A 105,437-nucleotide genomic window follows, 5' to 3' on the forward strand; every position below is an offset into this window, starting at 1 on the left:
GCATTCCAGGAGCTGAGTGAGGTTATGCCCTCAGAGGCATGACACTCCATTCCCCTCCCACCCCCATCTCATCATTCTTATCAATTCCCAAAAAAGAAACATACCGGTGGTACATTCTTTTGGTGCTGCCTAGGTTGGCAGCAAGTGGATCAGGAATTATCTGTGAGAGCACAGATGATAGGGCCTGGCTAGGAGGTGTCGCATGCCACTGAGGTGGAGGATTAACACAAAGAATGTGAGGTCAGGGGTTTGGGCCAAAGCAGCTTCTATTTATAAAGAAGATCCTTGTGGTGAGGGGGTGGGGGGGACAGACAAATGGTAAGTAGCCTGGCTCCGCCTGGACGTTGGTGGGAAGAATGACAAGCAGGGAGAGCCCTTGGTTCTTTTTCTTTTCTGTTTTTTTTTTATTGCTTTTATATTACTTTCATTGAGATCAGGTTCCCTGCTAACTTTGATCGTCTTAAGATCATAGTTCACATGATACTGGAGAAGTCGTAGGGTTCGCCACAAAGAGAGTACACAATAAAGGGCCTTTCCACTAGATAGGTTAAGAGGCATGAGCTCTTACAGGTTTTGTATGGTGGGACATGTCCATACCTAAAGCTGACACAACCATCCCTCTAGTCAATATCATAAACCACCCCCTCTGGGGTTGGGAGTTAAAGGACTCACATAAAGAAATGGGGTAATTCTTCAAATTCTTCAAAACAGAATAAGTGAAAATAGGTGACAGGCTTCACATTCTAAATTCCTAAAAAGAAGCCAGCTTCATACTGGAAACAAAAGTATGGAGAGCCCCTCTGTTGCCCTAACCACAGGATATCAAGGATGACAGATAACCAACCACACAGATCTAATTCCAAGTTGGGTATGGCTTTGGTGACAACTGGTGCAGGGAGGGGAGCGGAAGCCTTCTGAAACTCAAGGATGCAAGGCTAGGGTGCATAAAACTCCTACTCTCTTTATCAAGTCAGACTGTTCTTGTTTGAAACTTCATGACATTTCACATCCTCCGCTGAGTCAAAAGAATTGAGAAGATAGTATTGGCTGCAAGATGACAAATTAATGCCATATAAAATTTTTATTTACACACTTTTAAACAGTTTTCCACCAACATGTAACACTCTAAAGGATTTCTTTTTCTCTAGCCTAATGACACAATCTTCTCAGACTGAGAGCCCCCAGGGAAGCTTCTTTACCCCTTTCCCTTTGGCATCTCTTGACACTCTTTCTTACTCATCCCCTCCCCACAACAAACTACCCTGGAGGAGTCTGGCAAAATAGCACATGCATAAAGGCCCAGGAAACCTGAAATGAAAATATCCAGACCTGAAAGATATTCTAGTGTGGGAAACAAACCCCTTCATAAAAACAAAATTATGACCCAAGACATCATCAGATACAACCCTGTAGCACAAGTAGGCTCCTGTTCACAGAATGACTGTTGGATCTGGAAGGGAACTTGGAGATCAGTCATGCTTGCACTGAGCTTCCTCTGAGGCCTGTTGTGAGGGAGTGCTAAGAAAGGGCTACTCTTACTGCCTTTGTTTATTTCAGCTCCCTAGTTCTATAGATGGAGCAGTTAATGTATGTGAGGTCCCCCAGTTTATCTATCAATTCAAGTTTATCTATCCAAGGACACCCATCCCACACAGCGGTGTAGAGGGTTTGTTAGGAGTAGCTACCAAGGTCACTGAATCATTGAGATAAAGACTGGCCTTTCAACCAACTGGCTCCTCCAAGTTGAGGAAGAGATAGGAATGGAACACACAGTATCCCAGATCCTGCCCGGGCCCATCAGAGACTGCTGGAGGTCAACAATGTAATGCAAATGGGTCACAGCCTTTCTTCAAAAAGTAACACTATAAGTTTCCCAATGAAGCAAGTTTTAATTCTCAATGTTCTCCTAATATCTAACTTGACACAAATCTCTAGGGAATGACTGACCATCAGAAAACAGGAACCACCCACTACATGTTTGTTAGGGACGTCAATAGCCACATGGGAGAAAAAAAAATCTAATGAGGCTAGGATAGGAGGAAAAAGGAGATATGGGGCCTGGAACTCTCTCTGAGGATTTCAGATACATAAACCAAGTAAGAAGTGAAGTACTACTAGGCATATTAATATGATGTTTCACCTAGGAGAGGCAGATGAACCAAGTTTTCTCCCCACCGAACATTATTTAAAGATGCTGTTGCAACTGCATCTGTCCTGGTGTTTATTTTTAATTAAAAGTGAGTTTCTCCTGCTTTCAACATGAAAGTGCCTGGGGGCACTACTTGGGAGGGCACAGAGAGGAGAGACCAAGACATGTTCTAAAAAATTAAGTTAAATTAAAAACAAACCAAAACCCAGCTCCTATCTAATACTTTATATGTAGATATCCTATTTCTCCTACATTCACTACTACTGGGAAGGTCATGCATGGTTATCCCTCAAGGTGACCAAAGGCTGGGTGAATTTCTCAGGTCCACAGCACAGCAGAAACCTTTCTTCCTGACTGTAGACTGAAAATGACCCCCAGTCATTCTGTGCAGAAAGAGGCCAAATAGTTTAATACAGAGAAAAAAAATAAAAAATAAACGTTCAGCATTTTCAGCTTGAAAAAAAGAGAGAGCACGTGCCCTTTATAAGGAGGTGAGCATGCAGTCAATCCCAGGAACGGAAAGAAACAACAGGATCCCTTCAGCTTCTCCATCCACCAAATCCTGGGGTCGACCTGCAAGGATGTAGCAGAACAGAGCAGTGACTCCCACAAGGCCTACAAAGGATTGATAAAAGCACTGACTTGTGTTTCTGGCACAGGACTTCACATTTGGAAATGTTCCTGCAATTCTGTACGGGAGCATAGAGATCTTCCATGAAGACCACAGAGTTTGGGAAGTGCATCCAGCACTACTGGTCACCCATCATCCTGCTGCCAATGGACAGCAAGTATCATTTAAGAATCTACACAAGTGGGACAGAGAAACTGACCTCTGAAGTCCTTGCCTTCAAATTCTATGCTCTAAGAGAAGGAAATAGTTTTCCTTCCCTTTTATCTGTCACATGTGGAAAGGACAGGACTAGTATCTAACTCAACTTATTAACATAAAGCATGACCACCAACAGGAGACATAAAACCTAAATGCTGCTATTTAAATTTGAGGTCTCTAGGAAAATCTATGGAAAACTAAATAGGAAAAAAGAATAAATCAATGTCCAGAGCCTTAGTTTCTACTTTAAAATTAAAATGAAATTCAAATAAAACAAGAGTTACTACTTCAACATACTTTTCCTGAGTTTCCTTTTACATGCTACATTTTCATTCTATTTCCCTTTTTAAAAAATTATAATTAAAATCACACAAGGGCAGAGATAGGTACTTACGTGCTGGATGATCCAAAGCCAAACCCTGAAACAGAAATTAAAAGTCAAGTTATTTGTTTTTTCAATCAGCCTACAGTCAATAATTTTTTCCTTTCTACTTTTTCTCTGAAAAACCTTTTCTCTTTAAAGCTGTCAATGAGGTATAGAATCAAAATTGAGAAATTTTTCAGAAACTGACTTGAGTCTGTCAGAGAAGGACCACAAGATCAGATTTAGAGCTAGGAGGGAGCCTCAAGGTCATCGAATTCAACTTTCTCATCTGACAGGTGAGAAAACGGAGGTTCAGTGAGATTCAGTCACTTGTCCAATGTCACTCAGTGGCAAAGCCAGGATCGGAACTCTTCACTGCATTACGTTTAGTGCTTTTCTGAGTCTATCTAGAGATGACAAGATCCATTAAGAAAAAAACACAAACCCACTTTATTTTTTCAAGCGATAACAGAGCCCTCTCCAGGCCTTTGGTCCACTCTTCAATGTCCAATAGTCTCATCCATGCACACACAGCATCCTTTGCCCAAGTTCTCTGTTCTAACTATGCTAGGACAGACAGAGGACACCCCAATGGGAAATATAGCCTTCCCATTCATCTTATTAACATGCTCGCCTTGGCCTTCCCTCTAATCATGTGTGATGTGGATATCAGATGGAGAGAACATTGGCCTCAGAATAAGAAGACCTGAGTTTTAGTCCTGGCTGTACCACTAAATTTGCATGATCATGGGGACACATCACTTAATGAGTCTGACCTTCATGTGTTCCTCTGTAAAACCAGGATAATTTTACCCATCTAATCTATCATACAGTTTTATGGTGAGGCAAAAATGATATAACACATGAGAAAGTGCTTTGGAGAAAGCAGAGTGCTAAGCCAAACACAAGCTATTTATTAGACTTGACTCTTTTTTGTGTTCTCTTAATTTTACTCTGAATTCTGGATTAAATTTTGAGGGAAAGGCAAATCATCTCTTATGTGATACCAACGGCATTACTTATCTCGTCTAATTTAAAGTGTGTATGGGATTAGCAGGGGTGGGGGTGGGGTGATGGGAAAAGTGCATCCCTTCATTTGCCATTTTAATATTTTGAAATATTAAAATGAAAAACCATGGGGAAAGATTTAGGTTCCAATCCCTCATTTCCCCTGGGGCAGGAAGGATTTGAGTGTTTCAGCACAAGAAAGGTCACTTAGGGAAAAGGCAAGGACCATGTTGTTTGTGTGGTAAGGTGAATTGGTTTCCTACCTCCTCCACTTGATCCAAACCCAGAGAATCCACTGCCCTGTGTCCCAAAACCAGGATTCTGTTGGGACAATGACCCAAAGGTGGGTGCATTCTGACTTGCCAGGGTGCCAAATGACGTAGTATTGCTACTGCTGCCAAACCTAGTTCCAAAGACAGAGAACATTAGCCATTAGTTCAGGGTCTGTGTCACTAGCCCTTTTGGAGCCTTTCCCCCACCAGCATATGTTGACCCGCCATGTCACCACCATTTCCTCTTCGTCACCATTTGTGATGTCAAGTGACTAGCTAGGTGTTAGCCAACAGCCTCCTGAAAAAGATAGCCTTTAGCATAGCACTAATCATTTTTCTGGGCTTTAGGGAGGATCAAAATTTAAGTAAAACTCACCTAGAGTTTTGTGTTTCGAACAATGAAATCACCAGTTATTTAAACAGTGGGAAGGTTATCTCCAAAGCTTGTACCCTCTTTCCAATTTTCATTTGGTTCCCTCATTTAAATACTTTCTTTTGAGTTAAAAAATTGTTTGCCCTTACTTACCCAGCTTCATTTCTCTCTGCATTAAAACTTTGCTTACTCTACAACTATAATTTAGCTCTGAAGTGCTACAGGGATGGTTTGGTGTCTTTCCATACAGAGATGTTGCTTGTGATCCATCACTAGTAGGGAAGGCACTGCACTCAAAAGACTCCTATTTCCAGGAGTGGGGATACATCTGAACAAGTCTATTCGCACTGTCTTGAGAGGGACTGGTCAGGTTTGGGGATGCAATCTGTGGTAGTGATGCTAATGACCTTACTTGGGCGTTTAACTCATGATCATGGCTTCATCAGCAAAATGCTCTGTCCAACTGAACTATCTGACTGCAATGAGGATTCATAGGAAAGGCATTGTACCAAGATGAGCTCCCTACCCTTCTATCGTGAAAGAAACAGAAAACAAATCAAAAGAACCTGATTCTGGCCTCCCAATCTGATTTATGGTGGGTGAAAGAATCATTAGGAAGCAGTAATGCTTGTGAAGATTTTCTGAGAAACACTAGCCTCTGTCAAACTTTCCTTTCCTTTGAAAGCTTTTCTCTACCTCAATGCTTGGGCTTATCCTCCATTCATGTCAAATCGCACACTACTCTTAGTGTTCTGGCTAAGGAGCAATATGAATACCAAAACCTCCCTTCAGTCTATAAACAACCAAAACCCAAACCCTGACACATCTGAAGGTGCAGAACAGGGGGCAGCCAAGGGAACCAAAGACTTTCTTCACAGCTCTACCCAGAGCTAGCCCTGCTCTCATCTCTCCAAAAAAGGAAAGTTATTAGGCCCAAAGGGGTTTCTGGTAAAGGGGAAAAGAGATCTACAAGACAAGCTCACCAGACATTTGGCTTGTCAAATGAATCACTTCTATACTAGTCATGAAAGGAAATGGGTAAATTTAGTGATGCAGAAACTTGTGGTTAAACTGCCTTAACCATAAAGGTGTTGCAGTATATAATCATTCTAAGAGGAGAAAAACAAGTTTTGTTAAAACCACTGTCTGCCTTTTAATCAGCAGCTTGCTCTCTCTCTTAAACATGTGAGAGAACTGAACCAGTTTCACAAGCATAGCTATCTTCTGTTTGAATTTCATCTTTTTCAGCCCAGATAATCTCTACCATCTCAGGTCTCAAGACTTCACATTGGAATCTTAGTGAGGCCAAAGGCAAGAGCCCCACACCTGCTAAGTGAGGATGGAGGAGATATGGTTGCCACATACTAGGAAGTCTACTTAAACTTGTTTTGAAGCAAGTTGCCTTAGAAGACTATACCTTTCTTGCCTTTTCTCCTTCCTCCAAATCTTGAGATTTACACCTATGGTATCTCTCTTTGAGCCCAATTCTGAAGTAGAGGAGTATGAAATGTTTACTTCTAGGAATTAATGTTCACTTAGAATGAGGAACTGTAGCATTTACAAGGTATGTTTCCTTGGGTGCTATTGTGGAATGAAAGACTATTTTTCCATTAGGGTTTGTAGCCAAGGTGAAATTGCTGAGCTTCTAAAACCACCCCCACCGTTGCACTGCCCTTGTGCATGAGGCGACTAGGGCTCTCTGAAAGCTAAGCAATCATCAGCCGTCAGTACAGTAGTTGGCTCATGGGAATCATACCCATTCTAGGGGTCTGGGATAGGAAAGAGGACAATAAAGTGCTCTTTGCTCAGAGACAACAGATTAAATGCAGAGGAGTCCCAGAGACATGGATCTGATGAGAGTCATTCAGTCAGGGCTTCATAACAGAAGATTTTGAATGTGGGGCAGCAAAGAACATTAATGTCTGACAAAGAATTATTTTTCCTGTTCTCACAAACTTTATATGGGCAATGAGCCCCACTCTCTGTTACAGAGTACATACACAATTGATGTCCAACCACATATTCAAAACAGTCTAGTTTAAAAAACACAACAAAAGAAAAAAAAAGTCTGTTCTTGTTGGGGAACAGGAAACTTGGGGTTTGAAGGCACCACCTTACCATTTGTAAGGAGTCTTGGGAGGGAGGTGCCTCCATCTCAATATCAAGAATTGGGAAAATTCAGGAGGCTTCTGGGTTTTCATCTTCCTTTTTAAAAGTGGTAACAAACCACAGGCCTTTTTCCCTGGTGTGAACTTTTTGGTTTCCCTGCCTCCCACTTCCAAGAGCTTGCTTACCCAAATCCTCCAGCGCTGGCAGCTGCAGTCCCCTCTCCGAACACTTTGCCTCCCGTCGAGCCCAGAGGGCTTGTAAAGGCTGGGGCTGAACCGAATGCTGGCACCCCTCCAAACCCAGGGGATCCCCCAAAAGTAGGAGGGCTGCCAAACACTGGAGCAGCACCAAAGCCACCTGAGCAAAACAGAGGCAAAAAACAAAAACAAAGACACCAAAAACAACAGAAAGGAGTTGGTTGGGTAGGCAGGAGAGGACAAGGAAAGGAAGGATAGGAACATTAAAATGAAAAATGAAAGGAAACCAAAAGGAGGAAGAAAAGGAAGAAAAAGACGTTAGAATTTCAAATACATCACAAAGCTCTGAAACAGGGGCTGTATCCCCTCACTTCAGTATGGAAAACATTTCAATTGGGGTCTGGGATCTATGAATATCTTCATTTCATGCAAATCAGAAGTGTAAACCTGTAAGAGCCCACCAAGCTTGCCTGAGAGATTTCTACGTTCCCTCAAAGGCAAGAAAGGTTTCATAGTGAACAATCTTGTGAAACCATATTCATCACCTGAGAGTACACTAGGTACATTTCAGATCCCTTCCTGGCTTATTCTTGGAGCTTTGGAAACTGCCTACTGAAAAAACCATTCATTCACAGCAGCTTCAATATCTACAGCTTCCAATGGGATATAGATTTCATTACCTACTAGAATATAGGTAAGTCATAGACTCTTGTGAAAATTCAAGTTATAAAATTAGAAGGTAAAACTGCCTATCAGGGAGAATCCACAAACTAGGTTACATTGGGAATGAAAGGAGATGCACATAGCACTGGAGAACAGCCAGATGCTTTTTATTTATTTAAAGCATAATGGCTCTCACATCTCTCATCAGCGTCTCTCTCTTACTGCATAAAGGAGGCAATGGTGGGGGGTGGGGAAAGGGCCTAAATACTTCTCTGATTATGGCCAGGGAATTGCCCTACCGTTTTAAAAATCTACTCCCCAACATGAAGCTCACAGGCTGTCTTCTTGGGAATGATGATACTATACAAGCCCAGAGAAAAAATGAACAAGCATTGCCAAAGTGATTCTAAGTCATCTGGCGTGTGCTCTTCATCGTCCCCCTCATCTATCTCATCTCTATTTGGCATCTGGCTAGAAAGATGATGGTATGTATGCATGTGCTCACCCAGAAAAGGTTCAAGAGAGGAACAGACAGGTGATAAACATAGTCACTTCCGCTGACTGATGGAGGGTAGGGCAGTCCCCTACTACTACCCACAACTAACCATTCAGCTCTACTGACTCTCTTCAAATATCCAAGAGATCTGTGCGGCCAATCCTATGGTTCTAAAATAGGGTTAGAATAGTGGCCATTGAAGGCAGTGGCTCAATTCTTTCAGTGAAAAGAAACCAGCTATAAAATAGTAGTAGTAGTAGTAGTAGTAGTAGTAGTAGTAGTAGTAGTAGTAGTAGTAGTAGTAGTAGTAGTAGCAGTAGTAGTAACAATGATGATAGCTAACATTTAGATAGTGCTTACTATGTGCCAGACAATGTGTTAAATGCCTTACATTTATTACTTCATTTGACCCTCACAACAACCCTGGGAGGTTGGTGCTATTATTATTCTCATTTTTCAGATGAGGAAACAGTTAAACAAAGGTTAAATGACTTGCCCAGGGTCACACAGCCAGTAAGTGTCTGAGGCCAGATACGAACTCAGATCTTCCTGACTTCAGGTCTGGTATTCTATCTACTGAGCCTACTAGCTGCTCCTCTTTTATAAGAATCATAGTACTTTTGAGATGGGAAGGACTTAAGAGATTAATTAGTCTAATTAATTATTAGTCATTTTAGGAAACTAAATCCCCGTAGGGGTAAGGCTTGTCTCCTTGCTATTCCTCACATAAGACAGTCCAACCTGTGACTGCATGCATTTTCACTGGCTATCTCCCAAGCATGGAATTCTCTCCTTCCTCATCTCTTTGCTTTCCTGGCTTCAATTCCCAGCTAAAACCTCACCTTTCTAGAAGAAACCTTTCCCAATTCCCCTTAATGCTAGTGCTTTCCCTCTGTTGATTATCTCCAATTTATCCTGCATATATTTTATTTGTACATAATTATTTGCATACTGAAGCATGCAAATTGGACACTTCAGACTATGAGTTCTTTGAAAGCAGAAACTTTTTTTTGGCCTTTGTATCTTAAGCACTTACCTGGCACAAAGTAGGCACTTAATAAATGCTTGCTGATTTGATTTGTTAAGTCAAATGTTAAGTTAATAAAAATAGTATAAAGGCAACCAAAGAGACCAATGCCTAAAGGAGAAAAGGGAAATTGAATCTACTCCATATACTAGAATGTGGAGGCATTATTCAGAAAATAAAGCCAAATTATTTTTGCAGAAATCACTATGCAGTCAGGAAAAATAATATAATATACACCAAGGGCCATTAGTTACATTTTGATGGTAAACAGTTACTTTATGATTCAATTATTTGCTTGTCTAAAATTTGTTGTCAAAGAGGGACTTTGAAGATACTTTTTGCCAAAGCTCACATTTGGATTAACATTCTGCATTTTAATACCCTGGGTGAAATTCCAGTCTCTACCCTGATAATGGATACAGTTTGGATGCAAATATAACAGTGTATGTGGGAAGAAAAGTGCTAAAAAACCCTATGAGTTAAATTATTTAAGAGTGATCACAGATCTAATTACACTTTCTTTCTAGACACATGGGACTTTATCTAGCGCTTTGTACACAAGTGTTTTTCGGACATGGTGAACAGACATGATGGTATTGAAAGTAAATGAGGCAGAAGGGAGGGGTAGCAGATAAAAATAAATGTATTGCTAATGTGAAACCAATCTTCATGTTCATACCCCACAAAAAGAAAGGGAGCTTGCTGTTGTTCTAGGATTCACAATTCACTCCTCCTTCTGAGGAAAGCAGGTGTCTCACACTGTTGTGTCATTTCCAGCAAGGATTTCCAGCATCTACTAACTCCAATACATGAGTGAATCTCATAACAGTAGGGGTAACAGACTAAATGTCTTACTAACCTATTAGATAAGGAAAGGCAGCACAATTAAGGATGCGTACAGAGCCTGCTTGCTGTACCACTGGTGGAAACAGAGCCTAGTGAAACACTGATTGAAGCTGGTGATGCCACATCTAGTCCCCAGAAAATGATCTTTGGCTCCTCTAGTGAGAAGGAGGAGGAAACCTAAGTGGGGCTTTCCACTGTCGTGTTCTGACACCAATCACCTAAAATTACGCCTAAACAGGAAGCAGACTGGTATGTCAAGTATTTAAGGAAGAGAAGCCGATAAAAGGATTTTAGGGACAGCAAAACAATCTCTGGGGGAGCAGAGTTCTGAGGTTACTAGGGTACCAAATTAAACAATGAAGGGATCCTTCTTTCATTTTCTATTTCATTCCCCTCTCCTCATTCATTCTCAAGACATCATCATCTGCCAGAATACCTAATCCAGGTGGTTTCATTCTGAAGCCAATGACCAAATGGGAAAACTATTCTATAAACGGAAATAATATATTTTAAGATAAAAAAAAATTTAAATGAGGCTGTCTAAGTCATCTGGAAAGTCTGACTTGATTTGAAGATGAGGGTCCATGCCTACCCAGTTAAGAGTAAAAACAAATCCACAGATATGATAGTGTTAAGTAACTTTCTTCAAAAATATCTGACATGTCAAAAATGGAATTTTCATAGTTAAGTTCAGTCTTGCTAGTACTAAGAATAAAAATATCTTGGCTCTTTTAAAGTATTCACTGAGGGTATAGACAGAATGAGGCAGAGAAATTACACTAGTTCATTCATTTAAAATTGTAGTAGAATTAAAATCTGACAGCAAGAGCAGAGACCTGAACAAGTCTGGACCACAGGGTGTGGTGCATTGGAAAAGTGGTTTAGTTCAAGTTTTAAAAAGAGAAGATCTCTTTAAAAGTTTGGAGTGGCCTATTTCATGACCAGGGCCATTCAGAAAAAAACAAAACAAAACAAAACAAAAACCCCAATAGAAACACTCCTTAGAGCCTGTGCCTAAGTAATCAAGGTGAAAAGTCTCACTGGGGGTAACATGATTACCCACTGAAGACTGACTTCAACTAAGAGTATCCCAGAAAAACATCTCTAAAAAGTATCTTTGTCTCCCATCCATAAGTACTTTGCTTTTTAGGCAATATTATAACAACAATTTTTTTAAACTGAAGATGTTTTCTTTTGATTCCTATGTTTAATTTTCCATATAACAGAAGCTGGAATCCCCCACCTCCCCACCCTCTTTCAAGAATCCCTCAGATCTGCCCCTACTTCTTCCTCTGCATTTTATAGGCAGACAGGTGACAGTAGATATAATCAGTACCTGCTTTGGTTGGACTAGAGAATCCAAAGCCTTGTGCTGCTACACTCCCTCCTCCAGAAGTGAATGTGCCTGCGGGCTTTTGATCTCCAAATGATGAACCAGAGAATCCACCGAATGTCTTGGCCCCACTGTTTCCAAAAAGGTTAGACGTATCTGGAGAAATGAACAACACTTGTGAAGATTATACGGAAAACTAGCTTATTTACTTCTCAAGATCTAGGTCACTAAAAAAGGAAAGGAGAAAATCTCTTTGGAATATGTGGGGGATATGATTAAAAAAAAAAAGGCTAGGATCCAAGCCAGAGGATGGGCTTGTACTTTTATAAAAATCCAATTCCTCAGTAGTTTTCTTTCTTGGACCATGATTATGGGTTAATAAACTCTGGCAAGAGAAGTCAGGATTTTCCTGGCATGATTTTATAGTCAAATACACAAGGACAGTGTGGTCCATTTAAAAGAGGCCCTGTGGCATTCCATTAAGTGGGTTCCCTTTTAAATAGGTCACAGTTTATGCTCCTGAAGGAATCTTGCCCCATGACAACAGTGTTAGCAAAATACAAACTTAAATATAAGGTACATGAAGGTTTTTACACATAAATACAGATAATATTAGATGTCCTTACATGTATTTCTTGGAATTTAACATTTTGTTTTATTTATCTGGCAACAGTAACCAGGTGAAGGGGAAGTTCTCTGAAAAAATTAGGAGTCTTTCAAATGAAAGCCAACTTGAAATTTTAATGAACTTAGGAAAGCAAGGTTAAATCAAATCAGAACGAAATAAAATGGTCTCATGAGCTCATCTTATTTCTTTTCTATCTGGTTTGACATGTTTAATGTTTGGAGAATGGTTTGGAGAAGAACTGAATTCAATTAAACAAAAACTTATTAAACTCTGACTAGCTACAAAGGACTGTGCTAGACAAAACAAGGCTCTACTCTCAAGCAGCTTATATTTCATTGAGCAATACACCACCTAAGCGGATAAATACGTAAATACAAGCCAAAGTACAAAACCCCTACTATCCTGAGATCATGGAAGGCTTCACATAGGAGGTGGTACCTAGAGCCAAGTCCTGAAAAAAAGCCACGGATTCCAACAGATGGAGGTGAGGAGATGGTGCATTCCAGGCATGCAAGAGTTTGTGCAAAAGCACAGAGGAGGGAAATGGAATACAGAATTCAGGGAATGGCTAATATTACAAATAAGTCTGGAAAAGTAACCTGGACCCAGATTGAGAAGGGTATTAAACAGCAGGCTAATGAGTTCCCATTTAAACATAGAAGCAATACAGGAAGGTACTGAAAAAAATTGTAAGCAAGGGAGTAATCCAGTCAGACCTGTGTCTATGGAAGGTCATTGCAACAGCTGTATATGGACAGACTAGAAAAGGGAAGTCTGGAAGCAGGGAGATCAGTTAGGAGGCTGCTGTATCATGCAGACAAAAGAAGGTGAGGTCCTGATGTGCAGTGGAAGTGGAAGCATAAGGAAGCCCATGATCTTGCTATTTCTGATCTCAACAGGAACCACGGAAGTGCTGGAGCATGTCAAAGAAAGTGTGTGAGACTTCCAGCTTGATTTCCTCTTACTAAGAGGTCCAATTAAGTCCTCGACCTTTTTATGTTTTTCTCCTAGGTCACTTACCCACCACCAACCATATAACTGTCAGGCCTAAGTGTTCTAATGATCATACTTATCAATTCCAATAGAGTGTGACAAGCAATAACACAAACATGTTTTTCAAGCATACATGAAAAAAATCTGTATTAAGATTATCTGTATTAATGGAGGGACGAAGTCATTAAGACAGATAAAAAGTTATTGTATTTGACTCTGGACCGTTTATGCAACATTTTACAGAGCTACACTTTTCTAATTGTGCTTTGCTTGTACGCTCTGATTAGTTTATACTAGCTGGATGATAGGAAAAGCCTTGGGTTTAAAGCCACCTCAGATACTACCTGTGGAACCATGGGCGCATCACCTCATCTCCCTGGGCCTCAGTTTCCTTACCTGTAAAAAGATGGAGTTGCCCTAGACAGTCTCTGGAGTCCCTTCCACCTCCAACTCCTGATCCAAAGGATGCCTGATTGTGGCTCTGTCACATCACCAGAGCAGGGGCCGCACCTTAAGGTAGTATGAGGCCACTGGGCTGACGACTAGCAAGGTTTCACCTCTTTCAGCTCTAACTCCATGATTCTATGAAACGTGGTAGGAAAGCCAACAGAGAATCGAAAAGAAAGCCCCTTAAGGATAACTGACACACAGACAAACCATGGACTGAATGGATGTGTGTCCATGTCACTGAAGTGAAAGCACACATGTGCCTCCTAAGAGTCTTCTTTTCCCAAACTTCCAGTGTACACAGATCATTTGAAGAGGGAAGGAAAGCAGTCATTCTCTCTCAAAGCCAGTTTATTCGAAGAGGCAGTCAGATAGACTACTTCTCTGGATGCCTCTCATAGCCCAGAAACAACAAAGTACAACACTACCAGTATTTTCATTTAGGACGTTATTTTCACTCTGCTCAGGGTTTCTGGCTTAAGCCTGTTTGAGGAGACAATAGCACCTCTCAATTCTTGGGTTAGTGGCCTTGTAAGGTCTGACTCAGATCCCTACATGGGTGTCCTCTCTTCAAAAACATCCTAGAGAATTTATGACCACTTGGCTGAAGGCACAGGGCTGAACGTGTCAGGCATGTGGCAGCTGGAAACTCTGGAGCACAGAAAAATCAATTTCTATTAGCCTGAAATAAAGTATCGTGTGTTTATTGAGCTCTGAGTTGTATCTGTATAAAAGCTGCCCTTTTGAGCAGCCTGCTCTTTCCCTTACTGTGCTAAGCTGGAGGTTACATTCTGGAGCTTTCAGTGCCAGTGTATTCGATAGTGGAGATAGAGAGAGGTGCATACTTCTCGCAGCAAGTCACTTCTACTGGGTATTTCAAGAACAAACAGCTCTTATTTCCTGCCTCTGCTGGTGCTAGCAGTGTAAGCCTCACGGAACAAACAGGAGCGTAGATGCAAAGTTAGACTTCCTGGGTCTTCTGTCAGACAAACTTTGGTGTAACTGTATAAAAATCAAGGTCAAGTGAAATCCTGAGGAACACGGTCAGCACCTTCAATTGCTTGGTAGCCATGGAAAATTTACAGGTCCTTTAAAACTAGTGTTTCTTTAAAAGCTCCTTGTGTTCAAGGTCCACGTAATTGCCATCAGTATTTTCCCCTCCCCTTCCTTTAATCACAATCCAATTCAGCTTAAGGTCATGACCTAAACTTAACATAGGTCAGGAGTAGAGACAGAGACTATATAATTGGTATTATTAGAAAAAACCACCCCAAACTATATTTTTGTTCTTTAACATTTCTTGATTTCCTCTGTGTCACAGACTTCTTCCTTAAAAGGGGCACCTAGCCCTTAGGGGTAGTATTCAAAGGCTGGTATTATTGTCCCAGGAGATTCTTCACTGGTAAAATATATTAGCCAACAAGAAAAAATGCCCAGTACTCTTTGGCAACCATTTCATAACCTACGACTTGGGGGCAACAAACACAGGGCTTTGAAGCCACTTATTAAAAAAAAAAAGGCTAAGAAATAGGGAAGTGGATCAGTGGAATAGGTTAAATACGCAAGACACAGTAGTCAATGACTATAGTAATCTATTATTTGATAAACCCAAAGACCCCAGCTTCTGGGATAAGAACCCACTCTTTGAAAAAAACTGCTGGGAAAACTGGAAAAGAGTATGGCAGAAACTAGGCATAGACCCAGATCTCACACCATATACCAAAATAAAGTCAAAATGGGTTCATGACTTAGATATAAAGGCTGATATCATAAGTAAACTGGGAGAACAAGGAATAGTTTACCTATCAGATCTATGGAGAACAGAAGAATTCATGACCACACAGGAGATAGAGAACATTATGAAAAGCAAAATGGATAATTTTGATTACATCAAATTGAAAAGTTTTTGCACAAAGCCAATGCAACTAAGATTAGAAGGAAGGTAGAAAATTGGGAAAGAATTTTTACAACCAGTCTCTCTGATAAAGGCCTCATTTCTAAAATATATAGAGAATTAAGACAAATTTATAAGAACACAAGCCATTCCCCAATTGATAAATGGTCAAAGGATATGAACAGACAGTTCTCAGATGAAGAAATTAAAGCCATCTATAGTCATATGAAAAAATGCTCTAAATCGTTATTGATTAGAGAAATGCAAATCAAAACAACTCTGAGGTACCACATCACACCTATCAGATTGGCCAACATGACAAAACAGGAAAATGATAAATGTTGGAGAAGATGTGGGAAAATTGGAACACTAATACATTGTTGGTGGAGTTGTGAAATGATCCAACCATTTTGGAGAACAATTTGGAACTATGCCCAAAGGGCTACAAAAATGTGCATACCCTTTGATCCAGCAGCAATAGCACTTCTAGGCTATATCAAAGAGATTAAACAAATGGGAAAAGGACCCACATGTACAAAAATATTCATAGCAGCTCTTTTTGCGGTGGCAAAGAATTGGAAATTGAGAGGATGCCCATCAACTGGGGAATGGCTGGCAAATTGTGGTATATGAATGTAATGGAATACTATTGTGCTATAAGAAATGATGAACAGGCTGACTTCAGAAAAACCTGGAAAGACTTATATGGTCTGATGCTGAGTGAAGTGAGCAGAACCAAGAGGGCTCTGTACACAATAACAGCCACGTTATGCGATGACTAAAATTGTTAAACTGTACCCTTCTCGGCATTACAAGGATCTAAGACATCTCCAGAGGCCTCGGGATGGAAAATGCTGTCCACATCCAAAGAAAGAACTATGGAAGTTGAATCGCTATCACTTATTTTTACCTTCTGCTGAGTTTTGGTTCCTCTTTCTGATGGTTCCTCCTATTGGTTTTAATTTTTACTTACAACTTCACTAATGTGAAAATATGTTTAATGGGTATGTAAATGTAAAGACTATGTCAGATTGTGCACCATCTTAGGGAGGGTGGGGGAGAGGAAAGGGGAGAAAAATTTTCAACTCAAAAGCATATGGAAGTGATTGTTGATAAATCAAAATAAATTAAGAAAATAAAAAAAAAACAGGCACCCACTCCATCAGTTTTCCTTATTGGCCAAAGAAGAGGGGAGTAAGTAAGTAGGCTTTATGTCCCAGGATGGATCCTTAATTTTGCTTATAGTGAAAACACTAGCATAATACAACAGAAAGCTCTTATCTGGACCACATGAAACTACAAGAAAATGAGTGAGAGGGCAATCCCCACAAACAACAGACATCAACATGGTACAAAGATGTCCCTGAGAGGAAGTCACATGGGTATGGTCACACTTTGGATGGTTACTAAAGGAAAGAACAACAGAAAAGGAATGTGGTGTAGCAGAAAAATCTTCACTGGACACTGAGCCACAAAACCTGGATTCCAATCAGGGTGATCTTGGAGAAGTCACTACACTGGGCCTGGGGAGAAGGGAGAGGCTAGACTAGATGATCTTGAAGGTTTCTTCCAGATCGAAAACTTGTTCTAGGTCATTTTATACCACTAAGGAAAACAAATAAGAACCCAATGCAAAATTTCAGTAGCTGAGATAAGAAGATTTTCTTTTGTTCCACTTTTTAGATTGATATCCTAAGACTAAATGTTAATTGCTGGACTTTCCAAAGATGGCTTCTTCATTTGTTGACACTCATATCCCTTTCATGTCCCTGAATAGAATGAAAGTGTTGAGGACTGGAAACAATATTCTCAGTACAAATATAAAGAAGGTAACTGCTCTGTAAGGACAAATCATGCTGACTCCTAAATGACTTTGGAAATCATCCTAGGACGAATCCTAGGAAAAGAGAGAAGCCCTTATACTGGATGGAGATCACACCAAATACAATGGACAGTATTTCTTGCTATTCTTTTTTCCCCCTCAGTGTTACATTTCAAGTTGTTTCTTAAGATTACAATCCAAGGGTAAAGAACAGAATGAGTAAAGATGCAGAGGCAGAAATACACAGGGGATGATGACATGGAATAGATTAGCCTGGTTAAAGAGGAGAATGTGTTTTGGGGGAAGTGGGAAGTGAAGTCAGAAAGGCAGAACGTTGAAGGCCTTCAAGGTCAGACTAAGTCACCTCAATTTTTTCTTGAAAGCTACTGGATCAATCAAAGTTTTTTAAGCAGTGGGACAAACTGGTTAAATAAGTGTTTGGGTAAGATCAGTCTGACAGTGAATGGTATGTAAGATGAACTGAGGAAAAAAGACCAGTTAAGAGGCTACTACAATATCCAAGCAGCGAGGCGTGCGCGCGCGTGTGTGTGTGTGTGTGTGTGTGTGTGTGTGTGTGTGTGTGAGACAGAGAGAGAGAGAGAGAGAGAGATTGAAAGAGAGAGAGAGAGAGAGAGAGAGAGAGAGAGAGAGAGAGAGAGAGAGAGAGAGAGATGGCTGGCCATTCAGGGGAGTGAGGAGAGGGAATGATTCCCTCCTCACCACACCTCACCAGTGCTACCCACTTACCCTATGTAGAGTCCTTACCTGATTAAGTCTTGGAGTAGGGAGGGAATAAAGCCAGAGAATAGATATGTATAGACAGAGAGAAAAGAAGAGAACTAGAAAGAGAGTTTCGATAGGGTCAGATGCTGAGACGTTAAAAAATGACCAGTGATGACTTAGAAAAAGCCCATCATCACTGATGACTTTTAAGAGTACAGCAGAGAAAGTTTTATTTTCCTCCCAATCTCAGAAGTATTTTTCCCCAACAGAAGTGAAATTATTTTTTGTTTTTTTCTTCTTTATACTCTTTTCTTAGTCTCCTTTAATTTTTTTCCTTTCCTTTTTCCTTTCCCCTTTGTATATCACTGGCTCACCATTCCACCCACAGTAATTTCTTAGCTAGAGTGGCTGCGTAGTCAATACTCAAAGAGTTGCTGTCCTTGGTACTATCTAAATCATACTTTAAATACTTTAAAAAATCTAAAACAAAATCCAAAACCCAACAACACATTTCTTGACTTTCTACCCCTCCAATTCACTTTTAAAGGAGCTACTGATGCTCCCTAACTTCCTAAAAGAATTACCTATAAAAATAATATCTGTAGTTTTGTAGATGATCACCTCTTATTATTTTAAACTCAAATCCCCAGGTAGCACACTGGTATTACTTGAATAATATATTACATTCCAGTGAAAAGTGACTGCATTTCAAAACACTGTTTCTATGAATAACAGTACAAGGTGGGATGAACGAATCATCACCCAAAAACCACTTATTAAGCCCCTGGGTGCTGGTAAACAGAAAATTCTAACGTGAAGACTCAAATTTTCAAGTTTAACTTCTGAAGTAGTTAAAACATCTATCCAAATACATTGAAGACTGCATAAAAATTCTGGATATACAATCTTGTGGGCAAGAGTATCCCTAGCTTTTCTTGCTAAATAACCTGTCTTCTCTCATTCCTACTGTTGTCAGTGACATCATAATTATGGCCACTGAGTCTTCAGATTCAAAAGGGAGAAAAATAAGGGAAGAGTTTTGTTTTGAACTAGATGGGGCCTCAATATTAGAGACACATGTCTATTGAGTCTACAGAACACTAGCTCTTGATTCATTAAAGTTTTATGTTACACATTAAATGAGAGAATAGAAGACTTGGGCTGTGAACATGACAGACTTCCAGTTTCCTGATCTAATCCTCCCATCAGCAGCATGATATTTTTTAATGATTAAAAAAACAAACTTTGTATTACTTCCAACTATGAACAGACAGATCAACAAAGAACCTTAGAAATGAGAGTCAGGAAATGGAGTGAATACAGCTTCAGAGGAAAATAAAAAAAAATGCAACTGATGAGAAATAATTAAGGCTTCTAACTTTTGGGTGACATTTCCTTATAAAAGCTGAGTTTTCGAGACAGATTAAAAGAGGGCCATCACACCAATGAAAATACTTTCCCCTAAAACAAACCTCACACAGGTTTTTGTCTTCTTAAAGATGATTTCTGCTTGTCTGTTGGTATTTGCATCATATCATTTCAGTCCCAACAAACAAGAGAAAAACATGGGCCTTGGGAAACAAATGCCTAGCAGAGTTATACACATTTTTTTCACAGTGCCTTGTGGATTTTTCAAGATCATAAAGGACACTCCATGTTAAACAGGCTCCATACAAAGAAAAAGTCACACCTGCATTTAAGAAAATCTGTTTTAAATGGGCACCCCCCCAATTTTTATTATTTAACTTCCTGTTAACACTGTGAGGGAGGTGATACTGGTGAAAGACTAAGGAATAGAGAAAATTCTTATTTTCTCTGAACAGCTGGCTTGCTTACTTGGGGTGGCTGCAGCTCCAAATCCCCCGGTGGCTGAGCTGAATGGGTTTTTGTTGGCGGCATCCTGGCTGGGTTTTCCTCCAAGGCCGCTGAAGAAACCCCCACCTCTTCCAGTGCTTCCAGACCCAAACAAGACTCCAGTGGAAGAAGATGACTGCTGGGAAACAAAAGGAACAGGAAGTGTGATATGATTAGAGGTCACTGCAAAATGGCAGGGCATATCCGTGGCCAGGAGGCCCTCACGTACTACACAAGTGGAAAAACTGTTTTGGTAATGGATACTCCAGAAATCTGAAAAGAAGCTGGGCTTGAATAGGAACATTCCTAAAGGATAGTGGATTTTCAAATTGTTCTTTGTCTAGGACTCTGTAATAGAGTCTGAGAAATGATCTGTAAATATTGGTTGCTTTTAATCCGTATTTATACTGTTGTCTCTGGTCCTTGTCCTACACTAAGCAAGTTAGGGGCATAAAATCCAAGAATGCTACACAAACAGTTTGAAAACACCATCATAAGCCACAAAGAACCCTACAACTTCTGACTTGATACAGTCAGACTGAACAAATCAGCTACTAGCTGTACGTGATCTATGCTGCTCCCCCCTCCTGCTTTTTCTACACTTTTATTTGATAATGACTTTCACTGTACTGCAAAAATCAGCCTAAATTAGCTGCACTGTTGAAATGATGACCACAGCTGAATTCTGTCCAAGTTCTCAAATCTTGTCTTCAGATGCTGCTGTTAGCTTAGAAGCACATGCTGAGGCAAAGCTGAACCAGAGACCTCATTTCCCAGAGTGGAAATCAGTTCTTCTAGGTAGATGAATGACAAACTCTAAAGGTCATTAACATCATTCAAATGCTATAGGCACAGCATAGGGGACAGTATAGGACTTGGAGTCAGGAAGACTTGGGTTCCAGTCTTGCTACAGACATTTACTAGCTGTGTGACCTTGGCCAAGTCATGTAGCTACTCTGAGCTCAGGGCTGTTGTGTGAATCAAATGAGAAAAAGCACACAGAGACCCGTGCAAACTTTCAAGTCCTATATGAAGATGAGCTGCTTTTTCTCTGTTATTCATCAAAGACTTTGTGAAACTTATTACAAGGCATAGGACATCAAGGTTCAACTACTATGACAATTGGAAAAGGTAAGAGAATCATTTCCTGACCAAGCTGCTTTAGCCAAAATTAAATAGGTTTAGCTCAAGTAGCAGAGCCCTTGCCTATCCACAGGGGAAGAAATTTGCCAATCCCCTCATACTGAAAGAAGGAATGAATACTAGCCTCATCTGAGGTAAGTGTGGGAAAGCTTGATCAGGACAAATCATAAGGTGGGCCCTTTGGGAAGCGACCATGCAGTGGAGAGGGCCCTGAGTTTAGAGTCAAGAAGACAAATTGGGAATGGATGACTCCATAAGGACCCCTCCAGCTCTAAACCTCTGACTTTCTGAGCCGATCCCATAAGTCATCTCATTTCTCTGGGCCTCAGTTTCCTCATCTACAAATTGAGGGGTGGACAAGACAGCCTCTAAGTTCCCATCCAATTCTAAATCTAAATCTATGACCCCATAATACCCAAAGCAGCAAACTGCTAAAGGACAAATCAGGATTATTTCCTTTATGTGATACAGTGGGGAGTAGCCAGAACACATGGGAACCTACTTGAAGAGTAGCTACAAACACACATTTGGTTGGCCTGGGGCCTATCAATGTTTTTTCATCACCCTGCCTGACTTTCCCTACTCTGGCAGGCAGATGTTCCAGTCTTACTGCTTAGTGGTAGAAGCTCAGCCTTGAGAGCAGTGGTTCAGGGAAGCATGACTGCCTCAGTATGATATGCTGCCAAGCTCTCTGGCTCAGCAAAGGCAGAGCCTGCATTTCGGTCTGTCTGGGGACATACTGTCAGGCTGCTGGGGAATCTCACCAAGTAAACCAAAGGCAGCTTCTGTACTGCAGGCTCACTAATGGTGTCCTTACTACCTGTGGTGAAATGTTCCCTTCCATCACTAGGGTCATTACAATGGAAGGTGCCTATCACAATGGGATGCTTAATTTAACACCTTTAATAAGCTCTCAGGTGAACACAGTCTGGGGCACAGCATAGCACTGAAGGAGAGGTTGCCTCCTTTTGAAAATAAGCAAGAAACTCATAAGATGCCTACAATTTCTTACCTTCCCTTCTAATTACATTCTTCTCTTCCTATCCCAATATTTAAAGGGCCAGAATCACATTTAAATAGGTTAGGGAGTCTTTGGGAAGGAAGCCCAGCTCTGCAACCATGTGTTAGTCTCTTACAGCAGGCAGCATGAGATGAGACATAAATCAGGGGAGGCTGTCTTCTTCAAAAAGAGCCTAGGAGCAGTGAAGGATCAAAATAAGTTGGAATTTGGGATCCACCCCAAAAATTCTTGGAGGAGTTCCAGAGGGAATGCAGAGATGGTCTAGATTCCCCATTTCCCAACAACTCCACTGCTTTTGGACTTCTCTGGACCTCTCCATCATGCCTTTCTTCATCCCTGGAAAATCTAGTTATGCTGCCAGATTGAATCTGCCTAGTCCTCACATCTCATCAGTAGCCTCCACCCCTCTGAGCAGACCCTCTGACTGAAGGGCAGGGCCACGGGCCATCGCCTCCTTCCTCAACTGCTTTTGGACTTCTTTGGAACTGGGACATCATGTCCCAAAACAAGTATCCTGACCCCCTCTCCCCTTTTCAGTGTATTTCTGAGTGTTGTCTTCTGATTGTTAAGTTCCTTGAAGGCAAGGACTATCTTTGTTTTCATTTGTATCCCCACAGCTTAGCACAGTGCCTGGAACAGAATAAGTGCTTAATAAATGTTTACTGACTGACTAGGCAACATGGAGTAGTAGAAAGAGGGCAGGACTTGAGTCCAGAGACCTGAGTTCTGCCACTTACTGGCCAACACTGTCATTTCACTTGTCTGACCTTCAGCTTATGGGGAAATGGGAAAAATAATACTTATATTTGTGTATCACAGGGCTGTTGTGGGGAAACAGCTGTGTAGACTTCAAAATGCTGTAACAATGTGAGAAGAAACTAACAATCATTTAGTAGCACTGGTATTTGCAGGATAAACTGAGGGTATTTGGGAAGGTTCAGAGGATATGGAAGAGTCCTACGTAAGATGAAAATGTCTGAATACTAGTAATATACTGCTGATACACACCCACACATCCCAACACCAGCAACCTCACTGTTACTTTACCTGGCCAAAAACTGTGCCTCCGGTCCCTGCTGCCTGACCAAACACAGAACCTGTATTGCTGGAACCAAAGCCTGTAAAACAAAAGTGTTATCAGTATTCTTCTTAAGGCCTGTGATCACTACTTAGAGATGGCTTTTTTTTCTAGTGGTCTAATTAGTGCCATCTAGGAGCTCTGACACTGGAAGGAAAGTAAGAAAGCAAGAGGAAGAGAAGAAGTGGTGGAGGAAGGGAGAGAAGAAAGGAAGTAAAGTGGAAGAGAGGGAAGGAGAGAAGAAGTGGGAAAGAAGAAGCAAGAAGAGGAATAAAGAAAGGAAAAGGAAGAAGGGAGAGAAAGGAGGAAGAAAAAAGGGAAGGAAAAAGTAAGGGATAAAGATAAAAAGGGAAGTGAAGAAAGAAAAGGAGGAAAGAGGGAGAAAGAGAAGCAGGGAAAGAAATATTCTTTGGAGATTTTGGACTGCATAGAAGAGAGACTTCAGAAATGTCTCTGGATTAGCTTCTAGGTCTTCAGAGGGGGAGAGAGAAGGAATGTTTAATTCTTTGAAGAATCTTATTGCCTTCTAGTCATACTTCAAATCAATCCAACAGGCAAGAAGGAGCCTCCTCACAGAACAGGAGTGGACACTCTCAGGAGAGAGTATTATTCCCTTAGACCCACAGAATCACAGAATGCCAGAAATGGAAGGGAACTTAAAAAGAGGTCATTTTGTCCAAATTCATGATTTTTCAGATGAGAAAACAGAGGCCAAGTGATTTATGTGTGAGATCATTCTGAGAATAAATGAGAGGCAGAGGTTTTGATTTGAGGCCTTCTGACTTCAAGGTGTATGACTCTTTCCACTCTGACATGCTGCCCTCATTCAGGCCTTATATTAAAAGAATATAAAGAGGGAATGAATACCCATTAATGAATCTGTCTACAAAAAAAACCAAAAGAAAACAAAAAACTAGATGGAAAGCATTCACATGGTCTACTGATAGAAGCACCACCATTCACAGGAGTCAGAGAACCTAAGTTCTCTGCCCTGGATACTGACTACTGGTGTGTCCTTGGGCCTGTTTCTTCATCTGGAGAAACAAGGGTGTGTGCAATTAAATGGCCTCTGAGTTACTTTTCAATTTTAGATCTATGATCCATGATCCTACCATCACTGGATTCAAAAGAACATAAAACTGGGCAAATATTTTCAAGGTCTTGATGCCTCTCAAATGTAAAAATATCTTATGACTGACTACTGTATAAATACATTTTTAAAAGGTAGTCAATTAAAAACAACAACAAAAACCTCCACCCACCTGAACAACATTAAAAACTGACAACTCTGCCAAGGAGCAGCACAGCATAATGAAAAGATCCCTCCACCAAGAGTCAAGATGCTTGGGTCTGGTCCTAGCTTTGCAACACCTTCTAAGGCACAAGACCACCTCTGTGACCTTGGGGAGTTTTTGTTTTTACCTTAATAAAATAAAGGGGTTGGACTAAATCTAAGTTCTCTTCTCTCTAGAGTCTATGAAAAACTTCCAGGGTTTCAGGGTTCTCATCACAAACTTCCTCCCAGCTCCAACATTCTAAAGGTCATTAAGCTGCCTGCAATAACTTTCATAAAACAACCTTTGCTGTTGCTTATGGCACTCTGATAGTCAATGGAATGGGAAAATTGCTGAATTAATAATGTTGGAGATGGGAATGAATAGGGAGCAGCAGCAGGGCCATCCTTGTTAAATTAAGGACATGACTGAAACTTGCAGTTCCATAGGGGCCCACCTGCTTTTGTTCTCTCTGGAAGACACTTACCTGAAGCCTGGCAAAAGCTGAAGCCAGAGGATGATGAGGCAGCTGTAGTGGCTGCAGCACCACCAAACACAGAGCCTCCTTGGCCAAAGCCTGTGCTCTGTCCAAAGGCTGGAGGGTTGCTCTGCCCAAAAAGACTGCCACCAGTACTAGCAGAAGACTGTCCAAAAGAGAAGGAACTAGCACTACTGGTGCCGGAGGAAGCGCCAAAGACATTCCCGCTGCTGACTGCCGTAGCAGACGAGGGAGGTTGCCCAAAGGCAGGTACTGAGCCAAAACTGGACTGATTGAATGAAAACACACTTGTCGAGCTACTTGCAGCCTGTCCAAAGGCAGGGGCCTGTCCAAAGGCTGCTTGCCCAAAGCCCCCAGCTGGAGGGGCACCAAAAGCTGGACTCCCAAACCCTGGGGTGGAAACCTGGGGCGTGGCTGTTGTTGTGGTGGCAGTACTGCCCGTCTGCTGCCCAAACAGGGAAGGTGCTGAGGTGGCTGCCAACTGTCCAAACACAGAGGCAGCAGAAGGTGCAGGGGTGGCATCACCGGCTGGCTGGCTGAAAGCAGAACCCGTGGAGCTGGTGGCAGGAGTTGGTGGGAACACAGGTGCTCCTGCAGTGGCAGCCCCAAACCCACCTGGGCTTGGGGCCGGAGAAGCCACACTGCTCAAGGGGGACACAGCACTGGGAGGTCCCAGAGCCCCCTGGGTCACACTTGAGGCAGAGGCTGCTGTCACTGCACTTTGCTCAGGCACTGACAAGGCGGACACAGAAGAGGCCTCGGCCTTCTCTTCGGCCTCAGGAACATCTGTGGTTGCCCCACTGGCTTCTGTGGAAGGTGCCGCTGGGTCAGGACTAGGTGCACTGGCTGCAGAGGCACTGGAGTCTCCTACCACAGGGGACAGGAGGGTGGGCTCCTTTTTAATCATCTCCAGAGATGGCCCTGGGGCTGGAGGCTGGTCAGGTGGCTGTGGCTGCTGGTCTGCAGGAGCTGGGACGGAGGAGGCTGGGACCTCACTGTCCCCTGGCTTCTCTGACAAAGATGCCAATGACTTGGGGGCATCTCCCATGCTTTTGCCAGGAGACCCAGGAAGGACAGGAGCAGAGGGTGTACTCAAGAGATTACTGAATGACAACGGGGATGCTGACACAGGGAGGGCGGCAGGGGGAGTGGTAGTTGGAGCAGGTACTGCCGAAGATAGGGGCATTGCACTGCCAGTCTGTCCAAATGAAAAGGTGGACTTGCTGCCACTCAAAGAGGTTGCACCAAGATTCAGACCCCCCGAGGCTCCTGAGCTGGGGAGCTGGAGGCCACCAAATAAACCACCCACAGAGCTACTCGGGCCAGTGCTGGCTGATGTTGTTACTGCCGTGGTGGTGGTCACGGCTGAGGTTACAGGAGCATCTGTGGGTTTCCCTAGGAGGGAAGAGCTGCTGAAGTTGAATTCTGAAGTTATGGTTGACATCTTGGCAGGCTGTACGCTAGGTAAGTTGATGGATGAAGTCTTACTGGCGGTTTTTGCATTATCATCTGCCTGGCCAACCCTCAGTCCTGAGAAACTTCCTAATGTTTCTCCAGCCAAGGAATTTGGAAACAGATGCTCGGCCAGCTTCAGGGGAGGTACCTCGGGCTTGTTAGATGTTGCAGCAGTGGTTGCCACAGCCACCACCGGTGCTGCTGCTTTATTAGATGGGACCACATCTCCAGAAGAGCTGAATGCTGCTCCAGTGGTGCTGACTGTTGGCAAGATTCCCGAATTAAAGGAGAATGTATCGTACGGATTTGCCTCTTTAGCTGTCGCCGGCGTCACTACATTGAGACAAAAGAAAATTGGAAAACAGATTATACAGTAGGTAAAGCTATCACATCTCCACTGCACCATCCTCTGAGTCCACTTCTCTACCTTCCCTTCAAAATGAAAGCGACAGTTCCATTTTCAAAGGCAGTTTTATTCTAGAGCAGGATGAATGAATTTATGCCCTCATAAACTTAATTTTAGCTAATTTTTACCCACTGGCTGCCACTACAAAGGAGCACTAGTGTGTCTTTGGCACATTTAATGTGAGTATCCATTTCATAACTGTTAGTTATAATGCAAACAGGATATTTAGCTTGTGTAAAGTAAGACTTCACCCTCAAAGTACAGATGATTTTCAGTAATAATATCCCTTGGACTCCATTAATTATATATTTTTCTTACTGTAAATTATAAAATTTTTTTTTTTGACCACTGAGTAGGAAAAAGTTCATCTACCTTTTGTCACCACCATTTTTAAGGTCATTCTGCTGTTTTGGGAAAATGTACATTGCTATTATTTTCAGTTCTTAATTCAGAAGATTCAGTCCATCCTAATTACCAGGTATAAGATGTACCATTTAAATAATAGCTTAAAGGCCACTTTTAAAGGCATAATTGACAGACCAAAGACCAGCCACGAGAAGAAGATTAGGACCTTAGTTTAACAGCTAACAGAAAGGGTAAACAACTGCAACTGCAACAATATTGCTCCTAGGAGTTGGTAAAACTGGAAATAGAATTTCTGTTTTATGAGAGTTAGCACGCGAAAGAATGGCAGCCATTTTGTCAACAGGAAATATGCTTAATACAAAGAATTAAAAGATAAATGGAAAAAGCACATTGGAATTCTTTTGAGGTAACCAGATTCTGATCCAATAAACCTTTAGAAAAAATGATTGGTGTACACACATTTGGCACCCAGTGGGATTACTAAGATGATATTAAGAAAAAAAGAGTTGGGCCTTGTCTTTTCATGGTATTGTGTCCATTACAGAGCATAAAATCCTCATGTAAAAAGTGCAATTTTAGATGTGCAGATGAAAAAGATGAATGGAATAAAGAAATTTCCAATTGTGCGGCTTTTATGCTAATACTTGATGTTCCAGAAGCAAATAATTTAGTTACTTTAAATTAAGAAACTTGGTAGCCAGAAATCCCCTGCATTCTTCAGTCTGAATCAAGCATTTTCTTTTTTATTATTAAATATTGTATTACAAACTTAATATCAAACGTCATCACAACCAACTAACTTGCTTATTGACTATTTACATTTAAATTGATTTCATTGCATAAAGTATCATAACTTTTCTGTCATTCACTCTAAATCCCTATCAGGATTCTTAACCACATCTATTCTCATTCAGTTTTTCTCCTGCATGTTCATAGTGAGTACACCTCATGCCATTCTCTTGGTATGATCTTTCACATTAAATTCAGCATTTTCTCAAATTAATTATTGGTATTAAAAAACAAAACAAAATCACAAATTCTCCTCCAATGCCTCAAAATGCTACAGAAGTCACCCATGGCTCTCAAAGTCTAGATGAGTAAAACACAAACAACGGGAAGTCTTACCAACTCTGAATAAGGGCCTAGAAACAGACTCTCTCATCACTTTGTTAAGTGTAGAGAGGCTTCACTAGGAGACTACCAGGTGATGATGTTTTTGGCTCTGGAAACTCATGACATGAGGAAGGGCTGCTATTTGTAATTTGCTATCTGGTGGACTGGCTACTAATATTTAAAGTCAGATCTTTTAGAATATCAAAGTACTGTTATATTAATGATGATGGTATTAACTGTCTTGCTATGGGTATTTTAACAACAGAGACGTGGCAGCACATAGAGAGATGCAGAACATGTAAAGAGGGAAGGAATCATTGCTTGTTTAGGGGAGACACAAAAACGAACTTGCATAAATCACAGAACTTTACCTTGTGAGACAGTGAAGTTAGAAGGTGGTGATGATGTTATCGCTCCAAAATTAAAGCCAGTCCTAGAGAATGAAAGAAGGAAAAAACAATTGAAACAACTTAATATATCTTTTTCTCCATCTAAACATTTTTGCTAACTTAACCATCAAATATTTAAGCACTTACAATCTATTATATAAAAGGCTCTGAGGGATACAAAGAAATGTAAGACATGGTCTCAATCCTCAAGGAGCTCACAGTTTAGTAGGAAAAACAGAGGCACTGAGGCTAGAGTGGTTCAAAGGAAGGTGAGATATACTGACAGCTGAAGCTACTGGGCAAGGCTTCATGGTGTTAGCACCCGAGCTGGAATCTGAAAGCCAGGTAGGACTGGAATAGGTGGGTGGGTATCAAGGCATTCCTTGATAGGAAAAGGGAAATGATACAAGTAAAGATGCAGAAGCATGAAAACCTTAGATGCACCTGGAGGAAGCAAAGCCATCATCAGTCTGGGCTGAATAAAAGGTTCATGGAGGCCAGCAGTAGGAAAGGACCATGATGGAAAAATAAGTAGGGGCAATAAAGTAAAGGACTTTTTATCATCCACCCCAGGAACAAAGGACCTAAATACAATTTAAAATCATGTATTAAGATTCTGACCACAAGCAAAAGGTTCTTCTGCCACCTATGAAGTGTATACATAAAATACGACACAAGTCGTATTTATTTGGCAGAACCCCGAGTTACAGGTTGGAAAGTTTGGTTCAGAGACAGATCTAACTCCTTTTAACCTTCCCTTTCCTTCCTCGTCTGCTACACATTTTCTTTTCACTATTAGCAAAACTGCCACAGCCAAAATGCAAATTCAGCACAACAGAATGCTGTACAAATCCCTGGAAGAAGTTAAAGTAGTGAATTCAATGGGAAGGAACAATATTCAAATTAGGTGGCCATGTGCTGTAGTGAGAATTTGGATTTTTCTGTATACTTTATAACACTGCACTATCTTCTATGAACTAGGTATGTTACATCATACTGTTAGGGTAAATCCACAGAAATAGCTGCTTTGTCCATTCAGTAAGCATTTAGAGTTTATAAATGTCTTCATTAAGGTAGTTTTATTTAATGTGGGGGAATATTAACCTGGTGGACATAATGTTGATACCTGGTTTCCTTGGATGGTTTTATTAATTTGTACAACTTGGAAATCAATCTATCTTTTATTATTAGCTTCGGGGAGGGGGGAGGAGGAGAAGAGAAGGAAAAATGATGATTATTTATCTCCGGATGAGAAAGCTTAATCAGCATTTGTAAAGCACTTGAATATTCTGAGAGCTGTTTTAACTTTACAATTGCTCCAAATTATCTCTACAAAGTGTAAAAGATGAACTGAGGGTCTGTCACATACTACATTTAATATGTACTCTTCCCTATGGCCCTAATCTAAAACTTCATTTTAACAGGTTAGCTTTAAAGCCTACTCAAGAGACATACTAAAATAGGAAAAGAAAATTTGGTGAATATTGCCTTCAACTGGGGGGCAGCTAGGTGGCGTAGTGGATAGAGCACCAGCCCTGAATTAAGGAGGACCTGAGTTCAAATCCGGCCTCAGACACATAACACTTACTGGCTGTGTGACCCTGGGCAAGTCACTTAACCCCACTGCCTAGCCAAAAAAAGAAAAAAAAAAAGACTTCAACTACAAAATTAAAATCACCCGCCCCACCCCCCAACCAAAATCCAAAACAAGAAACATAAACAAAAATGTCATAATAGACTGCTTAGGTACAACTGAATACATAAGATCAAAACTTTTGAATGGTTTTTATATTAGTGGCATCCATCATAATCCAATCTCTGTAGGGAACTGAACACTTGAGGAGATTTCATAGGTTTCAACATGAATTCTTGCAACAATTTGTTTTAACATTTACAGAAACCAATCTTGAGAAAAAAATAAACACTCCTGTTTCAAGGGTTGGAAAGGCTCATCTTCAGTGGGAAAGGAAGTCAAGGAAACCAATTCTTTTGAACTAATGTGAATTTTTATAATCAGATGATCTAAAAATTTAACAGAAATAGATTCTTCCACTTGCATATAAAAAACTAATGCTCCAAAATACCCTCATGCCTTTGGTCATCTTTCCTAGAAGCTATAAGATGTTGGACTTGCAATCAAGAAAAGCCAATTCAGGAACACTAATACATTGTTGGTGGAGTTGTGAAATGATCCAACCATTCTGGAGAACAATTTGGAACAATGCCCAAAGGGCTACAAAAATGTGCATACCCTTTGATCCAGCCAATAGCACTTCAAGGTTATATCCCAAAGAGATCAAACAAATGGGAAAAGGACACACATGTACAAAAACATTCATAGCAGCTCTTTTTGTGGTGGCAAACAATTGGAAATTGAAAGGATGCCCATCAACTGGGGAATGGCTGAGCAAGTTGTGGTATATGAATGTAATGGAATACTATTGTGCTATAAGAAATGATGAACAGGATGACTTCAGAAAAACCTGGAAAGACTTATATGGTCCAATGCTGAGTGAAGTGAGCAGAACCAAGAGGACTTTGTACACAATAACAGCCACGTTATGTAATGACTAATATTGTTAAACTCAACCCTTCTCAGCATTACAAGGATGTAAGACATCTCCAGAGGCCTTGGGATGGAAAATACTGTCCACATCCAAAGAAAGAACTATGGAAGTCGAATCGCTATCACTTATTTTTACCTTCTGCTGAGTTTTGTTTCATCTTTCTGATGGTCCCTCCTATTGGTTTTAATTTTTACTTACAACTTCACTAATGTGAAAATATGTTTAATGGGTATGTAAATGTAAAGCCTATATCAGATTGTGCGCCATCTTGGGGAGGGTGGGGGGGAGGAAGGGGGAGAAAAATTTTCAACTCAAAAGCATATGAAAGTGATTGTTGATAAATCAAAATAAATTAATAAAATTTAAAAAAAAATAAAGGAAAAGCTCCTTAACGGCAAAAAAAAAAAGCCAATTCAGCTGTCTAGTCCACCATGTAACAGTTGCTGAAATGAAGTGTAAACAGATTAACAATGCAGATCAACCTAAAAATTTAGCACAGGCTCTCCTAAAATAATTTGGAACCATCCTTGATGAAACCATATGATATTATAGCATGCAGAAATTTAAGTTAAAATGGAGAAAATATCCATGCTAATATATTAAACCACTAACACTCATTGTCATCAGCAAGAGAGGGGCTGATATTTTTCAAACTTGTAAAAATGATTTCAAGTTATAAAATTCAGGGAGGCCATAAAATTTCATTTCAGTACTGACCCTGATGAAGAGAATGAAAACGGCTTGTTGAACTGTCCAGCTGCTGATGAAGTCGAAGTCACAGTTGTTTCCATCTTGGTTGTCCCTGGCCCTAAAGTGACATAAACAAGCCCATTCCATGAAGTCAATTAAGGTAACAACTCCTAGTATGGTATTCTTCTCCCCCTACCACCATTCCACATTGCTACTTATATCTACCACTGTGGCTGCACTGTGGTTTCACATACTAAATATCTATCAATCTATATTTATCAACACAGATATACAGATATGCCCTCCTCCCATTCACTTTGTGTCAGTGGACCCAGAAATTGCAGAGTCTCTTTTTGTTCAACTCTAAACTTGTTCTTGCTTATTTAACAATACCAAGAGCTATTTAAACACACATATATACACAATTTGTTAATAAATGAGATCATACTATTATTGTTTGGAAGACAGGGACACTCTTCTCATTAGTTTGTGCATTGAGTTTAAAAAGCACCTTCTTAGAAAAGATTCACTAAAAGATGGCTTTTCATGAATGAAAAGAGAAAGAAAAAAAATAAACTGTCAGAAATATTTAAATCTTTTTTTTCCCCAGGTAGAACGAGGCTTGTGCTTTCTATAATGAAAAAGTACATGACATTGCCATTCTGCTTTCCAGGAAAGGAGAATAAAGCGAGTATTTCATGACCACTACTGAATGATGGATGCCTACCTAGAAATGCACCTGAGAATCATTTTAACAGTTGTGTAAAACAGGAATGAAGAGAAGTCTCCACAGATTTATCTAGTTTGTTTGGCAAATATCTCAATTCTGAAGAATGACCAAAAAAAAAAGCCCTTCAATAAAACCATCAAAAAGAGTTGGGGCATAAAAACTTACAGATTTATTTAATAATACATCAATGGGAAAAGGAAGTCTACTTATTAATTTGTGAGTTCCAAATGATTCAGGAGTCTTGCTAAAATATTTCCTTATAAAGTTTCAGGTTGAATCAAGCAGTATTGGACACTACCTTCTTGTGAAATGAGATGATTCCAGATTGCTTTTCTTTATGGGACTGGTATTTCATATTATAATACTTAGACTCTGTGCCTCAGGTTTGGATAAATATTATTAGAACTAGAATACAGTCCTATCCCACTAATAAGACTTTTGGAGGAAGGCTTTCCAACTAGGCTTTTTTCAAGTATTTGGAAAATACCTGAAATTTCATCAAATTGGACCTCTAGGCAAGATGGCACCCTAAATACAGGTAAAGAGCCCAGCTACTACATACTCTAGCAAAAAACTGAAATTCACACCAGACCAAATAGTGATTAAAAAATCCAATGAGAACGATAGTAAGCGACTTCTTCTACCCTAGAACTGCACAAAGTCAATCAGAAACCTACAAGCAATAGGAAAAGGGACTATCAGCAAAGCTAACACCAGGAGGGGCAAATAGGCTGCCAGTCTCCCAACCCAACTAGAGATGGGCCAGACACAAGTATAACAGACAGATGAGACATGTGCAGTGTGTAGGGCTCTACATCCAGATGCAGGAAGCAGTGAGAGATGAGAGTTTCCTAAGAAAGCTCTAGGGTGACTAGAAACCCACAGAAGTGAACCTGGAAATCACCAACAATGGCAGCTACCAAAGTTAGGACAGGAACAAACCCAGGTACTCAATGTTTTAAGGATTTTTCATATCCTCTGTTAAAACTCAAAAGAAATCCCTTGAAGAGCCAGGGGGGCCTAACCCCAGGAGACAGAATTCAGTGTAGAAATTTAGGAGACTCAGAGCTAGACCAAGGAAGGTGAAACACTCCACCCAAGAGAGTAGGTAGCAGAGGGTGGAACCTAAAGCCAGAGACATAAGTAAACCAAAGATGATACCATTTAATATTAAAAAATTACTGTAGATCCAGAGGCCTTAAATTCCAGCCTAGAAGGAGAAAGTATCTTCATAACAAGTGCAAGAAAACAGATTTTTCACAAAGACTACATGAATACCTAAAAAAAAAAATGAAGAGATAAAAAAGAAGGCAAATGAGTTCCCTAAAAGCTGTAACAGATCTAACAGAAATCATTACCTCCATAAAATGGCAAAAATATCCAAACAAAAAAAATCATAATATAAAAAGTTTGGAAAAATTAAGAAAAAAAACAAAAGAAAATGAAAATATCCGATATCAAAAATACAAATGGAAAACATGTCAAGGAGAAATAACTTAAGAATCAATGAGCTAATGCCCAAAGGGCTACAAAAATGTGCATACCCTTTGATCCAGCAATAGCACTTCAAGGTTATATCCCAGAGATCAAACAAATGGGAAAAGGACACACACGTACAAAAACATTCATAGCAGCTCTTTTTGTGGTGGCAAACAATTGGAAATTGAGAGGATGCCCATCAACTGGGGAATGGCTGAGCAAGTTGTAGTATATGAATGTAATGGAAAACTATTGTGCTATCAGAAATGATGAACAGGATGACTTCAGAAAAACCTGGAAAGACTTATATGGTCTGATGCTGAATGAAGTGAGCAGAACCAAGAGGACTTTGTACACAATAACAGCCACGTTATGTAATGACTAATATTGTTAAACTCAACCCTTCTCAGCATTACAAGGATGTAAGACATCTCCAGAGGCCTTGGGATGGAAAATACTGTCCACATCCAAAGAAAGAACTATGGAAGTCGAATTGCTATCACTTATTTTTACCTTCTGCTGAGTTTTGTTTCATCTTTCTGATGGTCCCTCCTATTGGTTTTAATTTTTACTTACAACTTCACTAATGTGAAAATATGTTTAATGGGTATGTAAATGTAAAGCCTATATCAAATTGTGTGCCGTCTTGGGGAGGGTGGGGGGGAGGAAGGGGGAGAAAAATTTTCAACTCAAAAGCATATGAAAGTGATTGTTAATAAATCAAAATCAAAATAAACAAATAAATAAATAAGTAAGTAAGTAAAAAAGAATTAATGAGCTACCTGAAAACCATGATTAAAAAAAGAAAAAGCCAGGGCAGCTAGGTGGCATAATACTTACTAGCTGTGTGACTCTGGGCAGGTCACTTAACCCCAACTGCCTCACAAAAAAAAAGAAAAAAAAAGAAAAAGCCTGAACACTATATTTCAAAGAATCATTATTAAAAAATACTCAGCTCTATTCAAATCAGAGGGCAAAATGATAGAACTATCAATCCCTCCTGAAAGAAACCCCCAAAATCAAAGTCCTAGGAGTGTCATGGCCAAAATCCAAAGCTCTCATGTAAAAACAATAACAAACAAAAGACAAACCTTCAAGCATCCAGAAAGAAGGATCTGTAGTACCAAGAAGCCACAGTTAAGATCACATAAGGCACAGCAGCTTCTTCTATAAAGTAGAAGAGTTCTTGGAATACAATGATACAAAAGGCAAAAAATATATATAGGCCTACAAAAATGAATAACTTATCCTGAAAACTTAAGTAAATTTCTTACACGGAAAAAAAAATTAGATATTTAATGGAATAAAAACTTCCAAGTATTTCTGATTTTAAAAAAATTAGGACATTGAAATATAAACAGAAAAGAAGGGCCTCATTTCTAAAATATATGGAGAACTAAGTCAAATTTATAAGAATACAAGTCATTCTCCATTTGATAAATGGTCAAAGGATATGAACAGGTAGTTTTCAGATGAAAAAATTAAAGCTATCTATAGTCACATGAAAAAATGCTCTAAATCACTATCGATTAGAGAAAGGCAAATAAAAACGACTCTGAAGAACCACATCACACCTACCAGATTGGCCAACACGACAAAACAGGAAAATGACAAATGTTGGAGAAGATGTGGGAACACTGAACACTAATGCACTGTTCGTGAAGTTGTGAACTGATCCAACCATTTTGGAGAGCAATTTGGAACTATGTCCAAAGGGCTATAAAAGAGTGCATATATTTTGACTCAGAAATACCACTCCTAGGGCTGTATCCCAAAGATATAAAAATGAGAAAGAAGACCCACATGCACAAAAATATTTATAGCAGCTCTTTCTGTAGTTGCAAAGAATTGGAAATTGAGGGGATGCCCATCAATTGGGGAATGGCTGAACAAGTTGTGGTATGTGAACGTAATGGAATTACTATTATGCTATAAGAAATGATGAGCAGGTGGACTACAGAAAAACCTGGAGAGACTTGTATGGACTGATGCTGAGTGAAGTGAGCAGAACCAGGAGAATGCTGTACACAGTTAACAGCCACACTGTACAATGACTAACTTTATTTTATTTATTTATTTTTTAGTTTTATTAATTTATTTTGATTTATCAACAATCACTTCCATATGCTTTTGAGTTTAAAAATTTTCTCCCCCTTCCTTCCCACCCCGCCTCCCCAAGACAGTGCACAATCTCATATAGGCTATACACTTACATTCCTATTAAACACATTTTCACATTAGTGAAGTTGTAAGTAAAAATTAAAACCAATAGGAGGAACCATTAGAAAGAGGAACCAAAACTCAACAGAAGAGGAAAAAAATGATAGCAATTCAACTTCCATAGTTCTTTCTTTGGATGTGGATAGCATTTTCCACCACGAGGCCTCTGGGGATGTCTTAGATCCTTGTATTGCTGAGAAGGGTTCAGTTTATCAATATTAGTCATCGCACAACATGGCTGTTATTGTGTACACAGTTCTCTTGGTTCTGTTCATTTCACTTAGCATCAGACTATACAGGTGTTTCCAGGTTTTTCTGAAGTCAGCCTGTTCATCATTTCTTATAGCACAATAGTATTCCATTACATTCATATATCACAACTTGCTCAGCCATTCCCCCAACTGATGGGCATCCTCTCAATTTCCAATTCTTTGACACCACAAAAAGAGCTGCTATGAATATTTTTATACATGGGGGTCCTTTTCTCATTTGTATGATCTCTTTGGGATATAGCCCTAGAAGTGCTATTGCTGGGTCAAAGGGTATGCACATTTTTATAGCCCTCTGGGCATAGTCCAAATTGGTCTCTAAAATGGATGGATCATTTCACAACTCCACCAACAATGCATTAGTGTCCCAATTTTCCCACATCTTCTCCAACATTTATCATTTTCCTGTTTTGTCACGTTGGCCAATCTGGTAGGTGTGATGTGGTACCTCAGAGTTGTTTTGATTTGCATTTCTCTAACGAATAATGATTTAGAGCATTTTTTCATATGACTATAGATGGCTTTAATTTCTTCATCTGAGAACCGTCTATTTATATCCTTTGACCATTTAGCAATTGGAGAATGGCTTGTAGAATGACTAACTTTATTAGACTTAGCTCTTCTCAGCAATACAAGGACCTAAGACATCTCAAAGGACCCATGATGGAAAATGCTATCCAATCCGGAGAAAAAACCATGGAGTTTGAATGCGGATCAAAGCACACTATTTGCTCTTTTTTCCCTTTTTTTGTTTTGTTTCTTCTTTCTTGTTGTTCCTCCAATTGGTTCTAATTCTTCTTTACAACATGACTAATATGAAAATATGTTTAATAGAAATGCATATGTAGAGCCGATATCAGATTATGCAACATCTTGGTGAGGAAGGTGGGGAAGGAAGGAGGGGAGAGAAAATTTAAAATTCAAAAGCTTTTGGAGCGATTGTTGAAAACTAAAAATAAATTAATTAATAAACTTCCTTAAGAAAAGTTAAAAAAAAAAGAAATATAAACAGAAGAATTAAAAGGAAATTGGAAAGGTAAATTTATTTGAACAACTGGAAGGGACCTTATGATAATGTTGTGCTAGCATTCTAATAGGAGACAAAACAAGTGTTCCTTCAATCAGTCAATCAATCAATAAACATTTATTAAGTACCTTCTATGTGCCAGGCATTGTGTTAAGCCTGATTCTGAAATTTAATGTCTTCAGAACCCTGATGTTTTCAAAAGGTGCTGTGAGAATTAAACAAAGAGTGGGGAAGGGGGGTCACTAGAGAGGGGAGAGGGCATGGACTGGTTCTGTTCTGAGGGATTTAAGAGGGAAAAGAGAAGGGAGAATAAAAAGAATATACTTGGGCAAAATGAGGGAAATCCAGGGTAGAATTTGCTATTCTTTTTAACTGGATATGTGAGAAGAAAATTATACAAACACTGATGCCAGGCAGCAGGCATCAGATGAACCTCAAATGGACAAAAAAGGGTTGAATGAACATGTGCGCACATACTCACACAGAGTATGGTGTAGAAATACATCAATCTCAAAAGGAAAATAAGGAGGAATGAGGGGTGGTGGAGTTAAGAGAGAAGATAGCTCCTCCTTCTTGTGACAGGGATAATGATAATAAATCAATATTCCTCATCCTCAAGGGGTAATTCAATGGAAAAAGGAAAGAATTGGGACCAGGGGCAGCTAAGTGATGCAGTGGATAGAGCACTGGTCCTGGAGTCGGGAGGACTTGAGTTCCAATCTGGCCTCAGAAACTTGACACGTATTAGCTGTGTGACCCTGGGCAAGTCACTTAACTCTGTTTGCCTCAAGAGGAAAAAAAAAAAGAACTAGGATCTAAAGGGATGCCCAATAATTGGGGAATGGATGAAAAAGCTGTAGCATATAAATGCAATAAAATAATATTTCACTATAAAAATGATGAAAGAGATGATTTCGAAGAATCCTGGGTAGTATAAAATGATGTTGAGTGAAGTGCACAGAACCAGGAGATTAATTTACACAAAGATAAAACATTATAAAGAAAAATAACTTTTAAAGACTCAAGGACACTGATCAATGGAATAATAAACCTTATCTCCAGAGGACCTATGATGAAAAATGTTATGTATCTCCTGACAGAGAGGTGATGGACTCAAGATGCAGAAAGAGACATACATTTCTGGACATAGCCCCTGTGTGGATTCCTTTTGCAGGGCCATATTTATTTGTTACAAGTGATTTTTTTTCCTTCTCTCAGTTTATCCAGGGGATAGGAGGGAAGGGATAGGGTAGTGAAAAGACATTAACAACACTGATGCCACTCCCTCCTCCAAAAAAAGATGGCAATTGAAACATTTTGAAAAATGAACAGAAGAGGAAAGAAGAAAGCACAGAAAAGCAAGATAGTTTTAAAAGTAGTTAAGTGGAACTGACTGTATTCTTTTTTATAAGACAAGCAATATAAACTCAATTTCATATACAATCCTCTTTTTGTGTTCTGTTGTGTATATGGAAATATTCATTTTTTTTGTGTTTAAGTCAAAATAAAATAAAATTAACAAAACAAAAAGGCACCTCATCAAATTGAAGACAAAATTTCAGAAAACACATTGTTGCTGAAGGTTACTTTTGGGGGAATGAAGAAGGATAGATTTTTTTCACTGATTTGGTCTTTCATTTCTAGTCTCCCATGCTTGACCTCCCAAAATTATTACTAATTAACTCTATATTAGCCATGTCAGTTGTATGAGGTGGCCTTTCTTTTGAGTTTATTTTCATTGAAAACAGAAAAGCAAACTGACCTGAGACTTTGTCACTGGCCGACAGCTGGCCAGATGTGACTATTGCCGTATTTGTGTAGGGCCAGGTGGAGACTGTGTCTTGATGGAATTTATGAGAGACCCCTAGAAGTGAACACAAAAATGCTTAAGTAAATCTGTCAGATTAAATACATTATCATTGAATTTGCATAACATATACAATGACAAACATCACAACAAGAGGTGTGCAAACAAACATTTTAGAAGTTAATTTGTTTTGAATGTATTTACATAAATAAGGGAATGAAAACAGGCTGTCTTATTTACATTGTTAATACTGCCATGTGAAACAACATGGTGTAGTAGAAAGAGCATTAGATCTGGAGTCATGGACATCTGTTCAAATCCTGGCTGTGTCACACAATATTATGTGATCTTACAAATCGCCTAACATTTTCGGGGTTCTTGTTTTCTCATCCGTAAAGTGAGGGGGCTGGTGAGGATGACATCTATGATTCTGTCTGGCTGTAGAGTTAGGATCCTTTTTGTAACATCAAAAATTCCATAGACCACCACAACAGCAGATTAATACCCAATGATACATGAGTATTATTCATTTAGTAATACTTTTAAATGAAATTTTATTTTATTAATCACAATGGATCAAAAATATCTGAAAAAAATTGCAATATATTGCACGTAACACAATTATATTGAGTAATTTAATATGAATCTGTAGGTCCTTCCCTTCCCTTCAACAATAACTCTGTGGTATTCCTAGAGGCTGGGAACCACTGACCTATATAACTCTACCAATATACTTGATTTCTACCAGTAGAGCTGCAAGTGACAAAATAAGTTTCTGAACTCTGCCTCTGACTTCCTGAACTATATATTATATGTAACTAGCCACAACCTATACCTCACTTCAAATACTTCAATCATATAAATAATTCAAAGAATTGAATGCTTCCATTAAAATCTGTTATTTCACCACTGGGGATGTTCCCTTCTCTGACACAGATCGAAATCCTTTACATTTTACTAGATGGACTTCATCAGTCGCCATGGTCAAAAACTTTTCAGGGCTTGGTGGCTTTTCTCTATATTTAGCTTGCTAGGCCGATTCTAAGACACGAAGGCTAAGACAGAAGTCACACTCAGAGCCTCTGCAGGTGGCAAGTCTGGCTAGCGCTCATACTATGCTGGCTCAGCCCTCCAGACCCATGGGTTACCCTAGGGTGTAAGGAGGCATTAGAAAAGGATTTCAGTAGAGGCTGCCCCTCATTGAGAGTCTTCAATGTTTATTATGAATGAGCTCTAAAAGACTGACCAACTATTAAAATTATCCCTATTTTAAATATATAAGTAACACTATGGATAAGGGAGTTCAAGCCACATGCTTGAGACCACAGCAATGACTTACTAAGAGAGAAAGTATGAGTTCTAAAATTCAATTTCAAACTTAAATATGTAGTCATCTTCAGAGGCTGTGATACCAGCTTCTTGTGAAAAGTTTCCAATTCCATAGCAACAGAGCATGAAGGCACTGAAGCATGTACCCAACATAAAGTGAAGTAAAATGCAAATCTCTGGAGCCTGAAAAGTCCAGCCCTAACCAATGACAAGCCCGAACAAAAGATGTCAGTCACTGACCAAGTTATAATATCCATGAGGAAAGGATTACAGGTCCATGGCTCAATTAAGCACACGAACAGCACCTAAGCATTGTCACCATCAGTTGCTAAGGCAAAAATAACAAACAATTGTGCTAAAAGAATAAAAATCAATAAAGTACCTGCTTAGGTTGATTGGCAGCCACTGTAGCAAACAAGTGGAGGGACGTTTTGGCTGCTGACTGTGGTGCTGTCGACCTAGTTTTTAAAAGAAACGGTATAACCACATAAGAAGGCATGATTTAATGGGCAGGGGGGAAAGCATGTTTACTTTTTTCCTAAACAATTTAATTTAGTGTTTATTTTAAACATTCTTTTTTTTTTTAATATTATAGGGAATTCAAGACACATGCTTGAGACCACAGCGATGGCTTCTAAGAGAGAAAGTATGAGTTTTAAAATTCAACTTCAAACTTAAATAAGTAGTCATCTTCAGAAGCTGTGATACCAGCTTCTTCTGAAAAGCTGAAGCAATCTCTTTGTTTTCACTGACTAGTTTCTGTCAATGTCTCCTTTAACATTCTGCTATAATCCTAAGTCCATTCATTTTGTTTTTTCATCTTCCTGAGAAATGATGTCTTGGCACAGGGTAGATCTTTTTTCAAAGGAGTGGCAATTGCCCACTGAGGCGGGCAATATGATATCAATTATAAATGTAAAATCATGCAAAACAATTTCGATATTAGCCATATTTTTTAAAAAGCAAGAAAAATAAAGTGAGAAAATTATACTTCATTTGCACTCAGAGTTCGTAAGTTCTTTTGTGGGAAGTGGACTTTTTCATCATGAGTCCTTTGGAATTGACTTGGATCACTGTGCTGCTCAGAGTAACTCCGTCTTTCACAGTTGATCATCTTTACAACATTTCTCTTACTGTGCACAATGATCTCCTGGTTCTTCTCACTTCACTTTGCATCAGTTCACGTAGGTCTTGCCATGTTTTTCTGAAACCACCCCCCTCATTATTTCTCATAGCACAACAGTATTCCATCACAATCATATGCTACAACTTGTTCAGCCACTCCTCTGTTGATAGGCATTCCCCCAATTTCCAATTCTTTGCTGCCCACAGAAAGAGCCACTATAAACATTTCTGTACATATAGGTCTTTTTCTTTTTTCTTTGATCTCTTTGGGATACTGACCTAGTAGTGATATTGCTGGGTCAAAGAGTATGTATAGTTTTATAGCCCTTTAAGCATAGTTCCAAATTGTTCTCCAGAATGGTTGGACCAGTTCACTACTTCACCAGCAGTTCATTAGTGTACCTATTTTCTCCTCATCCCCTCCAGCATTTATCATTTCTGATAGGTGTGAGGTGGTTCCTCAGAGTTATTTTAATTTACCTTTCTCTAATCAATACCAATTAAAAGCATTTTTTCATATGACTATATACAGCTTTGATTTCTTCTGAAAACTGCCTGTTCATATCCTTTGACCACTGATCAATTGGGGAATGGCCCTTATTTTTAGAAATTTGACTCAGTTCTTTACTCAGCATACATTTGAGAAATAAGGCCTTTATCAGAGAAATTTATTGTAAAAAGTTTTGATATTACTTGTCTATGGTACCTTTTAACATAATGTAGTTTCCCTGATTATCTCTTTTAATTAGGTCTATTTTTGCTTTTGCTTTGAGATCATGATTGTTACCCTGCATTTTTTACTCCAGTTGAAACATTTTAGATTCTACTCCAGCCCTTTATTTTAACTCAGTGTGTCTTTCTGTTTCAAGTAAGTCTCATGTAAACAACATATTATTGGAGTCTGGTTTCTCTTTCTGCTTCCATTTTATGGGTGAGCTCATGCCATTCATATTCAGTTATGATTACTGTGTATTCCTCTCCATCCCATTTTCTTGTTTCTTACTCCTTTTTATCCTGTCCCTCCTCAAAAATCTACTTTGTTTCTAAACACTGCCTCTCTCAATCTGCCCTCCCTTTCATAACTTTCCTCCCCTCTTATCTCTTTTCCCTCCTATTTCCCTATTTGGTCAAGTTACATTTCTATACACAACTGAGCGTGTCTGTGTATGTATGTATGTATGTAAGTGTGTATGTATGTATATTCTTCCCTCTTTGAACCAACTCCAATAAAAGTGAGGTTTAAGCATTGCTGCGCCACCCTTCCTCTCATCATTTCCCCTTCCACTATATAAGCTCTCCCTTGTCCACCTCTTTCATGTGAGAAAATTTTCCCCATTCTACCTCTCCCTTCTCCCGTTTCCTGGTGCATTCCTCTTTCTCACCCCTTCATTTTTAAAAAAAGATTATTCCACCATAATCAAATTACACCCATGCCCTCTGTCAATGTAAACTCCATTTGACTGCCCTAAAAATGATAAAATTCTTAGGAGTTATATGTATCATTTTCCCATATAGGAATGTAAACAATTTAACTTTATTGAATCCCTTATGATTACTCTTTCATGTTTACCTTTTTATACTTCTCTTGAGTCGTATATTTGAATGTCAGTTTTTCTTGTTCTGGTCTTTTCATCAGGAATGCTTGAAAGGCCTCTATTTCATTAAATATCCATTTTCCCTCCTGAAGGATAACACTTTTGCTGGATATGTTATTCTTGGTTGCAATCCTAGCTCATTTGCCTTCTGAAATACTATATTCCAAATCCTCCAGTCCTTTAACATGGGAGTCACTATACCTTATGTGATCCTGAGTGACTCCATGAAACAATCTGAATTATTTCTGTCTGCCTGAAACAAGAGAGATCTGGAATTTGGCTACAATACCTTCATTCTGGGATCTCTTTCAGGAAATGATTGATAGATTCTTTCAATTTTTATTTATGCTCTCAATCTAAGATATCAGGGCAGTTTTCCCTGATGATTTCTTAGAAATATAATGTCTAGGGTCTTTTTTTGATCATGGCTTTCAGTTGGTCCAGAAATTCTTAAATTATTTCTCTTCAATCTGTTTCCCAGGTCAGCTGTTTTTCCAGTGAGATATTTCACATTTCCTTCTATTTGTTCATCCTTTTGACTTTGTTTTATTCTTTCTTGATGTCTTGTGGAGTCACTAGCTTTCATTTGCCCAATTCTAATTCCGAGGTTTTGTGCATCTTTTCTCATTTGGTGTATTCTGCTTTTAAAGGAGTTCTTTTCCTCAGTGAATGTTTGTGTCTCTTTCATCATTAGGCCAATTCTGTTTTTTAAGGCGTTATTTTCTTTAACATTGTTTGTGCCTCTTTAACCAAGCTGTTAATTCTCTTTTCATAATTTTCTTGTATCACTCCCATTTCTTTTCCAATTTTTCCTGTATCATTTATCTCTCTCTTGAACTCTTCCAGGAATTCTTGTTGGGTTTGGATCCAATTGACATTTTTTCTTTGAGGCTTTGCTTGTAGCTGTTTTCACGTTGTTGTCTTCTGAGTTTATGTCTTGGTCTTTCTTGCCACCATAGCAGCTTTCTCAAATTCTTTTTCTGGTTGTAATTTGCTCATTTTTCTAGCCTGTTTTTAAACTATGAACTTTTTGTTAAAATTGGGCTCTGCTCACCTTGGGATAGGAAGGAACTATTCCAGGCTTCAGGCTTTTTCGTGGTGTTGTTTTTCAGAGCTAGTTCTGGGGGTTTGCAAGTTTCTGACTATTTCCAAGGTGGTGTAATCCTGGGAGAGGTACAATCACTGATCTCCTGGTCTGTGTTCTGGTCTTTACCCAGGAAGGGTCTCTAGTCCCCTGCAGCTGCAAGCACTAGTTTTTTGTTTGTTTGTTTGTTTTGCTTTGGAACTGTGATCAGGGTCCTTGCTCCCTTGTGATCAACCTTCAGCATTCCTCTCTGCCCTGGAACTGCAACCTAGAACTGCATATGGGGAACATGGCTGCCAATCAGCACCAGCTGTGCCTGTAATCTCCTTCTGACCAGTTGTCTGACTCCTTTACAATCTCTGGGCTGAGAGTTCCTGAAGCTGCTGCTGTGGCTGTTGTCACTATAGCTGTGCGTGGGCTCTGGATAGAGCTCTACCCTGGTGTCACAGACTTTTCCTGTTGACTTCTTGAGTTTTTTTAGGCAGAAAAATATCTCAACCTGACTTTCTGTTGGCTCTGCTGCTCCAAAATTTGATTGGAGGCATTATTTTAAAGTTGTTTGGAAAGGAATGTTTGGACAGTTCAGCTGGGTGGCTTTTCCTAATCTGCTACCTTTGCTCCCAATCATGTTTACTCTTAAGCCACCTGTATCTGCCCAAGAAATCGGACAGTAGGAGACAGGAGTTGGGGACTACAACACAACTCTTCTGATGTAACTTCTATATGTAAAATCTCTTAAATGAAACTTGCAATTTTAGCAGGGAACCAAATGTAATGATCTCAGCTCATTTTCCCCTTTTCTAATTCTTAGAACCATTTTATTATAGTTCTGTACATGCCATGCTACTTGTCTGATGACACTCTTTTCATCCAAACTCTAGACTGTGCCATGTACTCTATAATTCTGCATTCTAATCCTGAGAAGAAGTGCAATAGCATCTATATAGAGAAGTGTCATCTGCTGCCCTTCAAATAGCAGGAGCACCTCCCTGTGCTTAGAGGCAGCTATTTCTAAAGGCCTAGGCAGGTGAATAAAGAAATCCTGAGTTCCCCAAAGTATGTAGGAATAAGACCTGAATCCTACTGCTCAGTTAATATAATGACAGCTATTTCCAAATACAGCAAACCTTCTGATTCTGACAATTATTATTATAGACTAGAAGGCATACACAACACTTGTAGGTAGAATCCTCATCACATCTGGTTAACAAAGCACATCAAAGTCTCACCCAGATAATCCACACATCGTATATACAGGGTTGCCAACTCAACAGTCACTTGGAGTTAATTTACCAGCAACAGAACTAATTTACCTGCTAATTCAAAATCATAGGCAAAATTTCCACTTTTGGTTCCAGGGACAGTAATTTCAATCAACTTACCTGCCCAAAGCACTGAACCAGACACTGCAATGACTGATGGGTATGACTGCAAAGGCTAGGGGATCTAGCTTCATTTCTCATAACTCTTCCTAGCTTTGGGGCAAGAAAGATTACTAATTTTCCCCTCAAAAGTAAATTAAAGGAGGTAAAGGACAAGATTATGTGACATTTTGATAAGACAAATCACTATCAATTTTTATAGGCAAACTTAGGCTTCTTTTTGTTGTTTTTGAAGAAATCTTATTAGTTACTCTTTCTTATGTGATCACAGAGAAGACAAACAAACCCTTTACTTTCCAGTGATGCTGGACCCACCACTCCTCTGGAGGGACAAAGCTCATGGCCCCTCGAGGATCATTCTGCCTTCAAGATGCAAAGTTCCCTTCCCTACACTGAACAATGCATCAACATACAAAACAGAGAGAAAAGGAATGTGTGAGAATGAACCCTGGGGCCCAAGAAGCACCTATGCAGACAGGGAAAATTACTTATAGAAATGTTTGGCCTCACAGGAATCACAAAACAAATGAAGATTCTTTTCTCCGTTACTTCTTTCTAAATGACAGAGCAAGAGCAACAAAAGAAGTAGCACAAGTACCTAATTTCTAGAAATGCACTGTCATCCAAAACAGTTTTAACCTGATGAATAAAGGAAACCATGTACAAAGAGGCAAAAGCATAACTGTTGTTCTGTTTACTGCTCTGATGCCACAGTCCATCTCTGGGGTACTCAATCTCAAAGTATCTAAGACTTAGTATACTGTAACCTATTAAAACCTCAAGTGCAACAACTCAGCAGCAAAACACACTAGCCATTTAGACACAAACTGAATGACAAAAATCTGACCTGAGAAAACAAATTTCTTTCATAGCAAAGATCACAGTATTTCCAAGAAAGATGCCCCAAAGCCTGTAAGATCATGAATCAAGAAACAGAAATCAACAGCTAAAATTATGCAAAGGTTTCAGTTTCACCATGTAAAATGAGAGGGCTTGAATAAATGAGGGTGAGGGGCTTGTGAATGTTTTTAGAAAAACTTTTTGATAACTATACCAGTAGAGTTGATTTTCTTTATAATCATACGTATTTTAGTTTATTAGTTTAAGAGAAGGGGTCCATAGGTTTCACCAGACTGCCACGGGAGTCTATGACACAAAAAAGATTAAGAACTCCTATACTAGATAATCTTCAGAGTTCCAACCAAAATGGGGAAGACAGAAAGTAGGTACAATTTGGGGTTATTTGGGACATATGTAACATGGGGAGCCGACTGGGAACCCAGATATTTAGAGATGTAGGACTGTAGCATAGGGGAGAAATTAAAACTACATATATGGATTTGGAAACCATCTGCACAGACACGTTAATTAAATCTAAGGAGATGGATCACAGTTCCAAGGGAAGAGTGCATGGAGCAAGAAGGAGGAACAGGAGAGAACCTTGGAGAAGATCCGTACTTGGAAGGAGGATGGATGAACCTGGACGAGTTCCATCAGAATCTCAAACTCAACCTATTCACAAGAGAACTCATTATCTTTCCCCCAAAATTTTTCTCACTTTCAATTTTCCTATTAACTTTGAGAGCACCACTATCATTCATCAGTCACTCTACAACTCCAATCCATTATAATTTCTAAAACATCTCATCTATAATTCCCGCCTATACACTTACACAGTCAACATTCTAGTACAGGCCCTTATTACCTCACCACTCCTGGACTACTGGAGCCTTCTAACTGGACTCCCTGCCTCAAGTTTCTCCTATTCCAATCTATCTTTTACTCAGCTCCTGAAGTGATTTTACTAAGGGGCAGAGATGACTAGTTCACCACTGCTCCAATCAATAAACTTCAGTGGTTTCCTACTGCCTCCTAGATAAAATATAAAATCCTCTATTTGGCATATAAAGCCTTAACAACTTGGCCCCTTCCTACTTTCCCAGTTTTATTAGACTTGACCCCACTCCAGGCACTCTATGAGCTAGTTATACGGGACTTCACAGGACATGCCATATCTCCCAACTCCATACCTTTCTACTGTTTGTCCGCTCTCTCCCCTCACTCTGCCTTCTAGGAAGACCCAACTTACATCCCAACTGCTTCAGGAACTTTACCCACTCCCTCCACAGTACCCCCTGCCCTGAGATTACCTTTCATTTACACTCTATGTATATTATAGGTAGAGTTAATTGCATGTGTCTCCCTCATTAGAATGTGAGCCCTTCAAGGGCAGAGACTATATTTTTGCCTTTCTTTGTAGCTGCAGAGTTTATCACAGTGTCCAGCACAAAGTGTTTAACAGAAGCTTGTTGACCGACTGAATATAGTTCCAGTCCAAGACCAAAGGTTCACATTGACTATAAAGGTCAACATCTATTTATTTCTTTCGTCCATAACTGCTCTTGTCTTTCTTTGTACCCTTAATACTTAACATAGTATAACACATAGTAAGGGCTTAATAAATGCTGGTTGACTGAATGATGTTAAAAATTTTAAAGATTGAGTACAAGAAAAAATAGGTCCAGCTATTTACATTTCACCCAGGCAATGTAATTTGTTAAAAATTGAAATATATATTGATTCAATCTATTTTCTTTGTGATGCTACTTAACTAAAATATTACCTTGTTAAACAGAAGATCCTCAAATACTGTGATTACATAGGATATGGGCTATGAAAACTACCTTGACACAACTCCTTACACATAATGACCAACGGTCTGGTCTAACAATTTTAAAGTATAGGGTGAAGGAGTACAGGAGAACTCATGTGTTAACTCAGGAGGAGAAAACAAAAAATTCAATTCAGCCTTTATATACTTCTTCTTGGAAACACTGAGATCACATGTACACAATCAGCTGATTATGGATCCTTCCATATTAATAAAGTTAAGTACTCAGAAGATAATTTAAAATATGAGCCCTTTGTTAAATTAACTGCTGTTCCTACAAGTATTTTTTTTCTTTCTGTGCTCTACATGTCAAATGATCTTGAAACAATATATATCAACTATGTCATCATGAGTAAATAAACCTACATTATGGGTTAATTGGAGGACAGAACCAAGTCGCAAGTTAAGAGTCTGTCCTAGAAATAAATTGTCTCTTACGTGTATATTAGAAAGATTTTTTTTTTCAGGTGATAAGTCAAAGATATGTTTTTATTTTAATGACTTGATTTTCACATAATAAAGCACTAGGCATAATGTAATGTCTCACTTTGGTAAACATCCCTTCTCCAGTAAGGAGAGATGTATTTCTTCATTTAAGTATCAATGTCCCAGGAGAGTAGCAAGTTGCTTTGGTAGACAGCTTGGCATACATTTCCTTAATGAAAGTATTGGATTCTGAACAATGATATTTTTTTTTCCCGAAGCAGGTTCTAATTAGCCACTTCAGATTCAATATCAAAGATGAAATCCTAATAGTAGCAAGGGAAAACAAGGCAACTGTCACACAAATTCTCTGGGTACAAAGCATATGAAAGTTTTCAGTCTATACTAGAGGAACTTCATTGCTCTGGATAGCAGAAAAATTCACTTTGTTTTTTTTGGGAAATTCAGAAATGAAGGAAAGACCTAGCTTGAATCCTGACCCGGCAGAGTTTGATGTCCAATATCATGCCCAATCCCTTTTGTAAGTGGATTCACCCACGACATACTGTATGCATAACCTTGGACATTTGACCTCTATGTACCTGCTTCCTTATTTGTAAAAGAAAGATGAAAAGAGATCACAGACTCAAAGAAACAGAAAAGACCTCAGGTGCCATTCAGTCCAGCCCACATCTGAAGAAGCTGGTCCTCCAGATTCTCCCTCTAGTAAGGAGAAATACAATCCACTTTTAGGGAGTTCTAAATTTTAGTATGTTTTTCCATCTATTGCTCTTAGTACAGGCCCTCATCCTCATCACTTCTTTCCTAAGTTGTTGTAGTGGTCTCCTAATTGATTTCCCTCAAGTCTCTCCCTACTCCAATCCAACCTACACACTGCTGCCAAAGTGATTTTCCTTAAGCAGATCTGACTACAGACAGTTCTTGCTTTACACGAATGGACTGTTCCACAGACCTCTAAGTAAAGTGAATTTTATGTGAACATTTATTAATCACCTACTATGTGCCAGGAATTGTGCTACGTGCTGGGGATATAAAAATTAACAAGACAAGGAGCTCATAATCTACTGGGAAGAGAAGACGCAAATATATATAATCAAGCTACATACAAGATAAATAGGAAATAATGAACAGAGGGAACGCACTGGAATTAAAAGAGGTTGGGAAAGGCAAGAAAGGCTTCCTGTAGAAGGTGGGATTTTAGTTGTGACTTAAAGGAAGCCAGTGAAGCCAGTAGACAGAAATGAGGGAGAGTATTCCAGGCATGGAGAAGAGCTAAAGAAAATCCTTGAAGCCGAGAGATGGAGTGTTTTGTTCATGGAACAGCCAGGAGGCGAGTGTCACTGGATCAAAGAGTACACAATGGGGAGGAATATATAAGAAATTAATGTAGACCAAGTAAAATTTCATATGTTAGGTTTGCTCAGAGTCAAAATGCAGTACCAGAGACCTTTTCTAAGGATATAGGAATAGATAACAAAGTATAATGGGAAAATACCAAAGTACAATGTAAATTACAGTGATCATGGGGTGAGAGGACCTGTTTTCAAGGTTTTTCTCTGACACTTGTGTGTGACTTCAGGTAAGTCACTTACGAGGGATAGCATGTGAGGCAGGATGGCACAGGGGAACATATTGGAATCAGAAAAACTTGGGTTCAAATGCTTCTTCAGACACTTAGTAGGTGTATCTCCCTGGCAAATCACTTAATCTCTCTGAACCTCAGCCTCCTCAGCTGTAAAATAAGGGGCTGTAAAAGAAGATGGCTCCTGAGGCTTCTTCCAGCTCTAAATACGATACTGTGACTTCTCTAAGCTTGTTTTCCCATCTGTAAAATGGGAAATAATAACTTTTGTACAACCCACCTCACAAGATTATTGTAAGAAAACTGACTAAAATTCAAGTATTATATGAGTTGGTGCTATTATTATTATTATTCCCAAAAGATGCATTTTTTATTGATCTACTATTTTCAGGACAGAATAGTAGAGTATGAATTGTTCCTCCACCAAACCCTTTATGAATCAATCAATTTATCTACTCACTTGGGGAAACTTAATCTTGACAATGGGTAAACTGAAATCACTCCCTCTCAAGAGCATGGGTAACAGGTGTGAGCAATAGCAATTCCAGACCGGGGGGGAGGGGGGGGTTCACTCCTTAATGTCATACTTGGACTTAACAGTAAATTTTTCTATCTTGACACTAAGAATCTGTAGAATTTCCCATCCTTCCCATGTATAATGCTTCCTCTTGAAAAGTGCACAGTAGCCTGAAATGTTATCTCGGTCTAAATAACTGCACATCAAGGTCAAGAGTAGAACCAAAAAGCAGACAAGCTTGTCTTTTTATTGTTGGAATGATCCTGACATAACCAAAAAATTGACAGAACAAGCTGTGGAAAAGAGGGAAGGCCACAGGACACATGAGACAGGCCTATTTGATAAATCAGAGATGGAACAGTGAACCCATCTGGAAACCTAGGAAGAACTGACCTTCTGTTCCAGGTGGGTACAAACTTAAGTATACCTTACAACTCTGCAAGCCAAAGGCTAGCACTGTGGGGAAATCCCCAATCTGCAGCCCATAAGTTTAAAATACCCTTCTTTTGTTATCATTAAGCTCTACCATGTCTTTCTGGAAAGACAAGAGGCTTCAAAATCTCTATCTAAACAAGCAGAATATTATGTAATTCCTAGTTATGCTAGAAGGGATGTTTCCTAGACTTAACAAAATAATGCCTATACAATCCTCTGGGTAAAGTAAAGCAAGACACTAGTAATGTAATGTCCAGAATAAGCAGAAACCCAAGTTCCAGGAACAGATGTGTACTACAAAAATGATCACCAAACAGCTGTGCTAAACCTCAGGATTAATCATCACCAATGAAGAAGAAATTAGAGCAATCATTAGGAAATATTTTGCCCAATTATATGCAAATAAATTTGACAATCTGAGTGAAAGGGATGAATATTTACAAAAATATAAATTACCTAGGTTAACAGATCAGGAAATAGAATGTTTAAATAGTCCCATCTTAGAAAAAGAAAGTGAACAAGTCATTAATGAACTCCCTAAGAAAAAATCCCCAGGGCCAGATGAGTTCATGAGTGAATTCTACCAAACATTTAAGAAACAATCAATTCCAATACTATATAAACTATTTGAAAAACAGACAAAGAAGGAGTCCTACCAAACTCCTTTTATGACACAAACATGGTACAGATACCTAAACCAGGAAGAGCTAAAATAGAGAAAGAAAATTCTAGACCAATTTCCCTAATGAATATCAATGCAAAAATTTTGAACAAAATACTAGCAAGACGATTTACAGCAATATATCACAAGGATTATACATTATGACCAGGTGGAATTTATATGAGAAATGCAGGGCTGGTTCAATACTAGGAAAACTATCAATATAATTGACCATATCAATAACAAAACCAATAGAAATCATATGATCATCTCAATAGATGCTGAAAAAGCTTTTGACAAAATACAGCATCCATTCCTATTAAAAAACACTAGACAATATAGGAAATACAAGATTAAAAGGGCAGCTGGAAGACTCAAAACCAATAGAGTTGGATTTTTTTTTTTAGAAAGTACTTTATTTCCCCTTCTCAAAAAAGCAGAGAACCTAGAAGAATACAAATGACTACAGGGAAGAATCAAGGGCAAACAGGGACTGTTACTAACGTCAACTCTAACACTGATATTCACCAGAATCAACAGTCTGCATTACTGAAGTCTATTTTCTGAAACCCATCAGCTAACAACTCAAATGATGTCTTGCAATTTACATAGCCTTTGGCATGGTTGAGGCAACTGAAAATATGACCAGGGGACAAAATTAAAAGAACAAGTCTAATCCAAGAAATCTTTTTCTTTTGTCTAAACACTCCTAACCAGTCATTCTTGAAGAGCCTTCAGAAGAAAAGATGCAGAACTCTTGAAAACACAATGTGAGCACATGCACAGGCACAGACACAGAACAAGAGTTAACATGGGTATACTACTGTTCTGAAGAAAAGCCAAATGTTTCTGCAGGGAAGTGTTCCAATTGAACAAAGCAACAATACTGTACTCTACTGGCAGCTAATCCTTATTACAGAATTATTTGCTAGTTTAATAATGTAAGACTTAGAAGAAATAGTGAGATAGTGGAAGTAATTACATACCCTAATGCTGCAGTAGGAATCGGGGAACTGTTTGTCAATTCTTGCACATTGACTACCTGAGGGACATTCTTCAGAGTTGATTCTGTCAAGGAGGTGTTCACAGCTATTAAATAAACAAACACATATTAATTCCATTAATGAATCAAAACTTCTACCATATATAAATTAGTAACCAGAACATTAATTTCTGATAGACTGTCTATGATATAAAAGAAACCAGTTCTAGGCAATGCTTGGGACACGGAAATGAAGATGTAGGGCCATTATTTAAGGGAAGACCTGTCTGCCTAACCCACTGGCACCAAGTTGCTATTCTGCTTATATTCAGCTAATACTGAAATAAAACTTCAAAGAATCCTAGAATCAAAAGGCTGAAAAGGGTGAATAGTGAACTCATCTAGGAACTGAGGAAGAACTGACCTCCACTTCCACTTCCAGGCAGGTATAATCTTAAGCATCTTAGAATCAAAGGGCTGAAGAGAGCTTGAGATGTCATCTAGGCCATGACTCTGGCTCTCTTGCCTTTTTAGATGTCTTTATTGGAATTTTGATATTTCTATTTTCCTTGGAAGTTCTAAGACTCCTTAGCTAGGACACAAAGTGGTACAGGGGAAAGAGGACTGGACTTGATCCATCAATTCACCAGCAATCATTATTAAGGGCCCACTTTGGGCCAGGTGCTGTGTGCTAGGTGTTGGGGAGACAAAAAAAGATCATTCAAAAGAAATCTCCACATTCAAATGCAAATATATCATTCCTCCTTTCCATTCCTGTCCCCCAAGAGAAAGAGGTTCTTCAAGAAGGTCTGGTTTGTTATCCAAAGACATCTGGTCCACTATCTCTAACCATGCAGGTAGACTCGAATGAAGAAATTTCCTTAGTCACAGAAGGGAAGGAGGGGGTTGTTGCTAGCCCCTTGTTCCCAACTTCCAATCAATCATACTGTTCCCCATGCCTCTGCTTTGTAACCAATCATACTGTCCTCATCCCCATGATGCTGGCAATCCTATAGCCAACTGTATTATCTCCTCACCTACCTAGTTCTGTTCTTTGCTCTATTTTTATAAAAAGATGCTGCATTTTGAACTACAGGTCTTTTGAAGTCATTAGACCCGATTTATTATCAGGTTCATACCCTGCCAATAAACTGTTACCTTACTCAGAGAATATGTGCTTCAGTCTACCCTTGTTGAATCTCACTTATGATATCTTTAAAAGGTAACAAGAAGAGTTTATATTTGATCTTAGTCAGAGTGGGGAGCCACTGGAGTTTAGTGAGTCAGACAGTAACCAAGTCAGCATGGGCAGCTTGGGGGTGCGTTTGATAGAGCACCAGCCCTGAAGTCAGGAGGACCTGAGTTCAAATGTGGCCTCAGACACTTGAACATTTCCTAGCAGTGTGACCCTGGGCAAGTCACTTAACCCCATTGCCTAGCAAAAAAAGAAAAAAACAAAAACAACAGACAGTAACAAAGTCAGATCTATGCCTAAGAAAAATCACTTTGACAACTGTGTGGAGGATGGATCAGAGTGGAGAGAGACTTGAGGCCATTCCAATAATCTAGGCTAGAGGTGATTAAGACTTCAAATATGGGTGCATCTGTGGAAGCAGAGAGGAGGAATAGAATTAAGAAGTGTTACAGGGGTAGAATTGGCAAGATGTGGCAACTGACTGGATCAGGAGAATGAGGAATCAAGGAGAGCGGCAAGGTTACGATCGTGGTAGTAGTTCTGACAAAAATGGGGAAGTATGGAAGAGAGATGAGTTGTGGAGAAAAGATCAGCTCTGCTTTGAACATGTCAAGTTTGAGATGTTTCCAATATATTCAGACTGAAGATGGGGAAAGATTACAGGTAGATATATAGATCTTGGAGTCATCTGAATAGAGATAATGAAACTAGATGGGGAGGAGGGAGAGAAGGGAGAGGGGGAGAGACAGACCAAGAAAGAGGGTGAGGAAAAGAAGGGGACAGAGACAAGGAGGGGGAAGGGTGGGAGGAAAGGGGAGAGAGAAGAGGGAGAGAAGGGGTAGAGAGAAAGAGAGAAAGAAAGAGAAAGAGAGAGAGAGAGAGAAGAGAGAGAGAGAGAGAGAGAGAGAGAGAGAGAGAGAGAGAGAGAGAGAGAGAGAGAGAGAGAGAGAGAGAGAGAGAAGATGAACCCAGGAGACAGAACTCTAGGGAACACCCCCAGTTAAGGAACATGATAGGGAAGCTGACCCAGCAAAGGAGTCTAAAAAGGAACAGTGAGACAGGCAGGAAGAAAACTAGGAGAGAATAATGTTACAAAAACTCAGAAAGGAAAACTGCAAAATGAGTGTGGTGAACTATGTTAAACGAAGCAGAAAGGTCAAGAAGGAAGAAGACTGTGATAAGTCAGGAGTCACACTGCAAAGGGTTGGGAAGTAAGCGAAAGGAGAGGAAGCAAAGACAACCAACGTAGAAAGCTTTTCCTAAGAGTCTGGCTGAGAAGAAGAAATGTAAAATAGCAGGGTCTAACTGCAGTTTTTTGGGATGAAGGAGATTTAGGCACATGTGAAAACAAAAGAGAAGAAACCCACAGATGGGGAGAGACTGCATAGTACAGAGGGCAACATGACTGAGGCAGAAGACAGAAATGAAGGGAAAAGAGAGCACATAGAGAGGGGTTGGCCACGACAATAAGGATCATCTCATAATCAGAAACCAGAGGAAAGAAGGAGAGCATGGGGGATGATATCAAAGGGTTCTGAGATGAAGAAAAGCAGGGAAAAGGGAGCTCACAATGAATGGTTTCAATTTTCTCACTGAAGTAAGACTGGAGGTCAAGAGAACCAGCTCTGAATATCAGCTCTGACATTTAACAGCTGAGTAACCTGTGGCTCACAAGTCACTTCATCCATCTAGGCCTTGGTTTGTTTATCTGTAAAATGAAGGTGCTGATGAGATGGGCTTCTAAAGTCACTCTGAAGGGCAGCTAGGTGGCACAGTGGACAGAGCACCAGCCCTGAAGCCAGGAGGACCTGAGTTCAAATCCGGCCTCAGCCCAAAAACTTGACACTTACTAGCTGTGTAACCCTGGGCAAGTCACTTAACCCCAACTGCCTAAAAACCAAAAAAAAAAAAAACCCCAAAACAAACCTCCCTTTGAGCTTTAGGTCCAATGATCCTATTAGCTTATTAAGTTATCAGACCTTTCTTTTTGTGTCTATACTTTTTAAAGAATACATGCAGGGGGTAGATGTTCTCACCAAAGTGACTAGAAGATATGAACATGACTTCAAATAGCTGAAACTGAAATATTCAGCTTACAACTTAGACACAAGCTTTTAATAAGGAATGAGACACCAATTACTTAAAATTTTAAATTCTATTACATAGAATTTCAAACAGAATTTGATCATCAATGAAGTACTAATAATGAACCATTTAGCAATTTCTACCTAGAAAGACTGTAGCTATGAGAAATACCCTTAAGGTAAATTCTTGGAACCAAAGCAGACAAAAAATTTCTGTGGTAGTTAAGACCCTTATCAAAGAGAATACACTACCCATCTAATTGCACAATGTCCCACACTAGGTATTGTGTAAAGAAAACTTTACAGACCAAATTCCTACTTTCTAGGAGCACTCCCTCTAAAACAGAGAAACTCTGTGAGACTGGGGTCTCCTCTCTGAAGAGGAACCAGGTATGGAGAATTATTCCAGGTGCTTTGCTATAATTCTGATGGCTGATTATCAGACTGAGTACCTATTGGTCACACTCTTACCTGGAACCTGAATGGCCATTTGCCGTCTCAGGGCAGCGGCAGCAGCTGCTTGGGGAGCTGAGATGGTGACAGAGGGACTTGGTGCCCCATGTTTCACAGTTTTGGTTGCAAGCATTGTGCTGTCAGCCCCCTGTGGAACAATTTTGCTGGTAGATGTAGACACTGATTAAAAAAAAAGTAGGAAGAAATTGAATTTAAATAATAATACTAGTGAAGACAGAAGAAAATCTGATAGCTAAAAAGATAAATGTTCCCTTATAGGCTGCAGGAGTAACGAATAAAGCACAAGAAATGCACATATTTCTAAGAACTTGTGTAGAAGAGTGTCCCTGAAGCATAGGCTGGAATTCCGAGTGTGCATTTCCCATAAATTCCACTCAGCCCTTTAACGCTGCCCCCATTGGAAATGATGAAACTAAAGCTCAGAGTCATAAAATGGTCTACTCAGAGTTACACAACTAGTCATTGGTAGAGTGAGGCTTTGTGCTTGCCTGTGTATTCCAGCTCCTAGGCTCCCTTGATGCCAACACTGTCTGTTTCTTGACTGCCCCAGTGTCAGCCTGCCCTAAGGACTTTAGTGTGCATGTCCTTTTTAACCCATGGGAGCTGATAAGGCCACTTCTATTAGAAGTCACCTGTAAGAATAATCCTAGTTGCAGCTGCTAGTTTTGTTACAGAGGACAGAGCAGTCCCTTTAGTGGGATAAAAATATAAAAATGAAAACACACACCTTGACTTGCTCCCAAGAGAGCAAGTAGCATGTCCATAGGCTACAAATAAGACAAGCTAAGATAGGAGAAGCATACTCACGAGCTGACATTTGCCTATTTTCTTTTCCTGAATGTTGACTGTCCTGTTTACTCTGGGGGTTAAAAAGCCCTTAGGGTCAGCTGACACCAGAGGGTCAAGAAACAGAATGTAGCATCCCTGAAAGAGTGGCAGGTGCAGAGCTTCATTCTGTTATTTACTGGTTGTGTAACACTGGGCAATGGACTTTATGCCCCTGAGCTTCAGTCTCATCATCTTTAAAATGGGGATAATCAGGCCTGCCTTACTTACCTCCCAGTGTTGTTGGAAGAGATCAAATATGCAATAGCACTTCATAAAAGGGGACACAAATGGAAGGTACTGGCATCATTGGTGTTAGGAGTTTGGGAACAGTAAGTCAGCAGGGATAGGCTATGACTGAAAAGCTCTCTGTATGATGACATGAATGTACATCAAAGACTTAACAGGAAAAAAATCAGTTTGACTATTGTTTTACTTACTTAAACCTCCTACCAGACTAGGAGAAGAGCTGAGTGGCTGATGAGTTTTTGTGAAAGGAGGAGCCTGAGGCAACAGGGTGGGCTGGACAGAAGACGTGCGAACCACTGGGGCATGTCGAGGGATTTGGATTATCACATCCTCATCTCTGTATAAAATCTGCGGCTCATCATTCTCCAGAGATTGGGAAATGGAAGACGTGGAGCTCACTTCATCCAAATCTTCATAATATCTCTGAGACAGGAAGGCCGAACGAGAGAGACTGGCTAAAAAAAAGGCCAAAACAGTGGACAATTTTAGGTAATTAAAGCATTCCAAAAGGAATCTCCACTGATAAGAGTGAAAAATTTGATCCTGGAGTCAAAAGACTGGGGGGTTCAAAATTTGTTTCTCCTACTTACCATGTGTGACACTAGCTTTCTGAGCCTCACTTTCCCCATCTTTAAAGCAGAAGGATTGGGATGAACTAGGGAATCTCTAGTCTCCTCCAGTCCCCAGCATATGAATTATAATGTGCAAAATATTTCCATGACTATTTCAAGTGGCAACAGCTGCCATTGTTATTTGTATATCAGACCAATTTTAGGTCTTAGCTCAGATACCGCTATGAAAGCCCCCAGCTGTGGGGGGAGAACTGTGTCCTGACTGTCAAAGTCAGAAGAGAAAGTGAGAGACAGAATGAGTGTTGGTCTAACACTTTGAAAACAAGGGGCTCACAGGTAGAGCAGTAATAAGCCAGAAAAGACTCAGACCAGTTTCCCTGGTATGTGGAGAAGCTCAGAGAGGATGTTTCTGTAAGTTGGCAATGTTGCTTCTTAAGAACAGCACCACACAGAGGTGGGAATCAGTGTCCTGAGCTCTGATTGTCTTAAATAGCTATAGATAAACTAGACTCACACAAAAAAGGAAATGGACCCTTTGAACCAGAGAAATGAATGAAAATCACTAGCCTCAAGCTCTTGCCCTCCCTGAAAGGTGCTCCCCAACCCTGCCAATCTGCAAAGTGGATACCAAACAACCTGGCCCTCTCTGGAAGCTACATCATTTGAACAATGAAGTTCAAACCCAGCGAGTGACACCTAGTAAAGCCATATAGAAGCTGAAAGAGAAAGAGGTTAACCATAGATTTCTTTCATACATTTATTTAATATTCACTGATGAGCTTTCACCTTACAGAAACACCACTCTGAAGCACCTTATTTGTCCTGGCATGTGCACAGACAGCACCACAGCTAAGCACTAGGCTGAAGGGAGAGGGTGTGAATGCTCACAGAGATCAAGAGAAGTAGCTGACTCTTCCACTGGAGACCTGTTACCTGAGTGAGAGAGGCTCAGCAAAGGACCTAGGCCACAATGCTTCCAGCCAATATCCCTAAAAGCTGAGGAATACAGTAGCAACACCAGATAATAACCTTAAACCATGATTTTCCACAAGCCTCACCAAGACTGCTTGTCCAGAATGACAGAGTCTCCTCCCCTTTTGAGCTTATTCCTCCAATCCTGGGAGAAGACAGGGACATTCCAACAGGCAGCAGCACCTGCTTCACAAATGAGGGTGTCTGGACCTACTGCAGAAGCAATGGCAACTGTTTCATGGAGACTATGGATATGCTCCCCTCTGCTGCCACCACTGCCAAAGCTGCAGCCAGCTCTCTGACACTTGGGTAGACAAAAGTCCACCCAATGACTATCTACTTAAGTTCACCTGCTACAAAACATATAAAAAGGTTTAGTATCATATTATGATAACTGGAACCAAGCCAACCAAGAAAACAGACTTTTCTCAGAATCTACCTCACTTTTGCAGGGCAGCTTCATTTATACCCTGAAGCTGAATCTGACTTTGGATAAAGTTCTTTCTTAAGACAACAAAGAATACACACTTCACTCAGTAGAGAATCACAGAATGAGTAAAAATCCACAAAGTTGCAATATATTTGACTATAAATTCCATGGGCAAGATACCTTTAAGGATATGTCATGTATGCTTCTTTGTACAATATACCTAGCACATTCAACAATCATTGAACCTCCCTGAGCTCTGGCTGCCTCACCAGTAAAATGAAGGAGTTGGGCCAGAGGGCCTCCAAGGTCCCTTTTGGCTCTAGATCTGTGATCATGTAAACAGTCCCTAATGATAGACTTCTTAAATAAAAAATTGAATGATACTAAGATAAATCCCTAGTCTTATCTTACGGGTGCTCCCTCCAAAGCTTCAGATCACAAGTCATCCTGTGTGTCTCTTGTTCATGTCATAGGATCACCAATCTAGAGACTATTGCACATTAGAGGCCATTCATTCCAACCCTCTCATTTTATAGAGGAGGAAACTTAAGACTGAGGCAGCTTAAGTGACTTGTCCTGGTCACAGAGATAGTAAGCACTGAAAAGAGTATCTGAACTCAGGTCCTCTGGTTCTAGAGCCAGGCACTTTTTCATTTCAGTACTCGGGGTCTACTCAATATGCTGGAGACTTTTGGCTATCTCTCTTAACATTGTGTCAATTACAAGGGAACATGGAAATTGTCTACAAGGTATCCCCTGCTCTCATTACATGAACAATCCATCTCCTTTTCTGATCAGAAATCTCTCAGATATCAATTCTTTCTATCATGCGTCCCCTGTGCAATTCTTTTTGGTAACAAGCTGTAGCCTTTTCATGTCTAACATGAGCCCATCCACTACTTTAATTTTTCATAACCTGTGGTATTCTATGGTTCAGAGGCTTGAAGTATCACAGTAATAATATTGGTATTAAACTGGGTTTTGTTTCAGAGAGAAGTTTGGAATCATTAAAACTATTACATAATTTCCCAAAGGCCTAGTCCTCTCTTCTCCTTCTGTTCAATTCTGGAACCAGTTTATTGTATATCTACAATGGCTGCCTAAGAGACATGTACTGATGGCCTAGGCTATAATATATGATTGTATGAAGCTACATATTATAGTTTGGAAAACAGACATCCTTCATCCATTTGATTTCCTGTGTGGATAATTAGGCTGAGCTCATTTGAGTAAGTATGGCTCTCAACAGACTGTGAGAAGGTTAAATTTTTTTCTTACTTTGTTTATATCCCCAGCATTTAGAACAGTGCCTGACAGGTGCTTAAATACTTGCTGACTTTCACTCATTTTGGAGGTTCTGCAGTGTTCTAGGGTTTAATGCCATTAAAACATTATCTTCCCAAACAAGAATATCTGGAAGTGCTCACCATCTATGGGGAATCCCTTTCAATTTGTATTCTGACCCAGACAGTCTCTATGAGAGTGGCAGACTATTTTAGCAAGTATACTTCCTCCTATTTTATTTTTTATATTAAGAAGATTAAATAATCTATTGTTTCATTTTTAAAGGAATCTTGTACGATTCTGATAGACACATGTGAGTTAAATGAGAGCAGGGACTGTCTTTTGCTCCTTTGGTATCCAGGCACAGTGCCTAGTACATGGTGGATGCTTAATGTTTATTGAGTGATTGAGGAAGACAGCCTTTAGGGCAGAATTTTGCTCTATTAAATAAAATTATTTTTTATAGTCGACAAACATTAAATACAATGGAGCCTTATATTCTCTCTCCCTTTTAGTCAACTGTATAACAGGAAGTCTTGTCAAAGTCTGCCTGTTCCTTTCCACACCTCCATCAAGGATGTAGCCAATATTTGTGTAGATTATTCCTATAAAGATTTTGTAGAGATGGGAAAGCAGGAAAACGGGTTGGTAATTACTGTTATTTCCTCAAGTGACTTTTTTCTAGTAATAAGTTCTATGTTTTTTTTCCAAGTACTTAATATCTTCTTCGCTCTAACATATCTTGGGAGGGGGCAGCTAGGTGGCACAGTGGATAGAGCACCCACCTTGGAGTCAGGAGGACCTGAGTTCAAATCCGGTCTCAGACACATAACACTCATTAGCTGTGTGACCCTGGGCAAGTCACTTAACCCTGCTGCCTAGCAAAAAACAAAAAAACCCAAAAAACCAAAACAACATATCTTGGGAACTGATCCCTCAACACCAGCAAAATTAGCTGCCTTAAGCACAAACCTCCTCTGTGTATATTTGGTCTAGTCTAGCTGCTTTCCCCATGTTTTCCTTAATGCCAGTTCTACTTCCTTATGTAGCACAATGAGGGGTTATGACATTTGAGTCAAAAAGTGGTAGTTTCACTGTCAATGATGAAGAAAAGAGTTTATTGTTATTATCAAAGATCTTTTCTATTTTTTTAACCTTTTCTATTATCATCCTTATCATTTCAGCACTAAAGGTTCTCAAGGTTGATTTGAATTAATTGCATTAAACTTTCTATAAACTTGTGTTTTCTTGTATTTTCTTGCTGTTTTATTAGAGTTATACTGTTTATTACCTTCCATCCATCTCCTCCATGAAAATTTGCAATGGGGTTTATATTCCAAACTGGTGTTACTATTCACTGCCATATCTCCATTTGGGTAAGGAGATCAAGTGTTTGCTGGCTAAGGTGGTTTCTAGGTTCTTTAGGTCTCTCTCTTATGAAGGTTAATTTTTCATGGCTGGTTTCCTCAGGAACTGGTGATAGTCCATCTATGTTGATACAGATATCTTTTATCCATTTTTCTACGTCAGTAGAATGTTTAAATAGGTTAGGCTAGAGCTGCCTCAATTGCAGGCCACTCTTTGTCACATTTTACTCTTTCTTCTATTTTGGTATTAATTCTGATCTTTCCTTTAGCATGTCATTGACTGATTTCAAAATCATTTCCATGCTGATAACCAGTTATTTCCCATTTGTCAGAATATAGTCTATTTCATTTTTGGAAAGGTTATTTGGTGCTTGTCATGTCTAACACCTCCTGACTCTCTTCCTGAAAGACTATATAAGTTCTAGGTAAGAGGAGACTAGTCTGCAAGTCTTTGACCTCTCATTTTTTACTTCTGAATCATGTTTTGTAACATTTTTTAAACTCTTTTTCTCTTTGTTCACCTTTGCAATGAAGTCAGAGGGTATTAAACTCTATTGATTTAACGTAGAATGTTTTGTCCATCTCCTCATTCTTTATAAATGATGCTTATGCATAGGCTCTAATTGTCTTTAAAGTGGCCTTTTTGCAATGCTTATCCTGAGTACTGCAATCTGAAATGACCAAATGTCCCATGAAATAGTTCATGTTGTCTGTGGGTGCACAATAAAACCAACTCTACCAACTCTTTCATTTGTCATTTGTCGCTCAGAGATGAACCTGTGAACCATCCTTCCTTTTAGTTGTGATTTCCTTTTGTCTTCTAGTTTCATTATGTGGAGAATGTCAAGATTGACAGGATTCAATTCGTCTAGTAGTACATCCACTCAGTCCTTGGATAAGGATCCAGTACCATTTAGAATATCAACAGCTAAGACCATGTTTATAGACAGTTTAAAGTAAGGATTCTGAATTTGTGATCTATGAAGTCATTTTTTAAAAAGATTTTGATAATATAATTAGTTTCCTTTGTAATCTCATATATTTTGTTTTATGCATTTAAAAACATTATTTAGAGAAGGGGTCAGTCCACAGGTGTTACCAGACTACCAAAGAGATCCATCACACACAAAAGATTAAGAGCACCTGGTTTTAAGTATCTGATTCTTAGCACCCCCTGCTGTCTTCTTCAACACTGCCATACTGCTACAAAAATGGAAGAGGACTGCATGACTGAAAGCTAGTTTATACTTTTCTTTCCATCACAGATTGCCATTACAATAGAATTTGTAGCCATGTGGCCCAGACTACTGGTGATGGGCATCTATCTCCTCACTTAGGTAGGCTGGTACCTACACATGGAAAACAGTATGCTGCTAGGGCAGTACTAAATGCCAGTTCTTACTAAAACTATAAATGGACATTTAACACTTACATGACAATTCAAATAACTATGCTCTATGATGTCAAAAAACAAGGAAGGAAATCTCAAGGCACGCTAACTTTTTATGGAGAGTAATTACATGGTTGTTGAGCTGGATTACTACTAGAAAAAAAAAATTAACTCAGTACAGTAAAATCAAATTTAGAAAATCAAGACTAGCTTCTCTTTAGTTTTCTTCAATTACTGAATAACACTTGGAAGTATAAACAAGAGTTCTGACTAGAAATAAGACTGTCAAAGAAAAATGTAGATTTTAATTTTAGGTCTGGAATCAAGTTGTACATCTACATAGAAATCAAAGTGGAAATGTTAAATTATCCAGATAATTCAAAGGCAGGAAGAGTTTTTATTCAATTGTCTGCATTTTTTAGGTAAATATTTCTTCAGACTGAATTCTCAGTGGCTATCATTCAGGGTATATAAAGTCTGTTCCTTACTTTGTCTCAGATCCAGACAGACAAGTAAATTCTGTGCTATACACCCATCCCCTCCCCCAACAGAGTCTCGACACAAACATCTTCTTCCTGGCCAAAACATTCTTCCCATCCCCTACATAGAGAAATTCAAAGGACATTCACTAAGGTCTATGTTTAAGGCCCTACTCTAAATCTATGCTATTTTACAGCTCTGTTTTTCAGATTTATGTAAAGTTTTGTCTACCTGGTGCAGTGGATCTTATTGGTGGAGTCTTCCTTTTGGCCAAAAAATTCCTCAGCTGTGCCTGTTTCACAGGGGACAGTTTAGCTGCAAGAAATCATATAAACCTATAAATGCTCAAGAGTCAGTTCAAAAAATATATGCAGAACACAAAACAGAATTAGAAGAAAAAGTCAAAAGAGGAATTATCTCACCTGGTATTTTGGGTAGTGGCTTGGTGTGAGATTCAATGGTGGTTTTCATTAAAGCATTGCGCAGGCTTTCAAGGTCACTGTCAAAGCTGAAAAAAGGGAGACGACCATACAGAATTATACTATGCACTGAGAAGCCAATTCAGCTTAAAGCAGACACCTATTATGTGTCAGACACTGGGGATATAAAGACAAAAACAGTTATCTTCTCTCAAAGAATTTATGTAGAGGTGAGTGCAGGGGTTACAACATGTACAAAGAAAAGTAAACCCAAGATTCATACAAAATATCAAGTAACTGGGTTGGAGGGGAAAAGACTAATAACTATTAGGAGAATCAAGAAAGGTCTCGTATAGGAGGTAGCACCTGAGCTAAATCTTGAAAAGATCTAGGGGTACCAAGAAGTGGAGGTGAGGAACAAGAATGTTCTAGGCTTAGGAGACAGACTTTTCAAAGGCAGATGGGAGACAGAATGTGTATGGAAAGCAAAAGTTCAGATGGCCTGGAACTCAAAGTGCATGAGGGAGAGTAAGGACTGATCACCTAGAGAGAAGCTGCAGAGGCAGCTAGGTAGTGCAGTGAATAAAGCACCGGCCCTCAATTCAGGAGTACCTGAGTTCAAATCCGACCTCAGACACATAACACTTACTAGCTGTGTGACCCTGGGCAAGTCATTTAACCCCACTGCCTAGCTGGAAAAAAGAAAGAAAGAAAGAAAGAGGCTGCAGCCTGAATGTGAAAGGCTTTAAGTGCCAAATAAATGGGTTTAAATTTTATCCTAGAGGTAATAGAGAGCCACTAAACCTTCTTTATCCAAGGAGCATATTTTCCCATTAAGAAACTGAATGTGATATAAAGGGGACTAAAAGTATAGAATTATCACAGACCACTAGCCCAGCCACCTGCAACAGTGAAGCTAGAGGTGGAGCAGCAGAAGTACCATGAGCTCTCCTCTCCTCCACACTCAGCTTCTCTAAATAGCTCTAGAAAACACACCACTCCTAAGAGTGATAGGAAAATTCAAGGAAAAAAAAATCTTTTTTTCCCAGTCTAGACTGGCAATGGGAGACAGAGAGGTCTGTGTGGAACGGGGATGTAGGTTCTGGGATAGCAGCATGCTATGAAGCATTCCAGCTCAGGAAGAGGCTATGCAATAGGGCAGAAGGAGGTCCTAGATTCAGCAGAGAGAACCCTAACCTTGTGTAGGGTACAGAACAGGGGTCAGCTGGAAGCTCTCACTCACTACCCACTTCTGGGTCATATATCAAGGATGGACTAAGAAGACTTGCACCTAGGGATGGCATTCCAGTTTGAGAGGCAGTCATTGGCCCTACGCTACATAAAGAGTAAGAAGTAAATTTAGAAGCAAGCAGGAGCTATGTGGTTCTGACCCCAAGAGGAGAAAAGAGTCTCAGTTCTACATTCTTGCCCAGTCTGAAGTCTACAGAAGAATAACTAGGGCAGATATCCCAGCCCAAAGGGAAACCTACTCCTCTGTCACTCTGAACCAACAGAGCTTTCCAGCTAGATGCTTATGGTTGAATCCAGCAGCAATCTACTGGAATTCCAACTGAAGCAAGACCATAGGTTTATTGCTCAGATTCAAAATCCAGGCCAGGAAATTGTACAACGGAGGCTGCCAGGGCAGCAATCAGACTTTGGTCTGGATCAGAACACTGAAAGCACTGAAAACACAACACTCAATATCCCAAGAAAGCACCAGCAGGACCAGCAAAGACATTTCTTCCAGACGGGCAAAGAGCCCAGCCCTAACAACCCCTTCCATAGCCAGGAAATAGGCTGGAAGAATCGTGAAACAAAAAAAGAATCTCACCATAAAAAGCTATTATGATGACAAGAATACTCCAAAAACAAAGAAGAGAATGACTTCAAAATATCTACAAGTAAAGTTGAAAGGAAAACATGGCTTAGACACAAATTCAATTAGAATTCCTGGGAAAGAGTTTAAAACTTTTTCTAAATGAAATAAGAATGTTAGATGACACACAAAAACAAAAACCAAACCAAACCAAAACAAAACAAAACAAAAAAAAGGAAATGAAAAGGGAATTAACAGTGTGGCACAAGAGGTAAAAAACCCTGCCTAAGCAACAAACTACCTGACAAAATAAAAGCTAATGATGCTATTAAACAATAAGAAATATTAAAATGACAAAAACAAAAAACACTCAACACACACACACACACACACACACACACACACACACACACACAGAGAGTCTAACTCAGAAAACAGATCAAGGAGAATTTAAGAATCATTGGAATATCTGAAAGTCATGACAAACTGCCCCCCCCAGCCAAAAAGAGGCTAGATATCGCATTCCGTGAAATCTTAAGAAAATTGCCTACATCTCTTAGAACTAGAGGGCAAAGTAGAAAAAGAAAGAATCCTCCAAATGAAAACTCTCAGGAGAATTATAGCTAAAATCCAGAGCTTCTATATCAATGAAAAAAATACTGCAATAGCCAGAAAGAATTCAAGTACTCAGGAGCCACAGTCAGAATCACACATGATTTAGTGGCTGATGTTATAAAAAAGCCAAGAGCTTGTAATATAATATTCCAAAAGACAAAGCACAGAGGATTATAATCCAGAATAAATTATCCAGCAAAACTCCATCTAATCTGATGGGGGAAAAAATGCACCTTTAATGAAATAGAGGAAACCCAACCATTCCTGATGAAAAATCTGAGCTACAAAGAAAATCTGAGTGCAAATAAGGACTCAAGTGAAACATAAAAAGGTAAACATGAATAACTAAACAAGGATAAACTGTTTACATTCTAACATGGCCAGACAATACCTAAGTCCCCTCTGAACCCTATCAACATCAGGGGTCACAGAGGGAGTCTAATTAGACAGAAAGCCTGGGAGTGGTTATATGAGACCTCGATGATATTAAAAAAGAATGGAAAGAAGTGGGAAGAGGGAAGGAGAGGAAGGTTAGAGAAAATCGGCTTACTTCAATAGATTACAAGAAGTTTATATAAACAAGGAAGAAGGTATAGGAGGAGAGGCTGATATCTGAACCTCACCCTCATCTGAACTAGTCAAAGGAGGGAAGAATACACACACACACACTTGGGTAAAGAAATACATTTTACTCAACAAGGCAACAGCAGGGAAAGGGAAGAAAGAAGAAACAGAAAAGACGTTAGATAAAAGGAGTCAGTCCTGTGTAAAACAAACTCTAACTAAGGATGTCCAAAAAAATTTATATTTTTGCAGTGACAAAGAACTGGAAATTGAGGGAGTGCCTATCAATTAAGGATTGTCTAAACAAGTCATGATATATAAACATGATTTCAGAGAAACCTGGGAAGACTAGCATAGACTAATGCAGAGTAAAGTGGGCAGAACCAGAACAATTTACAAAATGACAATACTATAAAGACAAATAACTTTGAAAAACTTCAGAACTCTGATCAACGTAATGATCAATCATGATTCCAAAGGATTCATGATGAAACTTACCATCGACATCTGGATAAGAGGTAAGATAAGGATTCAGAGCATAGAATGAAATATTTCTTTGTTAAAGGAATTTGTTTTGCTTGATTATTCATATCTATAACAGGGATTTATATTTTCTTCTTATTTGGGAGTTGGGGGGGGAGGGAAAGTTGGCAGAATTTTGTTAACTGAAAAAAATTTCAAATAAGGAGTAACTGGTTATACTAAAACAAACAAACAAACAAAAACAAGCAGGGAAGCACACAAAATTCTAAGTTAGTGGTTTCCAATCTGTGGGTTCAGAACCTTGGGTTGCATATATGTGTGTGGGAGAGGGGCATTCCAAGGGCCCCAGGAATCCATATTCATATGAATTCATACAAATAAACAAAAATATTATTTGCCACATACAAATATTATTATTTTCTAAGTGTATAATAGATGGGACAAGGTGGTACAGTGGGTAGAGAACCAAATCTGGAATCAGGAAGACTTGAATTCAAATCTAGCATCAGATACCTATTAGCTGTGTGACCCTGAGCAAGTCATTTAATCTCTATTTGTCTCAATTTTCTCATCTGTAAAATGGGGATAATAACAGCACCTACCTCTCAAGGTTGTTGTGCAGATCAAATGAGATAATAATTGTAAAGCGCTTAGCACAGTATCTGGCACACAGTAAGCACTATATAAATGTTAGTTATTATTAATGTTAGCTATTAGACACTGTTACGATGAAATACAAATCAATTTAAAAGCATTACTGAATTCACAGTGGCTTTTTGTAATCACCTTATTTCATAATCAATAGATACTAATATTATGACTACTATCAAGTGGGATGGGGAAGGTGATCCACAAAATTTTTTTTTAATTTAAAAGAAACTTACTGGGAACGATTCAAAACTACTATTCTGAGTTAAGAATGGTATACTGAATGAATGAAAATAAATCATTACAACAAATTCATCTATCAGATAAAAAACCTCCACTTAATTCTTTAAATCTGGTTCAAAAAAAGAATCAAAAGGTACTATTTAAAAGGGTTCAGATGGTATTTCTATAAAGCAAGAGATAATTCCATTCCATAATCGTGTTCATTTAAATTGCAGATTACAGAACAAATAAATGCCATACAGAACATGTAGGCTGAAGCCTTTGATAAAATAGCTACTGAGGAAGTATCCTTTTCCTGTTAGCTTTCTGTCTCATATACTCCTTCAGTACATAATTCTGGAAAGAACAACCCCAAAGATCCATTCCACTCCATGCCCTCCATACCTCTGAGTGCTGCTCGGAGAAGGGCTCTCATTGGGTATGCTCCACTGAGAGGTTTGGTTATAAAGTCGGAGCTGCTGTAAACTGTCCACCAGGTGATTCAACCTCTTCCTCTGTTGGTTGATTATTTCCCGGTTATTGGCAAGAGTGTTAAATAGTGTCTCTCGCTCTGGAACAAGCAGGCGCCTGTTGACCATAATAAGAAACCTTTAAAATTTAAGGGATGACTGGATTACTCTATGATAACCATACACCAAATGATTTCATGTTGCACTGTATCTACTTTCTCTCCCACGCCTCCTAACTGCTCCCCCAAATCAATTATCCTCCAATAGACTAGAGCTGGCTAAGTGTCTCCCTAGATAACGGTGGGTCAGCTACTACTTCCCAGTCGAGTATTTTAGTAGGGCACTCTAAGGCCAAGGAAACATTTGGAGAAGGGATGAATAGAAGCACCATCTAGAATATCTGAAATATGCAGTAGAGGAGAGGGGCAGCTAGGTGGCACAGTGGATAGAGCACCGGCCCTGAAGTCAGGAGGACCTGAGTTCAAATCCAGCCTCAGACCAAACACTTGACACTTACTAGCTGTGTGACCCTGGGCAAGTCACTTAACCCCAAATTGATGTAGCAGAGCAGAGGGAGGGGGCCATCACTAACGGGAATAAAGAGTGGTTTGTTATCCCGTCAACACGCACTTTTGCTTCTTCTTCTCTTCCAGATGTCTGTCCCACTCCAGGTCTAGAACATCATTCACATCTTGGACAGCAAACTTAACATACTGATGAAGACGCCGAATTTCCTACCAAGAAAAAAATTCTTAAAACAAAGCCAAATGATTCATTTTTCAGCTTGAGGAACAACTCAAATTAAAGGCAATTGTAAAGAGGAACAGTAAAATACCTATAATATTTCCAAAAGACAAGAGCCTGAATGTGTTGTAGAGAGAAAAATCCAGAATCTCAAGAGATCTCAGAAGGTCTCTAATACAACCCATATTTGAACAAAAATCTTTTCAGTAGCCTCCTAACAAGTGGCCATCCAGCCTTCACTTGAAAGCCTCAGAGTATTTATTCCTCCTGAGTAAGCCCATCCCACCGGTGGATAGTTATTATTGAAAAGTTTTCCCTCACACTGAACTAAAATCTCCCTTTTTTGCAACTTCTACATTCAGAGACTGGAGGGCTGGGAATAGAATATTCTGTAAGGCAAAGGAGACAGGGTTACAACCACGAATCACCCACCCAGCAAAACTGAGTATAATCCTACAGGGGAAAAAATGGACATTCAGGAAAATAGAGGACTTTCAAGCATTCTTTTGGGGGGGGCAGTTGGGGTTAAGTGACTTGCCCAGGGTCACACAGCTAGTAAGTGTCAAGTGTTTGGTCTGACTCAAGCATTCTTGATGAAAAGATCAGAGCTGAATAGAAAATCTGACTTTCAGATACAAGACTCACGTGAAACATGAAGAGGTAAACAGGAAAGAGAAATCATAAGAGACTTATTAAGGTCAAACTGTTTACATTCTGCATGGAAAGACAACCCTGTCATGACTTAAGAGCTCTGTTTCTTTAAAGAGTAATACAGAAAGCTGAGGTTTAAACCTTCATATTGAAAATATTGAGTTATAGCCATTCAGTGACCTAATTAGCTACTAAACTGAAAACTCTCTGAGGGCAGGGACACTGTGTTCTTTCTCTCTGTTGCAAGCATCTGTGAATTTTGCAGAGTAAGTGCTTAATAAATATTTGATGAATGAATAAGGATGTTATACTACAGTCTAAACAAAGTCCTATATTTAAATGTCTTCTAACTTGGAACAGAAATATGCAGATATAAGTATTTAGAAACAAAAGGAAAGAACACCAAAGGTGAGCAAGTAGAAGAAAGTGAACAAGCACTGAGTTGATGATATGACAGGTTCCAAGAATAAAAAGACCCAAAAGACAAGAAAATGAAAAGCAGAAGGGAAGTATATATTAAAGAGCTATTCTACCTAGGACTGGCCATATGGAATAAATAAAGGGGTATGATTTAAGAGGTGACAGGAAGACCTCTTGTCAAAAACACTCACAGATGGTCTTCTGGTCCAAATGCCTGGCTGAATGAAAACCGGCTGCCCAGTTTCCCCTCACCTACTACAGGAAAACCTTGAAAGTCATGTTTGAAGGGGCAGCTAGGTGGCGCAATGGATAGAGCACCAGCCCTGGGGTCAGGAGGACCTGAGTTCAAATCTGCCCTCAGACCAAACACTTAACACTTACTAGCTGTGTGACCCTGGGCAAGTCACTTAACCCCAAATGCCTAAAAATTTAAAAAAAAAGACAAAAAAACCTCACATTAGACCAAATGATCAAAAAATCTAATAAGAAATGACAGTGAGTGATTTATTCTATCCCAGAACTGTACCAAACAACAATGATGACAATGACAACACATGGCCAGCAGCCTATGGGAAACAGGTAAGGGGGCTAGGCCAGCACTGATAAACAAGCCCACAGCCTCCCATGGCATCAGAGAGATGTGTAACCTGGAGGGCATTGTATTGGATGCAGCAAGAGTGGAAGGCTCCAAAAGAAAGCTCCAGGTAGTGGTAAACCCACAGCAGGGCATTTGGGTAGCAGCAACAATCAATGTGGCCACGGCAGGGAGCAGAGCAGCACATAGACTAGGACATCTGGGACTCAACATTCTGAATGACAGGCCATAGAGGAACCAGAAGATTTAGCATTCTGAACCTCAAAGATCAGGTTGGGGGAGCCCCCTAACTCCAAGAAGAGAAAGTCAGTATAGGAATCCAGTGGACCCAAAGTAAGACAAATCAGAGCCAATCACTCCACCAAAAATTGAGCCTGGCTCTAGCACAAAGCCCCAAATTATGAAAAAAGCTGAACAGATAAGCAAATCAAACACTAACTCATTTAAAAAAAAATATAGTGGATCTAGAGATGCTCAAAGATCTAGGATTAAAAGGAGAGAATGACTCTGTAACAACTACAATGGCTCAAAGGGGAAAAAATGAATTTTCCACAAAGACTACATAAATACTTAGAAGAAATGAAGCAAAAGATAAAAAAATGAAACAAAAACTGGAGGAAAGAAGTAGAAAGTGAATAAAATAGCTTAAGAAATGGTAAACTCTACTCAAGAAATTGACTCCTTGAAAATTAGAATAAACTAAACAGAAATCAATGACTCTCTGAGTCAGAAAGAAATACTAAAACAAAATCAAAAGACCGAAAAAAAATTTTAATGTAAGAGCTGACATTAAAACTAGCTAGTCTAGAAAACAGGTTAAAGGGGGATAATTTAAGAATCAGTGAACTCCCTGAAAATCATGTTTAAAAAAAAAATCCTAGATACTATATTTCAAGAAATCATACATGAAAACTAATTTATTAGAAGCAGAGGGCAAAATGAAGGCAGAAAAATCCGGCAATCAGCTCCTCAATAAACCCCCCCAAATGCAAAAGTCCTAGGAATGTGGAACCAAAATCTAGAATTCTCACATGAAAGAAGATATTATGCAAGGATAAAGAAAAAAGCAGTTCACGTTCACCAAAAAGCCAGAGTCAGGATCACATAAGATTTGGTGGCTTCTATTACAAGCAAGAGGGATCTTAGAATACAATATTCCAAAAATAAAAGATACAGGCTTACAACCAAGAATAACTAACCCTACAAGCTGAGGGAGGAAAATGGACCTTTAAAGATATAAAGGACCTTCAATGATTTCTGTTGTAAAGGCCAAACACAAGAGGCAAGAGAAATCTAGAAAGACAAATTTTTTTGAGCAACTGAAAGGGTTTATATGATGATGTAGTACTAAAATCCTAATAGGAGGGGAAAAAAAGTGTCCTTTTAGAAGCTTCAAAGGGTATTGAGGAAGTTTAAGAAAAACAGGCCCTGGGGAGGACTAATTCCATTTTGAGTGTTTTAAGTGAGAAAAGAGAATATAAGGAATACATAGGATAGAAAAGAGGAAAAGAAAGTGGAACCTGCTATTTCTCATAACTGGGGTAGGTGAGAAGAAGAGTACAGGGTAAGGGTGAGTAGGTATCAGATGAACCTCACTCTTATCCTAACCAAACAACAGTGGGTTGAACACACACATACACAAACAAAATTTCAGTGTAGAAATACATCAAATTCAACATGGAAAAAAAACATGGATAGAAAGGGGTTAAGATTAAGAAGGATAATATTGGGGGAGGGAACAGCTGTAAGCAAAAGAATTATTCTGATCTGAAGGGAGGAATAAAATATTAAAAAAAAAACTACAATCTAAGCAGTTGCTTTAAATTGCCTCCAGCACAACTGGGAAATCGCTTAATAAATAACAGTACATTAATTTAATGTGATATGATTTTGCCATAAGAAATGACAAAAGAGACAACTGCAGAGAATCTTTGAAAGTGATGGAGAATGAAAGATAACAGAACAGAAGAACAATTTCTACAAAGACAACATTAAAAAATTTTTTGAAAGACTTAAAAACTTCAATCAATGCAATGTCTAACCATGTTTCCAGAGGACCAATGATGAGAGATGTTACTCACCTGGCAATGACAGAGAAGCAATGGACACAAAATACAGAAAGAGACAAACATTTCCGACATAGACACTGTGCGAATTAATTTTGTTTATCTAGGCTTACTTAGTACGAAGGGTTTTTTTCTTTTGAGTTTTAAAAAATTGAGGGAAAAGGAGATGTTAGTAATAGTGACTCCTCACAATTTTCAGAAGATGAAATCTAATCAATCAATAGTTATATGAAAAAATGCTCTATGGGGCAGCTAGGTGGCAGAGTGGACAGAGCTTCAGCCTTGGAGTCCGAAGGACCTGAGTTCAAATCTGGCCTCAGACACTTGACACTTACTAGCTGTGTGATCCTGGGCAAGTCACTTAACCTCAGCTGCCTCACCAAAAAGAAAAGAAAAGGAAAAAAACCCCTGCAAATTACCAGACAATTAGAAAAATGCAAATTTAAAAAAATTTCAAGATATCCTCTTATACCTATGAGACTAGCTAACATGACAGAAAAGGAAAATGACAAATGCTCTAGGGGATGCAGAAAAATATGGACACTAATGCGCTGCTGGTGGAACTGTGAACTGGTCCAACTATTATGGAGAACAATCTGGAACTAGGCCCAAAGTGCTATATAATTGTGTATAGCCTTTGACCCAGCAACACCAATACTAAGTCTATATCCCAAAGGGATCAAAGAAAAACAAGACACACCTATTTGTATAAAAATATTCATAGCAGCTCTTTCTGTGGTGGCAAAGAATTGGAAATGGAGGGGATGATCAATTGGGAATGGCTGAACAAGTTGTGGTATATCAATGTAATGGAATACTATTATGTTATAAGAAATAATGAGGGGGATGGTTCTGTGAAAATCTATATGAACTGATGCAAAGTGAAGTGAGTAGACCGAGGAAAACATTGTATACAGTAACAACAATATCATAACAATAATCAAATGTGAAAGATTTAGGTAATTTGATCAAGACAATAATCCATCACAATTCCAAACGATTCATTGATGAAAAATGTTATCTACCTCCAGACAGAAAACTGATGAACTCTGAGTACAGACTGAAGCATATTTTTTTTTACTTTATTTTTCTTGGGTTTAGATTTTGGGTTTTTTTGGCAATATGGCTAATGTGGAAATGTTTTGCATGACTTCATATGTATCCTGGGTATTGTATTTCTTGCCTACTCAATGTGTGAGGGAGGGAAAGAATTTGGAACTGAAAATAAAATAAAATTTAAACTAAAAAAAAGTGATGTCCTCTCCCCCCACCCCCACCACTAAAAAAAAAGCCACTGAAACATTTCTTTTAATTGCAAAAAAGAGAACATAAGGAAGTTCAGAAGGATGCAATTCAAGTGGGGCAGTTTTGAAAGCAATGTATGGAATTTATACACACACATATACATACATATACATGTATATACACACACATATTTTAAAGCAAGTATTATGAAATAGAAATTCACAGTTTCAAAAAGAATTCTGGTTTTACGTTTAAGTTCAAAATAATATATATGTACATATATTTTTTAAACAGGGAACAAATAGGGATGGAGGATTAAGAGGGAGAATAATATTGGGGAGGTAAGAGTCACAAGCAAAACATCTTCTTGATCCTGAAATGAGAATTAAAAGGAAAAAAGAACTAGAATCTAGGAGGGTGCTCATCAAATGAGGAGTGTCTGAGCAAACCATGGTACATAAATGTAATAGAATAACACTGTAATACTGTACCCTAAGAAATGACAAAAGATGACTGTAGAGGATCCTGGGTAGTATGATGCAGAGTAAAGGGAGCAGAAGCAGAACAATCTACACAAGGACAACACTGTAAATAAAAACAACTTCCAAAGACTCGTGAATGCTCATCAGTGCAAGAACTAATAGCGTCTCCAGAGGACCCATGACGAAACATGTTACTTTTCCGGACAAAGCTGATGACTCAGGGTACAGAAAAAGACATGTTTTGGCACATGGACATTGTGTAGATTCCTTCTGCCTGAACATGCTTCTTTGAGAATTTAAGAATTTAACATCCCTTAATCTCAGTTTTTCATTTGGGGAGGAAAAGGTCTATCAATACTGATATTTTTAAAAAGGGGGCCACTGAAACATTTTTTTAATGTACAGAAAGGAAAGAAGTTCAGAAAATCAGGACAGTTTTGAAAGTGATGTTTGGAATTCATTACATACATTGAAAAAAGTGGTATCAATCATGGAAGATTCATGATTTCATATACAATCTGCTTTTTGTTCCCTTCCATTAATATGCAAATGGGTTTTTTTTGGTATTTAAAATCAAAATCAAAAATAAAACTTGGACAAAAGAAACCCACTCACACCACAACCTAAAATTCTTCACTTTCCAGTATTATGCTACATGATATTCCCCTAATAGAAATTCAATTCTGTGGATTATGTGGTGGTCTCTAAAATTCTAATACTTCCAGAAAGAGTAACACATTGAAAAAACTTAGAGTAAATGTATTTAATCACATTGCTTTTGTCATTAGGTGTCTGTCTGCTTTGCTATCATGGGTTTCTGCTCAGCTCTCCTTTTCCAGTTTCTATAAAGTGTTATCAACAATTTGGGAATTTTCCATCACATGCTGGCACTTGGACAGAACAGTCATTTAGTTTTATGCATTGCTACTCATGAAATTAATGGCAATGTGGTGAGCCATTATAAACCATCAAATTACCGGGTCAAGCATTAAGTAAAAAAAAAATCTAAATGTTCATTACAAAAACAAAAAAAAAGCAAAGCTGAAACGACCTTGCAGATTTTTGGAACCTACTAGTCAGGCTGAAAAATGTTTGTCATTTCCATTAGCTTCTGTTAAAGTCATATCTTTATTTATGGAAACGCAACTTCAGTAGACTAACAAAATATAAATAGTAGCATTGTGGGTTAAACTTATGCTCATTTCCCTACTATTTTTCTTCTCTGCTTGGTCTTCTGTTAAACTGGTAGGTCTATACAAAATGAGCCATAAAAGTTCTAACCTAAAAACTGGAGCCTTAAGCTAAAACTGCATATAGACTGAAGGACAAAAGAGATGCTCGTACACTGAGGAAAAATTACTCTCTATCTATTCAAGTCTTGTGTTTTGTTTCAATCTGTCTGAAAAATTGTTATGATGTGCTTAAATTTTTAACTGAAAAAGTTACATAGTCATTTTAAAAGAAGCCACACAAGGTTTAGTAAGTATTTAAGCACAAGCACGACATACGAATTTCAAGAAAATACGCAGGGGAAGGGTGGAGACTTTTTCTTTTGAGAAAGAGTAATTATTCCCTTTTGATTGGGAAACCAATAATTAGAGGAAATGCTGCATAACCTTCTCTACATGACCTCACAGTAAAGGAAACAGAAACTGACAACAACAAAGTCAGATGGAATTCACTTGGGCCTTTCCTCTGATAAATAATAAGGAGATAACTGCTCTCTTGCTTAAGGGAGTTAAAACCCATATTAGAAAAGCCTGAAAATGTACTAAATAATAATAACTCGGATCCATAGCGCTTTATTGTTTATAAGCACTTTGCACACAGCAATTCACATCTCATTGCCTTTTTAGAGATGCAGAAACTGTTACCCAAAGAAGCAACATACACAGTAACAGTAACACTATGCAATGACCAACTATGATTGACTTAACTCTTCTCAGCAGTACAATGATCCAAGACAATTCCAAAAGACTCACAATGGAAAATGCTGTCCATGTCCAGAGAAAGAACTATGGAGTCTGAATGCAGATCAAAGCATGTTATTTTCACTTTTTTTGTTTTTTGTGGCTTTTCCCTCTTGTTTTGTTCCTTCTTTCTCAACATGACTAAGGTGGAAATATGTTTCCATAATTGCACATGTATAAACCTATATTAGATTGCTTGCCATCTCAGGGAGGAGGAGGGAGGGAGAAAAATTTGGAACTCAAAATCTTATAAAAATGAATGTTAAAAACCATCTTTACATGTAATTGAAAAAAATGCTATTTACAAAAAAAAAAGACTAGAAAGGTGAGAAGGCAGGTTATCTTTCATTTGATTTTAAAAAAAATATCACTTCACTGGTGTCTCACCAAAAAAAAAAAGGGGGCGTATACCATCTTTTTCTCTAACAAGAGGTTACTTTTCATTTCCTCAAAGGAAAAGATGACGAGAGATGGTGCTGACAGTAAAAGTTCTGAATTGGGGGGGGGTAGTGGGGGGAGGATTGCCCCTGCTCTAAACCCTGACAAACTTGCAGGAAAGTAGACACAAGCCAAGCAGCAACCAGACTGAAGAGCTAACAAAAGATACTAGTCCACTGACTAAGAATCTTAGCCCTAGAGATGTAACGAAAGAAGAATTCTATACTCACACCAGAGGAGAAAAGCTCAGATTAAGCAGTGATGGATAACAGTTAAGAGTAGCTCCTTATTCCATTAAATCTAAATCTAAAACATATCCTTTCCAATACTGTATTATTTCAATTAACTCTCTGAACAAAGAGTTCAAAAACATTTGTCAAGTGACTGGATATATAGTGATATATATGATATGATAAATAGCACTGGCACTTTTAGTCAGGAACAGTGCATTCTTATTCTGCCTCACACACTTACTAGCTCTGAGACCTTGGGCGAATCACTTAACCTCTTTGGGCCTGCTTCCTCATCTACAATATGAAGGAGTTAGATTCAATGGTCTCTAAGGTGTCTTACAGTTCTAAATCTATGATCCCTTGATCTCATGACTACTGAGTGCAATGGCCTGTGTTAGGCACTGAGAGTCTGACAAATTTGAAATTAGGAAGAATCACTGCATCCATGAAATTTATAGTGTACCGAGAGGACAGATATATACAAAATTATAAGTCATTTTTTTTAAAACTAGAAAACGTGTAACTGAATGGGAAAGCACACCTCTCTGATTCAGATAAGTAAGCAGGGGTTTGGATCAGGAGGTCATAACCAACACAACCCATCTGCTTGATGGTATGTATACTAATGGCCAGTTGAGGAGGGGGAGAAAATAAATAGTCTCCAGAGTGTTGCTCTCAGCAGAGCACAGTTAGAATTATTGTGATAAATTTATAAATTATATATTTTTTAAAAATCCAAGTTCTATGTAATAAAGATCCAAATTATCTGTTTTTTCTGTTCTTTACATAAAGAAACGTCCCTATTTGCTGATGTTTATCAAGTCCACGTAATAACTTTTCAAGAAGAATGCTAGTCTTTATCTGTAGGAATGGCAAACAGCACATGAGAACAACTGAGAAGGCCCACTTCTCCAAGCATTTCCTACCTGAAGCTGGGCTTCACTCTTAGGATCCAGTGGTCTCTTATAGAGTAAATGAAGATATCCAGAGTCATGATTTCTTTCATTCTGTTCTCTTGCCTCTTCAACCCCTGCAAAACCCTCTAGTAAGGTGGTCTTCAGGGTGCTAATATCTCCATGAAGAGACTAAAAGAATCAAAGGAATATATTGATGAAGAAAAATGTTTTCAAGATTAAAAAAAATCTTTTTTTGGAACGAGCAGAGTAATGTTGACAAAAAGATTAACTGGGTTATTAAATTATTTGGTAAAAATACAGGAAAATTGGGGAGAAGCGAGAGGGTCATTTGAAAAGTAATGAATTTTAAACCGAAAGACTGAAACTGGTGATCCAAATCAAAAGGGAAGGAGTCAAATGTATATGCAGCGTAGGAGACAATGACAGTTTACCTCACCTCTGAAGAGGTGAAGCATTAATGCCCAACAAGCTAGTTCAACATAGGGAAAAGATAAACAGATACATACCTCTGTTGTTTCTTTAATCTCCAGGAGAAAGGTGTGTAACTCCTCGGACTCTGTCCGCAGCATCTTCATCTCCTCAGCGGTGCCAACTTGGAAACAGGCTTTGGAAGTTCGGGCTTTTAGCTCTTCCATCTCCTTTTGGAAGTGTGCAATCTACATGATCATGCAGGGAGAAAATCCAATCCAAAAGTGAGACAATGAGGTTTGAATGACTGCCGCCATTGCAGAACTGACTAATCTAGTACACAGTTGTGAACCTGCTTCCAAGGAGACGGGCTGAGGCCACCTACTAGATGAGGGCAGTGGCTCAAAGCCTTTACCAGAACCAACTTTCATTGATGTTGTTGCATTAGGTCAGAGTAGGAAAAAAAATCTATCTGCAGGGTATGACATTACCTCCTCACTGATTCCAGCCATCACAGGGTCTGAATCTTTCCACTGGTGCAGCTGCTTTTCTATCATGGCAGGCTGTGGTGATTTGGCCTGAAATGGGAAGTTTTGAGAAACTACTAAGTTGCGACCACTGAAAGCAGTCTGTGTATGTATCCCAACATTTAACATAGGTGATAAGTCTTATATCAGGCTTAATTGCGTCTAATTACACACAGTAGTTAAGAGAAGCTTCTGAAATGCAAACTCAGTTAAAAATACACTGTCAAAGGCATAAGCTCGTGACTGACTAAGGAGGGACTCAACTGTTCAACATTCTCTGAGGTTTTAACTTAAGTCTCATTAGAAAGAAACTGATGGTGGAGGACCAGAAAAATGGTTTATTTCTTGCTTATTTGGGGGAACGGTGAGAAAAATTAAATGCTATCTGGCATTTAGAAATAAGGAAGAAAAGCAGACATTCCATAATTTAAAAAGGTATGAGTGAGGGGGCAGCTAGGTGGTGCAGTGGATAGAGCACCAGCCCTGGAGTCAGGAGGACCTGAGTTCAAGTCTGGCCTCATACACTTGACACTTACTAGCTGTGTGACCCTGGGCAAGTCATTTAATCCCACTGCCTAACCAAAAAAAAAAAAGATGAGTGAGTCAACAGAGAATATAAACCTATAATATTTAGTTTAAGACAAAGTGTGTGCGCACTAAGTCAAAACCTTGTACTTTTTGATATTTTTTATTACATTACAGAGGTCTAACTATGACATTAAAGAGATTCTTCAAAAGCGATCATTCCAAAAAAAATGTGAATCATAGTTTCAAAACTATGCACTTAAATGAGTTTATCAAAAAGCATATATAATTTTGCTTGAATCCAAGCATTCAGTACCTGAGTAGTACTTGACTTTGCCACTGGAGCAGTGATCCTGGCTGATTTCTGTACCACTGAAGATACTGGACTGCTCTGGGAAGAGCGCCCTGTAATGATAATGAGATAACTCAATCAAAATATAAAACATTTACATAATTTCCTCAACCCTAAATACAAGAAAGAAAAAAGGTGTATAATTCTTCCTCAGAGTGGCTATCAGCCTTGGCAACATATGGAAGGCTGCCATGGTTACCATTAGTGGAAACATTCAGACAAGGTCTTGCTAGTCACAAGTGCTAGCATGGGTGGTCCCAAAATATCCCAGTGAGAATCAAGGATAAGAATCGAAGATCTGCTGCTGGCACTTCTGATAATGACAGTACTGATTCACATGATGCCATTTCTCTCCATTCCCACATTCCCCATACCTTCAGAAACAGACGATTAGTTCCCTCAAATGGAGATAAGGGAGGGAAGACAACATATAATGTGGGAAATACAGTCAGTACAGAAATATTTCTATAGGAAGAGGAAGTAAAGAGAATCCATTATCAGAAGACTAAGCTAACTGTGGTAAGCAGCATCAAGCCTTCCTTTCTCCTGGGTAAAAGTGAATTCAGAGCAGGCTATTCTTGGGAGATAAGGTTTCAATAATTCTATAACCTTTCTTTGGTGAAACCAACCTGATATAGCTAGGAGACACTGTAGGCTTATTGAAAATGAAACTCTTTCTAGTGCTTAAAGATATAATGGTAGCATAGGAAGAAGCCAAGCCTCTCAAAGTCTGAATTTCCTCACCCCATCAAGAATGCAAGGTCTAGGTGAGTAGGGATCGTTTCACTCTTTGTACATATATCCTCAGTGCCCAGGATTCTGCATGGCAGAGCAGATGCTTAATAAACACTCGTTGACTAACTGACGAAACAAGGATACTACTCCTTGCACTAGCTATCTCACAGAGCTATTTTGAGGAAAGGGTTTTGTAAGATGTAAAATGCCAAATAAACTTAAACCATTACTTTAATTCATGAAAATAACTCATGGTATCAAATTCCAAATAGGAACGGGCTAAGGAAATGTACTAGCTGCTCCCTGCACTGCCCTTCAGTGTGGTCCTCCTCAGCTGCCTGCTGCTGCCCCTCTATGTGACAGATTGTTCATAGTTTTGACATCTGCAAAAGTCATTCACTTGAAACTGCTTTAGGCTCAGGTGACAAGTATAACAGTCACCGCAGGACCATTCTCTTCTCTGCACTTTAATGAATCATTTTAGAGTCCACAAAGGACTGAGACAGACACTAGATGCAGATGAATGGTGACTAGACTCATTATTTGAATCACCACATATATTCAGCTCTGTGAGGAATGATAGACAAGGAAACCTGCCAATCAAAGTATTAGGTCCATAATACCACATAATCTACAGATTCTCCTACATAAAAGAATACAAAATCCATAGTAACTTATTTACCATGAGAGGAGAAAGAAATAATTTTTTTTATTCACTTAACTAGTACCTCTAAGAACTCTGGAAAAAAAAAGTTCTTTGAGAATATTTGAGCTGGTATGGCATAGCATTTAGAGAGTCAGCACTGACTAGGAAGAACTGGGTTCAAGTCCCACATTTGACATATAGTTGGGCAAATTCCTTAACATTTTAGTGCTCTAGATAATTCTCTAAAAGGCAGAAATGTTGCTGCACACTGGAAGAAGGGAATTACTGGAAATTACCAATGAAATTATCAGTCCAGGCTGTATCTTCTTCATTAAGAATCTAAGCCCTTTAAACCATCTGCTTGAAAGCATACCTGAAACAGATGGAGATACCGATGACTTTGCCGATACTGAGCTAGATGAAGATGAGAGAGGTGTGGAGTGACTGACAGGGCCGGCAGAAGCCGATTTGGAGGCTGAGGAAAATGATAGCATTGAGGAGCTGCTCTGGGAGCTGCTGACAGGAGTAGATGACTCCCCAGCAGGAAATCTGAAAAAAAAAATATCAGAATATTTCAAAAGAATCCATTACAAATATTTCTTTCTCATGCCAGTAAAAAGTGACACCCCCAAAAGGTAATTTATTCTCAAGAGAAATGTTCCTAACTTCATGCAATACAAATGTCTTGAATATTGCTTTCAAAGGGTACAGTTTGTAAGGAAATATGAACATTACTTTACTGGATATTCTGCTGTTTTGAGAATGAACTATTCAACCTTCTTATCAAATAAATATTTAACAGGAAAATGAACAACTAAATTGCCACAATAGAGTACTAGTTTCAGCATCTGTTCAACCAAGCTTTGGAGCAAAGGAAAGCCTCCCAACCAAGGAGATTCCTACTTCTGCCTTTTGCCAAAAGAATACTCACTTAACCCCTTCCTTACTCACCAAGCATTTACTAAGTGTGCAGGGTCCTGGAGTAGCAGTGAGAGGAGAGCAAAAGAAATAGAAGACATAGCCCCTCCTCCTAAAGGAATTGACAGTCTAATGGGGGGTGCTATATAAATCTGTACATAAGTCCTGCAGACTAAAACAAAACCTAAATATTTCTATGTATCACAAAGAAAAATTCAATTCTCTCAAGGAAGTATTACTTACTTTTCATTCAGGTTTACTTTGGCTGCAGAGGACGTAGGTGGGAAAGATGTCTTTGCCCCCATGTGTGGATTAGACATGCTAGCCACTGGATTATTTTCCACCGCAGGCTTGAAAGCAGGAGATCCAAAATAGAAGGAAGATGCAGAGGTAGTCACTGGGGCTAGGGAGGGGGCTGAGGCCAGGGGGGCTTTAGAAGGAGGTGTGAAAGAGAAGGCTGGCGCACTAGTTACAGCAGAGCTTGGAGCTGGTTTGGAGCTGTCTGAGGAAAACGGAAAAGGAGGGGGATCTCCTGACATCAAACTGGATGATTTCAAGGATGGAGAGCCAAATGGGAAGGTGGCAGCAGGGAGAGAGACTGTAGGCAAAATGAAAGCGGTAGTTGACGTGGCAAGGGATGAGGGTGGGGCAGAACCAGGAGCCGGAGCCGGAGCTGGAACCGGAGCTGGAGCCAGAACTGGAGCTGGAGCTGGAGCTGGAGCTGGTGATGCTTCAAGCTTCAGAGGGGCCTGAGTAGAAGTTGGGGTTGTTGGAGTACTTCCTGGAAACGGTAAAGAAGACAATTAACACTCAAGGTGGAAATCAAACATAAAACAAAAAGGAAGTGAAAGTATACTTAATCATAAATAGGTACAAGAAAAAGTAAAGAGATTACATTATGAAAATCAAAGGTTTAATAATAAAAGTGACATTAGCTAACTCTAAGGAAAGAGTCTTCTTAGACAATTAGATTACATCCTGGTTTCTGGATGTAAATGAAAAATTTTCAATTCTTCTCCTATGACTTGAAAGAAGTTAGTTTTGGAATCTGACTAGGAACACCCAGAAAAAGAAACATCTCAAGAGCTACAATCTCTGAGTTAGTACTGCACCATTTATTATATACTTTCCTCACACTACCTGGTATGTTTGGTAGTTTAAGTATTGTCAGCCCCATTCTGTGGATGAGAAAACTGAGATTTAGTCAAGTAAAGTGACAAAAGAGGAAGTGGCTGAAAAGGGAACTTGAACCCAGGGCTCATCATGTTCTATCATCACCACTTAACAATATAATCTCCTTTGAAGGACAATGACAAAGGAAATTTTTAAAAATCTTTTTTGGTACCAAAAGATTTCTTGTGGGCTACCCTATGTGCACTTAGATAATTAGTGAGAGTTAATACTTTTGAAGAGCCCACTCACACATGCTGGTCATATCAACACAAATTCATTTGGGATCTTAACCTGAAAACCACACGGCAGTTGTCTGTGTGTGTGTATGTATACACATATATGCATGTTTATGTATGTGCACACACACACAAACACACACATATACACACAGAGGAAAATATCAGTATTTAAAGGGACCACTGTCCTCTTTCTTGTGTCTGTCCCAGACAGATACATACTCTGACAACAGTAAGGGTGAGGAAGGCTGGTGAAATCTTTAAGAACCACAGATCTAGTTAAGGACACATTTGCAAGGCTTGGGTGGGGAGCATACTCCTAGCATCTGTTCACTTCTATTTCCTGCTTACATGCACTCTCTCCTTTGCTGGCCCAAAATAAAGAGCTGGGTGACTTCAAGACTTGTGGAAGAGCAGTCCTAGCCATCAGGAAAGATTAAGAATAAAAAGTGGCATTTACATCAAGTTTTTATATTTTACACCTATTGGATAAGAGTTCCCCCCAGTGGTCGTGTACAAAGCAAATACCGTCAGGAAGGTAAGTATGAGCAAGGCTGGAACTTGCCATCTCACAATGTGTGGTGCCCATGAAGGAGGATTAGGCAAGAGAGTCCCCATGGCTCACTGCTGCCAATCAGTTCATACCAGTGCAGACGTTCAGAGTGCTTCAAGGTCTGCAAAGTGCTGTGCTTTCCACAGATTATCTCATATGATCCTTACAACAAACCTGTAAGGGAGGTGCCATTTTGCAGAAGAGGAAATGGATTTGAAAAAGGTTAAATGACTTGCTCAGGGTCAAGTAGCTAATGCGTAATGAAGGATCTGTACAAATCTTCCTGACTCTAAGTTCATTGTTCTAGCCATAACATCATACCACCTGCTAGTGAATATCTTGATCTAGAAAGTCCCATACAGGTGGCAGCTAGGTGGTGCACTGGACAGAGTACCGTCCTTGAAGCCAGGAGGACCTGAGTTCAAATCAGGCCTCAGATCAAACACTTTGACACTTACTAGCTGTGTGACCCTGGGTAAATCACTTAACCCCAAATGCCTAAAAAAAAAAAACAACCAAAAACACACACACACACACACACACAAACAAAAAACCCAGAAAGTCCCATACAAATAAGTGAACCAGGACATTAGTCCCCTGGTCACCAAAGGGCTATTGGTATTGTTCATCAGTAGTCTAGGTGTCTTAATAGTCCCATTTAGGAATGTACCAATGTAAAAAGTATGAGAAAAGGCATCCTAATAAGACATTTACACGGTGCTTTAAGGTTTGCACAGTGCTTTCCTGTACATCATCTCATTTGATCCTCACAACAGCCTTGTGAGATAAGCACTACGAGTATTATTCCCATTTCACAGAGGCTCAAAGAGGTTAAGCACCCAGGATAGCACTAGATGGTGACAGAGGTGGGATACGAACACAGGTCTCTCCTGCCTCCAGGCCTAAATGCTCTTACCACAAAGTAATGTAAAACACCGCTGACTTGCCCAAACCACACGAACTTCACTTCTTCTTTCTCTTAGTCTTATCGACATAAATGACCGAACACTGCACTTCCCGTCGATATCTCTGAACATGAAGGTAGCAAACCTGAGACGTTCTGTATCCAGCTCTAGCATATAAACACATGTATTACTTGAGATGTGTCCTTGTGGCACAATGTCTGAGCCGAACTTAGAATGTGATCCTCCAGGCACCACAGTAACTAACCTTCCTTGACAAGGGTTCAAGATGGCTCTGTATTACAGGAAATTATAGAATTCCCTGTCCCATATGAAGACAGGAGTTGTGATGCAACAGATTAGCACAGGGCCTTGCACTCAGTACATATTTAATGAATGTGCTAAACTCTAACTGAATAACCACAATTTGTACTTCTTTGGCTCCTTCTTTTCTGAGAAGAAAAACCCTTCAACAAGCTCACTACAAATTCCTTGTCCATAAAAGTAATTAGAGGGTGTGTACCTGATGATTTGGGTTGTCGTTCTCCTTCTAGAGTAAGTTGTTCTGGGGTCTTGATCAGAGACCGGAGACCAGGATTTTGGTTGATCATATAAAATGGACAGAGTACACCATCTGTTGAAAGCAACATCAGAACTGGAGCAGGAGGAAGGGTCCTTTCGTCATCTATTAAAGAGAAAGATAAAAAGGAGAGACACTGTCAATTTAGGAACCCAGAAACACTGGTTGAGACAAGAAGTTGGCCAGCAGGTTTCCCACAAGGAGATAATATACTTAACATTGCTGGGATCTGACTCTTAACCTTCATACCACAGCTGATTTGCTCTGTGAAGCTGGGATTCAATGGGCCACACTTGAGGACCTAGAGGGCTACATGTGGCCTCAAGGCCATGGGTTCCCCATCCCTGTATTAGATAATCAGCTTCCTGCTGTGCCTTATATGAAGATCATCACTCTATCAAAGGCGCTGAGCTTTACAATGTTATCTCAGAGCTCAAAGGGTAGTTCCAGGATGCCTCAAGTTATGAAAAACTATGAGAATCCTCAAAGCATTTAAAATTAAAAAAACATGAATCTTTAGGCAGAACTGCTAGTGGGAAAATGATATGTAAAAGCAAAGCGGAGGGCTGTTCATTCACAATTGAATCCTAAACATGTGCTTTGTCAGTTCAGACTTGTCAAGGGTAAGCAAATGAACCAGCTTCTCCCCTGGACCAGTTCAGTGCAAACAGCTAATCAGACCAAACAGTCCTGCATGACTGAGGCTTGTATAAGGGGATTATGCTGTAGAATTTAATGGTGCTTGACTGTGACACAGTTCCAAAGCTTAGAGCACTAGGAGGCAGATGAAAAGTATTTCTCTTGATTCACAACATTTGGCCAAGCGTCAACATAGTAGGTGGTATATAGAACACCAGACTGATAACATTTGGACTCCATGCTTGAAAAGGCACAATTTTCAAATCCATATGGTTAAAACCACATTTTTAGTATAAACACAATTGTCTCACTGAATGGGGAAAGGACATATTGTCAATAAAGAAGTCGTAAGGACTTGATATAAGTCACAAAAACAACAACTTGAACTATCTCTGGCAGCAAGGCAAGGATTTAGAGGAAAGCTCTTGAATTTTCTCCAGAAAATCTTTCCCTTTCAATGATTAAGAAATGCTGCAATGTCTGAGGGAGACCAGAGTTGTAGCACTCTAAATAGCCATTTAGCAGTAGTGGCACCAGAAAAACAAACCTAATTCTCTCCAACCAGACTGGATACTCAAAACCCCTTATGAGTAAAGAACATCTTTTATTTCTGTGCCACCAAAGTACCTAGCATAATGTTAGGCACACAGAAGGTAAAGAAAGAATGTTGCCTGATGACTAACAGATGAAGTACAGGCCTTTTTATTTTTTTTGTAGAGGGTGGAGATTGGGGTGTGGGAAATGGATTGGAAATAGTGTGAGATATAATGCAGACATGAGGTTTACCTGTTTGAGAACCACTGATACAAAACCTACAGCAAGATTACCCCAGAAATCCTTCCATTACTCCATGCCTATCACAGCAATCTGATGATTGACAAATGGCAAGTGCTTTAGAGGAAAAGCATGCCACTCTTGTGTCTGATGCCAGGGTTTGGAAGGAGTGGGTCAAACCATTTTTTGTGGAACCCTTCCAAGTAACACGAAGTGGTTAGCTACACACATTCTCAGGAGTTCAGATCCAACCTGACATTAAAATGACTGGAGCATCCCAATAAGTGACTGTTCTAACCTATGAGGTGTCACCAAAGAAAACTATCTGAAACACTGTGATTTAAAAAATAACCAAAAAAAGATAACCAAGAAAAAAGATAACCAAGATAATCAAGGAATGAAATTCCAACTGAGTTATCTTGGCATTAACATCAAATTTAAGCTTCTAGATTTTAGAGAAAAATGTTATAAAGTGTTATAATCTGTGTCAGTCTCAACAACTACCCCCTTACGAAGGGTTTTAGGGGACTATACGCCACCAAAATAAATGGCAATTATGCATAAGTTTAAGCAGTACAGTGGAGAGACAGTGAAATGCATGCATTTGTCATTAACATGTACTTCCGGAGATATCATGCTTGGAGTCAAACAATCTTTTGAAAGAAATGCATTTCTTGGTGGCAGCTAGATGGCGTAGTGGATAGAGCACCGGCCCTGGAGTCAGGAGGACCTGAGTTCAAATCCAGCCTCAGACACACAACACTAGCTGTGTGACTCGGCAAGTCACTTAACCTCAACTGCCTCACCAAAAAAAAAATTTGCATTTCTGAGTTTAAAAAGCGAGCATCTCACTTACTGATAGGTATTTCTACTTGACTGGTATAATCTATAGCAACACCCACAGGCAAGGAATCATCACTTTTATCCGTAACAGGCAGTTCTGCTCGGCTGGAGTCTTCCAGAAGCCAGGATTCCCAGCTAATCTGAAAAGAAAGAAAGAGCCATTTTAGTTTGTTTTGCTTTTCATCTCATCTCATGTGAGAAGTGAAGAATCACTTCTCTTGGATTAATTTTTTATCTACAAATTCATTCTAACATTTAAATCCAATCTGGCATTAAAATAGTGGAAGCCCAGGGCAGCCTCAGAAATCTAGAGGCTGGGAAATTTAATTTCTTCTCCTTAAACTGTGATAACAGTCAAGCTATATTACAATAAAGTAGATTTACTTTCTCTTCCTTATAATAAATTAGGAAAATTCATTTTGTGGAGGCAGTATAATGTAGTAGAAAGAGCATCTATTAGCTGGGTCTCTTCACTGCCTGGCTACCAGTAATTGCCTATATGATCTTGTAAGCTATTTGGGCTCAGCCTCTTGCCACAAAGAATAAATCTTTGACTGCAGGAGATAACATAAGGAAAGTGCTTGGTAAACGTTAATGTGCTATGTGAATGTGAGCTATTGTTCCAAGATCAAACATAAATGACCTGTTATCCACTGTTTGATATCACATACATCATTCCCAACCACATTCCCACCCCAACCCACACACACAATGGGAGACATAATCAAGTGTTAACTACTGTCTTATGGTCAGAGGATTGTAGACTTAAAGATCTGGAAAGGATCTTAGGTCACCCAGTTCCAACTCTTCATAGACACATGAGTGGGAAGAAATGGGTTTAAGAAAGCTAATGGAAAAAAGTTACCGTGAATAGGAATAAGGTCAGATTAGTTTTCAGTCCCACCTCACACAAAAGCACAAGCTGCCTCACTGATGGTTTTGTCATCTAGTCTACCCTGCTGATCCATAACTGATCATTTGAGGGCATGAGTGTTTGGTTACCACTAAATCTGATACCCTGGATGTATCTACAGGCTGCCTCACCCTACAGCAAATGGCCCATTTTGTTTACAGCGCCAGGATGTCATTCAGGTGCTTCTATAGTCTAGACATGAAATAAAGAAGTAATGTGAAACTTACATATCTTAACTGCTCTTTCGATTTTAATTTGCCTACTCCCCTAGAAATTTTACTTAGAAAACCATCAGAGATTATATAAAAATTAAAGTACCTGATCATTTTGTCGGGCAAGGATGCTAACTTCTGTCGAGGCTGCAGAGGCTGCTAGCACTAGGTCCCTTCAAGAAACAAACCCAGATCACCATTACATCATAAGCAGAGGCTATAACCTGATCTGAACTAGTAACATTTATAAAGGAATATATCATTATGTCAATACAGAAAATTTAATTTCTCTATTGAATAGTTAAAGACAAAGTGATGTGGTCTATACAGCTGTAGAACAGAAAGGGCTTTACAGACAGTGTTTCATTTTTTGGGTCAAGAAATATAGCCAAAAAAAGTCAGCCAACAGCACTATGTCTTATCAAGAGAAAGATGCATCAGTATCAAATAATAACAGTAATAGCATTTGATAAACAAGCACAGACACAACAGAGCAAAGAAGAGTACTGGATTTGGATTCAGGAAATATGTGGGTTCAAGGCCTGGTTCTCACATGCAAACTCTGTGTGACTTCAAGCAAGAGATTTAATGTTTCTGAGCCTTAGCTGTCTCACCAGTAAAAAATGGGGATGATAATCTTTGTAGTACTTATCTCAAACGACTGATGTAAGGAAAGTGTTTAAAGCAGCAGACAAAGAAAAACAGCTCCTGCTACTGTTCTGCAAGGAGCAAAAAATCATTAAATATGTATTCCCTACTAGTTATAGAAGAGGAAGGAGGTAACAAGCATTTATTAAGTACCTACTATGTGCCAGGAACTGTGCTAAATAAGTGCTTTACAAACATTATCTCATTCTGCTATATAAGCAGAAGTACTGCTTAGTGAAATTTTAAGCTCCAGCTCCACTTGTGCTCAAGAGGAGGACTTAGAAATGTTCCTCAAATGCCAATTTCCCTATAAGCAATCACTGGAACTAAGTTAATTTTTTTTTAATTGTGTATTTATACTACCTGTGGATGACAGGAGGTTGAAGTAGGAACTATCACAGATTTCTGTCTAGCAACAGCTGATGCTGTCACAGTATTTAGCCTCTCTTTTTCCCATTTGCAAAAAGATTACCAAAGAGAAACCTAACTATGATTTCTGACCTTGTAGTGAGAGAAAGAAATCTCTTTCCTGGGTTGTAGACTCACCATTCTTCAATATAATTGAGATAGTAATGATGCTGTCTTTCAGTGCAGCTACCATAGCAAGGCTCCATGAAATTCACAAATATCTCTGGATGCTTATCTTCTTTTTTCTATAAACATGGAAGAGGAAAAAAATGAATAACTGATATACCCCTTTCCTCCAAATCTACACTGTTCAGTGTCCCAAGAAATACATTGCCAATTAACACAAATTAATGCTTTTAAATTTTAAGAAATCATGAAATGTTCAGGCTGGTTCAGGAGTTGATCTAAAGGTTCTTAAGCTTTTTTTTTTATATCATGGACTCTTTGGGCAGTCTGGTGTAATCAAGACAGCCCTTTTCAGAATTTTTTAAAAACGGTATTAAATAAAACACATAGGATTATAAAGGAAGCCAATTATACCAAAACACAGTTGTCAAAATATTTTTTGAAAGAAGTTTACAAGGGCAGCTAAGTGGCACAGAGGATAGAGCACAAGGCAGGAGGACTTGAGTTCAAATCCTAGCTTGGCCACATACTAGCTGTGTAACCCTGGGCAAGTCATTTAACCCCAACCACCTCCCCCCATAACCTCATCAAAAAAAAAAAGTTTACAGACCCATGGTTAAGAACCCTTGATCTAGAATGGTTTAAAAGGTAAAAATGAAAGGTGCCAAAAGATTCCAGACTATATGGAAGCTTCCTGCCTACAGATTATAAATACTTTCTTCAAAAAGAGATTCTGGAAATGTTAGACATGGTAAAAACTGAAGAACATCACAAAAATGAAAACTGATTCTATTCTAATGGAAAGGAAATGATTTTGGTTACTTATGCAGAAGTCATTTCCAAATCAGCTGCCTGTATATAGTCAGACCACTGACTTGTTAGAACAAAGATCAAAATCACTGCCAAAAAAGAATAAAGAGAGATTTGGGTTGCAAATGAGTTAACTCCAAGCTGGCTATTTTTAACAAGCTGTTGACGTCAAAAAGAGGTTAAATAGATGAAAAGACAAACTTCGACATAGGTTATCACCATTTCCTAACGAAGTTAGCCAATGTAAATCAATGCCCACAATAAGGAGACTAAAAGAATCTAGAAAGTAGCTCAGCCAACAAACACTTGATTTTCATGCCAAGTGGAAAGATATGGCAGCCAACTGCAGCAGCAGTTTACAATATATACTTAGCTGTAAAATCTTACTGAGAAGATTATGAGTAGTTTCGTTCACAACGTGATAAGAAGCAGTCCAGGTAAAAACAAATTTACAGAAAACTTAACAAAAGAGCCAATTAAGCCAGATGGTTCTGAAAGCATTTAAAGATGAAACTGGAGCACAACAAAACAAAAATGAAAAAGACCTGTAATAATTACTACAACTAACTCTCTTCCCCATTAACAATGGTGGAACTCCAACATCACAGCTCCCAACATCCTACATAAGGAAACAGAAATCACAACAAAGAAAACAAAGAGGGGAAGAATAGTTGGATTAGACTAAGTACACCAGGGGAAGGCCATACTGGAGGTGACACAATTTTGATGGTACTAAGTGATTTACTTCTCAAGATATCAAAAAGAGGGGGAAATGTTAAGCACTTAGAATAAGCCAGAGTCCCCAACAATTGTGGAAAATGGAATTATACAAGAAAAGATGAAAGGTCCCATGTATACATAAATATTCAAAGCAGCATTTTTTGAGGCAGTAAAGAAATGGAAATAAAGTGGGTAAGAATAGCTCAATGAACTGTGATATGTAAATGTAACAACATTACTGTATAGTTAGAGATGACAAATACAGGAAATTCCAAAAAACATAGGAAGACTTACAAATTAACAGAGGTTGAAGTATTCACAATGAGAAAAACATACACAGTAAATACAATAAAATAAATGAAAAGAGCATGGAAAGGAAGAACTATAAGTAACTGTAATGACCAATCTTGGTCCCAGAGTACAGAAAAGAAAATATACCTTCCTCCCTTTCGGCAAAGAGGTGGGGAGCCATCTAGTATCAGAGATGATCAACTCTATTGGATGTTTTTGCCTATTTTTTTTTCTTTATTATAAGAAAGGGTTTAATACTTAAGTGGGACATGCAAAGGACACATATTTGGAAATGACTGCAATATAAAAACAAAAGGTATCATAAAACTTATTTTTTAAAATCACAGTCTTTAGTTTCATCCCTGCCTCTAAATAAAGGGCTATCAAGACCCATATACCTATTTTCCCATCCCTAGAAAATTTTGATAAGAATACTCTACACATGTACTCAGAACATCTTTGATAAATGTATAAGAAAGGAACAGGAAAGTTTTCAGAAAGACATTATAGAGAAGAACACATCTTTATAGTCATACAAATGATTGAAAAGTATAGAAAATAAAAAACAGTACTGCGTCTATTATTAAACTATAAAAAAGCACCAGATTCAGTAGAACAAAATAACTGCTTTTATAGCTTCACTGTAAGATATCTTCCCATCTTTATGTTGAAAATATAAGTGCTTGAAAAATGTAAGTAACAGAGATAACCTTATTTTTGTTTAATCTTCTAAGTATTAACACTGAGTAAGGCAAAAAATGGGAAGAATGATCATGACAGGTGTTTGTCACTGTCACAGGAATGTCTGGGGCAGAATCCAATTGGGGAAAGGCACAGCAATGTAACAGATAGAGCACTAGACTTAAAATTAGGAAGACCTGGGTTTGAATCCTAACTTAAGACACACCAGCTATGTGGCCCTGAGCCATTCACTTAAACCTCATCTATAAAATGAGAGGGTTGGACTTCAAAGGGCCCTTTCAGCTTTCAACCTATGATCCTATGGATTCCCTAGTAAGGGCAGCTAGTGGGTGCAGTAGAAAGAACACTGGGCTTGGAATCAGGAAGACTCATCTTCCCAAGTTCAAATCTGGTCTCAGACACTTACTAGCTGAGTGACGCCAGGTAAGCCACTTAACCTTGTTTGCCTCAGTTTCCTCATCTGTCAAATGAGCTGGAGAAGGAAATAGCAAACCACTTCAGTATCTTTGCCAAGAAAACCCCAAATGGGATCACGAAGAATCAGACATGTCTAAAAAATGACTGAACAAAAAAATAAATAGCAAGGTCTTTCAGTTACTCCTGCTTTGTGCTGGTGACATCAAGACCTGGAACTCTGAAAAGGCTCCTTAAAAAAAACTATCATCTGGAAAATATTGTCCACATCCAGAAAAAGAACTATAGAGTCTGAATGCATATTAAAGCATATTATTTGCTCTTTTTTTTTGTTTCTTATATCTCATGGTTTCTCTCATTGGTTCTAATTCTTCACAACATGACTAAAGTGAAAATAGGTTTAACAAGAATATATATGTTGAGCCTACACCAATTTATCTTGGGGTAGGGGGAGTTGAGAGATGGGGAGAAAATTTGAAAATCATAATCTTATGGAAGTGAATGTTGAAAACTAAAAACAAATAAATTAATTTTAAAAAAACTATCATCACTCAAATAACTTAACTACCCACATCAGAAAAAACCAGATGTTTTAAGAAAGCCTGTTGTCCAGATTGGGATATTAGTGAGATGGGCAACCTGTAGAGGTGGTCTATCAGTATATATCTTGGACAGACACTGTGAAGGAACAATTAATTGAACATAAGGAAGAAAGAAGACTGAATGGCTTTTGGGTAACCATGCAGTGCTTTTAATAATCCTAAGCTTCTACTTGAAATAAAGATCCATTTTGTTAACATCAAAATTCTTCCAATGATACTATATGGAAATCCCCAAGTCTCAAAAGAACTAAAGCTATAAAAGTCAATGAAAGCGCATGGTAAGCAAGAGTATGCTACATGAGAGAAGTAACACAGAAGATATTCTTGGAGAGAAGTATGTCTGGAAAAGGAGGTGGGTCAGAAATATGAGAGTGAGAGATAACCAAAGAACAATTCAAGGTACACAGCCTACGTACTCCATTAGTATCCAAGGAAAGTCCAAAGATCTGTGTAATTGAAAATGGATGACCTCCTCTATTTTATTAAGGCTTAATCAATCAACTTACTATGTATTAATGGTCAAGTTGCTATCTATGAGTTACTCTCCTTTAGTATGTGAACTTGAGCCCTCTCTGAACTCCTTAAGCTTACAGCTGTTAGCTCCCTATTTGGCCACCTTCCACCCATTAAATTCCCCTCCACAGGACTCTCCAGCCATAAAATTCTAATCTATATTCTAATCTATAAGCAATTGCAACATGTACAGCACAAGCTCCTTGTTCTCTCTCAGATACTGCCAACCACTGGACTCTCCACAGGATGTTAGCCTACCCTGTAAAAAACTGATGTACCTTTGGTTAGTAACCTTAGCACTGACCTATCAGAAGTGAGATACATCTTTGTTATGCCAGATTGATGTCAACTTCTATTTTTGGGTTCCTCTATATGACTATAAAAGAGCTGTCTTGACTCTCAGGTGTGTCCTTGGTTACTGAGGAGCCTTGGACCCCATTTATTAATAACTGCTAGTCCTGCTAATAAACTGATCATACTCAGAACTCTGTTGCCTCAGTTCACCACTATTTCAAACTCAACAGATCTAGAGAGATTATATGTGTAAAGTGTTTAGCATGGTGCCTGGCACATAGCAGACCCTATATAAATGCCTATCTCTCCTCCCTTCCCCCACAAAAAAGGCCTCCCCACCCCCAGTATTTGGGTAACCCCCAGAGAAGACTTACAGTAGGACAGGGACAAGAATAGAACACAATGAGAAGACCAGGATGACAGTGGTGATCTGCACCACTTAAGAGAATGCCACTATCAGTGACTTCACATATCAACTGACAGATCAAAGAATCTAGATCCCTAGGAATGAACAACACTTAGTGCTCTTCATTTATTTTCAAATAATTACTGAGCCCTAAATATACTTAGTTTCTAATAGATTAGCTCAAGTGAAAAATAAAAGGCAAATACTCAGAACTTTGGCTAGGCTCTTTCTTAAATTAAAATAAGAATTTCAATTTACAATCAAATTAATCCAACCAGTTTTAAATAGGGCCGTATGAATAAAACACTAACCACAGTGAGCTACACAAGCATGTTCCTTGGATTCGTGGTTCAAACTCTCTACGGTGAATTTTCAACATTATTTTATTTAATGCTTACCAAACTGACTTTTTAAAAATTATACTAGTGGGGGTTAGAGAAGATATGAGACACATGACAGGTACCTGGGTATTCCTTTACTTAGAATCCAAAGTAAAAGAACATAAAACATTCCAAAGAAAAAGAAAAGATATTCAAGCAAAAATAATTTGTTAAAAGGACACCTAAATCAATGCTATTAAGTTCACAAGCAGGATATATATATTTTAGCATACGTACAGGTAGTACGGTCATCACCACATCTGGGGAAGTTTCTAAGGTCCCATCTGCTGCTGCATACACTATTGAGAAGACATATGTACCAATCCACAGCACATCAAGAACTGAAAAGGGATATACTTTAATGAATCCATCATTAAAAATAACAGATGAAGCAATGTTCATGGCTGATGCTGTCCATTAGATACTAAAAAATTAATATCTAAATATATGAAATCAAGTAACTTTTAAGAACTCAGAGAAGATTCCTTTGACTGTGAGCACCTAACAGAAGCTTTCAGGCCAAAATAGTTATTAATTTTTTCTGGGGGCTTAAAAAAAATGTACTTTTCTAGGAAAAACTGACATGCATATAAAGACAAATAGAGTCTCCCAGAGCAATTCATCAAAAACTGCTTTCCTATGTTGAACTGAAATAACGTGAGTATAAAAGAATCTAAAATTTACTCAAAATGGTTCCGAAGATGATAAAATATAGCATATAGTTTTGAGAATTTTGTGACAAAACTTGGCTAATGTGAATATACTTTAAAAACAACTCATCAGGGGTCATTCCAACTTTTTTTTAAAGCAGTCAACTTTAAATATAAAGTATTTTACCTCTTACAGGATGATCGGCTTCATAAAATGGAGGGCAAGGAATTACTTTTTTCTCCTGCAATGTCTGTAAGACAAAAGGCCTTGTTTCAAATAATCAACACTATCCAGGCCAAGTTCCAACTGGTCCTCCCCAGGAACGAAGCAATTTATGCCAAACACAAAAGTCTCATATTGATTTCACCCATCTTCGAGGCCAAGAGAACAAAGATAACGGTGAGTGACTTACATAAATTTCACACACATGAGGAGGCAGACTAAACTTACAGGGAGATACTGGATCACAGTTCCATTATATTTTCCTACAGCAAGCTGCTTCCCTTTAGGGCTCCAACACACTGAGGAAAAAAGAAAATTTTAGTAAGCATTTTCAAAAACTGGGTTAACAACTGAGATTGATGACAAGATAATTTACATAATCACCACTTGTTGCTTTATTAGACAATTCAAAGAAGAAGGCAGCTTGTTTTGGAATTTATTAAATATAGATAAAGACACTGAGAATATGTGTAGGATCCAACCAAACTGTATTGTCTTAGTCCCAATCATTTGAGGGCTAAGAATGCTTTTTAAGTGAGACCTGCCCAGAGGGATTAAGGCTTTCCACCTCAGTTAAGCAGTCCTATGAGTATGAGAAAATTGTTCAATTTCTCACTATCATTTCTAATACTCTTTTCCTCAGAAGGAGAAAAAGAATGCACCAGAGATTCATTTCATTTTAGAACAAGAGATATTAAGTTATTCTCAAATCCCAATTGAAGACCAGCAAGCAGTATGAAAATGTTTCTTCCCTCAGAAAAACTAAGTACTCTTAGTCTAAATTATTTATGCTCTCTTGCTTCCAAGAATACTATCCCCTCTTTCAGATATTAATGTCACATATTACTTCTAGAAATTAATTTTTAAAAAGAATTACATAACTATACAATATAGGGCCAAAGCTTTTATTACCTACCAGATGTTACTGCTACAGATGGTGGAAGGCTTGCAGACACTTTCACTACATCCGTGACTTGTAGAACTGCGATACTCCCATCAGCCAGACAAACTGCCGCCATGGCGGGGATGGTAGGGTTCCACTTCATATCAACAACCACACCACCAGCATCTTTCATCAGTTTGTGATAAGCAAATGGGCGTTTTTGCTGTTTAGCCTTTTAAAACACACATAGAAGCACCACATCCTTCAGACAAAACCAGTCTATGCTAGCTTCTCCCAATTACAGACTATCCCCATACAATTAAAGAACTTTAGAATCAGAAGGCTTCTTAGTGATCCCTTTGTTTTATCCATTCATTTTATAGATGGAGAAACTAAGGCCCAGAGTGGGGAAATAACTTCTGACTATAATGACTTGTAAGTCTTAAGGCTGAAATCGTTTTCCTTTAGTTCAACATATTCAAAGTAACTTACAACACCAAAGACAAACTAAAAATACCTGACGAGCAGCAGGTGACTAAAATATTTGCCAAAGAGCATACAGACTGGAGAAGCAATAAGAATACACCAAGATACATGCATCAGACCTAAGTTCAAGGATCTCACCAACCTTTGGCAATCTACCCTTCTATAGTCTCATAATTCTCATGTGTAAAACAATGATGCCATCATCTCAGGAGAAGCTGCTATAGCAGATCATCTCTTCTAGCTCTCAGTTTTAAGATTCTATGATTCAGTAATGGGTAAATACCATTTTCTGTAAGCAAAACTGCAGGCATGTGCTTCAGAGGTGAGTGCTCAACACCAGAAACTGTACTTTCATGCTGAATAAAGATTCCAAGATAAGCTGACAAGTTCCTTACCTCATTTGAGAGTGTGCGAACATCAAAAAAGGCAATGAGGCCAAATTCACTGGACGTCATACAAACAGAGAGTGTCAGATTATCACAGCTCAAAGACAAATGGTATACTGGGAATTTCATAGGGATAAATATGTTTGGAACTTTCTCAACTATTAAAAAAAAAGGACAAGAAACAAAAGATAAGCATGCAGACAAAAACTGTCCTTTAATTTAGTACTATGATAAGCAAAATATATGTCTATAGAAAAGATTTCCAGACATACACCCTTAATATTAAGATGCGATTAAACCTCATTAAGTTTTGGTTCTTCTGTAACCCAGTCAGGGTTTCCCAACATAAAAAGAGCAGCTTTGGAAAGTCTTGGAAAGTAGTGTTGCTTACGGCCCCAGTGATACAATAATTCTATCATTGGTACACAATTTGCCCATCTTCTCCCTAACAAGAGTACTGCTAGATCAACTAAAATGTGATATAATAAACTCCTCCCAGACACTATACAATCAGGTCATAAACCCAACAAAAAAATAAATAAATAAAAGAGTAAGCTAGATTTTTCTCTATTTTGTGCTTGAAAGGATGAACAGATACCCTAAAAGGAAGACCCTCATGGATTATTTCCGACACCTCAGGGATAGCTATGGTATCTCTGGGTGCTATGGCACTTATCTGGGAATCTCTGGTCAACTTAGTAATACTTTTAAAATCACAGTCTTCAGTGACCATGTCAGAGATTTTCTTCGAGAAAAAGACTACTTCATTAGTACTTCACTACACTCCTCTCTCTTCTACCTTACAAAAATCAATAACTTGCAACAAGTTCTTCACACAGTAGGAGTTTAATAAGAGTCTGTTGAATTGTACTAACCAATTTTATTGGGATCCTCCCCAGGCCGATTCTGAATAAGAAGATTTTTGGTAGGAAAAACCCGAAACCCAGTGGCTCCTCCAGCAAACACTAGACCATATCTATTAGACACAGTAAGCATACTGCAGCGGTCTTTGGACAGCTCTTCAGGAGGTTCAAAGACTCGAACCTTCTTCAGTGCCTTAAACTGAAAATCCTGTCATAAAGAATAAAAAGAGAGTAATTCAATAGCTTAAATGATGACAAGAGGTATTGCTTACCTAGGTCAAATATAATTACAAAGAAAATCTTGACATAATACTTCCCACTCCTTCCTTGACTGCTTCCGTGACAAATTCAGCTCACCCTAGTTTTCTTTTACTCACTTACTGTTATATACGTACAATTATATACAGTCTTACTCTCTTACACATGGATATAGATTCTACCTCCTCACTAAGAACACTGTAAATTCCTTCTGAATAAGGACAATGCCTTCTATTTCTCTCTCCATGGTGTAGTGGAATGAATTCAAGACTTGAAATAAGGAAGACTGAATAATTCCAGCTCTGACACTTGGTAGCCGTGAAACTATTAGAATGATACTTTTCTTCTGCGCCTTACTTTCCTCATCTGTAAAAGGGAGACAACAAAACTTGCGCTCCCTTATAGGGGTGTTGTGAAGAAAATAACTTTGTAACCTCAAAAGATTATAGAAATTTGAATTACTATTATATTCCCACAAGGCACAAAGTCTATGTACATAATGAGTACTCAAAAAATACCAACAAGAAAGCTGACTTAATTCTAAATGGCTTATTTCAAGAAATATTCACAACCATGAAATTTCAGCACATCAAAATAATATCTCTTGCTCCATCTCTGTCTACCTTGAATCCTATTTATACATGTACATGTAAGTTCCTTGAGGACCAAGCCTATGTCATTCTGCATCTCTGTATTCTCAACACCTAGCTAAGGGTCTTGAACAGAATTGGCACTTGTGTGAGTGGTTTTATACACGGAGAAAATGTTTTCTGTTTTGCAAATAAAGAATGATGACCTTGGAGTCAGGAAGACACAGATTAAAACCCCACCTCTGATACTTAATAGTTATGTGGGCAAGTCACTTAACCTCTCTGAGACTCAGTTTCTAAATCTGTCAAATGGGGATCATAATAACTATATTATACATAGAGAACAATAGCCTCTGAAGTAGCAGTTACAAACTCAAAAAGGATTATGACAGTTCTTGTGGGCAGTTTCACTGGTCCAGTGTACCACTGTGATTCGCTCCCCCCCAAACCCAGACCCACAACAAAATTTTCTCTAAGTATGATCTGGATTATTTTTGGACCTCTGAGATCACAGTTACCCAACAGCCAGATGACAGATGAATCAATGATATAAATTAGCTCATTAAGTCATTAGCATTAAGGATCACAATCCTTAGTATTCTTGAGCTAAGAGACCATCTAGTCTCATTTTACAGATGGGAAAACAGCCTCTAAGGGGGAAGTGACTTGCTCAAGGTTTTACCATGAGTCACTGGAACATCTAGAAGTTAGTCAGTCAATCATCACTCATTAAGAGCCTACTATGTGCTAGCCATTGTGCTAAGCGCTGGGGATACAAAAAGAAGCAAAAGATATTCCCAGCCCTCAAGAAGTCTGCAATCTAATGGAAGCAGAACTCAGATCTCTTCACTCTCAATTCAGCACATTTCTCATCACAATGTTGACCTAACTTTGTCCAAGACATCCCCTTCATTGTTGCTTCAAAGGCTAAATCCATCAAGGACTACTGAGCCAGAAACCACAGAATGTTAAAGACCTTAGTAACAATCTAGTTCTATCCCCTAATTTTAAACATAATGAAAATGAAGCCCAGACAAAGGAAGGGAGTGTCCCAGAATCACACTATGACTTAGTAGTAAATCTTCTGATACCCAGTGTAGCAATACTTCCCATCACAACAACCTGTCAATCTGTCTCTGGAACATGCCCCTCAGATACATATTGCCCAAGAGACAAATTCCACCAAGGAATTCCACTAAGCCAGGATTGAATGTCAGTACTGGAAAAAACTTCAGAAACACTTAACCTACTTCCCCCCATTTTACAGATGAAAAAACTGAGGTATTGAGAACAGATAAGACTAGTCTAGATTTTCACATAAGAAAACTCAAGATTTGGAGCCCCTCCACAACAGCATGTAAGATTCATGTGTGCCTATGTGGACCTTATAGCTAAATAAGATGGTGCCCTCCAGAGCCATTTCTGTCTTTTCCATGATGCTACAATTCTTCCACAAATCACTTCCACTTTGGGTTCCTCTCTCTCCAAACATATGCAACATGGGGCCAAGGAATAGTTTCACTTACTTCCCTCTGGTTTTGTGCATATTTGGGAAGCGGAGATTGTTTTATGTGCCAAATATATGCTAACAGCCTTCTTGTCTTTTGGAAATCTATGCCTTATTGCTTTTTAAAGACCCTTTATGCCATTCTCATATAGCTTTCTGTTCTGGGTAAACAGCTAGATAGAAAAGGTGCAGATGCTGAGTTTTTCCTTTCGTAGTGGGAGAGCACTGGGCTTTGGACGTTGGAATGACTTACACAAAAGCGCAATAAGCAAAAGATTTAATTTTTGTGGGCCTCAGTTTCCTCATTTGTAAAATGGGTGCGGAGGGCGGCCCGGACAACATAATCTGTCCCTCGGGTCCTTCCAGCTGTAAGTCTACGATCCCTTGAAAAAGAGATGCAGGGGTAGTGCAAGGTATCGAACCTAGGAGGAAACATACTAGAAAATGGAACTGAAACCCAAATCTCTGGATTCTCATTCTCTCATGCACCGTAAGCTCTAAACTCCAGCATTTAGCGGCGCGAGAGACTGGAGGCCAGAGGCACAGAATGTAGGCTCTTCCAGCGCCTAGGCTCTCTCTCCAAGGCAACGCAGGGCCTGAGTGACGCCCCCTAGCCCGGCCAGGCCTGGCGCGGCGTGGCCTGTCCCGATGGGACCTGCCCTGCCCCTCCCGGCCCAGGTCGCACTGAACCTGACCTTCATCTCGCGTTCGGGAATCAGCGCATCCATCTCGTCTCCCATGACGCAGACTCCCTACAAAGCGGGAGGCCGAGGAGCCACCGCCCCCCGAGGAGCCGGAGCCACAGCGAGGCTAACTTCCTTCCCAGAGCTCAGCGGCGCGCTCCAAGGACCTCCATTTCCGGCGCACTAAAATTACGTCACAACCGTGAGAAACAATCCTCTAGGAGGGTGAAAAAGAGGTCGGTCCGGCGCGAGCCCACCGTGAGGCGCTGCTTTCCAATGGCCCGTCTGGCGTGAGCGCCCTGTGAACTGCCTCTTCCCATTGGTCAGTCAGGCTCGCGCTTACTGTCAACCGACGTTTTCCATTGGCCTACCCTAGGAAGGGGGTGTGGCTCGTCGACACTGGTTTGTGATTCGGTTTGGCCAGTCTTTTTTGCCAACATGCGGTCATCTTCTAATCTAGGATTTTAGGGAGTGTTTGCATCTTGGAGATTAACTTCCAGAATTCTGTAGTTGGACCTTTAATTTTACTGATGGGACTTCACATGTATAATTGCTATCATATTGCTTGCCTTCTCAATGGGTGGGGGAGTGGCTGGAGGGAGAGAATTTCGAACTAAAATTTTTTTTAATGAATGTTAAAAAATGTTTACATGTAATTTGAAAAACATTTAACAAAATAAATTAAATTTTTTTAACTGATGGAGACATGTCTGTGCATAGAAGTGTAGTGGTGCATCAGTTATTTCTTCTATTACATGTCCTTCCTACCATGTGGTCCAGAATGAATTGCATTCATTCATTCAACAAAATTGGGCGCGGGCTTTCTGCGGGGCTCTGCCAGGTTTCTATCCTGGGGGGATAGAGAAAGAGGTAAAATCCTTCCTGCCTTCCAGCTTCTCCCCGGTGTGGAGAGGAGATAACAGAGGGACAGCAGATAACTGCTAGGAGGCAGACCATGATAATTTCATAAGAGAAATATGAAAAAGTGTAGTGAGAGTTGAGAGGAGCACATCACTGGCCCCTGGTGGTGAGGAAAAATTTCAGGGAATTCTGTCTAATTCAAAGTAGGTCTTTTTGTGCCCAGAGCTGGGCCCCGGGGTGGGGGAATGGAATACAAGGTTTAGATTAGCTTCATAGTTTTAGGCCTAGTAGTTGAATATGACACACAATTATTACAAATCAAACATAAGTGCTCAAGAGTTACAAAGTGTTCAGTTATTGATGGCTTCAGTAAAGGTGTTATGAAGGAAGTGGAATGAGTTGGACTTTAAAGACTAGGAACTGGGGATAAAAATAACAGCTGACATTTGCAAAATCCTTTATCTACCTTATCTTGTTTCAGGTGAGGCAAGATATAGGCAACAGTACAAGCAAACGCATGTAGATAAAAACTTATGGGTTGTGTTCAGATCCTTATTCAATTGTGTCCCAATTCTTCATTACCCAGTTTGAGGGTTTTCTTGGCAAAGATACTGGAGTGGTTTTCCATTTCTTTCTCCAGTTCATTTTACAAATGAGGAAACTGAGGCAAACAGATTAAATGACTTACCCAAGGTCACACAGCTAAGAAGTGTTTGAGGTCAGATGAATTCGGGAAGATAATTCTTCCTGACCCCAGGCCTGGCACTCTACCTACTTTACCACCTAGCTGCCCCATTCAGGGCCTTAAAGGTCATGTACTCTAACTCCTTAGTTTTCCAGAGACACAGACACAGAGACTGAAAGAGGTTGTCATTCTCAAAGCAGTAATACTGGGCTTAGAATCCAGGTTTTTAAATCTAGCACTTTTTCCACTGTACCAGACATACTGGGAAAGTAATCTACTCTGACTGAACAGTAGTGTAGATAAAATAGTATAAGAGCTAAGACCGTATAAGTGTAAGACTGGAGAGATGGTGGTATTGCTAACTTGTGGATGACATTGAATGTAAAGCTGAGTGTGAATTTAGGAGCTAGCAACTTTGCAAG

The 105,437-nt window shown here is 39.2% G+C and overlaps 1 protein-coding gene across 1 annotated transcript; it reads right to left on the reverse strand.

Moving 5' to 3' along the window:
- Window positions 1-1,066: 1,066 nt before the first annotated feature.
- On the reverse strand, window positions 1,067-103,667 carry NUP214 (nucleoporin 214). The gene is given in 37 exon segments (XM_020973511.2): window positions 1,067-2,722; window positions 3,373-3,397; window positions 4,614-4,753; window positions 7,290-7,461; window positions 11,670-11,822; window positions 20,010-20,166; window positions 23,239-23,309; window positions 25,031-26,830; window positions 28,754-28,815; window positions 32,056-32,146; window positions 39,516-39,563; window positions 39,566-39,617; window positions 41,272-41,347; window positions 53,372-53,474; window positions 57,118-57,279; window positions 58,386-58,649; window positions 64,921-65,004; window positions 65,112-65,197; window positions 69,865-70,047; window positions 70,560-70,663; window positions 79,700-79,858; window positions 80,197-80,346; window positions 80,590-80,676; window positions 81,467-81,555; window positions 83,257-83,432; window positions 84,045-84,582; window positions 87,189-87,350; window positions 89,515-89,641; window positions 90,733-90,799; window positions 91,821-91,927; window positions 97,178-97,281; window positions 97,778-97,841; window positions 98,042-98,112; window positions 98,730-98,928; window positions 99,578-99,726; window positions 100,444-100,639; window positions 103,482-103,667. Coding segments are annotated over 37 exon segments (6,357 nt in total). The 5' UTR covers window positions 103,527-103,667; the 3' UTR covers window positions 1,067-2,688.
- Between the last annotated feature and the right edge of the window lie 1,770 nt (window positions 103,668-105,437).

This window comes from Phascolarctos cinereus, unplaced genomic scaffold (genome assembly GCF_003287225.1).
Source record: "Phascolarctos cinereus isolate Bilbo 61053 unplaced genomic scaffold, phaCin_HiC Scaffold_2;HRSCAF=192, whole genome shotgun sequence".
NCBI classification, from domain to species: Eukaryota; Metazoa; Chordata; class Mammalia; order Diprotodontia; family Phascolarctidae; genus Phascolarctos; species Phascolarctos cinereus.